We start from the raw sequence: 144,179 nt of genomic DNA on the forward strand, positions 1-144,179 counted from the left end.
TATCGGGCATTGATGTAGCAAGCGCGAGTTTAGGAAACAACATTGTGGCCGAGTTGTTTTTTGCAGTTCAGACCAGGTATGCTAATGTTTATGCACAGGGGTGAGAGAGTCCAGGGAGGGATATCAGATGGCATGGTTTCTCATGCTTGATGGGGTACAGAAATGTTTTTAGAGTTTATCGTTTCTGCGTAGCTTCAATTTTTGTTGCGCTGTACATTACGGTTCAATAAATTGTTTTGTGAGTGAAACCGATGCCTCAGGTATATTCTGTTTCCTGCAGCCAGACAACATCTAAGGTCAAGCAACTGGCCTCCGCAACTGCACCAGTTCACGAAGTGCCCTTAGGCAGAGCAAGACAGGAACGCATACAATTATTTCTTTCTCCGTCACGTTGCTTTTTGCTTGAAGTAGACAGCCGCCGTAAAACAGGTAGGCTGTATTGTAGCAAGCCATTGACATAAGCCTTGCAGAGCCGCACCATCGATCGACAGTCACTGCCCCAGCCACAGCCGGTAAGGTATCCAATAACTTCGACACTGGAGAAACTCGACTACGTAGTCTCTGGACCTCAGGGGCCCACGAGTGGTTCATGTCCAGTGTTATCCCGAGGTATCTTTGGGTGCGCATATAATGCAGTCGATGACCCTCAACGATTAAAGGGAACTGAGTCATCCGCTTGAGGGTAAATACCATGGCTATGCTTCTTTCAGGCGAGAGACGGAGACGCTTCGGCGCAGGTAGTCAGATATTTTTAAAGCTTTCTGGAGCCTCTTTTGTTTATGGCGACGAGACAATGCGGCACTGCAAACTCAAATATCATCGGTGTAAATTGTTACTTTCACGCCAGGAGGAAGGACGCGCTTTAAGTTGATTAGCGCAATGTTGAACAGCGAAGGGCTCAAAACTGCTCCATGAGGTACGCCTTTCTCGATAACGTGACATGAAGTAGGGCCTTGCGGTGTAGTCATAAAATGTTCTCGTCATTCCAGGTAGCTTTATATCCATGAATAGAACCTCCCACCAATACCAAGACCAGCAAAGGACTAAAGAATAGCTGTATAAAAAAACCAAATCAAATGCCGCCGTTATGTCTAAAAATACCGCAGTTGGTATGTGCCCACCGTGTACTTCTTCTAGTCACGCCACAAGAGCAAGAATGCTATCGATGGCAGACCGGTTTTCACGAAAGCCAATAATTTCAGGCGGATAAAGCTTCCTTCCTGCTTTCGATGTAAAAGGTCATTCTGTGAAAGATAATTTTTTCCATGATTTTTTTCTGATACAGCTAAGTACGGCTATGACGAAAAGATTCGTATCAAGTCGGTGTTTTTCCGGGTTTTAGGATGGATATAAATATGGCTGATTTCCATTCTGCAGGTACAGTACCACGCAGCCATGCTGAGTTGTAATACTCCTGAAGACGTAGGCGGGAGTGATGAGAAAGGTGATAAATTGCTTCATAAGTTATGCCGTCGTAACCTGGAGAAGACCGTTTCTGCACGTTTGAGATGGCCGCGTTCAGCTCGCCTACCGAAAATGGAAGGCCCAGGGCGGGCAGAAAGTTTGGTGGCGCTGCGTCAGCAACACGCTGAGGGGACACTTGAGGCGTAGAAATTATAGACAGGAGCCTACAATACTCTTCAGCCGCTTCTTTCTGCGAAATTCCCTCTTGTAATGACAGCGCCTTAATGCATGTAGCTGCTGGCGGTTATTCCGCATGCCCTTTCTCACCCGCCATATTCTAGAGAGACAGTATAGCACATCTAATTTAGTGCAGACATTGCGTCACTGTTGTCGACTTGACTTTTTCAAGTAGCGTCTCACAAGTCTTCAAGCTTTGCGAGCCTGCCTCAGATCCTCTAATTCTTTTGTACGGCGAGCCTTTCGATCAGCGCGCCTACCGATAGCACGTAGCTGTTCATATTCTGCATCTTTTTTAAGGTCTAAGCGCTTCCTCACGACTCTCGAGCACTCTTTCAGACAACTAGCCAAAGTTGGCTAGTTAGAAGGCCTTTGTCAGAAGCTTCGGCTGAGATCTGCTCATCGACACAATTTCTGAAAGCTTCTCAGTCTGTGCGCCTGAATTTTGTTTCACGTCCAGACACAGCTACGTCTTGGGAACATATTACAATTGGGAAGTGATCGCTGCGTCTTGCCTCTAGGTCAGTACACCAACGTTAGAATGAAGCTGTTAGAGGCAAACGAAAGGTCGATACAGCTGATGATTGTGGGATTTTTTAGACAAGTAATGCTGCCGTTATTTAGTGCTTCAATGCGCATTTTTACAAGTAGTTTCGCACGCGTTGCTCCAAAAGAGCTCGTTCGCGCACTTCCCCATATTTCATTGTGTCGTTGAAGTCTCAGCAGATTTTATGGTCTCGGGATGTACTAGCAATACGTTTTCAAGCCAGCAAACATGAAAAGCTGCACCTGGTTCCTGGTAGGCGACAATAAATGTAAACCGTTGAGTCCCAATAACGGCATTGACACACACATATTCCTCAGTGTCATGAGATGGCACGGGAACTGCTGCAGCCTATATGTTTGCGAAAACCTATCAGCAGGAGGATAAAGCCAGCAATCGGTGCGAATGTAGCAAATGGTAATTTTTAGACAAAATTGATGGCCAACGCGGGTCTATGAGATTCGAATAAACGGAATTTATATTTCTGCACGAGTTGACAAAAAAACGGCAAGTTTTGAGCGCAAGCCGCAAGCATTCCATTGAAATATTGTGCATTTCTTGAGGTTGGCATTTAGGGACACTGTTGGAGAGGTTGTCGCCAATTTAAACTTCATTGCTGTATCTAAAAACCACACTGCGGCGTTTCTAAGGAGGACGGCCCAAGGTGCACCAGAGCCATGACCACCTCGACCTGAGGAAAATTTTTAGATGAGGGGTTAGCTCGAAGGAGGGCCTGGATATCCGCAAATAGCATAGGAATGACAAAACTCAGATCTTCTTGGGTAGACTGGTATGCCGTCTTGTCATGTTCTTTACGGGCACGTCACTGCGGCGACGGGGTTGATCTTGTAGAAGCGTATGGCGGGGTCTGAGAAGTTTTTGGTGGTGTCCGTTCTCGGACTGCTTTTGCATAGGACTTGTGTGGAGGTAGTGAACTTTGAAGCGGTGGGTCATTCAATGAGGACGTCACTGACTTAAACACAACCTGAGGGTTTGGTGGAGCTTCACGTCGGTTGAGAGCTTTTCCCTTGATTTGCTCGACACTGACAGCGAGAGTGGCAGTTCTTTTCTTGGGGACACCTCCATGCCACGCAGTGAGGTTGGGTCCCGGAGGCACAGTCCTTGTGCCGATGAGCCCCGGCGAATATTTTACGTCGCACTGGTCCTCTGAAGTTCTTGGCGATGTGATCATGCCACTGGCATTTGAAACATTGCGTTGTTGATCACATGTATTCCGTCTCCGGAAAACTTCAGAAGCCGAGAAACACTCGATCTGGCAGTGGTGAGCCAGATTTAAACTCTGGGATCACAGATCTTTGGCGTGAGTCACAACGCTGTTGTCTTTAGGCCGGTCGGAAACTTGCCTGCGGGTAGATATGACATCTTGACTGCTTAGGTAGTTTCCGAGATCCTCGTTCGTGTACTGGAGGGACACACCTTGGATTCTACCGCAAGTCGCCATGTAGGAGTGAGGTACACGAGTTCCGATGGTTATACTAATGAGGCTGGAGATCTGTAAAGGACGGTTCACAGCAGCAAGAGACGACATGGTGACCACAGGGCTGCCGTCTTTGTTCGAATGAGGAGTCAAGACTTTTTCTTGGGTGGCTGCCATGGCCTACGCTTCCAAAATGTTAGCGTTGACTCTCCAGAATGACCATCCGACTGCTGTCGGTTGAAACACAACCGGAATTCCGCCGTTTCGTTTTTTCTTGTGCGTAACAGGAGAGAAGGTTACCTGGTCCATTTCAGCCACGTCGTCAGGAGAATTGGCACAGTTCTCTGGAGCTGGGTCAACTGCAGTCTTTTTCGATGCTGGCGGGAATTGAGGGCCCGCAGGAATGTTGCATGACAGCAGCTGAAGACTAGTGTGGCACGCGTTCGTCGAGGTTTTCCAATGTGGTGACATGCAGTGGAGATGATGACGGTACCCCGTTGTGTCACAGAGTGCCCTCACTGCACCGGAAGAGACTCTTCACGTGGTGGGCCCGCTTCCTGGTAATTGCTGTAACGTTGACAGGAGTCGGCGCAGTAGAAGAGGGGCTTTTAACATGCCACACATACAGAAAAAGCGAAGAATTTGCAGAGCGGTTATGGCAAACAGCCTGGCCAACCGACTTCGACATTGTAAACGTTATGTCTCAGAGTGCCACCAAGTTCCTTCTAATGAATGCGCTATTTTATTGTGCCGCAAGAGTGTTTTCCTAATTACCAAGTAGCTTTGGTTGCCAAACTGCAAGGTATGGGGATCTCAACAATGAAAAATTAGAAGCATACGAGTTCATCCGATCAGGCTTCAAAAAAGCTATGTATAAAAAAACAGGCCGTTAATTCGAATTGGAGTAGGCCACACAGCAAATTTTTTGAACCACGAGCCACCGCACGGGCGGCTTCCCTGGCGACAGACGGCCAGAAAAACGTGTCTGCTGCATTTAACCACCATACGTACTGCCTCCACAAGAGCATTCGTCACCTGCAGCACGAAAACAGAATCTGCAATTGGGTAGAACCCGTGTGAACCTCCCGTGGGCTACGTTTTCGAAGGCATATTTTTTCCTAACTATGGCAGAGTCGGCGGGGGGAGGGAAGTGATGTGTGGTACGCTGACAAATGAGGATATCATTTTTCAGGTGAGAAGAGCGAGGCTTCTAGCTGCCAACGACTACGAGTAGGCGGGGGAGAAAGCACTAGTGCGGTCATTTGGTCGGAAGTCATCCTCGAATGTAATGCCCTCATGTGTTCTTCAGTTTTGTAAAATAAGAATACTAGGCTCTCTCCATCATTCACTCATTACAGCTGCGGAGGATTCAAGAGTGAAGCACGGCGCACGCTCCCCGTTCTATGGATGGAACACACTGTGAGCGATGCAGTAGGCGCAGCTTCGTCTTGCTCTTCACCCCAGCTATCGCCCTCTACCTGCTCCCATCACCTTTATTTATAACAACAGCAAATGACTGTAGCAGCCGCCTTTAAACGAAAAGAGACAGTCTGCAATGCCAGACTTTTTCAAGTATCAAAGTGTTCACACACGGAGCTGCGGTTTATTGTTGGTATTCTTCACTTTGATTAGTTCGAACTTTTGTTAATTAGAACTGAGATGTCTTCCTCTTGGGATTCGAATTAACCTGTTTTAACTCAACCGCGAGGTTGGGCAAGTTTCTTTTTCAGTATCGGGAGAACTGTGCGGAGGATGTCTCCCGAATTGTCTGTTTGGGATTTCCAGACGGGTGAGGTTGTCTCTGGTTGGTTAAAAAGTCCCTTGACCACTGCAAGAGTCGCCATTGGGCAAAAATTACTCTGGAAGGAGATAAAAGTGGGCTGACAAGACCAAGATAACGTTTGCAACTGGCCTCACTCTAAAAATGTAGAGGTTTTTAGAAATTGAAATGTCCTCATTACTACCTAAATGGTAAAAGCATCCTGTTGTTCTTTGCTGTGCCCTGTTGTACTATGTTTATATGCCTTTAAATCTACTGCCTGCTGTCACCTTGTTTGTAAAATTTTGATGTTTTCTGTAACGCCTGGGCTTTTATTTCAGCAGCTATCTGTGGTGGCTGAAACAAATAGGCAATTTTAAATATTTTGCCTGAGAATTCTTGTTAAGAAAATTGCTGCAGATAAATAAGGCGTATAATATGGTTGAGGTGGGCTGAAATGGGGAAGTGTCATAACATTTCTATCTTTATTCTACCTAAGTGACTAGAAGACCTTGTATTTATTCAGTGCGTGCTTCGAGATTAGACCTAAAGGGCAGACTTTGGGTCCTACTCAGCATTTTGAAAGAAACTTGGATAAGGGTCAAAGAGCCGCGAACATAAAAATGCGTTAGGTAACGCTTGCAGATAGCAAAACTGCATTGTGAGGTATAGAACATGCTGGAGTAGTAGCCGTACACATTAAAAGTAATTTAAAAGTATGGTTGGCTGGGTCAACTATTATGGAAGAGGGACTATGAGTGCACCATTAGTTCAGAAGAACGGGGTCAAGGGTGTGGTACACGAAACACCATCCGAATAGTAAGGCCGAGTATTTCATAGGTACGTAAGCTAACAAACTTTGAAGGCAAAGGATGCACTCAAAAAATTCCCCGCATTTCCCCGAGGGGAAGAATGTGAAAGTGGTAATGCACGAGTTGAATTTGCGCGGTTCGGTAATGTTCGCGAAAGAGAGATCACACACACACACAACTACAAAGAAAGAAAGATGCATTTATTCACAGACACCTATTTGTGTTGTCGTTGTACTTGATTGCTAGAGCGGATCTCAGCTTTGAAATTTCGTGTCAGTACTCCTTTAAGCAGGTGCATTAGCCCTTCTCACGCCCGATTCTTGGCCAATCCCCCACGTGGGTATGTGCCATGTCAGCGGCCAGGCAGTGCGCGCCCATCTCCCTCCGTTGCCAAGGAAGACGAGGAGATTCCTGGCCAATCCCCCACGTGGGTATGTGCCATGTCAGCGGCCAGGCTGCGCGCGCCCATCTCCACGTGCGCGGAGAATGCCGGTGGACGCAGGTTCAGGGTCGCTTAAGAAGTGCATTGCACTTAAAACTCGCGATAGAAGTGGTTGGAAGTATTTGAGAGAGGGCTTTGCCTTGCAGTGGTTAGAAAGATACTGATGATGATTTTGATGACGGTAATGTTGATTTTTGGGTAATTTCTGAAGATTATCCCAGTGTTTCGGCAGCAGCTTAAAGTTTTTGTGAATTTTATTGGAGCTCTCCAGTATCAAAGCTCCTATGGTATGTACTGTTTATTTCTATACGGCAGCTTGTGGCCAGCCTCAGAGAGAAGCTGCTCGATGCTGCCTGCGTCACGCTACACGCAGAAAACGATATCTTGGAGCCTGAAGCGACTCTTGAGTGCAACAACTGCGTTTGGAGCCCCTGGCAAGATTCCAGCTGCGACAAGCCTTTTACATGCCGCTGCCTTAACACGTTCGTTGGCAAAGGTACGCCAATGAAGGGCAAAAATACCTGTCCCACCTCGCCAGCATCGAGGGATGCTGCAGAGGAGAGCCCAATTGGCGCTTATGAGAGGGGCGAAGAGTCATGCTTAAGGACGTTATACCCAAAACAACCTACTTTCCAAACTTTTATTTGGCTAATATATCGGTTGTAGTTACTAGTCGGGACAACTGTACAAAAAGTGATATCATTAAAAATAGCGAGTACTCCCGTAAATAACGAAAAAAAATTGCCCCCTTAACTGACTCATAATCGCCATGATCATGATCACCATCATCATTTGAATTATCAGTTTCTACGACAACAAAAGCGTGTTTGTCTGTTGCAGCAGAAATGTCTCCGGACACTTCCAATTCTCCTACAGTGGGCTTGCTGAATTTCCTTCCCTGTCCCAAATTTCGTCCCCTTATTTTGGTTCCCATCCCTTCCTAGCTAGTCCATTAAATAGAATATCCCACCGGTTGTCCGTCACGCGCACAACATGACCTGTGCAACTCTCCTTATTTAACTTTTCAGAGGCGCAATTTCTCCCATTGCCGTGTCTTCTTCAATGTTCGGAGCTGTGTTGTTGCTGTATTCTAGGTTTGTTCTGCCTTATATCGTTGGGAGGACCTCCGGTTCCTTTCGAGGCGCTTAGGAGGACCCCAGATTTCTGCGTCGTATGGCATCCCTTGAAGTTCACATAGGTGGCACACCAATATTCGTTAGTGATAGAGGCAGGCTGCGTTAGAATATATCGAAACACTTCTGGAATAGGGCCCACCCGGCAATAAGTCGGCATTTTTAGTGTTTATAGTGTTAGTGTTGTTTTTATTGTTTGAATTGTAGAAATGTAGCCCGGTTCTGTCAACAATAGTTACCAGAGTTCTCAAACTGCCTGTAGTTCAGCCTGTGCAATTTGTAAAAGACGTCAATCGAATGATATCGATCATAGCGCAAATTTCGCAAGTGTTAACAAACACAGACTTATATGTTCTTTCATATTCACTGAAATATTCTATTGTTTCGTAAATGTTACCCTTACATAGTATTTCTCCATTTATAAGGTTTATTTTCAGGTCTCTGAGCAAATTGATTGCTTAGAATTTTATTGCCTAATATTTGGTTACCTTTCTGAGAAAAAATAATATAGAGAATATTTTAATATATCTTCATTTGTATTCCCTAAGCAGTCATGCAGTGCGCTATACTTTTTTATTTTTAGTTCCCTACCTGCCATACAACAATAGAAAGTATAATGTAGGAGTTTGCAATTTATTGTCGGATGAACTTACTTGTTAAAGCTGCAATTACTTTCAATGTTTTGCATTGGTCTGCCATAAACATTTTGCGAATCTTGACCATTGCTTATCACAAAAACCCAATGATGAATTCTAATTTGTGGGCTGCGCCGATGGTAACCTCACATATGTATTGTGTATTGTAAAAAATATTTATTTAATAAACCTTGAGCTCACCAATATATCAACTGAATCAACCATAAAGTTCCCTAGGATAATTGTATTCACCTACTCGCAGTATGTAATGTATGGCAGTATGTAATGTATGTTCGTATGTTTGTTTAGCTATACTTTGGAGGTAATTTGTTCATTTTAACCCTGCACCCGAGCTTTCTAAGCAGATGTTTTAACGCGCCTTCTTTAAATTCCCTGTGGGGTCTCTGCATTAGGAAATCTCAAGTGCCACAAGTGTTCCCTACTTAGGGATCATTCTTCCCAATTAGGAGTTTGTTAACTCGCTCTTTAATTAGGCGGTACTTAGGTTAGGATAGGTTGTTCATGTTTTTCTGACACCGTATTCTAATGAAGTATGCTGTAGCCGTTGATTCCCTGTATATGTCCTTCAATACTGCTAAGTGAGGCACCTCCAATCTAAGATTTTTTATTCTTCTACAACTACGGTGGTGGCCAGGGTCCACTACTATTTCATAATGTATAAATATCTTGTACGCAGAGTTGATGTATTTACTAAAGCCTGCCTATTCTCTTGCACGCTCTAAGTTGTGCGTTTGGCATTGAGTAAGCAATACTTAGTGAATAACTAGTATACAACACACAGTGGGCTCATGGATATGTAATATTAGGGCGTTCGGTTTAAGGCGCCTTGTGCGTTATAAACACGTTCGTGTTTTCCTGTGCCGGTCGTAAATTTAAAACGTTATGGCAATATGGTATTCGAAAGCGAGCCTATTCAGCACGATTCCTCCTCCGTCATTCATCAGTTGTGATGCAGTTGTCTGATGAAAGCTTCTCGTTTTTCACACCTTTAGGCGCAATCCCCACCTCATCTATTGCTATGTCTAAGGTTTCTTGTAAGCTTGTCTTTCAAAAAAATTTTCCCAGTCAAGATTGCGATCGTATACACCTGCACAAAAACTATCCTTTTCATATATAGCCCCGGAAAAAGCTTTTCCACAAGGCGCCTCAGCAATGGAGCACGCTCTGGCTGCGCCATAGCATGAAGTCACGTGGGGTGCGCGCTCTTGTGTCATGGCAAGGTTGGAGGGAGAAGCGTGTGGGCAGACGTTCGAAGCGATGGTTTTTTGCGCTTTGGGCCAAGTTCCCCTCCCTTAACTACTTTTAAACCAATTCCTTGCAACGTTTCGTTGCCACAAACCTGGTGGAGGCGCCGGGGTAGAATCAAGAGAGCTGTACATTCACCCTCTGTACAAACCCGGCAAGAAACTCAACTACGGAATTGACAACCGCACATGGGGAACCAGCCTGCGTGTTCAAGGTTTAACGGTTTAATTCATCGCGTGTGCAGGGGAAGTAAGGGCGTGTTACGGAGCATTAAATCCCTTCACTGAATTCACGGAAATCCTACCGCCGCATGCGAGCACTGAAGCCTGCTTTCCGGCTCCCTAGCTGTCTTTTGGGGCAAGGCATTACAATCGCCGAGTTTCAGTGGGCGACACAAGGACGCTATAACAGTTTATTGGTCACGTTCAGCGCAGCAGAAACTCGTTTCTTTTCTGCGCCACAGAGCCCTGACCGCGTTACGCTTATAAGCTAAGAAATTACTAAAAAAATACCGAACGGTGAATGCTATACTTTAGGCAGGCCAGCCATGCCAACTAAATTCGGCTTCAGTGTGGTCGCTTTTTAATTAAGGAGGTTAGTTTCGTGTGCAATGCATATTTGTAGATGGCAAAGAGGTCGCTGGGAGGTTTATTAACTCAGAAGAACAGCATTATTTTTAATCAACCTATATTTGCGCGATCGTTTTGTAAATGGGGGGCAAGTGAGCTACTTGGTGCTTGTTAAAAACGTTAGAATCAACGCGATCTAACGGGACGCAGGGTAAGAGTACAGTTATTTCGAGACGTTTTTGACATTTCTCATGTTTTTCAACAGCGCCAGAAACTAAACAAGGTGAGAAAAGTTTCTTAACCCAACGGCCTGATTTCAGGTAGTTGGGGGCTGTACTTTAAAAAGCAATCGTTGTTCCAGAATTAGGTCGCCCATTAAGTAGTACTGTGAAGTTATCATGTTGGCATTAGGCATCGCAATGCAAAAAAAAAAGATCTGTGCGGAATTTTGGGGTTCAGCTTCGGTAAAAAGGCATGCAAAAAGTGGCCGTAAAGGAGAAAATTGGGGGTTCAAGGCAAAGGTTGGAATCGACGTAACGCGAAGCTTTCAACTTGGCATACTTGCGTTGAAACTAACTGCCGTTTCAGCTTAATTTGCATGTCCCATTTGCTGATTATTCACAACTATCGAGAAAGACAAGAAATACACTTCAACGTGAAATACGAGATGTGAGGACAGAGGTTCAAAGTTTAAACCTTAGTGTACAAGATGCCACCAGCTCCGACCGCAGAGAACGTGATAGCTACAGGGTATGTACCATCGCACTCACTATGACCTACAATGCTCATTAGCAGTCACCGCTTTATGCAAAATTTGTCGGGTACCCGGTGTAAAAATAAAGTACGCATTAGGAGCACATCCTAATGAATCGAGCCCTATACTAACGTATATGCTCATGCCATTGTATTGACGATATACTCGCCTGAATACTAATGAGCGTGTTAGGTCGTAGTGAGCGCGTTAATAACTCCCCCATGTGCCCCATTTGCCCTGCTCTCTCCCGCACAGGTCGCTGGTCCTGAGCTACTGTCGGAATATATTATAGCGGGAGGCCAGTGTACTACTTTAATTGTGCAAAAAAAAACGTACCGAAAGAATTGGGCAGACGAACCGGCTGCATTTTCTAAAAACTGGCATAGGAAGGTGGACACGACTTTTTGAAAATGAACATCCTCTGTGGCCAGGGATCCAACCCGAGGACATCTTATGTTGCAGCATTACACATTAATATTTAACGTCTTTCAGTAGGATCAGTTTTCTGCATCAGGCTTTTGGGACCCATGCGTAATAGACGGCGTTAAACTTCAGCTGGACGCAAAATTCATTATGTAATAAGGGTATATAAGAAAGACACACATGACACTCTGGCCGCCATAAAAAAATTGATCTTTAATCTGTCATTTTCGTACTGATGGCAAGCGGCGCTGTTATTGACGCCAGCATGTCTCAGCTTACCTCCCACGCCAAAGGTGTGAGACTTAGGTCATCACCATCATCATTGTGAGCTTGTTTGTGTCCACTGCAGGACAAATGCCTCTCTCAATTATTTCCAGCCACTCCTATACAGTGCCAGCTGAGTCCACACTTCCCCCCAAAGTTTTTGTAGCTCACCTCGCCAACGTGTTCTCGCTCGCCCCTAGTGTGTTTGCGGTCGATTGGCAGCCAGCCCGTCAAACGGATGGTCCACCTGTTGTCTCTCATTCGCATTACGTGACCAGCCCATCCCCATTTCCTTCGCTTAATTTGAACTAGAATGTCCTCCACATTGGTCTGTTCCCTATTCCATGCCGCTGTTTTCCTGTCCCTCAACGTGACCCCTAGCATTCGGGTTCCATGACCCGTTGTTCCGATCAAAGTTTAGTTTGAAGTCATTTGGTGAGACTCCAAGTCTATGCCTTGTAAGTCATTACTGGTAGAACGGATTGATTAAATACAAGGTTTTTCAGTGTCAGGGGAAGCTTAGCAGTGAGAATGTCAGAGTTTTATTAAATGCAGCCCACCTCATGTTGATTCTGCGGGTAATTTCCCGTTTATGGTTTGGTTCTCGAGCTATGACTTTCCCAAGTTATACGTATTCGCTGGCCGTTTCCAAGACCGCATTGCCTACCTGGAAGTGATGTGCCTTGGCGTGCCGATTCGCCATTAGTTTGCACTCTTTCGTGGTTACTTTTAAGCCTGAAATGATACTTGCTGAGCAAAATTTGCAAAGCATGCGCTGCAAATCCATCCTGCTCTGACTGAAGGGGACAATGTCATCTTAAAACCGCAGGTGGCTGAGATATTCCTTAATAATTCTCACCCCTGTTTTCCTCCACCTAAGCTTTCTGAACTAAGCTTCCTAAGATATGATGGAGGTTTAGGTATCCTCCCAGTATGCAGTGGGTAAACTTTCGTAGCGTTCAAGAAAAAAATATCGAATACTTTATAGAAAAAAAAATGATACAAAGTCAAATGTCTGCGCAGGAGGCCGCCTGGTTCTTGCTGCGGCAGGAAACTAAACATCCCCCTCGCGAGGGGCACGATCAAATGCAGAGCATTTGTGGGGGCGCACGACGTTAAGTAGTTTGCGTTACGTTAATGTTGTTGCACTTGTTGCTGTTGGTTGTTGTATTGCAATTAAATGAGGAGACGTAATTAAGTGGCCACGTGACATCATTTATTAGCAGGTGGGTATGATTATTATTCTTCTCTTGAACTGGTGTCTTGAACCGGTGGGGCTACGCTGTTGTTCCATTGCGTAGCACCACTGGTTGAAGGTCTTGATTCCATCTCGTGCAACGGAGACTCGACGACGGCAACTGCTGAGGAGAGAGCGCGGCGATGAGTGCGTTCCAGCCTCGCCGACACCCGCTTTTATCACGCCACGATCGCGCCACGCGCGCGCGATGCTAACGTCACGATCACGTTAGCGTTTAGTGTTTGGGGAGTTGGTGGTAGTGAATGCGTTGTATCAGCAGCTTCTTGACGTAGTTTGAATGAGTCAAGGATATAAGGCGCGTTCGTAGCCCTCCATTCTGTGTCGGCTTTGTGGCGCAGTGGGTAGAGCACCATGTTCCTTGCGTTCCGCCCGCAGGGTCATGGGATCGACACCAGGCGCCGGTAAGTATTATTTTTTTATATAGTGTAGGGGGAGGGGTGCGGACTACTACGGACAACTCAGAACGGTTGACATCGTGAGTTAAAGAAATGCTCTGCATTTAAAAAACCATGGATACCAGGAAGGTAAAAAAGACATAGGAGTTCTGAGGAACAACTAACCTTTAATAGTGGTGGCAGGCAATAAATACTCTTCTTGTAAGTAGGAAATCAGTAAAATTTATTTATTGGGTCAGCCACCCTTCTGTGGGCTTCCTTGCCTGCCACACTCAATGTGTGCACGAATAAAACGTTTTCAGTGGCAGCCAGTTTAGTACATTTCCCTTCCTGTGGCATGGCCGTCAGGGCTTCATCGTTTTGTTAGGTTCATTTTTAAAATGTTTTGTTTAGTTTATCGTTTTACGACGTTTACCCCCAGTTATGTCGTGGCTTTAGTTTATTGTTTTGACGACGTTTAACCCAGTTATGTTGTGGCGCAATTATACAAACCGAGTTGTTTTCAGTCAGAACTCATGTTTTTTTTTTCACCGTTTGGAGCATAGCTCGATTTATCCGGAATGTGCCGTTTGAGCCGAGTGCCCGTTAACCTACTTTGGTAAAAATCATTAAAATTCGTCGTTCTCAGCATGAATACTGCGTTGCGAAAAGTAGAACGTTGGCTAGAGTAAGGCCCCTTCTAAAGTTCTTAGCAAACCTGATCGAGACGGCTGGCGTGGGTCCGATAGAGCGGGCTATAACAGAAGAAAGAAACGAATAGGAGTTATATTTGTGCAGTCGTTTTTGTAGATGGTGGCACGCGGAACGTTCTTCTTACCGAGTTCATTGAACGTCCCTTGAGAGATACTGATGAGTGCACCTGCGGGACATTTTTTATCGCTCGAGCATTGTCGTCCAGGCGTGTGCGACACTACGGCAATATCTAGAACTAAAGCATTGGAACTTTGGTCTCCCCCTCTCAGTGCATTTGAAACGCCCCCTTCTCCGTAGCTGAGGTCATTACTCTGGTACACAAAAGGCTGTTTCAGGGCTATCAAATGTCGTGAACCCGTGTTTTTTGGCAGATCTTCTAAGTTCCTGTTCAGGGGTGACGTCCCAAGGTCAGCATAGAGGAGGATATCGATAGGCTTGTAGCCTTTTATGCAGTGTGTCCACTGTATACGGCATTCTTTTCTGCGCTTCTGTGATAACCCTTAGCCAGACAGAGAGGAGTTTTAAAGAAGAGTTGGCAGCTCAAACAACTCAATCGCACGGGCCGTCCTGAAAACTCACATACTGTAGCGCGTAATTTTTTCTGAAATGGAATACTGGAGGTCTTCCTCCCTCGGTTTTGTCCTGGCCTTTCTCGCGACGACTTGTCAGGGTAAGAAATTCTTTTATTTTTTGTTGGATTGTATTCTTGGCGTTTACCTCGGATCGTCAGGTTTACACAAGACGGGCCGCAGTGTCAGTGGTCCAGCTATCACTCACTAAATGTTTGCTTGCTTTTGCCAGAGGGGTTAATAATGTTCTGCAGACTTTTCATGTGGCCGGAGTATTCCAAATCGCCTGCGTAAATAATATAAAGCAATACGCCTGAATTGATTGAAAATTTATTTGATGTTACTTATCTTTGAGGTTTTTTTTCATTCCCATTGCGAAACATGACAGAATAATACTAGCTATGCTTGCTTGCTCCGCACATGCAATGCAGGAAGCATATTTTGCTTTGTGTTTTTTAAGCCACTACGTTTCTTAAAGCAATAATAGAAAATATAACTCGGAAGGAACGAAGTACTGCAAGCAGTGTATAGCTGCCCTACTTGCCACCGTCCATGTTTTCAAGTTAGTGACATATATACAGCCGAAAGGCAGTCACAAACTTACGTGTGCACATAACATCTTGAATACAAACCCAAGTAAAGGTTTCAAGGAAAGTAGGTGTAACAAAGCACGTTCTATTACAGCGAATGTGTGAAATACTTAGATGAAGCTTTATATATGTTTTCGTTTTTTTTTATAAAAGAACCTTCAGCACCCTTTCTGAGGGGAAAAAATAGCCTTTTTCATAACATCTGAATGTACTAATTATAAAATGGCTAACAAAAAATCTGCGGCTCGTTTTTTGGTTTTAGGTGCACAGCGCTTTAGAGGCCCGGCTTTGTCGCCGTAGCTCGTCCGTTGTCACGCTGTGTATCTGCAGCAGTCACGCGGAGTCACACCCCCAAAAAGAGGCTTCTTGGAGATACTCGAAAAGAGAATTTTGTATTAATAACTGATACAAAGACCCATGGCATATAAATACTACATTGGCAAACGAAAACATAACAAAAGTTCCCAAGATTGAAATCGAGAACATAATAAAGGTTTCTCAAGCAGGGAACCATGAACGCAGGTCGCATCACTTCACAACTACACAGCACCACTGCATAAGTTCTCCACAGTTCACTAGAACTCACAGTACTGCAACCTCTATTACACCATCAGATGACTGTAGATCACCACAGTTCGTGACAAAACATTTCACCTTCAGTACAGCAATCAATGGGGTAGAATAGGCACTTCTATTTGCTTGTTTACAACACGGATAAACCGAGTGGATCACTGCTGAAGGGAACTGCTCTTCCCCAGTGCGGCGAGCTGCGGCTTAAGATGATTGAATAGATGAGAACGCATCTTTCGTAGCAAGAGGAACAGGCTTTTGCGACCGCGCTGTGAGCGCCGCAACGCCGCGACTTCACTAGGTGATCAGGGCACCAACGCACCACCAGCACATAAAAAACGCATCATGCGACATAAGGGGTGCGCCGACCTTTTGTCCATACATTGTGCTAAAAACTTTTAGCAGGCATTTGCAACCCGGCAGTCGAAGATCGCATGCTGCAGGGTTTCTCGCAGCTCGCACTGTGCGCACCTGACGGAGGGTGCCACAGCCCATGCCGCAATGCGGTCCGCCCGCCGTGGGCAGGACTTCCTATTCGTGCTGTCAGCAGCAATCCCTTACCTCGGCCGGTACGGTAAACACGAGCCCATCAGCTGCTTCCACCTAGTGTCCTGCTCTTCCGGTGCTGGTCTTCAGTGAGCTGCGTCACTGCCAGGGCTTCGCCTATTTTGCTCGGCGATGTGTCGAGAATGTCCAAGTCAGAGATTTCCATTCTAAAATTTCTGAACCACTTTATGATGTCTTTAATTGGCGGTTGCGGGTGCTCATCTAAAGGTCCTACCTGCACAACATCTAAACCCAACGGCGGTCCGTGCAAAGAAAGAACTCAGCTCTCGCCCTGAGCATTCCTCATCACACTCCAGGTTAGACAATCTTCTTATTGCGAGGAGGCTACTTATTGCGACGAGACAGACGAGACTGAAACCACCGATGCTGTTTGGAAGTAGGTAGCAAGAGCGGCGCGATTTTTCGGTTTTCCCACCCCAAAAAAGAAGCCCAGCATGGTTTCTAGTTTCTTCAGTGCACGGCGTAGTGGTCGCGCCACCCCATTGCTAGGAAGTAATAGGCTGCCGACACGCAGGCATTTAAAACAACGCTAAGCTCCCGAAAACAAATACCCCAGCTTGAAAGATTTCATTAAATCTAGTTAAAGCTAGGACCCCCTTAAGCGCATGTCCCCGATTCAACCTTTCGTCCAAAGGTTGAGCGGATACTTAAACCAGAGTTTTATATCAGCGGAAGCGTTCGCTACTTCTGGAACGCTGGCTATTGTAATACGTGTCCTCATTATTTAGCGCAAAGAAAAGTACAGGTATATTCGAGCCAAACAGTATGCAAATAATTTGACAGTCCCCGATTTGATTTAGTCAAGAATTCTCATTGGGTTTGTTTTTACTATAGTAAGAGAAAACAAAATCGCCAAAAAAAAAGCGACGCGTTCGTAAAAGCGCAGAAACCCTCCAGCAAGTACAAAACAGACACAGACACAAATAAAAGAGAACTCCCATTCGTGCTGTTATATGTAGAACAAGAAACAAACGATACAGAAAAGTGTGCCAGCTGCCACAGGCAATGCTGAGCGAGCACTCCGAAGGCGGCAAAATTGAATTGCATTGTACAAACCTCTGTTTAACTCATCATTCATCAAGAGTGCATTGAGACGGTGAGGAAACTAGCGTGAAGGGTGGTAGCACAGACCTGAGAACGGTGCCAAAGCCAGGCTGGCGAATGCCTGATCTGAACTTCTGACACCTTTCCATTCGAGTGGAACTGACGTATTTTTTTTTTCTAGCTCGTCCCAGGTAACTGTTTCTAGCTTCGCTGCTATTAATTTCTGAACACTCGGAAATTTGGTCTCAGCAAAAAATGTGTATTTATTTTCTCAGCGGAACCTATCTGAGATGTCGTTGCTGTACAATTGTCCTTAAAATAGGACCGACTTGAAGTATCCTAGGTAGAAGCTGGTGGTTAACTTAATTTTCAGCCGTGTCAACGGTCATACATCAGTATATAGGTAATAGTAATATTGGTTGTTTTTTCTGCTATAAACACAGCTTTGGTCGATTCAAATGCGTAACTACTTTTAGGTTTGAATCTCCCTATTGTACCTTTATAATGTAAATGACGAAAACATTTGGGCACCTCCTAAGCGCCGTCTTTAGGAGTGGAGCGCACATCCGTCACCACGCCCCTTTGCATATCATTAAAACTTTTCGATCGTGAAAAACATCTGTATCTTTCTCGCACGCAATTTGCTGGGACAGTTCCTACGCTAATTAAATTCCTAATTAGCAGCCTCCGGTGGAGGAACCGCATTATTAAGAAAACCAGAGGTTTGTTTATTTGCTTCTGGTATAATGCTGAGTAACTTTGGAAGGCATCCGCCAGAAGTAGTTTATGGTAGACCTATGTATGTTGTTATATCGCGAGAATAACGCAGTGAATATTATCGTGCTTGCATGGTTTGAAGGCTAGAGCCCAGCAAATATCCAAGTCTTCTTTATTGCTACACCTTCCTTCGCTCCGTCTTTTCACCTCAGCAGCAGCAATAATTTGCCGTTTATATTGCCGTGCATTCACACTAGGAAGAAAAGAACGAAAAAAAAATCTTAAGTGGAACTCAGGTTTGCTGTGCATACTTTGTCACCAACATCAGTATCGGTACGCTATTGTACGCACTGAGTGCTACCATTTGCATAGGTTAGGTGCAAGATGGCGGTTGTGGCTTATAGGGGGGTTGGCAAGACAGCAATGTATGGTAGGTAATAAACAACCTTCAATGCAACTACTTGTCTGGAAGGAGCCATTACCACCCTATCGGCTACAGCATATGCTCCGAGGGGAAACCTACTCACTGTAAAGCCGTCTTGAAGGTGGGCGTTTTCGTGAACACAACTTCGGTATGAAACAGAGGCTGTCATCTATGCGTCCTGCTTTGTCAACATGAAATAAAAAAACAATGAATAAGGCCACAAGATTTAATAAGCCATCGGCTAAAAGGAAACCGCTGTGAGGGCCAGGTACGAGATGCCATTTGGTGCATTTCCTACAACCGTGGAATTAGGACTTTGATGTGTATAACGACACCCCACTGCACTGTTCCCACTAAAACATACTCGTGTTCGCTATTTGGCGGCCGTGTACAATGAATGTAACGTGTACAGCACAAGTACAATTAACTGGATTACGCTGATGTGTGCCCTCTTTTTTCTAACCCGTACATGCACTTGCGATCTGATTCCAAAGCTAAACCAGGCATTCTGTAATATTTATTTTCCCCGCGAAGAGCCGCTCCGAACTCGGAATAAAATTCCTTTTTGCCCGTTGTACGGCACGTCGTACCGTTGGCTTTGGGTGGACGGTAACAATAAAATCTTTGGAAACATAGAATTACAAGCAATCTCTGCACAAAAGTGGAACACAGCTGAAGCAAATGAAGAAAAGAGCGGGAACACAATGATAGGAGTACAAAAAGCCTAATGGTTGCGCAATGATATTGAATTAAGTAAGGCGCGAAAAGCACAAAAATGTTGACGTTCAGCCAGTGTAAACACGTATGTTGTGTATGGCTTCTTTAGTGGCGGCTGTGGCCGTAGATTCGGCTTTCTCGTCCATTTCTCTTCCAACGAGCCTGAAAATTGTATTTCAACTGCTACAGGGCTCGCCGCGGTGGTTCAGTGGCGTAGGCTTTGCGCTGCTGAGCACGAGGCCGCGGGTTCGATTCCCGGCCGCGGCGGCCGATTTTTCGATGGAGGCGAAAACCAAAAACGTCCGTGCGCATGAGATTGCGGCGCACGTTAAAGATCCCCAGGTGGTCAAAATTAAACCGAGCCACCCACTACGGTGCGCCTCATCCCCTGCGTTTCGTCGGCGCGTTAAACACTACAATCAATCAATCAATTAGCTGCTACAGGCTCTAGCTACATACCTTTATATCAAAGAAATTGAAAATACAAATGCAAGCTTCATATATTCCAACCATTAGTTTTTCGGGGATTTAAACCTCCCAACAAGAGTTTAGAAAGAAGAAATGCCAAAAAAACAGGTGTGATTTAGCGGGTATCTTTTTCCACTTCCAACATGGCATCCGACGTTGTGTATGACTGGCGCCGGACGGGAGCAAGCTAAGTCAAATAAACATACTTGCGCTATTGGTGTCTCCTGTTGCAGCTTATAGGGCCCTAGATTGCGAGCATAGTGAATATATTGATTATATTGATTACTGCAAGATTTTACCTCTCCAGTAAGGTTGATGACTGGCTACCAAGGGGATTTTAAAACGATTTTGTGAGTTGCGATGTTTTCTGCTGATTCCAACGTACTTCGGAGCCACTATAACGTGAGCAATATTTAAAAATCCTGTTTACCTAAATAAACAATGGTGTCAGAGGTAATCACTGCACTTACAACGGAACAGTATCCATGATGCAGTCAAGTGACTTTCTAGGCGAAAAGGCCAAACACAAGACAGAAATCTCAAATTATGAATGCAAGTTTAGGGTTCTAGGTTTTGAAAATCTGGTATAAGAATATACTGTAATCACGGATGAAATACCAAGTTAGTACTACGTAACGGGAAAACACTTGTGTGGTCTTCGTGCAAAAAATAGGAGTGCAGTTCATATCAATATGGCAACAAGATGATCTCAGTACATCAGTGAAAAAAAAAACAAAATGACTGCCTTCATAACTACAACTACACCAGAACGTTGTTTTATTTACAAAATTCCACAATCCTGTTCGAGTTCGAATTTGTGCGTACCAAGCAAGCGCATTATAGGCGTATGCGGAAAACAGTACCGCTCAAACGGCATTCAATTCGAAAACAAGAACTGGGATGCCATTAAAAGGCCGATTCTGATCCGGGGATATTGTCAACACCGAATCTCTAAATAAAGCTTTAAAACAACGCGAGGCAAGTGTTCTGGGGAACGCGGCATAAAGAGGTAGGCAGGATACCAGACCTGGGAGACTTGGCTCAAAATAAGCGACGCCTCACAATTTGCGAAAAACAGAGTGAGCATTGTCTTACTCCAACACAGCACAGTTTCCTTGAAAAAGGTACTTTAAACAGCAGGTTGAATTTGATGCGTACACTCTAAAAAAAAAGAATATTGTCAGAAGGCTTACTGAGGAACACCTCCCGGGGAAATTCACACGCCGATTGCTCATATACGCAACCCTCATTCCACGGTTCAGGGTTGTGGTGGCGTCCGCCAGGCTGCGAAGTGTGGAAGTCACCAACGCGCTGTGTTAACGCATTGTCACCTTCATCATTTACAGCCCTAGCACACTGTCTTCAACCGATGGCTCATTTTTGTGGTACGGCAACGCAAAACGTCTGTCGCCCTCTGCCACCGCGGTCTCGAGAGGCATGGGTGATTACCGAGGGTTCGCGTGCCGGTTTCGGTCGGCTGCTTCGTCCTTGCGTCGTTGCTGCTGGCTTACTTTTGAAGCAGCACATCCCGCTGCAACCAGGAAATAGCGAAGGAGCGTTCTGCTTAGATGAGTGCTGACTTTCATACCGCAAAAAACTCCCTCATCGTACTGGCTTAGAATGCCGTCAATTTACAGCGGAACTCTTAGGAGGATTTTCTCCGGGCACGTAGCAATGTAACAAATAACAAAACAGCCGAGTATCTACTCGGCTGCAAATGTCGTCGAAAGACGATACTCTTTAGCCGTCCTTGCCAAGTAAATTCCTCTCTTCTCCTCCCGCCCTATTGTCAAGTTCTTACCCTCCCGGCACGTGCGTCCAAGAATAAACATGGTAGCGGTTTCATAAGTCAATTCAATTCCAATGATCAAATGCTTTGGGATTTGGAATGCCGCGATGAAGCCCTTGCTGAAACACGACCTTTTTTATTTTTGTATCAAATATCTAGTTTTAAAAGGGAACTTTTATTTGTCGTCAAGATATCACACGAACATCTTGTATTTTAATTAAAAGAACACTGACTAGTTCCAGATACGTGTTGATGCTTTGCCTCAAGTATGCCTCTTGATTTCTGGTTTCTTAGTAATGCTGGCTAGTCTGTAGTATTGTACCAGATTATCTTTAAAACTTCGTCACGTAAATTCTTCCCCTTGTACCTCCAAATACAACCTCATGGCGTGCGCGTTTCTACCTCCTGACTGCAGCGCATCCTATAGTGCGTGTTCTATAGCGGCTGCAGTTGTTCGTTTACATGAGTCTCCTATGGCAGGGTTATGGAGTGGGTGCAAGGAACTACGATACATTTAAACTACAGGAAATGCGGAATAACACCGGATGAGAACAAAGTGCAAAGTAAACAAGACATCCGTTGTTTTTTTACAACATACAATTAATACGGCGGCTACTTTTTGCGTTGTCTGAGTTTTTCCGAACCGTTCGGGTAAATTGCTACGTGAAGCGTCCAAACGAACCGGCAAACGAGGAAGTAGCAGCATCGAGAGACACTCGTCAGTCCTTAGATCGACCAGTGTCCTTCGATGCTGCTACTTATTTGTTAGGATGAAAATAAGGCGTAGTTATGATATTTATACTTTTTACGGGAGTTGCTAATAGAGCAGCAAACAGATGAGCGGTTCGCAAGATGGCTGATCAACATTCTCCTCCTTTTCCTTGATCCAATGACCGACCAGTGTCTATCGATGCTGCTATCTGTTCGCCGTTTTGCCGTGCGTTTGTAAGCGTCGCATAACCATATCAATGACCACCGGGGCATCCACGCGTCGTCTCTCTGCCTCTCAAAGGACAACGCCTTTGGCATGCTAAGGCGTAATCCGGGTCCCATTAACAATGGATGTGCGTGGTTGGGCAGGTAGCAGTTGCGGCGCTATTTCAAAAGTAACTTCAGCGACTTGACCCTAAAGGCAGTGAGGCGCAGTATAACAGGCAGAAGATTTAGTAAAAAGCCTCACATGCCACGAGGATGTTCGCAGCCGAAGAAGCCAGGAGACAAATTGTGAAAGTAGTAGCAATGAACATAGTGGCACTTCTAATAAACGTCGGTTGATGGGAGGCATGTTACAGCAATTCGAGGAGCCAGATAAGAAGGCCCATGGCTCTAATGGAGCAGTGGCTAGTAAATGCTGCGACAACCGGGTCGGGATTACTGAGAGACACAGCTTTTTCCGTGTTACAAGGTTTTGTATGGGGAAAGTAAAAGGCGCATTTCGGGGAGAGCCATTGCAGGCAAAATTGACAGATGGCAGGGCAGCAACCCAATCACCGTGAAGGGAATTTCTCAATATGGCATGCATGTGGGTCACTGTGAGGGCAACCCGTGCGGTAACAATTATTTTTTTGCAAATGGTAGCCTGTAATCAAGTTAGGTTCGGTTAGGCAGGAACGAAGGAGGTCGAGAGTTGCATTATAAAAATAAAGTTAGAAGCCATTCCCCTTTTTGAATGCGATGACCAGCAAAGTTTGTAAGAACACGACGTACAGGTTACACAAGATTTACGCGAAAGGTATGAGCAAATTTTATTTGTATCTTACATAAATGGCAGACATCATTTGAGCAGTTTTTTGCGGCTTTTACAAGATGCATGCATGCGAGAGTAGAGGTACGTTTTACCGTTATTGAAGGCGGCTAAGCCACGACTGTGGACCGAAAAGAGCCCCTTTTAGGTGCGAAGCACCTTAGGGGTCGGCCCCATTGTGATGTGTACAGGTTTCGTCATGTGTAATTGATCGATTTGATTGATTAATTACTTGATTGATTGATTAATTGATTGATCGATCGATTGTGCGGTCTAACGCGCCGACGCTACAAAAACGATGATGCGCGCCGTAGTGGAGGGATCCGGATTAATTTTTACTTCTTGGGGACCTCTACACTGCGCCGAAATCTCGCACACGCGGGTGTTTTGCCTTTTCGCCTCCATCAGAAAGCGGCCCCGTGTACGGGAATCAAATACGCCTCGTTGGCATACGTAATTACAACAAGCATTTGTGAATTTTACAAAATATTTGTCTTACTGGCTTTACGATGACAGCCATCACTGGTTTACATTAGGTTTTTTTCTATTCGGGAAGGCCACTTTAAACAAACAACAAAGCAGCCAGTCAGTGTCCAGAAGAATAAATTCCTGTATATTGATGAGACCGTGTTTTAATTACAATTTATGACACCGGTAGATTACCACAATGCAGAATTCAGTTTTCAATTACTTATTACCATGGTGTGCTATAACCGTTTTTGGACTATACTTATCGTGGCGTAATTTTCAATGCTAACCTCTCCTGATCTAACCATAGAAACTTAGGCTGCACCAAAGCGTAAAAACTCGGCCAACTACGCTGAACTATCCAAACAGCTCCACAAAAAATTGAATTGCCAGTCTGCACGTGTCTGATTCGTCCGGTTCTCGAGTATATCTCAATCGTATAACGTAACTCTAAAAAGGGAAATTAGAACAATTTTATGCATAGAAAATATCGTCATCCGTATCATCTGTCTCCGCTATGATCATCTCATTTCTCGTTCAGCAGACCTTCCATGTTTCAATCGCATTTCACTTTTTGGGTGACGGAATCTCGACTCACTAAGATTTTGGCACGGAATGTTTCACTCAGCTAATCCCCTTTCCGTCCACAGCTATCTCAGTAATGACAGTCTAAGTAGAACCCGAGGTAGTCATGCCCTAAACCTTACATCTTTTAACGCACACAAACGTACCAAAATATACCTTTTTTTTAGGAAAAGTAGAACTTTGAAACTTGCTGCCAGATGGAATTACACCCTGATCATTAAATCGATTTATTGTGTTTATTGATACTCCAGTTTACGCAACGATTTTTGTTTGATCATTTATTTCTTTGTTCATACTCTGCGCCGTCCTATCGTACTAACGTTTTGATTGTATAATATCTGTTGGTTAATTCTAGTCATAGGGGAATATACAGGTATGGGTACTAGAAATAATGAAACTGCGTTGTGTTCGTTCCATTGCGCATTGCAGTGTGTGTGTCCGGGCGTTTTTTTTAACTCAGGTGTTACAATTTCCCTTGTGCTGTACTAGACCCACTCCTGCTATAACCCTTGAAAGTCCTGCAGTATGTACAGTCATTGACAGACGAAACGAAATGACCAAGATATGAACCAGAACATAGAACAACCGCAATCTCTTTACATGCAAGTCAAATTCGCGCTGGAGCTAATTACAGTAAGAAAGTGGGGAAATGTAGCTTTCCACACATACCAATGGTGCATATTACTGATCCCCCACCAACAGCCTTTTTCCTTTGTTCTTTTTCTGGGTAATATTTAATTTTGTCATTTTTATATGTCTATGACTTTACAGATAAACATAATCAAGCGGGAGTCGGCAACGTAGTGTTTTTACCCTTTAAGAAAATTTTTGTAGCGTGAGCTACACTAGCAGATGTTGGGCAGTTTAGCGTGGCTCCTGGACAGCCATGCTACGCAGGCGCGAGCAGCAGTGACGTCACACGGCGCACGCATTGTTGCTCGTTGCCCGGCGTCTCTCACACATCCCATGCGCCCAGCAGCTTCGCCGACTTCCGTTGCGCACGTGGCAGCCCGGTCCACTTGATGATCACGCGAGGGGTGGCAGGGTGTGGAACCGATGGCTTGTGCCTCGCAGCATCACCGGCGTGTGCCTGTGGAACCAGCTTAGCTCTGGGACGATTGGTGACCCTGAGCCGGAGCCGCTTAATAAATATACAAATGTCACATAATGCGTACACATTGTGTGTTTCGTTGAAGCAGCAGTAAGCATGATAATCAAGCTAATCCTAGACAACAAGGAAAGCATAGAATAACCAGCTGAACCTTAGCTCACGCTACGTATATCCTGGTATAACCGAGCTAAGCCACTGCTACTTTTTTTTTGTTGATGAAGGCGCCAGCCAACACAGCGAGTGCGACATCTACCATGGCATCACCTGTTACTGGAACGTTGCCCATTCCCACGGTGTCTATACCCTAATTCCCACCCCAGGATTTCAACAGCAATATTTCAAGAATTCAGAGTGTCCCAGGTAAGTTAAAACGTAAAAGGCCATTCCCAGGTAATTGGAATTCCAGTGCTAGTGAAACCACTGTGACGTTTGATCACAAAGTCTTTACGACGTTATTCGTATACGCTGTTGCGAGTGACATGGAAGCCCATTTACCTGCGTGTGATTATCCTGAAAACGTTTTCAACCGTTAAGTCGGCTGTAGAACTCCAGACTCGTTCACGAGCATGTTTAGGTCCAGGAATGCTTCCTCGTCTGGTGTTCGTTTTCAAAACTTTACTTCCAAGTGGATGGGCTCTGTGGACTTCAACCCTTTGAGGGTCACGGCCGTACATGTACGGAATCGGCAAACACTTTCAGAATGGTCAATGACGTACTATTATTAGCAATATGAAAGGGAACACACGAACGCCTGGCAAGCACCCTCGAAACGGACTGCGAGCAGTACGCGGAAGGGGCTGTGAAAAACAGAGGGGGCGACAAGGGTGCGCTTCCACTGACTGTTCCCACTCCCGCCACGCTGGCATTTCTAAAAGGCAGCCGCTTACGTCATTTCGCACATAATATAGGGACCGGGTAGCTGGACGGGTGGCGCCACCACTCGGCGCTCCCCTCGTCAGTGGAATGAGCCGGTGCATTGGACAACACAGCCTCCCGTTGTTTTTGTCGTGTTTGCTTCGGTGCTTTGTATGTTTTGGTGGCGTTGTGAGCAGATATGTGATATGAAAAGAAGTCTAAACAGATGTGTTGGGTTCTTAGATGCAGTAATGACTACGTAAACTTGTCGGACGCGTCTAAAGTTGGGTATCGGCTGCAATGGCATGAGCGCTTTTTGCAGCGATCTGCGCTTGGCTCCACCCGTTCGGAGAACGAATAAAACTACTATTATTAGTATTATTTTCTTCTTAAATGCACTCACGGCTACGCAAACGTATTGGATGCTTATAAGGTTGGGGAAGGGCTACATCAACACGAGTGCTTTTTGCAGCGCTCTGCGCCTGGCTACGCGCAATATGAGTAGGAATAAAACTATTAGCAATATTAGAATTAATTTCTACCACTTTAAATTACCTTCACTGGTTTCAATGGCTACGGTTTTCAGGCCAGCCTTAGCGCTGGGATACCTCGATAGGTGTGCTTTAAATAGAAAGGCACCTGCATACGAGATGGATTACCGTGTAGCCGTAGAAATGTTGCGGTAGTTTACACTTTCTGTAACCGTGAGCTTTGTACCTTCGGTTTTGGTGAGCGACACTGTGACAGCATGGGAGCCTGAAAGCCGAAGTGGAAGTCCCATGTTTGTGGTGGTCATTTTATCAAGAGCCAAAGTTATTCACCAACTCAACAGCCGAAGCTACAAACCATCCCTCCTCCTCTTCCCGTTTTACCACCTGCGTAGAATAAAGGCTGGAACCGATAATTAAAAAAAATGTGGCAGTGTTAACGTCAGCCGGTGTTTTTTAATGCTTAATTATTCTTTACAGAGTACATAAAAAATCGTGTAATGCCTGGTGAAGACACCAAAAACGCGCGATTAGTTGCCTCAAATATGGGTGCATGAGCCCGAGTCCTCCACCACAGACACATTTCCGACACGCTGGAAAAAGTTTAGATTTGGAGAGGGGGCATGGAGGTTCAAAATTAAACAGCAAAATCATCTATCCCTCCGTCTAATGATTATGATGGTGGAACACAAAGCTTTCTTCGTGCGAAATCGAATGGGAAATGGTCAAAGTCAAACACGCTGCGATTAAAAGACCAAACGGCGTGCTGGTCAAATTCGACGCTTAACTAGTCAAAGTTTAAATCCAGAAGGCAACCAAGGCAACCCATACGATAGAGCTTTGCGATAAACTATCATCGTCGTTAGACAGAGGTGTGCATGATTTTTCAAGCGTAGGTGGCAGCTTGTAAACCGACCGCAGCATTCAGTTGTGAAGCTCAGTACAGGTTTCGGGCACCCTCCTGTCTTGCGTCCTTCAGCCACGCAGGAATTGGTTTTTGAAAAACCATTTACCAACTAGCCAGCAACCATTGCAATTCTTGTAAAGCAATGCTTCTCCACGACAAGCAATAACATTCTACTATCATGCGGTATTTATTCTATCAACGACTCCCGATGACTGTAGTAAGAGCATTTCTGTGAAATTAAACACGTTTCTGCCGTAGGTAATGAAGATACGGAAGCGTCGTCCGTCACAATTTCTGTTTCGAGGTAAATATTCGAAGACATCCTCCAACCTTGTCTTTCACTTGTGCACGACGTCGGCGACGTTTCGTCATCAACTGCCAAAGGCCGGCGCCGCAGCATTCCTAGATCGGTCCCACACACCGGCTTTGTGGGATCATTTAGCGGCAATATACTCCTCGATTCGCGAAACTGCATGCAGGCATGAAAAAATTGCATGAAGCAACCAACTTTCAGTTCCAGCTTCACTTCCAGCTTGGCGCATTGACCGTCGTCTGCTACTTGTAAACATTGAGTATGGGCGTAAATAACACACATAGCATGCCTCGTAAACGTCACATCCACACTCAAGATTTACCGATCTGAAAAATGCACGTGGGGTTACGTTCGCCTTGCAAGCCGCACCGCAGAAAAACGACAGAAAGCCATGCACAACTACGCTGCGCTGACCGCCACCGGCGTTCCACTGACGAGCGGTTCGCCACGGGCGGCGCTGTTCGCTGAAACGACGGTGGTGCCATACAACGGCCGCCCGGTCCCTATAGTATCGTCTAAAAGCCGATAAGACGCACGGCCGGAATGGGAACAGTTGTGAGAATAGCGTCCCCCTTTCCACTTTGTTTACGACGGCGGCCACTGCGCATCACTCAAAACTGGGTCTGAGTGTGTTTTCTACGCGTTCTTGTGTTCTCTTTTATATTGCTTTAATAGTACATGTACGGCATTTCTTGTATCTACAAAAAGCGCGCCTTTTTTGCCCCCTTCTCTTGCTTGGCATGTGCTGCCACACTTCGGAAATATGTCAAACTTTTTTTCTTGCGCCGATGGCTCTTCTTTTTTTTATGATTTACTTCAGCGTGCGCCGGCTCCCGTTTGCGCATCCGCTAACGGCGTGGAGGAGAAGGAGGGGCGCGCTCTGGGTATCGGTTCACCTGACGCCCGGTGCCTCTCGCTTCTTGCGCCTGCCACAGGCCAAGGTGTCCCGCGAAACTGACGAGGCACCTTTATCCTCTTTTTTTTGTATTTTATGAGCGGTTCACCATCCAACTCTCCCGCATCCGGCCGCGCGGTGTCGGCCTCCGGGCTACGGAGCAAGATCCGGACACTTCCGGCTTTTTGCGCCCACGAAACTGATGTCTATCTGATTTTTAATAACTCAAAAGGTACCGGCTTGCTACTCTCTCGTGTTTATTTAGAATTTTTCTTGGGTTACTCATGAATAAAACACATATATGTAACAACATCAATGAATTTTTTGTCACTTTATGGTCACCCGAAAAAAATTAATATAATTTTTTCTAAAAATAGATTCATCCGAAGAATTTAAACCGGCAATAAAAAAAATCCCGCGCCTTCCCGTGAGGGGAACACGAGTAAATGCAGAGCATTGGGGCCTCACTACTGGTTGAAGGCAGTGTTGCTTCCATCGCTTCTTCCGTGATGCTGGAGTAGCAGACACGAGTAAACGTGGGAGCGAGCGTCAACCAAGGAAGGAAGGAGCAACGCAGTGACAAGCACGAGCGACCGCTAGCGGCTTTATATTTGCAGCGCGCGCAGTAGAGAGAGAGCAGAACGGGGGGGAGAGCGCGCATCCGCAAGCAGCGCGCGCCCTTCCACGCCCCACCGCGCTGCTATCACGCACCTGTTACGCCGAGACCGCGACGGAGCGAACGGGCTGACTACGACGCATGCGCGCGCCAGCTGCTGTTGAGAGAGAGGAGGGAAGGAGGAGAGGCGCACCTGCGTGGACGCGGAGCTGTGGACGCCGTCCGACGCAGGAAGAGGCGAGGCTAAGAAATGCTCTGCATTTAAAATCGACCTTCATAGGGTTAACATGCCAATGAGGCCATAATATTCGGTGGCCTCAATGCTGGTGTGGGCTCTACCTTCACCGCCTCACCCCACGCTGTAGATACTGCCGCTGTCATATGAGGGCAGGAACAGAAATTAGGAACGAAATTTTGCTAACACCTGCCTCTGACCAACATCATTTTGGGTAGCCCTCTCGTTGTATTACCTAAGCGTTTCCTGACTAAATGATGCCAGGCAGGATTGCAGGGGGTAAAAATTATTGTGCTACACATAATGCAGAAGCTTATCCCAGTGGCTACAGGTTGGTTGTTATGTGTCTAGAAATCACGCAACAGATACGGTCATCACAAAACAGACTTGCGGATTCTCAACCAGAAGAAAGCGGTGACGTCCGCGTAATAGTTAGAAGGGCGGAGTTTATTTTCCAACGAAGGGGGTTTAAAATATACCCTGGGGGTGGGGGGGGGTAGCAAAACCGAAGAACGTCATTTTGCTGCATCTATAGTTTGTGCCGTCGAATAATTCAGCAAATAGAAAAATACTTCATCGTTGTCTTAAAGTTAGGTGAATACTAAACTACTCATTTATTGCCCTTTGTGTTTATATTCATTACACTTGTAATTTTATGGCCCGCACACACTCGATTTTGTTCTTTGCATTTGCAGACAAAACAGAAATCAAATAAAAACAGCAACCAACTTGATCTGCTGAAAAGCTTTTCTGCAAATTATTCTCCTGGTAGTCGTTCAGAACTTTTAAAAACAGTCTGTATTGCGCTTACAAGACAATTTGCGTCTATATTTCTGCAATAACTTTTCGACAGAAAGTTAAGCACTTTTAGGTGCAGCAACAGACAGTTGGCGTAGAACATTTTCGTGCTTTGTTCTTGGTTATTCCTCAACAGCCGGTAGAAAAATGTTTCTAACCTAATAGATTTTAAATGAAAAACATGTGTGCTGGTTCACTGAGTTACACATCGTTTAGACAGGTTAGTAATTGGGGTACGTGGTTTTTCTCTTCCTCGCCAATGGTGCAGGCTACCAAAGCAAGATCGGCTAGAGCCATGCACTCAGTATTACTCTCACTGCGACGAAGAGACAAAGGAGAAGTTCGAAGCGTGTGAAACGACATACCAGAGTATAAAAAAGCTTCTAGGTGATAACGGCAAGTGCCAAGGTAAGTTTCCCCTGGCCGAACGACTGTTGAAATGACGTGACCAGATTGTACAGGTAACTAGGGGTTTGGGTGTTCCGTCACAAAGCCCGGCATTTCTAGGTATCTTTCTTGCAACAGCGAAATGACGGGTCGTAAAACGGCTCCGCTTTAAAAAATTCCTAGGATAGCCGAGTCGGTGGGATATAGGACTGCTTTTATCAACTCCCGTGCCCAAACTCCGCCGGTTCACCCATGTGTTTCTTCACTGCCTCACTCTTTCCAACGGCAGCCACTTCCTTAAGGGCACAATAATGACGCTTTGTACAGAGGGGGGGAACCTATTTTCCAAAGAGTGGGTGGTTTTCTGTGGTACCTACCAATGTGCGTGACATAAAGCGCTCGTCTGAAACTGACGCTGAAGTTGTTTTTTTCCAGAATTGAGCCTTCTGCGAGAGTGCATTAACCACGACAAGATGACAAATTGCCGAGTTCATTTCTACCTTGGTCCGAGTTGGCCAAGTGAGCAAGCAAATCTCAAGTAAGCAAACAATTGCAGTATGACTCATTGGGGAACTTGGCATTACTGATGCCCGTCCCTACCGTCATTTTATACACGTGCAAGGAAACAATAAGAACTGACCCAGAACTCTAGCCTTCACCCTAACCACCGAGGATATATATCCACGGGACCACTTCGGCTTCAGTGAAGACTGCAACCTGTGGGAGTGAACTTACCGTCTGTAAGCCACGCAAACATGTATTTAAAAATGATGGGGCTGCGGGTGTACCAAGTTTTAAAAGCCGTGTTTTTTTCTGAAGCAAGCCTAATGATTCCTTAACAGGGAATTTCTAGTTAGTTACACACATGGTTGCATAGCTGAATTGCAGACATTCAATCGCTCTATTTCTGAAGCAAAGATTTCAAAAGTTTTTATAAACATGCGAGGTAATGTACTCATAAACTCTAATATTTGAGCTCATACACTACAGTAGTTGATGTTTCTAGTCGATGTTTCAACTACAGTTGATGTTTCATTAGTAGTTGATGATGGACGATTAAACCATTATTGCAAGTCAGTGTTTGAAGTGACTGACAATTCATGGTCTAATGATCCACTCCGATACTCTCAACCTTCCCAATCCAAAAAGAGCATTCCGTAGAGGTAAACAACATAAAAGAACATGCTCATCTGAATATAAACTACACGAAAGAGGTCGTCCAGGATTTGCGCCGGCGACTCCACCATTACAACGCGGTTGGAGCATATTAGTCATTTTGACGAGGTTTAAAAGGTCGAGAATTGCTTGATGCTGGGTGTGTTAGTGGGTGTTGTTTCTAGACCTCGAGTTGAAACTACTCTTCTTATGACAGCTGCTACTGTCTATGGAAGCGGATGCAAAGCGTCGTCCAATCACGCGCACAGCGCCTTGTTTTATTAGCCTCTGCAGTCCTCGTCCCCTCCTTAGCCCCTCGCACTGCCTTTTGCGTTGTGAGAGACTCGTTGGTGAACTTTGTTTTTCTGCATCCATTTGCATGGTATGCTTCACTGCAATCTTAAGTGCGGATTTTGTCAACCAACCCCAAAACAGAGCCTGGCTACGTGCACGGCACCCAAGATATTAAAAGCTGACGTCTGCTGCAACATCGGCGTGAAAAAACGCCGTTGTAGGGGTCGCCGCTCTCGGCTAAAAACGGTACCAAAGATGATGGAGCAGATTATCCAATCCTCCCTTAGTTGTTCTTTTTTATCGCCCGAGCATGACTGACGTGTTACTTGACTATAGTTTGTTACCCGCCGCGGTGGCTCAGTGGCTAAGGCGTTGTGTAGCTGAGCACGAAGACGCGGGTTCGATTCCCGGCCCCGGCGGCCGCTCTTCTGATGGAGGCGAAAAGCAAAAACGCCCGTGTGTACGAGATTTCGGGGCCCAATAAAGATCCCCATGTGGGCAAAATTAATCCGGAGCCATACAATACGCGTGCCTCATTGTTTGCGTTGCGTCGACGCGTTAAACCCTACAAGCAATCAATCTGTAGTTTGTTAGGACGGAGTCGCGTATTGCGCATTTCTGAGCAGCATGGTGCGTGCTTATCGGCAAAACTCTGCCTTTACCGTTTAGTAAATGATCCGCGAGTCTGAGTCACAATCTTCGCCCGGCGGGCACTTCACTAATGCAGCAAGCTTGGCTGCTTCACCCAACGCTCGTACCCTGAAGCTGGAGTTTGTAAATCCAGAAGCAGCAGTGACACACTTACATCATCGTGCACGTTCATATTGTACAATGAGTAGGCGATAAGTGTTGTCATCATCCAGAAATTGGTATCATCTCTCGAAAATGTGGCGTCTTAGCAACAGATAGGCCACGCACTTTTGCTTTTCCTGTATTCTGACGACCAATGCAAGGAATACCACTAGATTTAGGTACAAAATATCAGCAGTTGATAGTCACTCATGTTTTGCAACATGACGCGCTTAGCCAAATAAAACTCGCCGACGTATCCTGACGTCATGATTTAGCAAGAAGTGAGGCTCATATATTTTGGACCGCGTCCTAGACTCTTTTCAGCATCGGCTTACTCATGCTAAAGTCTTCTCTTTTGCAAAATAAAGTTTAGACGCGCGCTATGAAGTATATGTTGTACCCCTTTTTTTGCCACTGCTTCTTATGACGACAGATTTTTGTACAATCAGCGCAGTGGTGACATATTACAAACGGGCAATAAGAAAACTCCTTATTTCTTAGAAAAACCCCAGACAGCCAACAGCTAGACGACAAATGTATGCTGCCACTACCTTTTTTTCTCGATAATTTACTTTCATTTTTTAAAAAAACACGTGGCCCAAACGCCGAACATATGGCAACAATGCTCATGTAACAAAAATTTCCATAATCCCTGTGAGAAATTTCACTGTTCTTTCACAGTCCTCACCAGGTGAGTCGCCAGTAGTGTCACAAGAATACCACGGTGTTACCAGGAACATATCAATGTTTTTGTATTCAAAGCTCTTAAGCAGACTCAAGCGCCCATGACAATTTCGACTTAGCGTGCGGCAGTTTTTGAAATAGCCTATTCAGAGCAGGAACAGTTTGTTTTGTCGGTTTTCGTCCATCCGTTGTGGTATCCATGTGTGTGCATAGCAATGCGCCTTCGTGCTCAGTGTTTCTATCCGCAGTGTGTTAATTCAAGAAAACGGAGGCAGTGTGAGGAAGGTGTAGGAGAGGGGAAAAGGCAGCTACAATTCGGATGTTCCTGTAAGAAGGATGAAGGCAGTGGATGCGGGAAGACTGGAGGGGTGTGGTCATGAAGGGCAAGGGTAGGATTAAAGGAAGCGTAATGACGATATGAAGCCGAAGGTTGGGGAGAGTTCCACTCCTAATCTCCCTCGCAAATCGAAGAATGCTGAGGGCCCCTTATCGATAGTCGTGGACTGTCTCCTCTGCCTGATTGTGTCTCCTATGCTGAAACTGCTACGCCTATGACGCCCCAACTGTGTCTAACTAACCCGCCACCGATCACGGAGTTGTATTGAACTCGAGCAAAAGTTGATTCAAAGCAAGTCAAGTCTCCCCGTTTCTTTCAGTCGCCGCTTGCCTAATCTCTTTCTCGCAGTGGGTCCTAAATTTGGCTTTCCAACCAAAAATTGCAAGTAAGTGAACGCATGGCGCGAGGAGTTGACGAAAGTAAACGAACAGGACAGGGCAATGGGACATTTAAATTATGCTGGATGGAGGCAGGAGTGGATGTAAAGTGAGACTGCACAGGATGTAGGTGAAAAACAAATAACGCCACATTTTGTCAGTGCCAATCCCTGACAAGCGGACGCATGTGCGGTAGGCCAGCTTATGCTACCTCTATCCGCCTCTTCCTATGCCCGTGGCACCGCGTCAATTTCACCTTCCAACTCGATGAAGCTGGAGGGATGGTGAGTACGACGAGACGGTGTGAGTGAAGAGGCAATTTATAATAGCACCGAGGAGCGTGTGAGAATGGGTGGGGTAAGGGGGAAAAGCAGAGCGGTGAAATTATTAAATTCTATACACGGACGTATCACCTACCCTAAACGCTAGACAGTAAGCCCCCTTCTCAACTCAGATGTTGAGGAGGGTGTCTGCGGCATCCATGAACCCCTGCATAACTTCCGGCTTGGACAAATGTTTGCAGGCTATAAATCTTATTCAGTCCAAAATTCTTTTGTCTCTTTATTGCAGTGCTTCTATTAAACTGCGTCAGTGCCTTGGAGAAGCTCTTGAGCCTTGCTCTGACGAGCGTATGGTGGAACCCAAGAAGACGGCGGAGGCCCTAGCCCAATCCGTTAGGGCCCTTTTCCAATATCTTGAAATACCGATCCTGAGAGATGACGTCAAACCAAGCAATACCACGAAAACTTCAGGTCAACCAAGTACCTTACCATACGCACGAAAATCTTCCAGTCAGTATGAATCAACCACTCCTGGGACGACCACGGAACCGACACAGAAGCAAAGGGGAGACCTGTACCACCAAGAATCTTTTTCAAATATCCCCGCTGCCGATTTGGAACTCGTGACCCAAAGTCTAAACACTGTGAGTGTCACTCGAAGTCACGGTATTTCCTCTTCTGACGTTGAAGGCACGACTACGGTTGACGTGTCTTTTACGACACCAGCAAGCGGGTATTCCAAACACGAAGCACTTGCGGATACTACTGCCGGTAAGCATGAACCAACCACTTCTCAGACAGCGCTAAAATCAATAAATAAGAGAAACTCAACACCTCCTTAATGTTTTCTAGCCATGGAGACCTACAAAGCTCCGCATTAACCTGTAGATAATAACACAGAGACTCAGCCAGGAGACCCTTTCTCGGTATATCCCGTGGTGACCGTTACCAGTAATCTTGCCATAGGTGCTGTAGCTTCCGTAGAGTTGGTGTCACTATCCAAAGATGCTGAAGCAATCCTTATTGGCAATGTACATACTGCAGCAGAACACACTGTTGGGAAGTTGGTGCATGTTTGGTTGCGAGTAAGCGCGTGTGTTCTGTTGTCCTGGTTGAGTCGCGCCATACTTTTTGCCCTATGTGTAAATTTCACTTATTTATGTCTCTACTGACTCATAGCGCGAGAATTGTTTGTTCGTTATTACTTCAATGTCAGCCCCACCATTTGGTACAGCCATTGCAGCTTGAAAAAGCATACCAACACCAGCACCTGACAGTCAAACAGGACATTGAAAAGCGGTGGTTTATAGTGCTCCCTTGAATACGGCTTACAGGGTTGTGAGCAGCCAGTGCTTTAGTTTCAAAGTCCCTTTGCGTAATATTTCTAGCTTAGGAAAATATTGTGTCAAGTAAATTTTGGTGCTCTGCTGAAGCTGAACATCGATAACGCCCAGAGCGCAATATCATTTATTCTTTCACTCATTTTTCGCCCTGGGCTAGTGATACATACTAAATAGCTTCAGAATAGACTGGTTGGCACTACATTCTGTGTATGCATAAATAAAGAACCACCGTGATCGAGGAGGCTTACCAAGCTATGATTAAATATCAGAAATGAGATGACAAATAAGTGCCAAACGAAGCTCCCACAATTTTTAGGTAAATAAATAAAAAACAAGGCCGGTGCGAGCCAAGTTCGGAATAGTATAAGCAGAATGTATGCGTTGCTGTTTCAGTAACACTGGCGTACGGAATGTCCGAAAAACCCCATGCACGCATGAAACCTGAGCCCAACTAGGCCATCACACAAGGTTACGTAGCGGCGTCTACCTCCCCTTCGCGTTTTTCGTGACCGTTCTCTCACTCAACCATGACGGTTAGAAGAATTTTGTTTATTTTTTTGGCTGAGGCCGATGTGTTATTTATATAGAAGGCTAAAGGAAAAAACTCTACCACATTCGTAATTACACACAAAAGCCACCGTGATACGAGATAAGGTTGATCTAATGTTGTAAGCGTAACATGTGTTAGCAAAGTCGACATAATCACGAAAGGCCTATATTTGGAGATTAGTTTGAAACGAGAACCGGAAAAATATTAACAAAAGGAGCGCTAAAATGCTAGCATTAACGCACAGAGACCTGTCCCTCTCCAATGAGCCCCAAGAATGCCAGCAGTACAAAGACTACTCAGCAAGCGAACTGGGAAATACTCCATAAACGTAATTTTTTCACGGGCATTTAAAGGGACTGGGTAGTTGCTTCTACGGCAGTTTCTTGCCAGGTGTGAAATTAGGCCAGAGTACTTTTTCTCTTCGCTCATGCACTGGTAATTTTCGCGCAAAAACATGTCATAAACATTCTGCCTGTCTATTGCTTACTTTTGCTAGTTATAGGAGAATTTTGGTGCAGTATTTTAGCTGCTTAAAATAAATTGAGCCGCTTTTCTCGGTTTAGTAAGCCATGGAATCTGCTGATACGCAATTTTTTCGCAGTTATTTGCCATAAAACAAATATCAGGTTCTTCACAGAATTTTTATCTGGGTACTGTCTCCATTGCTTCTACCATACAGAAAGAACGCAGCACGGTCTTAAAAGTAGCTCATTATGTTAGGGGAGAGAAAGTTTGTGTTGAAATGGCGTTTACCAAACCAGTGTTGAAGAGTTTCAAATTTTGTATTTTTTTAAGGGACCAGCAAACAGATTGAATGCAACGTCTTCAGAGCCACTAGCTGTTACTGGACCGCTGCATGGATCTACGGTGTCAGTACCCTCATTCCCACCACTGGGCATGAAGAGGAATATTTAAGCCAATCCCACTGCCCCAAGTAAGTTTAAAGCTGAGTCAAAATAGCGAATTTTTAGCTCCCGACATAACCACTAGTAGAAATCTACAGGTTATCAGGGGAAACGATTGAGGTGTTCAGTGGTACTTAACACGAGTGTAACGTCATGTGCTCATATTTTGTGTACGACCAGATACTGCGGTTACTTGCCGTCAGGATAGGGCAGGAGCTGACTATTCGCGGTTGTCCTCAAAATGACTCTAAAACAAGACTTTTACTGTTGGCCAGACTACCAAGCTTGCAATAGGGGACCCCAAACTCTTGGTTGCTCTTGTGCATTATTTGAGCTACCGCATGGCTTTCTTGTTTAGTATTCGTACTGTCTACGATTACGCAATCACATGAACTACTTTACGCAGCCTTGTACACAACTGTCAAAACTATACTTCGAAGCCCAAATTTATTCCCAAAAGGAATCAATCGCCATACCGACAGGCCAACTTAACACGAGTGCGCTAAGCCTCAGGGGCATAACGCTAACCGGTGTTACGGTAATCCGCCTAACGAGGTTATACTACATTGCCATGAGAGAGAGTAAAATTCACTGCAAGCCTTCTGTTGGCGCCCAACTGTTTTCGAATGCTATCTTTGCATAACCCTAGACTTTACTAGTTCAGGAAGGCCAAGTTGACAAAATAAAAGTTGATGTTATTCAAAAATTTTGGTGTTCTATGCTATTCTTGCCACTTGCTCGGCAGCAAACAATTTTAAAGACACAACTAAATCAAAGAAGGTGGGCCAAAAACGTAAATTCCCCTGCTTCATTGTACGTTTCCTGACGTCGGAAATGACATAATGAGGGCAGCTACCAAAATAGGGAAGTTAGTATGTTGACTGAGGCTAGCGTTGGTATGGAATATGACCGCAATTTACCAGCTGTATTTTCTTACGATTGATAGTAAGCGTTTTGTGAAACACTGGGTTTAACTTGACAAACATCGTAAGTTAAGTGGCAGTGTCACTATCGCCAGTTTGCCAGTGTCAGGTCAGGCATACTCAATCGTCTATACTGCTGTATAAGGTGGCGTCAGCGGAAAGAGTGCCGCACTAACTGCTTTTATGTTCACGTATACATTCATTATTTTCATTGTATACAGCAACACTCTTGTGGCTGTGAAAGAAACAGTCGCGGAATCAAAGCGCAAATAGCTCATTCGTCAAGCCCATAATTCCTGTTCAGATTTGTAGCAAATTTGTCGGCGCCAGCCATTCGCAACAAGCAGCCGATATACTTCATCAGATCACTGAGCAAAGTTGCTGGCGAGTCGCATTCGCATTCGCTATTTTTTTATATTATCATAGTTGACAGAGTAATGTTTACGGTAAATGCGATGTCAGTGCTATTCTAAAGAGACATTCTTTCGAATGAAGTAGGCTGTCATGTTTTATTCGTACGCTTTTTGAATTGTTTTACTAAGCCATTACTACGCACACTCCTAGCAAAAAAATTTACAAAGCCATGAACAAATCTTGGCTCTGAGATTAGAGAAGCCAATATGTGTGTATGTATCAATGCAATATCGACTGGGATTATAGAAGCAAGTATGAGTGCATGCATCAATACAATAACGACTGGGTATTATAGAAGCCAAGATCTGTGTTCGTATCAGGTCAATATTGATAACCGTGCATTAATATTAGATAAAATGAATTACCTATATTACGATGATGAATGAACAAAACCCACTTTGCTTTGAACAGAAGCTCGGTGGAAAACTCTTCGAAGGCGTCTCTCCCCAAAATAAACCACATGTTTTCTGTCTTGCTACTCCGTGTCAATTACAAGCTAAAACAGATAGCTCCCGCTTAGTCTTTTTCGTCCGAGCGTTCACGTCTAAGCCTACCGTTTTGCGTTTTAGGTTGTGGCGGCAGCGCAACTACTGCAACCACAGACGTGCCCAATTGAAGTGCACAAAAGTCGTGCTGCTAAAAGTGCAAAGAAAAGCGCTTGCTATGAAAGTGGCATACAGATCAGGAGAATATCGCGGTGGTTGTGCTGCTATAAGGAGCAAAGGCATGAGGTGCGAATAGAGCGAAATGCAAGTTCATGTATGAGGTGGACCTTTCTGTGTCATGCGTACGAAATAACGCGCCATGTCTTTGTAACTGAGGCAAGCGAAAATGTACAACGTTTTATAGCCAGGGTATAGCCAGGTTGAGCAGGCTACCCTGCTCAAAATGAACGCAAATTTGAAGAAGATATAATTTTTTCACCTGTTGGAACAATTAACCATCCCCCATGTACCTTTCATTTCCAGGAATGCCACCATGGAGGCAAAAAGAATACCGTTACTTTGGAAGCATTTCATAAGGTAGGATGAAATTTTTCTTTCAGTTGAGAAAGCATACGCCCCAATATTACGTGGGAACCTTACACAGAAACAAGTACACCGGCCTCACAAGGCAACTAAGTTAAAATTTCTAAATCTTTTTTCTTGCCATCCGCTCTTTTCTGCCATACGGCGACCGTCGTGCACAATCCCTGTTTCTAGTCAGCCACATTCTTTGACCAGTAACATCATGAACACGCCGCTTCAAGCTTCATCGAACAAATATTCATATAAACAAGGGCCTGTTGATGGAGGCCCCCCTGTGTGACAGGCGTCCTGATGTTGTGAGTTCATCGTTCCTGCCGGTAGTCCTTACCGTCGTCAAAAGGGTGGACTTGCTTTCGCTATCCATACTGGCCAGGGAAACTATCCGCCGCTTGCTTGAGTAGTGTAAAGTACAGAAGCCAGTTGGGCGAGTTCGAAGATAGTCATGATTGTCAGCACCGACGAAAACACGGGACAGAAAGATACGGGACGACAAAACGAATGCCTAAAAACTGAACTTTTTATTGTGAAGGTACTTGTTATAGGAGACTTTTTTCTCTCTCTCGTGTAATCATCTTTGCCGGTCATCGGGCTGGATTGAGGGCGGGTATTTTTCGTCACACCCACACAGCATAATACATGACAGTTTGTTAGTGAAGTGGTAGCAGATGACGGGTATTTCATAGCAGAATTCCCATTGACGAGAGTTGGGTAAAGTAGGTATCAGTCAAGAACCTTTGCATAGGATATTCTGCGCCTGCCAGGGACCGAAGTGGGTGTGGAGACTAGCAGTAATCAAGCCACAAAGGTGCCAGGATCTCGGAGAAAGTTCCGGGTGGCTGCAGGGAGCCGCAGAGCTCTTCTAGCGATGGTTCGCCATCGTCGACAATGCTTGGTGTATGAGTTCGCGAGTTGCCGCGGCACGAACGCTGCCTCTGCTGGCAACATGGCCGGGTAGCAACATGGCTGGGTTTTTATATTATGTGGATTTCATCAATTGTCATGCGGTGCACAGGAATTCGCAAAGCAAGGATGCAAGTTCTCCTCGACTGGTAATATAAGCATGCAGAATGCGAGCCTGTCAAGTCAGAGACGGAGCCACTCTTTCGTACAAGGTTGCATCAAAGATGACCGCACACCCCTTTTCTCGTTGGCACCTACCATGACAAAACAGGTGCATATGTGAGTGTGAAAATCCTGGTGCACCATTGCTCTCTGGTATGTGCTCCCTATGCTCGCTTTGGCCTAGATAATGATTCTAGTAAGCAAGCTTTCTTATGACGCCACCTGACAAGGATTATCTTTGTATGCACAACAACATAAACAGCGTATTGCCTGGCTCACGTAGGGATTTAAAACATGCTTTGTATTTTACATGCCAGCCACGCCTAAAGACACTTCCCTACTATTAATACAGAGATTTCGGTATTCGTCTCTTAAGAGAAGAAAAGCCCACGCTTCCATGCTAAGACAAGGACGCCATGCCGTTCACCACATCTCAGCTTGGTGTAGAAAACGAGGCAATTGTTCTTTGTATCATGCGTGAATTTTAGTTGGTCCGACACGCTTTATATTAAGGCCCACGGGCGGTGTTGATTTTGGATGTCAGCGAAAACGACTGCATTTAACAATCTCGCAAGGCATCATGCAGGGCGCGTTACCCTTGGACAGTGCACGGTAAATGGCTGCCGCGACACAAGCGTGAATACGACGTAACCAATAGAAGCGACGGGGAGGAATCGGACCCTAAACTCACTGTTGCCCTGCAAAAGGTTTTAGTAGCGACGAGCTATCTTTAAAAAATGTCAAAGTAACGCTCGGCACCCCTAACTTTGACCTATACACATGGTTCAGTGTGCAGCTGGATCAACGTTTTGAAGCGGCGTGGCACCAAATTGTTTCTGTAAAACAATTTCACAGCAATCCGAATGACTAACACGCTGTCTGCTTATTTTTAGGTGAAAAGTTGATTGATTGGTTATGGGATTTAACGCGCTGACACTACACAGGCGAAGAGGTGCTCCGTAGTGGAGGGCCGCAGATGAAAGTTGACCACTGGCGATGTTTACGTGCGCCGAAACCTCGAACACGCAGCCGTTCTCGCATTTACCCTCAATCAGACAAGCGGGTCCCTCTGTTAGGATTCCAATTCGAGTAGTACGGCTCAAGAGCACAACGCGTTAGCCACTCAGCCACCACAGCGGTATAAGTGCAACGTGTAACAATCAATATTTCCCACAGCAGCTTCTTATATTCGTGCACCCCTTCCCATCTCTTTTTTACAGCTGAATCAGCTGGAATATTGCTAGCGGTGCTTTTGAGCTATTGTCTCTGCATTGTGCAATATATTTTTCAAAACAAATATCGTTAGTGTGGCCATTTAATTGTGCCTCAATATTTTTTGGCTGTTCTCCTCAAAATTTACATTGCAGTGTCTCTGCTCCTTTCGATCCCGTTGTTTAGCCAAGTCAATACGTGGGAAAAAAGAAGCGATTTATTTTGCCAGGAGATTTTTCACCCACCTGCAGATTTCCGCCATCTACTACTAGCAACAGACAGTTTCCACAATATATAAATTGGAACAGTTATTATTTAGATTGTTACGGGGGCTATAGGAGAGAAAAGAAGATATATACTAGGGGAGAGGCGGAGGGCTACCAGAGACACGGGGCATAAATTTTGCTGGTTTCTGAATGAACATTTAAAGTAACATTAAGGGGAAAGTATGTGTTTTTTTTTGGAAGAAATTAAAAGTGCATACGGGTAGTCCTGAATACGTGCATATTGCAAAGCGTGATTAAAAAGGGCCCTCGGGCCATCTTTCTCCATTTATGCAGGCCACAACAGGCGCCAGCAGAAGCGGAATGTACTTGGCATTACTCTATCTGCAGCAAGGAAACGAAGGCAACATTCGCCAAACACGAGGAAGCTTATGAGAGTTTACGACAGGTTATCGCGGATCACGCCAAGTGCCAAGGTAACTAAATGCTATTTCTCTCTGTGATTTCTGCACCAGCAAGGCAAGGTGCGCCTGGTGAACCAATATTGCGGTGTTTTGTTAATGCTGTTAGCAACTAAAGTAATGTTAATTAAGGCTAAAATTCCTCGCAGTCCTTAGGTCCGCCTAAGTGCTTCGAAGGCGACATCTGGCAATATTCATTAACAACTTTGCCTCACCGCGGTAGGTTGAATGGTTGCTTGGTTTGTACAAAAAATCAATGATGCGTACCCACTCTGGGGAATTGACCAAGTCAGATTGGGTAAAATTGTTAAAAATTAAACCTAAGGGTAAAATAAAGCTGTGGAGAATGTGAGGGACGTGATCGTAACAATTTTGAGAACCTACGACAAAAAAATCTCACATACTGAAGCAAAAACCGATACTACATGTACAGGAAAAAAAAAGTACGAGATGTGTTTTAACAGGGTACACGACCTGATTGTGAAATAAAAGCATCAAGGGCGCGACATATTCGCGTATCTTTCTTTAGTTTTCTTTTTTTCTTACGGTACAAATATCGGTCAGCAAGCAGCTGTCACAAGCCACACCTTCCGTATAATCAAGGTTCTGCGCAGTTGGCGTGCGTATGCTTGACTCGCGTGACATTGCGCACAGGTGTCGATCGGCTAACGTTGTTCTAAATTGATGTTTCGAAGTCGCAGGTTCGTCAATTTTGCAACGCGAGCGCATTACCTGCAAAGGGGAGCGGGCGGCGATAGTGCGGAGTGTTTATGCGGCGCAGAGTGATCCACGGTAGAGACCGCCCCTTTGGATGCCTGCGCCTGCTTGCCTGAATTGTGAAATCGTGCTGATCTTAGTTACACTGATGGGTTTACTCTTCGGTGCCTGTTAGTTTGTACATTGTGGTATCTGTCGTGTCTGATTTACGCTAATTTCTTATGCAATAAAGTAAAAAAATTACGTCCTCCTCCCCTCGCGGGAACCCTAATGTGATGGGACGCTGAAGGGGGTTCCGTTGTGCGTTTCCGTTGGGTCGATTACTCGAATTTCCTGAGCAATCGTCGGGTAATGCGTGAGAGAGAGAGCAAGCGTAGCGCGGACGACCGTCGATTGAGAGACCGGCCGGTGCACGGCACTCCGCTTGTATGCGCAGCGCGCCCGAAGGAGAGGAGACCGCGGAGAGAGAGGGCGCTGCACATGCGCACAGCGCGCTTGCGCCGCGCGCAGCGCCGCCCAGCGCCGGAGTGAGAGAGCGCGCCGCAGTGCGCTCGTCACAGATGTTGGGGGAGAGGGCGCGCTATCACGGCGAGGGGAGAGGGGGTGAGCGGAGGAGGGACGCAGCTGTGCGGACGCGGACAACGACGACGCAGGAAGGACAGGGCCGCCGGCAAGAGATGCTCCTCTCAGCGTCGCATCTAAAAAGTGCTTAGATAGCTATTGGGTATACCACTAGCACTGGAATTATACTCTGGAAACTTGTATTCTAAACTTCTCGAATTGCTTTTGTGTTTTTATTTTGCGTAATAATTTTGTGCCTGCTAATATTGTTTCTTTTTCGGCCGAGGGCTGCCTCGCCAGGTCCCATCTAAGTTCTACAATCTCACACTCCTCATCCCTAGTAACTTTGCGGCCTTGAGAAATCACCTGAAATAATGCCTAATATATATACGCAACGTTGGTCCGTTCCCTGCATCCTTGACATATATCTGAAAACTATCCGAGTAATGATGACAATGCGCGAAGCGGTTTTTGTACGAGTTGGTTTGTAGAAGCCGCCAGGCCACAAGCCATGGAGTTTGTTTTACGAAGGAATGGGCGAGCAGGGGGTGCGGGAAGCGTGCCCGTTACAAACGGTAATCAGTAATGAGCTCCCTGCACGACAGAAGCCCATCTCTACCCCTCAAGCAAAGAAGTCCGGGTTTGAAATGTCGACACCAGCTCGGTCGGAAAAGCTTCAAGCCGTGTCGTGCGCACACTCGATTCCGGGCAGGCCCGTGTAAGCCTGCCCCATGCCAGATGTATTTGCCCGTTCCGCTCGTCATGGGAGCGCTATTTTAGGATTTGGGCCGCCCCAGCTGAAATCGCCCCCTTGCGTAATTAAGAATAGCCGACTTGGAGCCGCTCAGTACAATTCACTTTGGAGCAGCTGTCGCCGGCTGGGGGATGGCCGCTTCATCGCGCGCCTCTGGGTATATCGTTGGGACGCAGCCCATTACAACGGAATCACATGTCTGAAGACTGACTACAGTGGCGCTATGGGGTGGCAATCACTGTAATCGCCGACATCCACGTTCACCATGTTTCCGCAGTTTTCGTTTCCCTTCTAAAAACTTTCGCCCTGACCCTTCGTTGCGTTATGTTATGGTGTGCATGTTTTGGGGTAGGGCCGTTATGCACGAGAAACCCTATTTTCGCTGGAGCGGATACTTTAGCTCTACTATCCTATGGGCGAAAATGCCAAGCGATTCCAAGATATGTCCCCCTGCTGGGCTGTGGTGTTTTTGCTCCCACTGTGCCAGCTTTTGAGCTTCTATAACCTCGATTAGGTTTTTATGAAGCCCGAGGTAAAGCATTCTGTTAAGGCTGTTAGCCGGACCTATTCTATGGCCTTTTTTTAAGCTCGTCATACCGTTAGCCGGAGACGCTGACTCCTTGCCGTCTTGTAGGGGGTTAGCGGTCTCACCCTGATTAAACACTAGAGAAATTAGAGTCCTCTGCCTTATTGAGTGGTCTCCGTGCTTTTCCGAAATCTACATGTACTAATTATATGCGTTGAAGCTTTGTCATTCTCGCATACACTAACACAAAGGTGGGTATATTTATCATGTGTTGCTATGTGTTATTTTCCCATTATGTCATAATTGGCATTCAGTGGTTGTTGAATGTGCTTTGGTAAAATTTTGCTGATGCCGTCGTGCAACTTCATGAACAGCGCTTTGACAGGCGTCTCGGCCGCCTATTGCCCTGTTAGCTTCGGCCGAAGATTATAGATTTCGGTGTTTCGTGTGCGTTCGTGTTCTTAAGCGAAATAATGTAATCAATGATACAAGCAGCGAAACACGCCTATATATAGGAATTGGTTAATGTTAATATTTACGCTGTGCTTCAAACTCATCCAGCATAGTCTGGGTGAACAACTAATTTTCGGCTTACAAAGCCATCCACATTGAAATCACCGGAGTGATTTTTGGTGACTTTTTCACACAGAAGCCCTGCAATAATCTTACTTTCCCCTCAGTGGCTAAGGCGTTGCGCTGCTGAGCACGAGGTCGCGGGTTCGATTCCCGGCCGCGGCGGCCGCTTTTCTGATGGAGGCGAAAAGCAAAAACGCCCGTGTGTACGAGATTTCGGCGCACGTTAAAGATCCCCAGGTGGTCAAAATTAATCCGGAGCCCTCCACTACGGCGCGCCTCAACGCCTGCGTTGCGTCGGCGTGTTAAACCCCTTGATCAATCAATCAATCAATCAATCAATCAATCAATCAATCAATCAATCTTGCTTTCCCTGTTGTGTTCGTCGCTCGTTCGAGGCAAGCAGCTCTTATGAGTCCGAACTATACGTGCCATTTCGGTGGCCTCAATAGACTCCAAATGGAATGCCCCGTGCGCATGCACCGGGGGTTATTTTTGCTACCACATGACCACAACGACATCGGATTTCGAACTCAGGATGCTCGTGGGCCCGTAATATAAAAAGGAGGGAGGTAATTATTTTTGAGGGAGAATAACTGTAGGGTTACCCTAGACCAGAACGCAGCTAGGCACGCACGTGTAGTGATGCAGGATATCAAGGTGTTTTCTCCAGCCACGTTAGGACGCCTCCCTTACACAATCTAGGCTCAGCTCGAGAAACTATCAGTGGTATTTCATCGATAATGGCAGTGATACTTGCCGTAATGGCAGTGATACTTGTTGCGCGCAAGTCACTGAGGGGCACATTCGGTTTTAAATCATTCTCAGCTGTTGTGTTTAGAGTCAATAATGGGCTGCAGCGTCTAGCAGCAGTCATGAATTGCCATTTTCGGCTGTAGGTTTGGGTGAGTTGGCAATCAAAATAATACGTTCACTCTGTGATTTTTTTTCGGTTGCGTTTGTGTTTTTGCATGAAGAACGTTTAGTGTGAATTTGTCGTGGTTGAAAAACACAAGCTGTTCGCTTTCTCTTGCAACTCTAGAATTCAGTCAACTTCGGAACTGCATCAAGCAAGATACGATGAAAAACTGCACGGTTCATGTTTCCATTGTACCCCTTATGGACAGTGCGGAACAAAACCTCAAGTAAGAAAAACGTAATTCAGCCTGCTTGTTTGGATAACAGGCGCAGTTCCTATACTGGTGGCGACTTACCAATCACGTGTTCTTTACTCGTCAAAGTAAAGACTGGTTTTTGCTCATATTGGTAGCATAGGGTGCGGAGCTCAGAGTTGTGTTCACCTTTTTGAAAAATTTTGTGTCTGCGAACTTTCGGGCTGTAAACTACGCAAAAATATTACTTTCATTATTTTGTAGATGCACCTCGACACACTATAAGCAAATCGGGGTTGTGCTGAGGTATGGTCACTCTTGCACTTTCAAATCTAGAGGTCGTTGCATGATTTAAATTTAGAGTTGTGTAGCTGCCGTGAAGACAAAAAAATCGCTGTTTCTCTAGCAATCACTCCTGAACGGAAGTCGGCACACGAATTTTTAACTAATGCGCCACACTATTGTTCGGTTGCGGGAATTCATATCTGATGTCGCCGGTACTGGGCATTGTATGCTGTAATTTATCTTAAACCACATTTTTAACAAGTCCTAATAGCCAGTGCAAAGAAATAAAACTGAGGTACACACATCGTACACAGAGCAGTAAGGAGTTTGATTTTCGTATAATATTTTAAACCGAATTTGCACGTGGAAAGCAGAACCTATTTTTGTGAACTGCTCAAACATTTTAGCGACACTAATGATAACTTATGTTGTGGATACCTGTTTGGGCTGTACCTTATCCGTGCTCTGTATCGTTTTATAAACCGATATTCGGGCAGCTACAGCTCATTACTAATCCTGCAAGAATTCCCCAAACGCCATAGAAAAAGCCTCAACGCTTTGCCACTCATTGTTTCCTCTGCGTGAGGAACAGGGAGAAGCCGAAAACCATTACTATTAAGAAACAGCCTGTCACTGTGTTTAAGGAAGTAAGGTAATTTAGTGCAGTGTAAAACCAGCTCGCATTCCCTGAACGAGTTTTCTGCGCCTTCAGGGGAGAGAGAGGAACAAGTTTTGAGGAACGCGCACAAAAAACACTTCGAGGAGAGAGTGTATCAATGTTTTGTCGTTATCTGTCTGTGGCACAGCACCAAAAGATATTTTTTGCGACCGAACCCACGCACGCCTGTTTTGTAGGAGAGAAAACTTGTAGAAGAACTGATGTTTAGCAATTAGTCTTGAGGGATGTTAAGCTTGACGAAAGAAATTTAGCAGTGTCGTGCTCCACTACACCAGATTTGCGTTTATACATAGCAGATTTGTAGATGTGCTCTCCCTCTTAACTCCTAAGTTACTGAGGAGAGCTATATTAAAAGCGAAGGTCCTTGCATACCCTATGGAATAACTGAAGAGAGGGCGAAAAGGCCTGCCCCAAAAAGCAGTATAATGACATTCATCGCCATGTTCATCGTCATGATTGTGAACAAGGACCGCACTCTGAGGACGGATTCTGAAGAAATTTTGGTTTAAAGCACTGCTGTGGTGTGCAGCTTTCATAATATGCGTACAAATTAAAAGATTTTCTTACATTTTTTGTTGTTTTTTTGTTGCAGAGCTTCTACTAAGCTGAGTTCATGCCTTGAAGAAGCTTTAGAGCCCTGCAGGGCTGGGTATATGACGGAGCCCAAGAAGTTGGCTAGGTTTATTAGCACCAGCGTAAGCGTTCTGCTACGGAACCCTGAAAAGCCGCTTCAGAAAGGCCATGCGGAATCGCAAACTACTATACCGACGTCGCTTCGATCTTCCGAAGTTCCCGTCACAACTGCGGCTCTTCATGAGTTTAATCAAACGCCCGATAAAGCTATTACAGAAGGGACGTGGAAGCAAACGGACGACTTACCACATCATGAAACTGTTTCTACCAGCCATTCCTACAATATAGAATCAAGCACTGCCACACCGATGAAGTACACAACAAAGCAGACGGATTTCCACTCTTCCAAAGGAGAAAGGCACAATATCGATTCTATGCCCACAACTCCAACTTACCTACGCGACCCCCACGGCTTGACTAAAAGTCTAGTCCATTCAACTGTCATTCCTGACCAGCAAACACCGCCCACTGAGTACGAAACCACAACGGAGACGTCCCCTGCGCTCTCTTTTTCAACAGAGGCAAGCGGGTATTTCAGCATAGGGCTTACCGCAGAAACTTCTACAAATAATCATGAACACTCTGGTCATCAAACATATCATAAATTCTCCGATGGAAGCCAGTCCACAACAGGCCAGCCGCTTGAGAGTATTTCAACCAACAAACCCAATCACCAATCGGACCAGGCTACAACACACAGGGAACCAGAACGGACTTCGGTACCCCCATTGAGAAAATTCAAACCTAGGGAAAAGCCGGAGGATGCCCCTACCGAAACGGAGACAGAACCCACTCCGTCCCAACAATCGGGAACCCGCATGTCAGCGCACCAACCTGAACAGAGTACCCCTGCAGCACAGTCAGAAGACACCTCCGCGCCACCATCAAGAACGTACAAGCCAGTGCCCCATCCTTACGATGCTAGTACTGCAACAGAGTCAGAACCTACTTCGGCGCCACCATCCGGAGTATCGGCCACCAGCGTACCTGCCATCAGTGTCTTAGTTTCTTTTGTTGTATTGTCGCTAGCGCAAGCTTTTCGAGCGTGCGCATAGATAGGGATATTACTCATCACCATGAATGGACGTTGCCAGACATCATAAAATAATGAGTGCAAACACATTGCATTCTACTGCGTCGGTGCTAAGTCCGCCGCTGTTGCTTACGCAAAACGTCTAGCTGAAGCTTATAAAAAAATCTCTGACGTCAGGAAAGTAGAAAGCGCGTTCCTTCCCCTTTCTGAAATACAGAGCCTTTACTGCATTGCTTTAAAATTGGGAACAAAAAGCCTCATGGCAGAAGTTGGTACGTACAGCTGACTGTGCATTTAAAATCGTTCTTCTCAAGCAGTGGGTTTGTATTGACTAGTATAAAACCTATCCTTTATGAAATATATTATTGCATTCAAATTTTTATGAAAATATTACTCGCTATCAGGCAATCAGGACGCCGGCGCAACGGGTTTCGAATCCTTCACACTAAACCAGTAATTAAAAAAATATATTTTATTGCCGAACGTGATAGCCCTGTTGTTCTGTATTTTTTTGTAAAATTCTTTTGGGGTAGATAACGGTAATGATGGGTAAGTAACCTGCGGCGATTTGCGGCAAAAAAGGAATGTCTAATAAAGCTTGCGAACACTGAACTCTGGTACCTAAGAGTTTTATTTACTGTTCTTAGTTTTCTCTTTGCATAAAAAGAAAAACAATTTTGCATGTATTTTAAGGATAAACAATATCTTACTGCCAAGGGATTTTAAAGAACTGTACTTCCTTTACACTTTTATCACGCTGGTCGACTTTCAGATGTTCTGATAATTTGCTGTACCCTCGTACGAGGTTCCTTTCTTCAGAAGAAACGCCTCACGATTTGCTGGGAAAAGGTTCGGTTTGGTATACTACCGAGGCAGTAGAACTTACATCTTTTCGTCATGCTTACGTTCTACTTTAATTGTTTTATAAAACTTGTCGCTCGTGTATTTATCCTTGACATGCTGACGTGTCACATAACTAAACTATTTCGTGCAATGTAGGCGCAGCTCATTTACTGCTTTTTTTTCTAGAGAGGCAAGGGGTTCTTGTTGTCAGAGCATTTTAACAGACGCTGACTTGTACAATCCCAGAGCGAATAAAAAAGGAGTTGCAGCGGCAGCAGCAAGCTGTGCTGTGCTTGCACTGGCGTAAGCATCAAATACGCTGCGGCAAGACCTATCTAAATGCAGCTGCGAATGGACATAAAAAATGACCGCTAAATGACAAAGTAATCAAGATAAACTGGTAGTTAAGGATTTGAGGTATTTAAGGTTTTTTTTTGCAGCCGCAAAGGTGTTGAGTAATATCCGCAATACAGTGGTTAATTTTAGCTCCAACCATGTAGTAATCATGGAGCTAGCGTGACAGCTCCAACCTTGCGCTCCTACCGTTCGACCCGGAGATTCGCTATTTCTGGCATCACGCAAGAACGGTCACCTCACTACAGGAAGCATCCGACCAGATGATGAAAATATTTCAGAAATTCATGCACTCTGTGGGACTATTTAGAGACTGTAGATCTTCCTGCTCGGCCATATGCGTCAAGCGATTAAGTCCAGGCAAACTCCTGCAAGTAGCCCTTCGAATGGCATGAGCGACGCGTTGTAGCACGGAATGAGCCAAGGATGGGCTTCAAGCCGAACACATTGGTAACCATGGCGGGCACTCTGATCATACCGCTGTAACATCACGGGTGAACAACAAATTGTACCATGCTCAATCTGTAGCTCAGAACGGATCGTCTAGTAACTAGCGTTGGAAGACGTGATACGCCGATGCATGAGCAATGTGTTTGTTTGAAATGGAGTTCCGCTTTTTCTGTTAGTTTGTTGCTCGTACGGGTTGCTTTGGAGTACTGACACAAAATTTTCGAGTTACGTTTTTTTCGCTGCTATGAGTGCCTAATAGCCCACTAATCATAGAATGGTCCATTATACGGTCGATCGCAGCGTAAACAATCACTCACGGCGTTGTTTATTCGTATCAGTTTCGGTTTCGGCAAAACGAAAGCCGAGCAGAGGTCATTTGAGGAGGTAGCACCTGACGTCACCATTCTTGCTGCACCGCTACCGGTCTGGGCGTCCGCGCGAGCGAGCGCACGCGCCCATGCCCGCCCAGACCGACCGAGGTCTTCACCATCCCCGCGGGCTCGGGCAGCAAGACGTCATTCCCAAACCCATGACGTGTACGCACGGTGCAGCAGCGCGCTCCAACCACAGCCAGCACGTCGGGTACGTCATGGGAGTCCCGACGTCGGCAGTTTGGGGCAAGTAGCAGATTATGTCATGCTGGCCTGCTCTGGGCTTTCTCCGGCGCGGAGAGAATAAAATGGATTTAGAATGGGTTATACTGAACGGATTTATACTGAACGGATACTGTTGAAACTTGCTGGGAGGTGTCTCCTGAAAAAAAGGAAGCATTTTACACAGTTATTCAAGATTTGAAATTTTGTGTCACTACTCGTTGAACAGGCTTGATCATATTGTAACAGCTTCGCAAGAAAGCTGCACGACAGTTTATCCGAAGCTGCCTGCATTCCGGACTTCTCAGATAATATAGGCCTTGCAAAATACAGCCAACGAAATCTTAGTTTCAGACCCCTCTCAAAGGTTTTTGAAATGGGTGAGCTGACGCATTCGCTCGCCCTGCATAATATTTACCAGCCGTTTCGCAAGCTTCCTGCGCTTCGCACAATGCGTACCAAACTTTTTTTTTCGCATAGGTACCTCACTCTCTGTCTCAAACTACGCAAGTTACAGACTTCTAAACATATACACTCGCAAAGCTGCAGTCCTTCCTCCAGCGACAGATACAGACTTAGCGAGTACTTCGAAAACACGCCCCACAATGCTTCATGAATTTATCCGGTTCCCCAATTTGCTCCTTCTCTCAGGGATACCACAAAATCTACGACACGTCATCGGCTTCTGCTCAGCCCGCAATGTTGCTTACAAGCAGAAGCGTTGGATAATGCTAATGCGAAAGTTACATGCGCCTTCTTAACCGGGTCGCAAGTTAGATAGAAATGAACGCCCACCGATTGGAAGTGACTCATTTAGGCAGAAATGTGCCACCGCCCTAAGATAAGACAGCCCGATTGTTCTTTCAGCGATTGTTTCATTAGCACCCTTGGCGTGACGTGCTTATTGCGCTAAGTGCTATATTTCCCGCTTCGCATATGTAGGGACCTACTGGAAACAGGTCAGCCATTGTTGACGCCCCACCGTACGCAACCAGCGTTCACCGCATGAAAGCTACAGGGGGATCACTTACAGCGAGTGATCCACTTCGTTGAAAAGGATGTGTGTGGGCTTGTTGGTTCATACGGCGAAAACAAAATAGTGCTCATGACTAAAGAAAAAAGCGGCTACACATCGCACTGCTATTTGCGGCGCTATGTATGTACAGCGTCCGTTTTGTCCTGTCATGACCGTAGTTTAGTTTTGGAGATTCACTCTGTTTAACTATGTCGATAAGTAATGGTGAAAGAAGTCAATACATGACTAAAGGGCCGTATAGTGCTTCATCTCACCAAGGCTCCGGGCAGTGAAATTGGGTATAAAAAAGACGATTCGCGTGCTGAGGCTCTAATTGATTATGCAGAGACTAAAACCTACATAATTTTAAATGCAGAGCATTTCTTTAACTCTCACTGTCACCCGTCGTCCCTCGGCGTTGTGCGCAGCCAGCCGGCGAGGCGCAGGTCCGCACCCCTCCCCCTACACTATAAAAAAAATAATAGTTATCGGCGCCTGGTTTCGATCCCACGACCGTGCGGGCGGAACGCAAGGTACATGGTGCTCTTCCCACTGCGCCACAAAGCCTTTTTTTTCTTTCTTTATTGCCGGTCTTCGATAGTGCAACACAACATAAAGGTACTACAGAAAACACACAATCTACAAAAAGGCCGCCATGCCATGGTGGACTGGCGTTCTCATTTATAATTCCCTAAGCATGGCGAGGGGTTCCACCCTTGGCAACCACTCAGGAACAGAAAACTTCGCTCTCTGAATTTCAATGAACTTGGAAACAGTTTCGCGAAAATATTGTCGCGTCGGCCGCGGGTCTACATCACAGCTGAGCCATGCCATGCGCCACCGCCAAATACTGTGCAGGCCCAACAACATGAAGAGATCGTATGGCACCCCATCCTCTCTCTATATATATAAAAACCGTATTCCATGGGGGTTCAGTGGAAAGTCCTTTCGCAGTGTCCTTTGGAGGACATCCCATAGAAACACTGCTGCCCAACAATGGAGAAAGACATGCTCCACCGTTTCCGGTTGTTTGCAAATAGAGCAGTCAGTTCCCCATGGCATAGTAATCCCCTTACCCTCCATCCATGTTGCAACTGAAAGCGTACCCGTGTGTAGTTTAAAGAAGAAAGACTTCGCTCCTGGTGATACTTCCATTCGCTTAACCCTTTTTAGAACATCTTGTCCTGGGCCTGCACAGTATAAAACTCTATACATTGGTACAGGTATGACCATATCGCATACATCCTTATATATTTTTTTCCGCGTGACATTAACCAAATAGTGCATCGAAAATCGAGCAAACAAACAAACGGGATGACACAACAATCTCTTTAAAGTATCCATAGATGCCCCCTCTCATACTACTCGTTTAAACTACGAATTCGGGCAAAGCCCGCATTAGCCGCACTTGAAGTACTGTGCGCAGAAAAGGGTCTTGAACGTCCCGCAAAAACAAAAATCGATTCACAAGCTGTCTTACAAAAAGGTGCGTCAGCCCTAAGCCGCCATCGCGGGTTCGTCGAAACAAATTCATTCGTGACACAGAATCAAAGGCTACGAACGTGCCTTATATCCTTGACTCATTCAAACTACGTCAAGAAGCTGCTTATACAACGCATTCACTACCTGTGGGCGGAACGCGAGCTACATGGTGCTCTTCCCACGGCGCCACAAAACCGACACAGAATCAAAGGCTACGAACGCGTCTTATATCCTTGACTCATTCAAACTACGTCAAGAAGCTGCTGATACAACGCATTCACTGCCACCAACTTCCTAAACACTAAACGTTAACGCAATACACCCACCCCCTATGCGACGCATTTACTCGAGTCCCCCTCGCGGGGAGATGGGCCCAATTTTTTTTTCAAAGCCGGTAAGCAATAGCGGGCCGCTTTAATTAAGAAAAACTATACAGTTTTATAATGACAACAAAATCAGTAAGGGTTTCGAGGTCAGGCGAGGAGACCAATATTATTCATGTAAAACGGAATTCCAATTTAATTTGAATAAGATAACTGTATTAGATATCGCTGGATTAAAGGGGAGAATGTGTTCATTACGAAGAAAGTCAGAGTTTATTCGCGTGTTTAAAGGGTCCATGCAGATAAAACACAAATTGGTTTTATTCGAAAGATATCGTGTTTTATGGGGCCCCCAGTGCCTGACCGGCAGCCCATGCTACAGTCCTCACTTAAAAATTTTACTTTGCATGTCAAAATTTTGATTCTCCCGCTACATTGTGTGTTTCCGTCACATCTGCATTGAAGTAATAAGTGCACGTATCCAAGGGAACTTCCACTGGGTCATTCCGCTCTTCAGCCTTGGTTGCCGTCAGTCCTCCCAGATGGCGCAACCATACTCAGCCACAGACCGTTGTCCTCCGTTGCTTTGTTTTTCACAGTATTCGGAACTGGCTTGTCTTTGTTACTCTACAAAGTAATCATTTACTGAAACATTGGGTTGGCTCGACAAACAGGGTCACGTAGGACCACATCGCTTACCCCAGTTGGACAGTGTCGTGTATGACAACTCCAAAGAGGCGGACCAGTGTGCAAGTAAAACAAGCATAGTGCGCCCAGTACCAACAACCGCGCACATCGGTAATTGTATTCGTACGTGCATTTTGGCAAGTTGAATTGTTTACCGCGCGATTATTACCGCTATAAAATGAATATACATTACATCTAGGCGTAAATAGCTCGCTGGGCAAGCATATAAGCCCTGCCTAATTTGCGTTTGCTTTTGGTGGCCGCAGCCAATCGCACATCTGGGCTTATGACATCGCAAAGTCTGTTACGGGAAATGAGCTAGTGGGTTGCATGACCATTTTTTTTTCCTAATTATACAGCCGTATTTGAGCAAAATGTGCGTTAAAAGTGGTGTCCGTGTTATTCTGCCGAGGCAAACTTTCGAATGAACCGAACTTGTGTTTTCTTTGCACGGCCCCTTTAAGTGGAACTCTTCTAGTTCGGCTTTCGTTCAGTTTCCCGTGGTAAGGTGGATCTCTTGTAATTCGTATAAAAATGGTGACAGAAAAGAACACTGAAGTTCCTGAATTCGCGGTGATATTTCATAGTTTCTGCTCCTATCGCTGCCCTATCCACCTCAGGAGGCATATTGTTAGCCCGTTTTCTAAAATCAACATTTGAAGGGGGGTTTTCACGCTACACGCAAGAAAGGGAAATTTGCCTGAGAGAAACGGCCACGGGGATCTCCAAGTCTCTCTGTTTTTGCGAATTCATCCCAGTAACGCCTACGTGATGCCCAATGATATAAGCAAAACCTTTTTCTCAAGAGTGAAAGTCATGGATGGGCGGCAATGATTACAAACTTGAAATCCGCCTTGTCAAGGGGGATTTAAGAAATAAATACGTTTAAAAATATGTACTGGGTATCATTTATGCATTTTTACCTTTGTTTTGCCCTCAAGCTTCAGTATTCATCCTCAATGTGCCTCGCAGCTCAAGAGCGAGCGAAATATGAGTCGTACGTCGGAGGCGTAATCACCAAAGGGCTGTCTAGACACGACTCTGACATGAGACAACTTGCATACTTTATAAGCCTTTACAAATTCACTTCAGCATATGCATCATTTTTTAGGCATGTTGCGGATACATTCTGAGGCAGTTTTCTTGGAGCGCTTTTTTGATGGTAACAGGCTTTTAAATCTTCGAAGCTTGGTGAGATCCCGTCACGGCAGAACTAGAATGTTTGCAGTGAACTTTATCGGAAGATTGGTTGGAACTCAATTTAACAGCGCAGTTGTTTAGGAATTCCTTGATTCCGGCATTCCGCAAAACTCAGTATGACAGTATCAAGCAAAAGAAATCACTGGCCCCGGCAGGATTCCAGCCGCTGTGTGATAGATAAACGGAGTTAGACTGAGTCGCCTTACCCGCTCGGCTACGACCGTGAGTTAGTAGACGACCGTGAAAGGGCTTACTCACTCGGCTGTGACGGTGGGAAGAGGAATAACACCACCTGCTCGACACAGAACACGTGATAGGGTACTCGTTGCACCTGCGACAGCCTAGTTTAGGTGTGCGAGTTTTGTTTGTTCGTTCTGCTTCTTCGATTTCTTCTTATAAGCTGTTAGATTAACAAGTATGGCGTAAAAGTCGGCCTGGCTGCGAAGAAGAAGCAAATCGCAAGCCATATGGGACGTAAAGCGTCGTGATAGTCGTGTAGGCTGCGTACAATTGATTGATCGATTGATTGTAGGTTTTAACGCGCTGACGCAACGCAGGCGATGAGGCGCGCCGTAGTGGAGGGCTCCGGATTAATTTTGACCACCTGGGGATCTTTAACGTGCGCCGAAATCTCGTACACACGGGCGTTTTTGCTTTTCGCCTCCATCAGAAAAGCGGCCGCCGCGGCCGGGAATCGAACCCGCGACTTCGTGCGCAAAGGCTGCGTACAACTTTGTTACTTTCAAGCCTTACGCGTTAGTGTGAGCGTCCTTCCTTTTACGTCCGCAGGATTTCTGGCTGCTTGCGTTTTCTTAATGTCGTTTATGCAACTGTACCTGTCGTCGTAAAAGTGCGCGCACTTCTGTCTTAGAGGACTTCAACGCGCCTTCATACAACGCTTTCTTCTGTCAGAGTAGTTTCACGCGTGTGGCGTACACTAAAAATGATGCAAAAATGCTGTATTGTTGAGCCGGAGAATCGAGGCTCACTGGGAGCAACATTTTAATGCAGGCGCGTTCACAACACCATACAAAGGGCGAGAAAGAAGCCCTCACGGGCAATGAGGGCTGCAACAAGATCTGGTTCAGCGTGAACATTACTTTTAATCTGAAGATAGCAGATACGGTTAGCAGTCCGCAGCAGCTAAGAGGTAAATGGGGCTGGTAACAGTACCAATAAGGAGCGCAATCCGCGTGATACCTTACTAAAACAATGTCATTCATTAAAACTCTTTGTCAACAAAATCAGCGTCGCTTGTAATGACAAGCATTGCCACTCGTCCCATCAGTAAAGTGTTTCTCTTAACTCTCGTAAATACTTCGAGCACTCGCATAGGGAAGTTGATATTTTATGTGCCGTTCTTAAACATTGCGTAGCATACCCCAAAACAACAAGTGAATATGACTGGTTAGGGAGTTCGGAAAGCTCTAAGCCTCGCAAACCAGGTAATATCGAATACGCTAAACACTCAAAACGCACATTACACTGCAATACCAATGTTACAAGTGTGCTGATTCGTGCAGCACCAGGTGTTTCTCAAGAAACAAACTCCCGACACTCTGCAAATGGGGAGAATTATCCGATAGCCTTTTGGTGGGGTTAGGAATTAGGCAAACCTAAATTGAACTTGCGGCTCTTGTATTGAGAAATGATTCCAGAGAACGTTATATAAATGCCACTGAAAATTTCGCTCAGCCTAGATGTTTGAACAGAAACAGGGTCCAACTTGTAAATGAAATGAAAGTTGCCAAACTTCATCTGACCGCGAACAGTTTCAGTGCTGCTCTAGCCTCAAGTGTTTAAGACTAAAAAGGATTATTTTGGCAGTATAAGTACGAGCTAGCATAGAGTTTTTTCCTGACGGGCAGCCACTCCGTTCATCAACGTTTGCCATACTCGGCGTCGAGCAATTCCTTTTATGATTACATTACTCATCATCGTCACCACCGTGAAACCATTGTGCCTCCTGAACAATATGTTCATCTCTAACGTGCATCAAAATGCTGTTGTCCAACGTAACAAAAACCCTTTTTACTCCAAAATGCTCCTATCATTTCCCCAACAAGCTTTTTTCCCTTCTTACCTTTCTTCCCTTTTACTGTTTTACCCCATCCCCCAGTCTGTGCTTCAGACTACAATGTCTGCCCAATCACACTTCTTTTTGTCAATTTGAACTACCGTGTCTCCTGGAAGAGCTTGTTGCGTAATGTATGATAACTTGCTGTCCTTCAATCTTCCATGTTTCCATGCCTCTTTGCACAGGTTTCTTCAAGGTATTCGCTGCCTTAGTTCGCGTCCTTAACATATGGGTGAAACAACGCATTAGAGTTAGACCTGTTTCCCCACAGAACGTATTGGAATATTTTTTGGTGCTTACTCTATATCACTGCTTCCACAGTACACCCTATCCAATCATGTCTGTATGCCTGATTTTTTTTGGGGGGGTTAGCATGATGACAGACCATTCCGGAAATAGATTGGCCTTTTGCAGAATTTGGCAGCCAGGGTGGTGGTCCACTTCACCAGCTCCATGTTCTATGTTACTAGTGAACTCTACGGTTTACCTTTTCAGCTTACATTCAGCTTACATTCCAGCTTTATGACTGCAGTTTGTGAACTATTACTACCGTCGCTGATGGAGCCGAAAAGCAAAAACGCCCGTGTGCTCGAGATTTAGGCGCACGTTAAACATCTTTATGTGGTAAAACTTAATCCGCAAACCTCCACTACGGGGTACCTCATCACTAGCGCAGTGCCGGCGTTTGGAAGCTCATAATCTACTGTTCCTTTACTTGCTCGTGAAAGCTTCGCCAAATAGCAGCATTTCAATCCTCCGCTCTTGGTGTTTTCAAGCACTGAATTGAGGCGTTCTTTTTCGCGCAAAAAGAACTGGAAGTTAAAGGCGTAAATGTCTTCATGAAGTGTTTATTTAAACAGTCAACCTTTGTAGCTGCAAAAAAATTAATGGGCACTAAACAATCTGAACTTCGGGGTCTAACGAGAAGTTTACTACCGGCCAATGTTCATTTAACCAATACCAAATAACACCATTGTTACGAAATTGGGTATTTTAAGTGCAGACCACTTTCGAGCTCGCCCTGTCAGAGTAGCTCGCTCACTGGACCCAAGTAAGCCACTGCGGCTGTCGTTGCGGCTGCTGTCGACGTGGCGTAACGCCGATGCTTCAAAAGCCAAGCGGTTCATATAGCCATAAGGGTTCAAAACTCATGAACCGCTGGCGCTTGTAATACATCTCCCCGCTATTTAGCGCAAGAAAACTGAAGGTACATTTGACGCAAAATACACGTAACAAGCCGGCAGCCCGCGCGTCGAATTAATTAGGAACGGTCGTTGGGTTAATTTTTACGATAGTAGGCAAAAAAAAGTTGCAGTGTAACACCGGAACGTGCGGGAGGTTTTAAAAGCGAGAACAAAAAAAATGAGCAGTGGCTTAGTTCGGCTATGCCAGGATTCAGCTGGTTATTCATAGCTTTCCTGGTTGTCTAGGATTAGCTTGATTGTCATGCTTACTGCTGCTTCAATAGCACACACCCGGTATACGGGTTATGTGACACATGTACATTGATCAAGCGGCTCCGGCGCAGCGTCACCAATCGCCCCAGAGCTAAGCTGGCTCCACAGGCGCACGCCGGTGTTCCGGCGACGCACGAGCCATCGGTTACACACCCGGCCACCCCTCGCATGATCACAAAGTTGACCGGGCCGCCATGTGCAGAACTGAGGTCGGCGAAGACACTGGGCGTGTGGAGTGCGTGAGAGACACCGGGCAGCGAGCAACGTTTTGGGCGCCGTGTGACGTCAGTGCTCCTCGCGCATGCGCAGCGCGGCTCTCTAGGAGCCAGGCAAAACTGCTCAACCTCGGTCAGTGTAGCTCACGCTACAGAAGAACAGGGGCGCTATTCCAGAAGGCCCAAGATAGCTCGGTCCTGAGTTTCGAGCTGCTCGAGTTAACAAAATCGTGATAGTGCAGCATCCGATAAACCTCAAGCGACATTATCGCAATCGCGCGTAGCACGTTTGGCATTATCAGCGCGCCCTGTTGGGGCCACTCACGTTGAAAAAGCACGGCTCCTACGAACATCCGCGTGCAGCGCCGTCTAGAATTGAGTTGCAATAGGCACTCCGTTATGTAAAGTAGATAACCAAGCTATTCCTTTTAAAACTCTGGCCTGGCCCCAGCCTTCTTTTAAAGCTTCGCCCTTTAAAAGCGGCGCGGGGCGTCTCCGATTTTCTCGGTGTTCTGTTCTTCCCCTGAAATTTGTTTGCTACGTGGTTTGAGGGTGGCTCCAGTGCAGCTCAGCGCAAGCCCAAACCAAATAAGCGAAGCAGTTCACTGTAGCGAAACAAATGCGCCCTTCTCCCGACTGTCAAACTTGGCCGGTTTTGTTTACGTGCGGACGGCAGGGGCAGTATTAGACATCGCCTCAATTTAGCGTGTCCCGAGCTTGTTTAAATATCTTACGAGTGCGTTTTAGACGTTGAAGGTGTGTCATCTGTCGTCGATTGTGTTTTTGCTGTGTATGAATAAGGCTGCTGTAGGAAAATCTTGTCGTCTTGGCTGCTCCTATTGTCCCGTCTAGAGCGAGCACTTTGTTCGGACCGACCCCCCCCCCCCTTGTGTCTGTGGCAGTATTGGACTGATTGTGGCCTGAGGACTTCATTCCTTCATTGTTTTCTGCTAAGCTTTGCTACCGGAGCATCAAATACAAGTGACTTCGTGGCTATGACGCTACCCCACCGGCGATGTGGACGCTGTGGCAGCCATAGGTGGGTGGGGCTTCTGTCGCTACGCTGCGGACACGATTGGGCTGTGTGTGTGTGTGTGTGTGTGATTGACACGAGAACTCGGACGAAACGAGGGAAAGATAGTGCACGGCCGAGTTGAACTCGTGACGCTCCTGTGGGCGGCTTCTGCGGCATGGTTCATTGTTCGCGATCGCAGCAGTCATGTACCTATCCCGACAGAATTTTTTCTTTATCGGGGGAGGAATTTCAAGACGTTTTTCGTCTCTCGCAAGTACTATGCATTGGCTGTGCAGCCATCTGAGTCCCGACCCTCTGTTCGACTACTTTGAGGTGGCTTTCGCTTCATGACTACCGAGGAGCAAGTGTTTCGTGCACTGCGGTTTTACGCGACAGACACTTTCGACGGAAGCGTTGGTAGCGACCGCACAAGCGACCATCCTCAGTCGACATTCAGCCGGTATGTGCGCAATAGGATTACTGAAGACAAGTTTTTTGCCTTTTTTTAACATGGTTAGCCGGACATGGCTCCAGCAGGTTCTAGCATCCGTTCATCCGTCTGCCGCCAGAGCGTACGCTCCCACGACCACTCGATGGAAAGGTTTTCATCGAGTGACCATGCTTCAGTTATCGTCTTCTAGCAAAATTGTAAAATTAGGAGTTGCATGACCATGCGCTTCATTTATCGTCAGCGCGGCAGACGATTTCTTTTGAGCCGTTTCATGTCGCACCATTCTTGCGAAAACTTTAGGGGCAGTATAGTGTAGAATGAACGGCTGTGTCTGTTATCGCACGCGATCTTTACGCATTTCAATGGGTTTCGTCCAGAGTCTTTGTCGTCTTGCAGGAAGCGGAGGATGCACATTTTGTGAAACGGAGATTGAGACCAAAACAGCGCGACGCCAGAAGGAGAGTGAAGGTATAGAGTCCATAAAAAGAATACCACTGTGGAGAGCTTCGTCGCATAAGTGCTGTGAGGAGAAAAGTGAAATAAAGGAAACAAATTTGAAGAGCTGTGGTTGTTGCTTTTCTTTTCTTCGTAGCACATGCTCAATTGGGTGACTTGCCCGCAATTGAAAGCATTGAGGAGCGAATAGGCTCGGTTTCGAAAATTCACAAAACTGTGAATTGGAAAAGTAAAAGTTGTAGAATAATGCGTGCATGATGAATATGGTGGCACATGAGAAGGACAGGCGCACACCAGCCTCGCAGAACCGCGATTATAGGGAGGCTGTGCTGTCTTCTTCCTAACGAGTTCACTACAAAATGAAAGAGAAGAAACTGGCGCAAACGCGGTATAGCAGAAAAGAACCCGGTCGAAGTAATGCTAAAATTGATGGCGAAAGACAAAGAAATAATAAAAGCGAGGAAAATACGCAAGTGCAATATATCAGGTAAGAATTATCGCAAGTGCAATCATCAGTTGTTAATAAGTATCGCAAGTACAATGTATCAGCCGTTATTAAGAATCACCAAGCCTTATCAGACTGAAGTGCTTCTAGGAAATTGCGTATCTGAAAGCGGTCCGAGGGTTTTGATAACACCGAACAGCAATTACCTTGAATGTGGCGCGTTTCCACCACGCGCTTTCCTTTTTTGGAAAGGAACCAAAAAGCTCATCAGAACGCCTAAAATAAAAAAAATAAATGAACGTTGTAGTGAAATACAGAATAATGAAATAAAATCGCGGTAAAGTAATGTAGTTGGGTGTGCGTGCCCCCACTAAGCCACCAGTGCAGCAGCAGAACAAGAGACAACAGTTGAAAATACACCACGCCCTAGTCCCGCCTCCTTGGAACGCGCTGCCGTGAACCGGCTACGCCACCCCAATAATCAGCAAATAGCATGAATTGCATTTTCAAAGTGCTTGAACTCCGCCAAGAAATATTATCATTACGTTAAGTGGGCGTCGCTAGAGCTCGTGTTTCCCGAGTTCCGCTCGATCTCGGGCCTTCTGGAATAACCCCCCAGAACTCCCACCGTCGCAGTTTCAGGCAGGGGGCGTGCGGGCAATGCGATGGCGGGAAATTCCAATTGCGTTGGGTGTAGCCGTGAGCTGATAACGGCTCCACAGCCCAATTGTGGCGAATCACTGCTCTGCCCTCCCGACAGCTTTAACATTGATTGGAACGGCTTTTGTTTTTCCTAATCTAGGAGGAAGCATTTTTAGAGCACATGCGAGAAATGGTAAGTAAATCTTTAATCTACACTAAAACCCAGCTAAAAATTGATACCAGCAAAAGCAGTGCCAAGAGCGGGCTATAATACTTGCCACATCGTTTGCCTGAAAACAATTAAAATGTTGTGTTACGCCTGTGTAGAAACGTAATATCTGTACTCACTGGCTGCTTGGAACTACGAAACATCTATTGCGATCGTAGTGCAGGTGTCCATAAATGGCAGGAACGCATTCCGACTTGTCAGTTTCTATAGCAGTATATCTTCTATGGACTTTGACGATCTCTAATCTAGAGCCGTGTCGTAAACCCATCCGGTGGTGACTGGAAGCGTGAGGCCGTTATGCATTCTATGCAGTCGCATGGTCCTCGCAGAAGGTTGTCTTTATGTGATAAATCAAGTATCGGTCTATTTGTGTGAGACCGACAGTGCTTGTCGGGGCATTGAATCTGTGAAGTGTGCGTTTCTTATTTTTGCTGCTTGTAGGCTTTCCGTGAATACCTTGCGGCACGTGCGTTGTGAGGGGCGTCGAAAAATCGGAGACGTGCTCGAGTCAGTATAACCTCCTGCGGTTGCTGGTCTACGGCTCCCATAACAGCTGGTGCTCGTTTTCTTCGAAAATCAGAGTAGCCTGGTCTCTATATTTGTGTCTGTACAAATGTAGAAGAATCAAAGTCAGCGAGGATCGCTGTCACCACGCTTTTCTCGTATACATTACAAATGGTTAATTGATATTCCGCGATAAACAACACCCTTTTAAAGCAAAGCAGGGCTGTCCTCGCTGATCGCGTGTGTGACGCCAAAACGGGTGAAGCGAAAGAAAAAAACACTTGTATCGGCCAGAATCGAACTTTGGTCTCTCGCTTTATGAAGCCGACGTCTATCCCATTGCTTCATTTTGACATGGTCGAAGTGGTTTGGATTTGTGGAGGGGTGCATGGAGCAGCAAAATTGGAAAACTCCTGCATCCACTCAGCAAATACGATGCCCGTCAGGAAAAAGCATCCCATCCAACCATTATCGTCGTTAGATTCAGCGGTGCCTGACTTAAAAAAAATGTCATTTTGAGGACGATATAAAGCTTACATTGCTTCTTTTTTGTACTTCTCAAGAAACTAGTTCCGTGACAACGCATGTAACTATGATACGTCGACTCGTAGTTAGCTTTGTCTTGGGACAAAAGCACGAAAGAAAAACTTGCCCTCATACGTTCAACGCATCTTTTCTTGGTTCTTCAAACAAACAATGCTGTGTGTGAAAACATGCAGTGCGCGAAAAAAAATCCTGTTATTGGGTTATGTACAACTTTTACAGAAAACCAGTTGGCATCCATTCCTCGTATGGAGAAGCTTTACCATCATTCACATAAAGATGGCTGCTTGGGAGCTATTTGCAACTCACTCGATAGCACAAGTGCATTGGAATGTTTGGACATTGCTGAAACCATCACCGCCCACACATGAAATTTTTCCAGTCTTCCGAACGCCGGCCGAATAAAGAGACCTTTTTTTTCTCTCAGCGACGAAGGAGGAGGGTTGCAGACAGCAATTGTGTCTGAATACCACGATAGCATGTCGGGCCAAGGTGACACATTATCACCGCTGAAGCGTCACGAAACCTGTCGTCTGTGCACGCCGGCCCATTTTACTCGCATCCGGAGTACAGCCAGGCTGGAAAAAGCAGGGGATAACTTGCGCTTCTCTTATCACGCTCTCGTCAGCGTACACAGACGCGGACGTAGCTTGTACGATAAGCCACGTGGAGAGAAAGACTACCAAAACCAATATTCCACCGTGACCGACGCCCCCTAACCTCCCTCTCTTCATCGCTTATCGGGAATGCGACGCATTTATGGCACGCCGCTCAGCGCGCTACCTGGCAGTGTGCGTAAAATTTATACGACTACCTGGCGGACTTGCACGGATCTCGCCTCTCACTTGCGCAGCAGGCAGCCCCGCGGAAAAAGCTTATAGCTTCTAGGCTGTGTCGCCATCATTCCGAAAATGGTCAACAGGGGAATTACCGCCACCGCTGTGGCATTGGCACTTCTCGCTAGCGTGCAGGCCGGTAAGAAAATATATTTATTACCAGTTTGATACTATGGTTGCCGTCACATTTTTGAATGATTTATGCTGGGAACAGCGTTAGTTTTAACTAAGGTTGGGCAAAGGCACCACCTTCACAAAAGCAAGTAGTAGATCCTCTGGAATTTGTTCCCTGTGGGAAAGCAAAATGCGCATTCTGTTAGTGATTAATATTGGCGCAGCTCGCCAGCTGTGCGTTGTCGCGGTGGAGTTTGCTCCTCGTGTATCCCTCAAGAGGTACTCAGATGAGTGCGACAATATTATACCACGCTTTCGAGTTGCAAATCCCCCAAGTATAGGCCCGAACATTTGGGAGGCTTAGCCTAAGCGGTAAAATCTCTTGGGCTGGATTGGCATTCACTTTGGCAAAGGGCATTCCAGTGCATAACGCCATGCAAATACTTCTTTTAGCGTGAAAATGATTGTTGAAAATATTCTGCCGATTAGGCGGCTTTTGTCCGAAACGGCATTTTGTATTTTTAAATTAAAATTTATTTTATTTAGAAGAACATAATTCCGGACAACGAACGCAGTGCTCTGTCAAATGGTGCATTCTTTCCTGCTCGCGCAGTCTTTTTTTCTCTATAAACGCCAAGGAATACGTTCCTAAACTTGTCTTTTGAACCGGCATTGTATAAGACAAAAAAGGGGGGTGGCACAGCGAAATAGACGGGTATCAACGACTAACTGCGCTTGGCGTTGAGGACAATATATCGCCTGAACGAAATAGAAAATTAATAGTAAAAAAGTGTGCAGCATGTGAATATACACTTTTTCCTACGCTCCCAGCCATAGCCAGGCAGATCAGAATTGAAAAACAAAGTAAAAAATTACACTATCTTCCCGTGGGAAACCATGAGGAGGATGCGAAGCATCATGGGGGTTTCTTGTAGGTTCCATTGTGATGCCGTTATGTTGCTTCATTTATCTGAGCACGAAAGGGAAGGCAGCGTGAACCCACATGTAGAGATAGAGAAATGTAGAAAAATGTAGAGACAGCGAAGAGACCGCCACGCGCGTTACCTGATCGAACACCTCCTGGTTCTCGTCTTTCTTTATTGCGTGCTCACGCTCCTACCCCGCTGCCCGCCCTCTTCGTCCTCTTCTGTGGTTGAGCTGCAAGGCGCTACCCGCCACAGCTTTCCCGCTGGAAATTCAACATCCTTCTCTAAAGTTTTCAGTTCGTCGTTTCCGTTGACGTTCAGCTTCGCGTGCCTTCGTTGTATCAGTAGCTTCTTGACGTAGTTTGAATGAGTGAAGGAAATAAGGCACGTTCGTAGCACATGCTCCCATCTCGGTTTGTAGCGCAGTGGGAAGAGCGCCACGTACCTCCCGTTGCGACCAGAGAGTTTATCGAAACTGGGCGCCACCTAACTATTTCTTTTTATAGTGGACTGCCCTGACATCAGCCCAAACGCTGACGTGGCTGAAGAGGCGCGCATGCGCGGTAGAGTGCGGACGGCGGAAAACGACAAGGGAGGGAGGGACACAGCCCCGAGCATGAGATGCTTCGCATCTAGAAGTCACGGTTGATGTTGTTCGGTAGTATGCGATACGCGAAACGTGTCATGCGGAGGTGTTTAAACAAAATCCTCGTAGTCAGTAGAAACAACAGTGTGCTGTTGAAGTTGCACCAAAACAGCCCAAATTTGCTCTGTTCAGTAAGCGGGTAGGGAAGCGGCTGGGAAGCGGGCAACCTAAGTTCGAAAGATTGGGTCTCTGTTTTACTTTGCTGTAGCAACCATCGACGTGTAGCTATGTAGTAACCGTGGAACAATTCACTTCTAAATACCGGAAATCTCGTATACTCACTGGTAACCTTAGTCTTACGTAGCGGCCGAACAAATGAGCTGGACCATATATTAGATGAGGTTAAAGATTTGCATCTACTCTCCATTCGCATTAACTTCGTGTTGTCGAATAAAACTACGAATACCTGCAAGGCAGACTGCTGATGTCACTACCTGACGTTCGTGCGGGTCTGCCTTTGCTTAATGTAAGCTCATGGATGCAAGCTGCGCTATTTGGCCCTCGTATAAAAAGTAGCGGCAGCAGCGAACACGCCGGTGCACTCTGTTGACTACTCGCCCCAGGTTAAAAAGAGGGCAGGTTAAAAAGGACATCAAGAGAAAAGCCAACTGATTCAATGTGAAAGAACTAGATTTCGAAACAAATTTAGCTCTATGCCAGCCACAAAATAAGTTTGGTAACTTAGAAACTGCACGAAATATAAGACAAATCATATCCCGCGGTGCAGTGACGTCATATGCGCCAGCAATAAGACATAGTGAAGAGCTTATTAACCGAACGTCAGCATTCTAGTTATATGATCGTATCAAAGTAGAGGCCCTAGTGCAATGCCCCAGTCATGTCTTTTTGGCGGCGGCTTGTGTCGGCTGCCTCTGTGACGCCGTTAAGGAATTGTTGGAAAGTGGCTGTGAAGCCGCCGCTGCTGCATCTGTTTTCCCTAATATATCCTGTATTTCTATGAAGTGTGCGATAAAATTGTTACAACTGTAGTCACAACAAATCTATCAGTTTTTAATCAACCAAAGTTGTGTTTTTTTTAAGGCCGCTTCAGTTCCAGCCGCATAGGAAATAGATAACACTTGACTGGAAACTCTCAACTACAATATATGGTGTTCCCCCTCTGACCGCTTGCGCGCTTTTACCCCCAGGACAGGAAGTGAAACCGGAGTTAGCCAATGCGGTCACTGTTGATATCCAAGCCGTAAGAAAAAGGCAAACGTTCAATATTACGGCAACAATGCGGCTGACATTTTCTTTACAGAAAAGTCCAACTCATAAAACGTTCAGTTTATCTAGCTTGTGCGACAGGAAACTATGGAGTGAATCTAAATTTATAGAAAAAGACAGGGATGGTGTTGGCTGTTACCAATACTGGTGTAAACTACCATGGAGGGGACATTCCAAGGCTACTCTTCGGGAGCAATCCAAATTCAGCCTCCTGGACAAATCTGAATCGAGATTAGTCATTTCAGGTTACCGCCCTCCCTTGCCTCTTCTGTAGGTTTGTACATACCGGGAAGTATATCACAGTATATAAAGGCGGCTTCTTTATAATGCTGCAAGTAGTAATAAAATAAAGCCCAGAGAGCGTAATTAGGCCAATACCGTCCACCCCTACATATACACTTTTTTGGTGTGCGAAGGTGAACCATTATCCTCCTTCTCTGTAAAGTTTTTGTGTTTGCCTTTTGTACCAGGTTTATGGTAATCAGATTTTGAGGAAAACTCTACTCTCAGGAAAACTTTCTCGCTACCTCTGTCGGGACTTGTCTTTTTATACCTGATAGGATGTGGAAAGAGTCAAAACATTTAAGGTGACCCCACAATGTGCGGCAATTAATAACGTCAGCTCAACCGGCAACACGATTGCTAAGGTTAATGGGAGTTTTTGTTTTCAACAATGAAATTACCCCATACACTCCTATAACCAACGCTACTTCACAGGTAAGTGATATCAAATAAAATAAAACCTTCATTGTTTCTCTTCAAAAATACGGCGAGGAAAAGGAAAACATCTTCACATTTGCAGCTTCACAAAGCCCAATCCCTCCCTGTTTATTTTGTTCTGCAAGATTTTTAAATATACAATAATTTTCACGCGTTACCTGGAACACATATACATTTACACAAAGAAGTATTTACCAGCTTTAAAAAAATAATGCGGCATAAAGTTTTACTAAAGATAAGCCATGTTTCTCAAGCAATCCGTTTTTTTATTCATTGAGCAGAGCGACTCAGAGACCGACAAGTCTTACACATTTCTTTATCAAAGCTCGGGGGGAGTTTTAAGTACTGCAGCAAATTATCGGCGGTTGAAGTGGGAATTTTTCCAGGGAAATTCCCGCTCACCAGAACAAAGAGCGCACAACTACAAATGAGGGCGTAGCGTACGCACTTTCTTGTAATACGGCGATAAAGTGCGTTGAGCGAGGTACGCCCACCATTGTTCTGGGGTGCCAGCATTCCATCCTTCACCATTGTTCTATTCAATGGATGAGCGCAACGCAAAAAGACAACGTGGGCGTCACGTGCTATCAAACAGACTTTGCTTCTTCTCTTAGGCTTGCGATTATTATGTTCATTTCCCAGGCGGCAGTGAAACAACCACCGTTGGAACAGGAAATTTGGGCGTGTTGTTCTTTGGAAGAGCCTAGTGTTCTTGCCGGAGGCTGTCGAATACTCCACTAGTCACTCTTGCTACAGCAAAAAAACCCGCCGTGGAAGATGTCGAAGTGGTGAAACTTAGTTGAAGCTTGTTTTGTCATTTCGCGTTCAGCATTTATTCAAAAATGTGATTACACGGGGGTTGGGGGAGAGAGCTTGTCAAGTGGCGAAGTCGTCCAAGATAACAATTAGATCGCATATTGTAGAGTCTGAACCCGTATATGACTGCATTTAATCCTATTATTACTGTTATTTGTGAACACGCTGTAGTTTGGGAGATCTTATTCCGCTCTCTTATCCGGGGAGATAAGGGCATTTATTTGTATAAAAAATGGAGTAAAAGCTGATGGTATGGCATTTCCCCCTTGATCCGGGGGTTAGTCAACGAGTACTTCACTATTCTGGTCCCCTTCATTTCATTAACAGGCGTAGTATAATGTCTCAACCTTGGCCGTTTTCCTTCTTTTTTCCACGTTAAAAAGGAAAAAGCCGTAATTGAGAAACGCCAATAAAGAACTTGTAGGCCCTCTTAAAGGCTGAGGTCACTCCTTCACGAAACAGAGCGTGTTGGCTAGTGCCCAACCACTCCAAGAAAGAGGAGTTTCACAAAACTATAAGTTTACCCGCACTCCTCCTAACGCTATCTACTGGTTTGCTTGGAATACACGTTCTGTTCTCCTAAGAACTACGAAAATGACTACGCTCCTCGGCGTTACTGACAAGGGCACAGCGTCGGGCGTTTCGACGCTAACGGTCTGTTTCATGCCCCAGTTCCTCCGTTTTTTCAATGGCCGCCAATTTTTTTTACTGCAACGTCTTCGCCTACGTCAGTTGTACGCGTTTTCTTCTATCTTCAGTAAGGATGATTTGGTACCTTTACGGTAATTTAGCATACCACACGTCTAATTACTTCTGTATTTCTTCCGCCCGACATAAGGAAAAGGCCTTATAGGCTTTAGACGGCCAGGTATGTCAAATACCCAAAAAAAACTACTGATGTAGGCGGCACGTTTTAGGAAACCTGTGGACGACATGTTTCGACCCCTCAAACACAGTGTTATTAGTGGCTTGAAAGGAGCTGTGAACAGATTCAGGAGGCCATTTTTTTATACCATCAATTCGGCAACCTGACACCTTAACATTACCCAGTCATGATGCATGTTCTTTTATCTACGTCTCCTGTGCCCCGTATTTTCCTAAATTTCAATACAGAACTTTTATTTCGATTGAGGGTCTCTACTTCATTTACCTCCGGCCAGATGAATGACACACCGAAGGAATACATTGAAATTTTTTCTGGGCAGCGATGGCGAGCTCAAGCAAGGAAAACGCTATAATAGGATCCTCCCGAAAGCATTGCCTGGAAGTGCACAACACGGAATATTTAAAATACGCTTTAATTCCTCTCCCCATTTTCCGTATTCCGCCTCCACATGAGGTGTGTGGTAATGTATCGTGTATAAAGTTCGTCATACTCCCTGAAGTACTTTCGGACAGCGGACAATGTCTGTAATATATATATATATATATATTACTATATATAATTATATACTAAATATATATATATTATATATATATATATAGTAAGGAAATGAGGGGCTCGTTGAGGAAATACAGAAAGATAGGGCAGCAGTCTACAACGCCAAAGGAGGCATAGGGGTGTGGTTAGGCTCTTTTCTTTTTCACTACGGTTAATGAAGTAAACATTTTTTTAATATACAGAAGAAAGAAAGAAAGAAAGAAAAACACGCGCCCAGAGTGGGGACCGAACCCACACCTTTCGATTACATGTCGAATGCCTTACCAATTCGGCTATCTGGGTGACTGTGTTCTCCTTCACTTTCTAGGCTATTTATATTTACTAGAAGTGTATCTGACGCTTGAGGGTGGTAGCCAGCGCCACTCTGACTACACGGGGAGAAGGGGACCCTCTTTTCAGCCCCCGGGGCGTGACCAGAGCGTCTACAGCCTGTCATGAGCGGGTAACTGGCGGGAAGCCCTCTTATGCTACCTAGGCATCAAGGATGCCAGAACCGAGGCCCTCGCTAGGCTTTCGCAGAATGATATAGTAAGGAAATGAGGGGCTCGTTGAGGAAATACAGAACCATAGGGCAGCAGTCTACAACGCCAAAGGAGGCATAGGGGTGTGGTTAGGCTCTTTTCTTTTTCACTATGGTTAATGAAGTAAACATTTTTCTAATATACAGAAGAAAGAAAGAAAGAAAAACACGCGCCCAGAGTGGGGACCGAACCCACGCCTTTTGATTACATGTCGAATGCCTTACCAATTCGGCTATCTGGGCGACTGTGTTGTCCTTCACTTTCTAGGCTATTTATATTTACTAGAAGTGTATCTGGCGCTTGAGGGTGGTAGCCAGCGCCACTCTGACTACACGGGGAGAAGGGGACCTTCTTTTCAGCCCCCGGGCGTGACTCGAGCGTCTACAGCCTATCTTGAGTGGGTAACTGGAGGAAAGCCCTCTTATGCTACCTAGGCATCAAGGCTGCCAGAACCGAGGCCCTCGCTAGGCTTTCGCAGAATAATATAGTAACGAAATGAGGGGCTCGTTTAGGAAATACAGAAAGATAGGGCAGCAGTCTACAACGCCAAAGGAGGCATAGGGGTGTGGTTAGGCTCTTTTCTTTTTCACTACGGTTAATGAAGTAAACATTTTTTTTTATTATACAGAAGAAAGAAAGAAAGAAAAACACGCGCCCAGAGTGGGGACCGAACCCACGCCTTTCGATTACATGTCGAATGCCTTACCAATTCGGCTATCTGGGCGACTGTGTTCTCCTTCACTTTCTAGGCTATTTATATTGACTAGAAGTGTATCTGACGCTTTAGGGTGGTAGCCAGCGCAACTCTGACTACACGGGGAGAAGGGGACCTTCTTTTTAGCCCCCGGGGCGTGACTCGAGCGTCTACAGCCTGTCATGAGCGGGTAACTGGCGGGAAGCCCTCTTATGCTACCTAGGCATCAAGGCTGCCAGAGCCGAGACCCTCGCTAGGCTTTCGCAAAATAATATAGTAAGGAAATGAGGGGCTCGTTGAGGAAATACAGAAAGATAGGGCAGCAGTCTGCAACGCCAAAGGAGGCATAAGGGTGTGGTTAGGCTCTTTTCTTTTTCACTACGGTTAATGAAGTAAACTTTTTTTTTTAATATACAGAAGAAAGAAAGAAAGAAAAACACGCACCCAGAGTGGGGATCGAACCCACGCCTTTCGATTACATGTCGAATGCCTTACCAATTCGGCTATCTTGGCGACTGTGTTCTCCTTCACTTTCTAGGCTATTTATATTGACTAGAAGTGTATCTGACGCTTTAGAGTGGTAGCCAGCGCTACTCTGACTACACGGGGAGAAGGGGACCTTCTTTTTAGCCCCCGGGGCGTGACTCGAGCGTCTACAGCCTGTCATGAGCGGGTAACTGGCGGGAAGCCCTCTTATGCTACCTAGGCATCAAGGCTGCCAGAGCCGAGACCCTCGCTAGACTTTCGCAAAATAATATAGTAAGGAAAGGAGGGGCTCGTTGAGGAAATACAGAAAGATAGGGAAGCAGTCTACAACGCCAAAGGAGGCATAGGGGTGTGGTTAGGCTCTTTTCTTTTTCACTACGGTTAATGAAGTAAACATTTTTTTTTATTATACAGAAGAAAGAAAGAAAAAAAAACACGCGCCCAGAGTGGGGACCGAACCCACGCCTTTCGATTACATGTCGAATGCCCTACCAATTCGGCTATCTGGGCGACTGTGTTCTCCTTCACTTTCTAGGCTATTTATATTTACTAGAAGTGTATCTGACGCTTAAGGGTGGTAGCCAGCGCCACTCTGACTACACGGGGAGTAGGGGACCTCCTTTTTGAGCCCCCGGGGCGTGACTCGAGCGTCTGCAGCCTGTCATGAGCGGGAAACTGGCGGGAAGCCCTCTTATGCTACCTAGGCATCAAGGCTGTCAGAACCGAGACCCTCGCTACGCTTTTGCAGAGTAATATGGTAAGGAAATGAGAGGCTCGTGTGAGACTCTGGGAGAATGAGAGACTGAGAGAATGAGAGACTCTGGGCGCGGGTTTTTCTTTCCTTCTTTCTTCTGTACATAAAAAAATGTTTACTTCAATAACCGTAGTGAAAAAGAAAAGAGCCTAACCACACCCCTATGCCTCCTTTGGCGTTGTGGACTGCTGCCCTATCTTTCTGTATTTCATCAACGAGCCCCTCATTTCCTTACTATATTATTCTGCGAAAGCCTAGCGAGGGTCCGGCTCTGGCAGCCTTCATGCCTAGGTAGCATAAGAGGGCTTCCCGCCAGTTACCCGCTCATGACAGGCTGTAGACGCTCGAGTCACGCCCCGGGGGCTGAAAAGAAGGTCCCCTTCTCCCCGTGTAGTCAGAGTGGCGCTGGCTACCACCCTCAAGCGTCAGATACAGTTCTAGTAAATATAAATAGCCTAGAAAGTGAAGGAGAACACAGTGGCCCAGATAGCCGAATTGGTAAGGCATTCGACATGCAATCCAAAGGCGTGGGTTCGGTCCCCACTCTGGGCGCGTGTTTTTCTTTCTTTCTTTCTTCTGTATATTAAAAAAATGTTTACTTCATTAACCGTAGTGAAAAAGAAAAGAGCCTAACCACACCCCTATGCCTCCTTTGGCGTTGTAGACTGCTGCCCTATCTTTCTGTATTTCCTCAACGAGCCCCTCATTTCCTTACTATATTATTCTGCGAAAGCCTAGCGAGGGTCTCGGTTCTGACAGCCTTGATGCCTAGGTAGCATAAGAGGGCTTCCCGCCAGTTACCCGTTCATGACAGGCTGTGAACGCTCGAGTCACGCCCCGGGGGCTGAAAAGAAGGGCCCCTTCTCCCCGTGTACCTCAGTGGCGCTGGCTACCACCCTCAAGCGTCAGATACACTTCTAGTAAATATAAATAGCCTAGAAAGTGAAGGAGAACACAGTCGCCCAGATAGCCGAATTGGTAAGGCATTCGGCATGTAATCGAAAGGCGTGGGCTCGGTCCCCACTCTGGGCGCGTGTTTTTCTTTCCTTCTTTCTTCTGTATGTTAAAAAAATGTTTACTTCATTAACCGTAGTGAAAAAGAAAAGAACCTAACCACACCCCTATGCCTCCTTTGGCGTGTTAGACTGCTGCCCTATCTTTCTGTATATATATATATATATATATATATATATATATTGAGAGACAGAGCTCCGAGATGCTGTAGGGCCACTTTTAATTAGGCTCCCTAGCGCAGGCCACCGAAAGACGGAACTGTCCGGGGATGATGGTGGTTATACTCAGATGACAGTGGCGATGGGTTTGGATGGGTAGAAGGAAGAGAGGGATTTACCCGCCGTGTTCCACACTGGATATACCAATGGTCATGTCGCTTCCACGCATAAATATCACAACAGTACACCCCCAATGCCCAGAATATATATATATATATATATATATATATATATATATATATACCGAAAGACCGAAAGATAGCTCGGTAGTCTACAACACGGGTGTTATGGTTGTTAGGGTCTTTCTTACTACAGTTAGTGAAGTTAAAATTTTTTAAATATACATAAGAAAGAAAGAAAGGAAAACACGCGCCCAGAGCGGGTGCGACACCAACGCCTTTCGATTTGATCTCGAATGCCTTACCAATTTGTATTGATAACGTGTCAGTCAATTTCTTTGAATATATATATATATATATATATATGTATATATATATATATATATATATATATATATATATATATATATATACACACTAAAAAATTTACTGCCATGCAATGCAGAAGCTCAACGATTACTGCAAAAAAGCTACAGGGGAGTGGTGGTACAGGGGAGTGGTGGTAAAACATGCGAGAGACACATCTGCCCCTACCGTAGCCAAATTAAAAACGGGGATGCAGGGTAGTCTATACGCGTCCGATTGCAGACAACTTTCGACCTTATTTTGAAAAACTCAGTATAAACTTCCCACGATGCACACTGAAACAAGTAGTAGAATCACAGCGTAATGCTTCGTCGACTTTGTGAAGCAGAAAAAGTGTTGTCCTATTCTCTGTGAAATAAGACTTGCGCAATTCAGGTTTCCAAAAGGGTGAGGATGACTCTCAGGGTGCGACAGGGTACGAAATGCGGTTAGTGTAAGAGAACGTGGGGGCCCTGCTCAGGAGGTTACGACAAGGTTAACTTCGATATGAGGGGATGGTTAAAGTTGAATTGTCAAAGTAGGCACGCAAACCTAAAGAGGTTTGATGACGCACGTAGTCACACAAAAACAATTGCCTCAGAGCAGCCATTCTTCTGAATCCAAAATGATTTAAATAGTAGCGCGTGAAAAAAGAACCGACCTTTTTACGGTGGAGAAACAGAAATTGCGGTTTAGCACCCTACACACCGGTGTTAACATTGTGAACTAAATTACGAACTAATTTATAGAGAACTATCTCTTGATGACCCTTAAGGAAAACTTGGCTCAATGATAGAGTCGCCTCAGCGGCTGGCTGTCCATCTACACTGTGGCGAAAGTTTTGATAACATAAGTGTTAGAGACGCGTTCTGTAACTACACTCCTTCTCTAGAAGCTGGTGTATTGACGGTATTTCCGAATTCTGCCGTGTTTACAACTTCGCTGTGAACTATTTATTCCCGGCAAGCAAATAAATCAGGCGAAATTGTACGGTTGTCTAACCCGCTGCTTGTCATGTCTATGTTTACATAAAAAATGTTTTGATAAAACAAAAGTTACAGCGTGTTCCAGACTATTAGACAAGCTGTAGTTCCCCATCTGAGGAAAACAGACTGGAATTAATCAACCGTTATAGCATCACTGTTAACCGATGATGCAAATACGTGGAACTTAAAGATGTAGATGTCTTATCGGCGACTTGTCACGTAATTGTTTTTGAGAAAGCTTTATAAGCAGGACTTCGAGCCGCTTTCCGCTGAGTATTTGTGATAATGTTAGCTTTGCTCAAGGTGTCTTTGCGAGCGCTCACGAAAATATCCGGAAACCCAGCCATACAAAGCTTGACTGTAAACGCAATGGCTCATTACCAGAAACATTCCTGATGAAAGGAGCCTCGGGTATTACAGCTCACCAAACGCATGCAGAAAAAAAAATAATATTTACACGCGCCTATCCGATGTATTGCGGACAAATAGTTCCCCTTTTTATCACATAAATGCAAGAGAGTTCATCAAACTGCGAATATTTGTACGACTTTACTTCACAACTTTTCCATGAATACGGGTGTGTTTTGAAATTTTTCTTTCTTTAGCGCAGTAGTAACCAGTGTGACTCATTATTACACCGCTTGTTATGTACACATACTTAACCTGACAATAATGCTTTTTTTTCAAATAGAAATCACACATCTATTAGAATGCCTACATAATGGCACCGATAAATAATTTCACGCAAATTTCGGTGGTGCAATCACGACTCTATATGCTCATTATTCCAGCCGTATTTTAAGTCTCTGATAAAGTTTCAGGAGCGAGAGTAGCGTGTCAGGGAACAAAGGGGTGGTAGAACACGTGAGTAGAAATTAAAAAGAAATGGCTGTAGGCAGGACATGTAATGCGAAGGCCAGATAACCGTTGGTCATTGAGGGTAACAGAGTGGATACCTTGACAAGGCAAACGTGGCAGGGGGCGGCAGAAAGTTAGATGGGCCGATGAGATCAAGAAGTTTGCGAGGATAATTTGGTCACAGTTAGCACATGACCAGAATGATTGTAGAGCTTTGCCGTGCAGGGGACGTAGACAGGCTGGTGACGATGACCAAGTTTTTAAAGCAGCACTTTAGGCAATTTAAACTGGTTTCACAGCCACATAGTTGTTTTATTTTTTACCTTTTGTCACACCGTCAGTCAAATTTTATGGAGAAAGTCTTATACGCCACATGCGGAGGTACCCTGAAGCGCCATTGAATTAATTATATCGAAAGCCGACCCTGCATGTGGAAGAAGAAAATTAACAAATATACCAGGTCACAATAAGAGCCCTGGCAGCATGAAGGAACCAGACTTGTTGTGCATGTATAATCACTATTCACCGGTGAGTCTCAGACGCATGCTCTCTCGGCTGATGGCATGCGCGCATTTATCTCACCCCTGAAAAGCTGCTAGAACGACAATTTTACTGTGTCTTCCTTACGGTACGGTGTCTTACGGTGTCTTCCTTACAGTAGGCCAGGCACACATCCCCGATTTGACTTCGACCGCCCCAAAGACCGTTAGCAGTGTAATAATGTTAAGGCTTTCACCTTCGGGTTTCTTGGCTATAGCTAAACACTCCCGAACATTTAAACACGAAAGTCTGTCGTGGGCTACTTAAAACGGAAAATTTGTTCTGTCTGTCTGCCTGTCCCTAATTATACTTCCCGGCCAAAGGTTAAACAATTGCGATACGAAACGTTTGTATATGCAAAACCTTTCCAAGCCACTACATCTTGTACCATACTTCATAGCTAACAACACTTTTGTTCGAAACAAAAATAGTGGGCATATTGAGCAAAAAGGTACATGTCTCATACTGCAGGGGTTCTTATAACTGAAAATGGATGTACAAAGTTAAATTTGAGGTGGGAAATGAAAGTCCGCGTTTGAATCAACATTTCGAGCCAAAAATACAAAAAGCGCTCGCTCCAGAGCCTATACGTCATGGTGCCGTTCTGGGGCCAACCGTAATGAAGGATCCTAATAGATGGTGCACGAGCATTGGAACGCAAGAAAACTGAATTGGCGCGCGCAAACCTCTCCGTTTCTATCATGGAAAGCGCGAGACGAGAGAGGATGAGCGTGAGATATGGGCGGGGGAGAGGAGAGCGCAGTTACGTGGCAGGGGCGGCTGTAAGGAGGTATGCCTTTTCTGCATTTGTCGCGAAGTGACCAGAACGCGGCTAATTTTTCTAAACGTAAGAGCTTATTTTATGTAATCGTGTTCTGTAAAAGTGTGCCTAAACACTGCTACAGGCATTTGTAAATTGGAAATATCGGCTTCTTTGTTGGTTGCAGCTGTCTTTGAAACTACAGGGAAATGCCAACCTCAAAAGGGCATCGCATGTTACTGGGAAGAAGCTGAAGAGTACGGTGTTGACGTCTTGATTCCCGGGCGTCAAAATGAGACGGAGTACCTCAAACATGTATGCGTCAGGTAAGTTCTCACAGTTTAAATGACTCCTATGTTTCTCGTGGTGCTTTCTGGTGCAATGCATCCTGATTGAGTTTTATTTGTAGCTAAGAAAAGATCGCATGGTTTTTAAGACATCTGATGTGAACCTTTTTTGCGAAAAATGAGATACTCAACATTATTCGCTTGGACGTTTCAGTCCGCACCCTTCACTTGGGATGATTAATTTTGCCGTACCTTCACGAGCATTGATGCATACTTAGCCCACCATGCTTGGATCTGCAGTGGCGTAGGAATCTACGAAAAGCACATCGAGACTTTCCGATGGGACCTTCGCGTGCGGGTCCGTAGTGCTGATACATGTTGTCTCACGTTTGCACGTTTGGAAGTCATTGCTTGTGTCTTGTTGTTGTGGTAATAAGTTTTATAACGGGGAGTTTAAAAAGTTGTGCTTACAAAGCCTAATGCGTTTATTTATAACAGTTCCTTTATTCTTTGTTACGAAATTAGTGGTCGCAATAAGCGTGTAGATCCCAACACTGGCAGGAGTAAAACAATTTGAACGTGGGTTAACGATTGACTTTCGCCCCTGTGTCCAGGTAATGTGGGCACGTATACTGCATCCCACTAATGACGGTGTGATTTTTATTTAAAAATGTCTGGTCTCCTACCTATCGCATGGCCAATAAAGTTATATTCCATGTTTAGTGCAGTCCATTTGTTTTGTGTGCACATGTTTGCTGAGGAATCCCATCTCTCAAGTTGGGCCTGCGTGAAAAGAAAGAAAACCAACCTATGGCTTCTCCTAACGCTCACGAAGAGAGCAGTTTGAAAGTGCCCTTTGAAATGCTGTAATCGGGTGACCACTTTGGAGTGTTCTGGAGCACTGTGAAAACCTGCTGCGAGTTCAGGTGTCGAAGTAGAGTGCTCGAAGTATGTTCGGGTGCTTATCTCAGAGCGTCGTCCTTCGACTCGGAGTGCCTCAGACTGCTCTGACTCGGAAGTGAAGCGCCGCCGAGATCAGGAGGCTAGCGGTCACGTGACAGCGGCCACCGCAGTTATCACCCGCATTGTACCGAATTGGACCATTCCTGCAACTTTTCTTTCGCCGCAGCAAGGCCTAGCAAAATGTTTGTCGTCGAAGTGTTCAGTCGGTTGCCGTATTTTTGCTTTTCATGTGAAAACGCCCCGCGCACTGTACGGAAACACTGACGCGGCCGCAGGTGTCACTCGAGCGTCGCCGGCGGTGGAAGCAACATGGCGGCTGCCGACAAGCGCGCGAAGATAGCTCCAGCTTCCGCTTGTTACTGCTCTCCCAAATGACCATCAAGCCGCAAATGAAGTTCCACATGCGCGAAAGTAGCCGCTAATGTGGCTGAAAATGGCAGTCCAAATCGAAATATGGGCCGATTATGAAAGCGGCCATCAAATATCTGGCATGGCGGTAAGCCTGAAGATCTGTAGGACGCCCAATGCTCGTAACGAATTGCACATGCTTGAACATGGCGCCACCGGCTCACTCCGCCATATTGACGAAAGGAGAGGTTTTGTACTGCCGCGGGTGCCGGTAATGCAATGTAGTGGAGCCACGGTCACCTGCTGCTCCGAAATCGAGTAAGCGTTCGGTTCAGGAGCAGTGTCTCTCGCTCACATTGGGAGTGGCCTACGCGCTCTCAGCCAGTGGATCAAAGTGACGACCGGCATGCAGCAAAAGTAATTCGCTTGCCCACACTGAAATAACAGACTATGTCGTATTTTTTTTTATCACATACTGCGGACCAAGCATAGTCCATGCAGGAGAGGGCGATACAGTTCAAAATTCTTCTGCATACACTCATTACACTTCGCCCTGCCAGACACGGGGTTTGAGCAATTTGACAATTACTACTGTGACTTGAGACGTCTTAACACTACGTATGCATCAAACGTGGTCATTTCATAGGCATGCCAGACTGCCTTTTTTCATCAGGTACTTTCTTGTGCCGATGTTTAGCAACGGTTTAGCAATTAAAAACTGAGCCACCCCCTCCTCTTCTCTCTAATATACGGAAACTATAAATTTAATCGCTGCCCCACCAACGTTTCGTAGGGTACTGCCAAAATGAAATCTTTGATAAACAAAGTGCTGATATGTTTGCCCATTTCTCTTATTGTCAGCGTTTTAGTGCGCGGGCGTATGTGAGTAACTGGAAGCGCAAAAACAGAATTGAAGTTTAGCATCTCAAGGAAAACATGTTCATAATTTCTATGCGGCCTTTTGTGTTTTAGGGTGTATGAGTTTCAACACGTTTAAGGTATTGTTTCTTCTCCCTTTATCGTTGTGAGTTCTCTTTGCAAAGAATTGCAATGTTGCATAAAGGTTTGCCACACATATAAGGTCGTGTGTTTCTTATAAAGGTGGAGCCCATTATAAAAATTGCATATTTCACATTTCACAAAAAACGTGAGAATTAGCCCCGTAGTCGCGGTTAAAATGGTTTCAGTTTCATGAAAAACATACTCTTATGAACACAGTGTGGAAACGCTGTTAAGGAAGGCTAAAGGAACAACGCATATTTGAAATCCGGAAGGAGGGGAAAGAATAACGTGTTGACTCCCAGTCAATTTACTTCACCAAAGAATTCGTTCTCCCCTGATGCCTCCACGGGTAGGCGTGAATTCTTCGGAAACTCGCGAAGGTCAGTGCTTGAACAAATATGACTGGCTCTTGTGATCTGGTTTACGTAGCAAGGCCTCTCTGGGTTCTATAGAACTTTTGCAATCATACAAAGGCAAACATATCCACAATACGTGTGCCATGGTCACTACCTCATGGCAACATTGCCTTTGGTTTAAGAATTTTTGGTTTACCATAGACCGCATGGTCCTAAAAAAACCCGTTAGCTTATCTTCCATACCACTTCTTACTTCATACTAAAGCGCCCTGGCTCATTCTGGGAAAATATTACTCTTAGTCAATAGTATAGCGTAACTGCTTGATGTGCGCTTGTATCCTCAACATGCCTTTACAGTTAATGTACGGCCGTTTCTATCTATTACAGCACAGAAACCCACTTGCCTCTCTGTGAACGCTTGCTTAATATCACGCAATTACCAGCATTCTTTGCTCGCGTTGTTGTTTTGGTTGCTTTGTGCACCGTTGCCTTGTTGCAACTAACTGTGCAATGACGATTAGCTTATTACATGTATATCGGCAAACACAGGTATCGGTAATGTGTATGAAACGAACTGCATATCGTAACTTCTAGTGGGAATTTCTCTGAGTGTGGTTTAGTGTTTTTGTTTGTCATGTGTGGCAATTTTACATGTTCTAGACGAGATCCACTCTTGTTATAGCCTTCTTACGGCTGAAGTATGTACGGAAAAATATTCGGCGAAATAACAAACGCTTTCTTACCAAAAATAGCACCCACTTCGTATATCTCGATCTTCTTTGGTCTCAAGGACGTTGAGAGCGGGTTTCGTATTATAAACATGTCAGCAAGTTTGCAGAATTAAAGGCGACTTTTTTGAGGCCCTCATTTCACTTAAAACACCCTGCCCGCGCCAGACGTGGTAAGAACGAATGTTAGGAATAAGGTATGTTTTCACTAGAGCACTTGGGGCAGGTTTCGTCGAGGACAATGCTTTTATTAGCCGAAATGTATTCTGTATTTTTTCTCTAATTTGTCTGCAGTGAACAAGAGCTCCCTGCTACCGCCGTTTGCGAGGAGTTCTACGCCGGATGCGAAGAAGCTGAGAAGCTGAAATTCGAGCGGCAAGAAAAAGGCTACGCGCTGCTACAGGTTGCGGTAACGAATTCAGCAAAATGCAAAGGTGAAGCAAGTGCAACAGTATAGCTAACAAGGGCGATAACAAAAATTCGCGTCCGGTTGCTTGTCAACAAAACTATAGCGAAAAATACAGAAAAACACAAATAAGAATACCATGTACACTATATCAATACCAGCAGTGCCTTTATATCTACAAATAAAACATCAACAGCTCCGAATAAGAGATAAAAGCAGGTTTTCAAAAACCTGGTCAGTCAACTTTGAATGTCGAGACATTGTTAGTTCTCCTGTGGTATTCCTGTCTCACCCAGACTTTGCTTAGCCGGCAATAAACAAATAAACCGCAGCGGTAATCCTGAATTCATTTTTTCCCAGGAGGTAACTGGGATCGAAAATTATTGCCGATAATTTTAACACGATCCACTCTCAGTAATTCGAATTCATTGGATTTGATTTTTCGTGTATTTGGGAGGTATATGGAGGTCCCGGGAAAATTTTACGAGCAATTCAATGAAGGAACCGCCTCAGAAATTCGAAGCTAAAACGCATTAAATCGATTAATTGCAATTTATTTCGAACAAGAATCACCGAGGTGGCCGTAAGTTCTCTATAAAATTCAAAATTTTCGGCGCCATTGCTAGTGATTCAGCGCACAGGACACAAAGCCGCAGGCTAGTTGAGACTCGAGCGTACGTACGCATCTCTTTTTTTCGAGGTCCTCAGCCGTCTTTGTTGCGACATTGCCATGTGAGCAGTTTGACTGGTGGATGCTTCCGTTTCAATTCTGACGACAAGTGTCAAATCTCATGGCAACAGTTGTCGTATGTCCGACTTGGCGATGAAAGTCGTGATTGTGAACGAATTGAAGGAGGGAGACGTCTTGCGAACTGGTAACAATGCTCTTCATGTTCTTAGTGGCTAACTGGACTCCGGGTAATTGTAAGTCTTGACATTCCCAGTCACTTCGCATTATCGGGGGGTGTACTGTAATAAGCATGGTTTATTGATGCATAGTGTAGCTACAGTTCATTTTCTGGTAAGCCCAAGTCAGAATGGTTGTCGGCGTCGGCATCGGTGCACGACAGTCTCTTCCTGTCGACTTAGAACGTACTCAAATAATGCCAAAACATATTTTCAGGTACAGATAATTTGAGGGATCGTTTCGACCGTACAGAAAATATGTGCCGATATTTTTCAACATTTAAGGCAATTTACCTTGACGAGAACAATATTTGGACTATCTCAACCACGTCGCATAACAGCTGTCGCAAACAATCTTCCAGACACAGCCATCGTTCAAGAGTACCTGAACTTTGAAGCGCAACACTAGATAGGCTTTCCGTTTTGCAAGTAGCATTATGCGCATAACAGTGAACACTGCTGCTGCCTCTTGCAGTGTATATGAATATATGTTCCTGTGTGTATCGTTGGTGATTATTCCCGCTGCAATTATTTTAACGGTCATGATGGTGTGCGTTTTATACTCTTGCCCACTTGTGGAGTAAGACTGCATTTGTCCTAAGAAGTGACGGTCAATTACTAGAAATTAAATTTGCAGAAGCACGCAAGCATATGGCGTAATTTGCATTGTGGCCTGCCTTCTGAGGCCGTTATGTACCCTTGAACTAGATGCACACACGCACATACCACCAGCCTACAACCACAAATCTTTAGCCCGGTATCATAGTTCTGATTCTGGCTTAAATGGGGACATTCATAGTAAAATGTTGTAGTTGTCGCAAGAACGAAGGACAGTTGAGGTAAGTTCAAAAAAAGAGATTTCAAACAATGGTCTTTAGGGGTGACTGTTCCGGTTGAAACAATAAAGATAGCTACGGGTACGGCTTAACCTCTAATTTCTAATAATGCTCGGAAGGCTTGCGGGGTCAAAAACAATCCACCCGCACCCCAAAATTTACGTCGCCGCCCTTGAGTAGTCTTCGGTTTAAAACACCCACATTGAAAAACAGCCTTCGTCTTGAAGTGCACCTAAATAGGCTGATCAAATAATGAATGCCCAGCAAATCCATACTCTTACATGTGGCACCCAGGGCGCCCTCTTCACTCATGGGTTTCATTAGGTGCGAATCTTCAGATGATGCTGTGTTGGCCTTCTAGAAGGGTCGGTCTGTAAACAAAGTGTTCGAAGCAATGATCGCCAACGGTGCATGCTTCATAATGGAAACAACAAGCCAGTGCAGTGGTCACATGGAAACATCCTGTCATAGACCGCGGCTTACTACTGCAATCTCCAAAGAGCGATATTTTCCAAAATAGGGGCCGAGGGTTCTCAATGTCTATTTGTTGGCTCTCACGCGAGGACACCTCAGTGCGTACGCCTTTTTCTATAAAACTATTATTGGGCTTTTTTATATTACTTCAGCGATGGCTATCATGGCGCTAAATCACGCCCTGGATAACGAAAGTGGTGGCTTTGAGATTTTCCTAATGATCCTACACACTTAGGTCATCTTTTTCGGGGACCTCTCACCAACATGGCCATCGTATACCAGCTATTTACCTACCCTTTTGTGAATCGGTTGATCCCAAACTGTGCTGTATGAGTAAAATTGGACTTACGAAAATTAACAACGTCGTAGATAGCGGGACAGTAACTTTTTGGCTATGGGTCACGCCGATTACACCGATAAGTTGACGGCTAAGCGGAAAGAGAGTAGAAAAAAAGGCGTAAAATTCGGGAGTAAAGCCACGGCAAAAAACAAGAACAGTATTGTTTAGCAATGAAACTATTTTTTTTCAAGGTCCACATTTTGTCTAAATTAACGGCGACATGTAGCCGTCTAGTTTGTTATACAACCTTTCTGTTCGTGTTTGTAAACTTCGCGACGTTTCTTCTGCCATGAACGTTTTTTGTGTGGTGGAATGTACACGCACTGTGTGAAATGACAAGATCCTACAAGCAGTGATTGTTCGGGCATATGGTGAAGGCTTATTCTACTTGCAATTGTTTACTCTGGAACCTCCAGTGTTCTTGCCGATCTGTTTTGACGGCGAAAAACTGTCGTCCGTCTGAATACAAGCGAAATGTTCCTGTTTCTTTTTCATTTCAGGTGTGTCGCACCTTACTAAATGCATCAAAGAGGACGTCATGACGAACTGTCCAGTGCAATTTGAAAAGATTCCTACACATGAGCACGCACGTCAAAATCATGAGTAAGTAGGAACTGCTGTGTAAACGCCTCGCTGAAACTGTAAGGAGTATTTTCCAGACGCTTCCTGGTTTGTGGGCGAATTCTTGATCACTATCGTGCCTAGACGGCGCTTAGTGCGTGTATGTCTCGAAGTCAAAATGGCTAAATGCTTCCAGTGAACGCCCCTGTCTGTATTCTTCATATCACTGGAGGGTGCAAAAAATTCTAGGACCTCAACTGAAGATCCCCTCACCACACGCGAGGGAAACTTATGTCCAGGACAGCATTGTGAAAAAAGGAAACAAACACATAAGTATTGCGTTGTATGAACCCCGTTATTGTCCGAAAGCTATCGCCACTAAAATAACCACTAATCATTACCAAACATCCATGAGTTGGCCCAAGGGTTCTACACCATTATCTTTGACGTCAAATGTTCGCAAAACATGGGTTCTCTCGGGGTTAAAACTGCGGAATTTGAAATGATAAAGTAGCAAGAAACTTGCACTTTCGACGAAATTAACCGACATTCGAACATTCAACAAAATTAACCAACGTAAACCAAAGTCCAACAAAACGGTAACAACAATTACTGCCGATGAAATATTCACAATATACCCCCACTACATGAAAAACTGCCTGTAAGTCAAATAGCAGGTATAAAATACTAAATTCCCGCCAAGCACTTTGATTCCCGAAAGCAGACGTTAGTCAAGTCAGAATTCCTGCTCCCGTGTGGCTCTGGTGAACTGTAGGGACATACATACGGACAAAGCAGGCGACATAACTAAAATTGAAGATTGATTGATTGATTGATAGTAGGGTTTAACGCGCCGACGCAACGCAGGCGATGGGGCGCGCCGTAGCGGAGGGCTACGCATCAATTTTGACCACCTGGAGATCTTTAACGTGCGCCGAAATCTCGTAAACACGGGCGTTTTTGCTTTTTGCCTCAATCAGATAAGCGGCCGCCGGGGCCGGGGATCGAACCCGCGCTCTTGTGCTAAAATTGAAGAAGTGGCAAACTTGTTTTTACAGACTTTATGCCACAGCGTAATGTATTTTGTTGATAATGCACTGCCATTTGAGCACTTCCAGGGTTCCATGCACTGAATCGATTACCCAGTCAACCAGGTATTGCCATTCTGGGAGAAGTCGTAGTTGGTTACTGTGAATGGGGTTCTGTGAGCATTTTTCGGCTGTGTACCAATTTAGGGGTGAACTCCCGATACGTCTCATCTTCCACTTCTCTCCCTACACCCTCTCCAGACTGCCAGGTCTATGCGAATGAGGGCCTTGCTTTTCAAAAATTACAGCGCAGTGGTTTACTTCCCTACTTCTAAATATTGGTGTAATGAAGTGGGGCGACACTAAGTTTTAAAGAAATTGCTATTTTTAAGTAATAATTCCAAAAATAAACAGGCTGATTTTCAAGACAACACAATAAATAAAAGAACTGCTATAGTTTACAGCACCCTTCAGAGACGCATGAGCTGCGTTGTTGCCTTTTGTTATTGTTTCTGTTGTGCACCGCTGCTTCCCGCCGTGCATGCTTGGGGAGTACGAAGAATTGAAATTGCTCAAAACTATTTTTAAAAATGTTATTACCGTTGAGTAAAAATTTTTGCGAGAAATTGTGCCATTGCGAGACATTTTGTGGTGGCGCAGCTAACCTACGTTATTTTGTTTTTAGTTTTAGCTTGTACGGGACAGATAAGGTAAATAACTCAATGACAGTAGAGCATACGAAATAGGAAGGTTAATCAATTCGTTTTTCTTACACGAGACGGCGGTAGGTACTCAACAATTGCATTCTTTTTTTACGGCATATATACCTCAGGCCATCGCGAGCAGACATCAGTGCATAGTGCAGTGAACCAGGACCATAAAAGTATATAAAAATTCGCGTTTCAAGGCCTGTGGCCGTCAAAAGGTAATAAACGTGTCTAGGTTGACACTTTAGAAGGCGCCAACGTAAGGATGCGTGGAAACATAGGATACCTAACGCCAAGCCGGCGCCCTGGTGTCTGGGATGCATGAAATTCGAGGTTGATGGCGTAGAAAAGTGATATTTCTCGTTTAAAGGCAACTCCTGAAAATCTGTGTCATCACAGCTAAAGAATCGAGAAATATTTTGGAAGAATACAATCTTTTATTAGGGCCACTAATTTGCACCCATGGCTTCTTTGTCCGCAACTTGAAAACGAGGTTTCCTGCCGCAGTAAAAGTAGTAAAAGCTGACGTTCTCTGAGCGCTCTCATACAAAGAACAAGTGTTGTGAGATTTTGGACAAGCTAGTGCTTCGAGCAGCACTGCGGCTAGTTTTATCCGTAATGAGACAATAATGAAAACCCCACGGATAGTTGTTCTCACATGACGAAGCGAAGAAAATGCTTCACGTCGAGTGTGAATTTTTCGGCACTTTTTATCCCCTTATATACCACCTCAAGTCAATTCTCACTCCTGAAAAACGTCTGAACTACAGTTTACTGATCAAGAAAAACATTTTTCCTCTCTACCCGCAGAGCTGCAGTCAAGCTAACAAAGTGCTTGAATGATTCCCTGGCGGCGTGTGGACAAGAATATTCAAACTCTACGGAATACATTCAGTCTATCGCCAATGCTCTTACGTTGCTCTACTGGCACCACGAAACCACGCCGACTCCGATGCCGCCAACCAGCGAGCTCCCAAGCTCAACCTCTGTCACAACTGAGGCGCCTACCCACGAAACCTCTCCGACCAGCGAGCGAACAACTGAACACCCTCACCCGACAGAGCACACAACTGAAGAACCAGTCACGGCCACCACTCCGTCGATCAGCACAGAGCCCGCCACGACCAGTCCCACCGAAACGCCCAAACCGGCCACAACACCCAAGCCCAGTGGTGCAGCTACCAACGTTCCATTCGTCGGCACAATGGCGTTGGCGCTGGCGTTGGCACTGGCACACTAGCGCATGTGCCTGAGTGGGAGTAACTGCATGGCGTGGGTCAGAAGAGCAACCTGCGGCACTTTCGTGATATCTTTTCGAGTGGATAGAATGGTGATTCTGTCTTGCTAGGACTTTTTGGCTGGAGCAGCGAATGTGTGCTCATCATACCATAGCTCCTGCGGTTTAAGGTTATGCCATGATCTTGAAACAGCTGTAGCAGACGTGTTGGAACCGAAAGATAGAACATGAATAAGTACAAGTTCACAACGACCTTTTTTTTTCTTGAGCGTGTGGCAACCTGAAGAGGTGCCAGAGTAGGGGTAACACAATTCTGCTTAATGCTGGCGCTTGTTTAGACGGCTGTATTGTAGACGAATCCAGTGCCATAAGGTAAATGTGAAAGTCCTTACACCAAGATATTCCATATTGTGAAACGCGCCAACTTGTTGTCGGTAATATCGACTGTTCCGAATTTTCATGTTGGCATTAAGGCGTTCCTGTTCGTAGCGAGCAAGGTAAATATGGCAGCTGTGGAATTTCGATTGTCAAATGCTCGCTTTTTTGTTCCCCAAATAAATTATAGAACCTAAATAAAAAGAGTTTTCAGGAAACCACAAGTTTTTCTGTTTTCATAAAGGACGGGAACAAATGTCAACTCCCCAAATTCGAAAAGGATGCCAATTGCAATCGGAATAAGTCATGATGATCAGGAGGACATTATGACACCCATTCACCCGAGTTATGTGTCTGGCAAGCCTCCGCACATGAGATCTCGTTCCTTTGCGGGTACAAGACCGGCACTTCCGGTACGCCCGAAGCGCCATATACTGAACTGCTTCAAACCCTCCTTTTGCTGTTGGGAGCAACTGCCAAAAGAGTACCGAGGTTCGGCCTTAGTTCCCTAGGTGTAGAATAGCGAGATTTGCCGCGAACATCCCGGTTTACAGTTTCACCAGTGCCGAAATTTTGGCAAAATGCCTGGTATTTTTCACTGTAAAGAATCTTCAGTTCAGTTTGGTGGATTCTTTAATTAAGAGTGGTGTGGTACTTTTTAGTTCAATTTGGAGGCGTGGTGCGGCGTATCGAAACGTTTGAACAACTTATGAATCGCGCTGGAAGTGCGTGGCTTGTACGTTGTTATAAGCGGGATATCACTCGTACGCACGCACGAGTCACCCTTCGGCATTCAAACCTTGTCTTTTCAATGAAATAACCTGGCAGCCGTAAAGACCAATTTTACTTGGGTTTAAAATTCATGGGCATTAAAATAACGCAAAATTGCTGCTTTTAATAATGCCTCATATTCGCAGTGCAAATATTGGTATGACCAAAAGCAGTTGTACAGGGTTATTTTTTATCGAATAGGTCGCGGAGGAAACTTCGTTCTTTCCCAGAGAGCACATGCGGGAAATATACACGCATAAAGACAAAAAATAGGCGTGGTGTGTATTGTGCAGTTGCCGGTTTACCCAGGAATACGTGACGGGAAAAAATACACTAACGCGTATGTTCTATTGACTTGTCTTATCAGTGTTTAAAGTGTTTTCATTCCAACAAACGAGCAAAAAAAAAAGACGTGAGCGTCATCAGAACTGTGCGTGAACTGGTATTGTTGCAAAGCTGGAGAAATGTCTACAAACTTGATAATTTGAAGCTAAGTGCACACAGAAATTTTAAGCAATGAAGCAGCGATCACTTATATATCAAATAAGCTCCTAATAGTTATCTAGAAGGGCGCAATAGCATTATAGGGCAGTAAATGTTCAATATCCTCAATTTAGGTTTTACGAAGTCGCATACGCCGCCTTTATAATGAAACCGTTTGCAGCCATTCGCGTGATTTGAAACACTCGACAACAGCGCTGCATAAAAAGTCACGTTAAAAAACTAGAAACGTATGAAAATGGCTGCTTGGGATACGGAAGGGACGATGAAAAGGAATGCTCTTAGATGGACGGGACGGAAGGAAGGAATACACAACACTCCGCTGTGTTGTGTCTTTCTTCCTTCTGTCCCGTCCTGGTTAGCGCGTTCCTTTTCATCAAATAAATGATCAATTAGCCCCCCATAAAGCTTTGATGAAGTGACACATTATGTGTTGGTTCTATTCTACCCCCACCCGCTCTTACTTGTTTTCCTTGCCACGTTTTGTGGTTAGTGAACCACACCAGGGGCATCAGGGGCACCAGGGGCATCTCGTTCTTCCATATCCGGCTGTCCCGGGAATCGAACTGCGGGAGCTTTGTGCTTTGGAGGAGTAGTCAACAGGGCATCACCATATCGAGCTGCGTGAGCATTAAACACGCCATATTAGCCCGGGAGTCTAGGCGAAAGAAGAGGAAGAGATTTACTGACAATAAAATCGCCCTTGGCCTGCCGGGAAGACGAAAGGCGGAAAAACTATGCATGATGAACTATGGCCTCTTCTTAATTGACTTGCAACAATTTCAACGAAGTCGCTGTTTGGTTCGGTGTTGGTGTCTGTCATAGTTTTAATTTGGTCAAACATATTGGAAGGTGTTCAGTCGTATGTCTCGGATGCCGTGGCTATGGCACCCGAGGCGGCGAATCATGGGGAGAGAGGAATTCATTGTATGCATTTCACGTTCTGTAAGACGTGCAGGTGGCCTCTTTCCTCGATGCAGCTGACATGTGGGACGCCATTTCCGCGGTCCTTCTTCCCCGTCAGGTGGACACGATGTCCAGTGTGTCTGTTACGTGCCGCGTGTAACCAGCGCTTATGCTCCTGTGGGGCACTTCATTTCCACGTCAGTTGTCACCTGCAACGTTCGAGAAAAGTCTAATCATTGTCTCGAAGGGGTTTAAATCGGCTGATTGGAAAGTATGCGAAAGAAACTTCCGGCCGACCACTTCAGCATTTAAACGACTACTTTCCGAAACAAGGTTCTTAAGCATTTCTTTTGCTGTTATTACTTGAGTAGCTCTCTCAAACTCTGTTGGTAGATGGCCACAAGTACACTTTTGAGCACGGCTCTTTTAATAACACAACAGGTGACCCTGAGCTATGACGATGGCGCGTTAGAGTAGCGCTGAAGTGGCGGGGTAACAGCGCCACTACCAGGCGCAACGTACTCAGTTGCAATGGCAGCAGGAACATTGGGTGCAGCACAGGAAGGGGCTTGTGTAAAGGAGGGGCCTGCACCATCCACTTGTGTGACTGCGGTCACAAATCGAGCTGCGCCAGTTGTTGAACTTCAGTCTTTGACACCTCTTGAACAGCAAGGGCTAGAAAGACAGACAGAGAGAAAACTTTATTCAACAAAGGCGTTGTTCTGCTTTGTCGCTGGAGGCTGTTGTGCTTTGGCGACTTTGGCTGCCCTAAACGAGAGCTGATACAGCAGATACAGATTTCAGCAACCCAGCGCTGCATCCCACAAGTAAAGTGAGCTTCTGAAAGGTAATGAGCCAAATTTGCAGGCCAAGGTATTATGTATACTGCGGCCAATCCTCTGCAGTTCTGGCAGAATGTTTTCGGATATTGTGAATTGTGACTGAAAAAAGTAACACTAAAAAAAGGAGAAAATCAGTTGGTAGCGGCCGCCTCATCCGGTCGTTCTTCCAGAAATAGCGATGGGTGGGCTGTAGGTTACATGCAGTGAGAGAGGTGGTGATGTTCCGAGGTGTCTCTGTAGGTGAGCAGACTATCACGGCTGATGGAGGGAGTGCTGACATTAGAGGCCTGGAACCCGAGATCTCGGGCTTCCGTGTGTGCCACTTCACTTCCTCCGATTCCCGTGAGGGTTGGAAACCAGATCAATTCTACAGGGTCATTTTGTGGAGAAGAATTCGTGTAAAGAATTCCATTATCCTGAGGTAAGATCTGGCCTCTAGCACAATTTAGAACAGCCGTTTTCAAACGTGAGATAACAAATTGGGGACTAAAGAAGCCTACGTCGGCAAGTTGACAGGTTGTAGAAGTAAGATAAGCTTGTATTGAACCGCACAGACGCTGTCAAGCGTCAGAGCAAGAGTACCAGTCTGGCATGCTTTCAGAACCTAACTGCCTGTGTGGTGCTGGCGCACCAAGCACTGGCCTCTCGGTTTCAAGACGATAGCTTTTCTTGCTCTACCCAAACGCAAACATGTTTGGGGCCTGTGTGTTTGTCTGTATGTCTCTCTCCGCCTCCATTCATCCACCCGGGAAAAAATTAGAGCTACTTTGGAAGCAGGCCTTTATATAGTAAAAACACTTCTGTCAACATTACCTGCAAGCATAGTTAAGACGTTTTGACATTATTCAGCAAAAAGGAAGAATAGCACAGGTGAGGAAAAATATAAATGCATACTGCGTGCTTTAAATTAATAATTTACTTTGGCAGCATTTTGCAAGAGCGAACACAAAAACACCCTGAAAACGTACTTTAGCAACGAAATGCAACGAAACAGAAAAAAATTCACCATATTCCCGTAGGCGAACCCTATAGAATGCGAAGCAACCATGGGGTCGACTCAAGTTCCCCTTAGTTTTCAGTTCGATCGCGGCGTTGCGGGAGGAGAATGAGGGGAGCGGAGCGCGCGCGCGCGTCATTTATACCGCTAAGCTGCAGTAGCGCCCACAGCGGAGTATGCAGCGGCTACCGTCGCGTCTCTAACCCTAAGCTGCCTCGCATTATCGCGCGCGGAGCCGCAGGTGTTGCCATTCGTTGCACCATCCCGGAGAGGAGAGGAGATTCGGAGAGGAGAAAAGGAATGCCGGAGAGGAGAGGAGCGTCGGAGAGGAGAGGAGGAACGCATCGCATACTACTCAGGGTTTCCCTAGGGGAAGATGACGATGGTGGTTGAACGCGAAGCGATCTCGTGATGGATTCTTTGGTTGGACAATCCCTAGGGGCATCATGCCACAATCATCATCAGTGGTGCCTGGCCAGGCATGCGCATTGGGGGTGTGGTATTCAGGGTTCCCTTACGGGAAGATGATGATGGTGGTTGAACGCGAAGCTATCTCGTGATGGATTCTTTGGTTGGCCAATCCCTATGGATTCCTTGGCTGGCCAATCCCTAGGGGCATCCTGCCACAATCATCTTCTGTGGTGCCTGCCCAGGCATGCGCAGTGGGGGTGTGGACGCCGCACAAAGGCGCCCACACAACGGCGGAGGGAACAGGGCGACCAAAAGCTGCTTTGCATCTAGAAAGCACAAACGGAATCGCCCCCGCAACACGCGAACTGAAAACGACAAAAAGTCGTGCGATGTGGATACCAATGGCCAAATACGACCATAAATGGCCCAACATATTAGAAGCGGAGTAAGAATGCGTAGAAAGTGCAGGCACTTGAAACTTTAAATGGCACGCTTTATGACACGTCGTCATTACGGTAGACGGACAATAAATTGAAACGCGGCATCTCAGGTAACAAAAAGGCAGACTTCTAATAAATGGTACGCAAATTACTCGGTTCTCTTAAAATTTAGTCGAAAGACAATATGGTCTATCTCCTCCGATACGTAGCACACACTTCTCTCTCCCCTTCCGAGCTCCGTAACCTTTCTTTCCCTCTCGCTTTCAACACAGCGCTGTTTAGGGTTTCCGTTCGCCGAATGGCGTTACCAGGGAAAATACCAATACAAAATTCCGAGCGCACAGGAGCGTGGGCCTCGTGAGGAGCCCCCGACGTCGGTCGGGCTTGCGCATGGGCTTGCGCCACATGAGGAGCTCAGAAAACACAACAAGAAAAAGTACCGAGCACACGTGACTGTGTATCTCATTCGGAGCACCTGGCGTCGGTCAGCTCGACCTTCCCCAACACTTGTCCAGCGTTCTTCGCGTGATCTCTCGCCTGCTCTCATTCTCGTCATTTAACGTGCATTATCGCCGGAAGTGGGGAGCACAGACGCCGAGTTTGCGCTACAGACGCCGAGATCACGAGGTCGGTTGCCGCAGGTTCTAGCGTGTACTAACGTGGTCCACTTTGGGGGAACGTTTTTCGGCGGCAAGTTCAGAAATTCATGAGAGGTGCAACAGACGGTTCTCCGACAAAAAAGGGAGGCCGCCAGCTCTGCTGTTTCTCCCGCCGTGGGCCACGAGTGCAAGATGCGCCAATTTATTTGCGATGAACGCATTACTGGTTCGCGCAATTCAACTCAACTTTGCTTTCTACTCGATTCAACTTCGAACTGCTCTCACCTATATAGTGACACCTTTTTTTTCTTTTGAGCGTCGCACAGCAGCAAACAATTTGTTTGTTTATTGCTTTTGTATCACTTCTCTTCGACACTTTTTACCGCGTTGTTTTTTATTTGAAATAAAAGAAACCAATCTAACGTGTATTACTAGTTAAACAAACGCTCCTATTCGTCGTTTAGCACCAACATTTTGCCTTTTATATATCGTAGTTGTCGTATCTACATATTTCTATACAATTCCATCGAAATTGTCTTGGATGTCACGGTTAAAGGCAAAAGAAATTATTGCTCTTCCACTCCGTGAAGAGGGATGATTAACAAAGCTGGTCGTAGTCCATGGAGTGCGCGGCCCAGAACATGTGTGTTTGTAAATTGCGATTGAGCGTACTTCCTAGCTGAATAAAACCTGTTAGAACCCGAGCCTTATTTTTAAGTATAAATATGGAGCTGTTTGTTTCCCTACCGCTTCCGAGGCATCTTATGGTTTGTATAACACACCTCCCCCATCGCTCGACCATTGAGAACACCGAACCAGTCGCATTGGGCCGGTTGACGTCCTCGTTTGAACTTCCCGCCAACACAACAGACATATCTCCAGTAGGGCCATGAAACCTATAGACTCCGACTCCTCACCCGTGCACGTCAAACCGGCAACCGGTGACGCACGCGTGCTTCGAAGTGAAAGACACCATCGAAAATGTCGCACTGAAAGCTCTTCAAACTGAACGAGTAATGTTGGTTCACGTCGGCGTTCCACGCGGGAAAGTTGCTCTTCAGCAGGGAGGCATTCGCAGCCACTCGACGAGCTGGAACGTGACGCATAAACGGCGGTGGTAGCGGCTTTCTGTTGTTTTCGCGCCATTCCCGCTTCTGTTGGGGCTGACACTTCTTCAATTCCAGCTCTCCTTCTTCCGAGCATACGACATGCGTCCATCCCTTTGTGATTTACAACACGGAAGGCCTCGAGATTTATTCTACGGTAAAAAACATGTAACTGCTCGTTTGCCTTTGCCGTCGTAGGCATCTTACTGCCTGTGAAACACGCCACTCCAGATACCATCGGCTCGATTGGGGAGGAAAGCTGACAAGCTGCATTGGGTAATGAGAGTTCCGGGTTAAAATTTTCCACCGGCACATTGGGCACGTCGTCAGTAGCGGAACCATCCAGCTGTGCGCTCACGCCCTGCCCGCCGCCCCCCCCCCCCCCCCCCCCCCCCCTCCTTCCACTCCTATTCACACATAAACTGAAAATCGGCGATGGGCGATACTTAGTGCGAAATACAACGGCGAAAATGTCGCTATGACGGGTTTTGAAGCAGAAAAGAATAATGGTCTCACGCCGGTGTTCCAACCGGCCAAGTTGCTTTTTCACCGGCATGTATTCCCAGCCCTGCGGGGGGAAGAGGAATTTGAGTCGGAAAGGGCGGCGGCTATATGTTGGGTGGCGACGGTCGCTTGCGGTGCTTTTGACGCCCATTTGTGCTTCTGCTGATTCTGCGCAACCATTTATCACTGCGCCCCCGCCGTTATCAGCCGATTTCGGAACATGTGAAAGGGGCATCGGTGGTGGCGAGTGGAATAACAGTTGTGAAAGAGCGGTCGGCGGTGGCGAGGAGCAGTTCGGAGAGGCGCTGATTAAAGTGGCTTTACCGGAAAGGAAACGGGGGGTTTCGACATATACTGGTTCGCCATTAAGAAATGGCCGTCATCCCGTCCTGCGAATGTGAATGTCTAGTGAGGATGTTGTAAACCGCTCCAGGTGCTGAAGTCTGCCAGATACGCTCGGCGTCTCTGAACTGAAATTAGTTCTACTTTCGCAACACAAGAGGGTTGTTATTTTTGGGGGGTTTTTATATGCCTGATGGAGCCTTGCAACTCGTTACAACCAAGGAAGCAGCGGGATCACAATAAACAGCAAAACATTTCTCTCCAAAACTAGGGAGAGAAAAAAAAACGGACCACATATGACCTCCAAAAGACACATTTTAGAAGTGCACACTCGCGTGTCTATACCAGCGCGAAAATGTAAACACACATCTGAGTGCAAAATAAACAAAATAAAGAACAAAAGATCTTATATAATGCACACATAGAAATCATTCAGGCACTGGAGAGTGACTAAAAATAAAGGGGTTAAAAACTGTTGTTACCGCTAATCGCTATATCGCATCACTGATTTTCAGCCATCTTTTCATTGAATTTGTTGTAGTGAAGGGGTGGAAAGGGATTTATGATAGCAGGTTATTTTTGGGGAGGGGAGGGATTTTTTGCTTTGTTGTTGTTATTAGTTGTGCTCACTAATGTATGACAGTCACTATTTTTCTTTTTTTGTTTCTTTTTTGTTGTCTTCGCTATATGTATTTGCCCCCCCCCCCCCTTGTGTAATGCCTTCGGGCCCTTAAGGCACTAATAAATTAGATGAAATCAAATTAACCTCTGGTTTCTACACCCGATTTGAAAACGCCACTTTTCTATGAAGAGTGTTCTGACATCAAATTGGGCTACTATAAACAACGTAATTCAATTCAAACAATTTTTTTTCAGAATTATCTCTGCGGGTTACTTCCAGGTTACTTTTGTAGGTAATGTTGCCGTAATGGTAATATTTTATATTTTGCAAGGTTGTAAGGTATTGTCTATCCCTTTCCGAACACCCAAAATTTTTATTAGCTCGTACTGCTCGTTTTGTAGTGCCGTGAGATTATTTTGGTTTGTTTTTGTTGTAATAGACCATGCTAGAAAGCAATAATTTAATCGAGAACGAAAAAGCGCATGGTAACCTTGACGTTTTACACTTACAGGGAGGAAATATCTCCGACGGTTTAGCTAGAATGTACTAGAAGTTTTAGAGTGGACCGACCGGCTGCCCGGAGAGGAACTCGTTTCGTGCAGAAAATAGCGGCGGCGCTGTGGTCAACGACAACTGAAAGCGAAAGCGGCGGCTGGCCGCGCGCAAGGCCGCGCGCGGGCCAGGAAACGCTGGTTCTTTACGCGCGGAGCCATGGAGGAAAGAATACTCAGGAGAGGCCCCTAGCACCCCAATGCATTGCAAAAAGTGTGGAGGAAGTCACGTGAATTTTCTTGAGCCCATAGACAATGTTGCTTACTTGTTTACAACTGCGGCGGCCAAATTTGGGCGAATAGAACGGGCAAATTTTGAAACCGCTTGGTATGTGGCTGCCTCGCTACGCTTGCAAACCAGCGCAGTCGCTACGACAAACGTTTTTAAATTAGGCCAGTTTGAAAAGTCTGCCGTCGGAGGCGTCTGCGTCCGCCATCCCGCCAGCCTGTTGCTATGACGACGACAAACGCTACTTTGCCAGGCTTAAGAGCTGAAAAATCGTCCTTCTATCTCAAAAACGGAGGCTGTTTTTTGATTGAAACTTTCGGTGAGGGTTAGAATGGGCGAATTGAAGGCGAAATGAACAGCTTAGAAGATGACATCGCACCGAGGAACTGGCGACGAAGCTGTTTTCGCTTCGAAGCGGGAGGGCAGGGCGACGCCATGTTAGTCCAATCAAACCGGAGACAGCAAAGGATGATGGGATAGAGTGCTTGGCTCCGGGGGCTCAAGTCATGGCGGGACTCGGCTTCACAAATGTGACGTCAGGGCCTCTCCTAACCTTTTCTTTCCTCCATGAGGGGCGTCCAATCGCTTAAATATACTGTAGGTACAGTGGAATGTGGGTAACAAAATGAAAAATAAACGCTGCAGCTCATTTTGCATTAGTTTTGCCTTTCCCGCTCGACAACAACAAGGAAAATTATGGATTTTAATTTGCAGCATTCGTAGCGGATTGTAAATAAAGTAATTGCAGCGAAATTTTCGCTATTCCAATTTCCCATAAAACGTATTTTGCGTGAAATTGCCTGGTATGAGCCAGTTCATGATTGCTTGATGATTGTGTCCTTATTGTGCTGCTTGATGAACATAGTTGGTCGACGCAAATGACGTGAAAAAATATATGAGGACTGGGACCATAGCTTCTCAGAAGAATTTTTATTTATTGTCTTGCAATTTACGCTCGGACTGCAGTTATGTGGGTTAATATCATAAGTTGCGTTTGTTTTTTATTGCGTGAGTTGTTATTATAGCAGTATTTAAGCAGTGGCCCGCTTGGGATAATTACGGGTCACCCTGGTGGCCGATCAGAAAATGACACGCGCAAGCGAGGTATCCCTTTAACTACAAAAGGGTTAGCCCAGTTGTCCCAATGACCGTCTTTCATAGAACTATTCCCGCAACGTTCTATTAATTGCACCACCTTTCACCTGATTAGGTCAAGAAAGGAGTTGAATCAAATTAACGCAAATTTAATTCACAAGTATGCTGATGGTACAATTACACGCACATAAAACAAATGCAAAACATAGATCAGAAAATATATTCACCGCGACAAAAATGATATATACCACGTCTACTATAGAGGTAAAGGTTCAAGAACGCTAACATGGAGGTTCAAATAAACGGAACTGGAACAAAAGACACATTATGTTTTCATTTTCATTTTCATTTCACGTTTTCATTTTCAATAGCCCAGAAAATGAAATGTAACCCGAGAAATCATGCACAAAGTCTACCCAGGTAAAGGTTTAGGAATACCACTAACATGGAGGTTTAAATTGACATTTTTGGCCAACGCATTTTCATAACTCGCCATCGATCATTAGCGACGGCTAAGTTTAGGGTGTTGCTCCCACCTTCGCATGTAATCACGGAACTTGATGAATTCTTTTATATAGAAATGAATGCGTGCCACAATGTATACATAACCGAACCACATTTGCTGTCAAGGACTCACGTGCTGGTCGCAACCAACACCGTGAAGGTGTTTGCTGTGAATAACGGCTGCGGCACATCCATAACGCTGTCATGGTGGAGCTCCTTGTCGCTGAAGCAACTGGTAAAAACGTGCTAGAGATCGCTAATAAACTTTCAAAAATGCACGGAAAGATTCAGATGCCCCCCCCCCCCCCCTTGACCCAAATAGAAGAGGTAGTAAACACGGCGGCATCTTCCCCTGGCATGCAGGATTGGTCATGCAAACTTGGCACTTCATTTTCAGTACACACTTCCTTACCAAGTGCCTGCAATATGCGACATAGCAGGTTATTAACCTGCTATGTCGCAGATTGCAGGAACTATTGCACAAGAAAGCCCACTAAGGACACTGCAAGCATCAACGGCTGGGGTAGGTAGCCCAGAAGAAGGCTCTTGGTATTTTCGTTCCAAATAGAAACGTAAAAAAACATTAAACGTTTTGCAGCCTATATAGAATGCGCGCCCGCCGCTTTTGCTTCATGCGCAGAATCAAGAAGGGGAAGGGAAAAACATTCCTGGTGCCTGTCTGTCAAATTAATCCCTCGTTAACTCTGCTATCTCAAAATATCTTCTCGAAACTTTTTCTCACCGTGTGTTTACCTCCCATAGGCGCTACGCATTTGCCCGCTTTATCTCGAAACGTTTTTTCGGAGGACCACGGATGTCTCGAAATCCCGGCAGAGAAGACACAAGGCAAAGTCCGCTGCAGGCAGCTGATCAGGTCCCCGTTCGAGTGATTACTCCCACTACGCGCGGAACGCAGTCGTGAAGTGCAAGTTTGCGCGGACTACGCGTCCCCGTTACTGGAATGCTGTCTGGCGCGTACATTATTGCTGTGGACGACGCAGGTACTATCATGCGGACGAGGAGGAGCCTCCAGAAGTGCGTGCGTACAACGGCAGAAACAACATACATGCTGCGTCTGCTTTGTAACAAGGTAAAATGTAGCGGTGGCGACCACCAACCCGTGCGATGCATTGAGAAGCTCGGGTACGTTTTTCTGGGGTGCAGATGCGAACGCCAAACCGCCGAGCGCAACACAGTCCTTTCTCTGCAATAATAAAAGTTTATTTGTCCTGCGAATTATTTTGCCTTTATTACGAAATCTCCCCTGTGCAATAGTGCTTTTGTAAGCACCACTAGCTGTTATTTCAGGGACCTGGCTACAAATTTTCTGCATTTGACCTAACTCGAAACTCTGCGCTTATCTCAAAATTTTCAGCTAATTTTACGACTTTGAGTTAACGAGAGGTTACTGTATATCAACAATTAATGTTTTCACAAAACGCATGAAAAATGAGAAAGTATCGTTGGGGGGGGGGGGGGCAAAAATTTTATGTCGGGTCATACTAGTTTAAAGTTTGCTCAAGCGGAGTCATAACGTTTCGGCGTCTACTTTCTAAATCAGCTGACCAAAGGCGCAGGTTCGATTCCCGGCCGCGGCGGGGCCGGTTTTGTGATGAAGAATAAAAGCGAAAAACTCCCGTGTCTTCGATATTTCGCCGCACGTTAAAGGTCCCCAGGTGGGTAAAATTAATCCGAATCTTCCCAGTACCGCTTGCCTCATCGCCTGTGTAGCGTCGGCGCGTTAAACTTCATAATCCAAAATAAATCAGCTTCGCAAGCGCAAAACACCGCCGCGAGCAACGCAAATATTGCCGCGCGCAGGCTAGGAGCTGGAGCCGGGGAGCGCCGGCTGTTCAGTTGTCGACGACAGCAGCGCCGCCGCTATACCGGTTTTATTTTCTGCGCGAAAGTCGACGTGGCGGAGCAATGGGAGAGGCCGCCGCTCGGGCCACTCTAAAACTTCTAGTACACTCTAGTTTAGTGCACCAACACCTTGAGAAACAAAGTGTACTGTTCGGCGAGTTGTTCATTTTAAAAAATGGCTAAACCGCGAATAGAAACAAGGATACAGAAATACGACAGGACAAGCGCTGACTTCCAACTAAATGTAATAAGTGAAACCTTGACCTTTTATACGCCCCCTTCATGTTAACACCTGTAAAATATTAGAAAAAATATTGAACAACAACAAAAAAAACAGCGCTTGTCCTGCCGTCATTCCCTCTCCTGGTTTCTATGCGCGCTGTAGCTATTTTTTTAAACCTTGACAAAGTTTTGTTCTAAGACAAGCTGTGCGTGACGTCCATTGTAGCTTTTCCCGGAATGTTGCCCCACGGAAGCGAACTGTTTGACACTTAAAAATATTCGTGTGTCTAATATTTATTTTAAGGTTGTATGAATTTTTATTCTTTTCGGCTTGAATAACAGGTATTTTGTTTGGTCTGTATTTAGTTCTAGCATATTTGTTCTGAGACTAACACCTAATTGTTTACACACGCCCTAAACATGCACTCTACAGAAGGAAACGATTGTGTCTTCATCGTATAATGAAAGCTTTGCAGTTCCCTGCACATTTTGAGTGACATTTATATACAGAAGAAACAGCGATGGACCGACTATACGTCATCGGGGGATGTCATAACGAATGTTGCTGGTGCCGGATTTAATACCATTTATTTTTGTGTACATGGGCCTGCATGTTAACCAACTTTTATTGAGTGACCATGCGGCACCTCAAACTCCACTGAATGAATGTTTCCTAGAAAGCAGATCATGTTGAACGCTATCAAATTCATTTATAGATCAATAAATACTCCCAGAATGATTTTCTTCATCCCCATGTTTGTTAAAACTTGTTCGTTTATTAGCGAAAGCGTGACTTACATGCATTCCTTTCTTTGTAAACCAAATTGCTTATCTGTTATAATATTGTTTGATGAGAAGAACGCCAGTTTTGTTTTGTTTATTAAGTGTCGTGCAATTTCCGAGAACAGTGAGAGCACTGAATTCGGTAGATAGATAATAATTGTTCTATGGGGCAACCTATATGTATAGCTGTCGCGGCAGCAAGTTTTATTTTTCCTGGGAATACCCCTTGTGAGAAAATACGATTATATGCATGCACAAGAGGACTACAAATTCCCGCAGGAACAGCCTTTAGTGGCGTAGGAATAATGCCGTCGGCACCAGCGGCACGAGTGTCATTCAAAAAAAGGATTATCTCAAGAATTTAGGATTGGTCGGTACGGTATAAGAATATCGTATTCGACAATTTTTGGGGGATGGACGGCGCGCATTATATTTCTGCAATCTCCTTGTTGGTGCACAAAAATTCAGAAAATGTTAATTGAACAAATGTGAAATGTCAAGTTCAGTTAAACGGTCCCATTAAAAGGAACTTTTTGTTTGGTGGGAATTAATAAATTATGCTCATGGCTGTAATTTCATGGTTCAGCTTTGCGTTTTTTTTAATAACGTGAACATGTTTGCGGTAGTGAAGCAGTTTTAGTAGTTTTGAGTGCTCTTGCATACGCATACTATACGTTTAAGCGTTCGTTTACGAGCTTTTATTTGGGCTGGATGGAAGAATCGATTTGCAAGCATGAGGATTTTCGCGTTTAGGTAGTCCCAGAAAAATGTGTGGTTTTTAAAAGGCCATATATACCATAGGTATGACACAAAATTCGTGAATTCATCATCGATAATGCCGATGCAGAAATGCCGAATGAAGAGTGGAAGACGCCGCAGAAGCACCAGTGACTTTTCACAAACTATTTGTGAGATACCCGTTTACTCTCAGTCAGCCTTACGACTATGTTACAAAGTATGGCCTGTCTATTGTCTCTGATTATTCCGGAATAAACGTATTTTTAAGCAGCTTGAGTGTGCAGAATTCCAGACCATTTTGCAACCTATTTCCACCTACAAGTTACACAATTGCACTACAACGTTCTTACTACTTACTTCTCCTTTTACCTAACAGCCTACAGTGTATTTGCTTCTTGTTCAATGCAGGACGGCAACCACTTTTTAAAAGCAGTTCGCACGCTTCCAGAATGCTCGATGTGGGAGAGAAAACCTACCTTTGATATACCAGCGGACAAACATTTCGCATATGTAGCGTCCGAGGGCCCATTTTTGTTGTCAGCGATAGCATGTAGCCAATCAATGTACACGTTCGCGGCGAGGTAATGAAGACGTTTCGTTGATAAGAAGATAGACGAGGGTATTGTTTCCTCCCTTGCCGATGAGAAACGACGCATATATAAAGCAAGGACGATGACGTGTGGAACAGTCCCTCTCACCAGGAGCTCCCGTGGAGACCCGGAACAAACTGACCCACGTGCCCTTGAAGCTGAAGGGAGATTGAAAACGCCTCCTTTTTGCCAGCCACCGTTTACACAGCTCAGCGGTCCTGTTGTCACTGGTGCAAACCCTTCTACAGGAGGTGAGTTTGTGTTTCTACTGAGGAACGAAATCGTCGCAGGATTAAGTTCTCAAACGTTTGCAAAAATGGCACATGTGGATCGCTTCGCCGTTCTTCGTTTCTACCTCAAGAGAGCTTCAGAACTAAGCGACTGGAATATACAAGAGTTTATTGACGCTGAGCTCCAACATAAAGATTTCCAAGAATCGTGGTTAGCAGCCAAAGGGTTGTACAAGCCCCGAGAGAAATTCGAGCCGAGGGAATACAACCCCTACTTGACTAGGGAACAGTGTTGGGCACTCACATGCTACACTCTCGACAAACTAAGAATTCATGACAAGTTCGAGATTGCCTGCCGCTCGGCACTGCCTACGCAGGAAAGTTGGCAACAGTTTCGCTTCAAGGGACTGTGGTGTCTTCTTGTCGGGGCATTCACACGCCTACCGAATTATGAAGGCGGAACTACAAAATTCTACCGCGAGATGCAAGAGGAAGAGACGTTCGAGAGAGGCAAGCCGAACGCGTTTGTGCACTTTGTGTCAGCCAGCTACTCTCTACACGAGGCCACGACAATTTCTAAACCACCCGGAAACGTCTTGACATTGAAGGGTGTTCCGCCAGAGTATGTTCGCAGTATAAAGAACTTTGCGGAAGTCAAGTTCCACGACGAAGTTCTCATCTGGCCACTATGCACGTACATGTGCGTGGACGCCCCTAATAAGATCTTCGAATTCCTAGAAGGGGAACTGCCGCCTCAAGAGGTAGGGATGCTGTTAGTCCCAAGTGCCATTAACACAACCACAAGCTCGGCGGAGTGTGCTACGGCGGATACCAAGGAATGCGGAAAGAAATTACGCCATTCACTACCACCACTACATCGTCAGGAGCACCCAGCCCACACATCACCGGTCGACCAGCAGCAACCTAAACAAGTTCAGGCAGAACAGCAGTCACCTTCTCTCAACATACCATTCAGCAGACCACAATGTGGCCCTGAAGACACCAAAGTGAGCAATTCGGATATTAAGGCATGTCCAACAGCGATTTCCAAAGACTCTCCCCTTCTAACTTCACAAGAAGCATCTGGAAGTGTGCAAGATCATAACACCCGAATACAAGTACTAGAGATGGAAATTACACAGCTTAAAAAACAACTACAGGAGCAAGAACAGCGCACAGCGAAGCTTGAGTGCTGTGTGGAGGATCTGCGCCCGCATCTGAAACCCTCACGCAAGCGCAAGTGCAAAGTCGCAACAGCAAACACCCTGTCTATCCATCTATCCAGCAGCCCAGACACCTGCGTTCTCCCCTATAAATGACACCGGCTGCCTCCAGACGGAGAGCGTACGAAACAGTATATAACAAAAACAAGCCGAAGGACAAAGCACCGCGCAACCGCTCATCTGCCAGCACTTTGCCAACCGACGATGAGTGGAAGCAACATTATACGGTTGAACCATGACGGGACATAAGCACAACCTCTCACCATCTGTTAATGGAAATGTCTGTCACCGCGACCGCAGCAAACAAAACTCCCTGCTTATGCGGAACTTCACTTTAAAAAACGGCCTACACTAGTCAGTGCCAAGTGATGTGTGCAAATGAAATAGTCTTGTTATGATTAAATTGGGTTATCACTAATCACCTCACTCTCAGAAGCAATGCTGTGACAGTCAGGCGAACAGTTGATAAATGTTGTATGATGCAAGTGTTTTGTGATAACACAGTCACCAGCTTACAAACATTGTCGTGAACGCATTCTATGTAATAAACCTGAAAAAATTCAGAGAACGTTCTACTAATGCGTGGGATTCTTAAACCGCTTGTCTACATTGTCAGTTCCTTACAGCCAGGTCTAGATATGAGTAGCCAAACACATTGGGTTAATTTAGTGTTCATTTCCTTATTAGTGTTCCTTTTCCACGACGGTGTATATATACACCATCTTAGTGATTAGGTGTCTTTACATCGATATGTAGATATTTTGCTTCACATTCTAGGCGCAGCGTAGGGTGGGCCCGTCTTCACAAACTTTTTGTTCGTGGTTCCACGTTGTTATCCTGGCTTCTTTAGAATAGCACTCGTATTGAGGAGAAGATGTGAGAAATGCCAATTTTCATTTCGTCAGATCATTATTGTAAAATATAAATTTTTCATTTTTAGAATTATTGTTTTTTTTTTAATTCTGTGCGACCAAATATATTCACTTACGCTATTACAAAAAAGGAATGTCTTACTTCCGCAAGATATAATTGTTTGTGGAAATGCAGGAGGTTACGGGGGGTTTGCTCATTTTCTCTATATTCTATATGTATTTTCCCCATTCTTGTCCAAGATGTTTTAGTTCAGATTCGCATTGTGGAGGTGATCTGTAAGATATGTCCTCGTAATTTTAAGAGTTAGTTTTTTGGATGTATAGCTTTAACAGGAGAGCGGTTGATTCTGGCCGTAATGTGTGCGGCGTCATCAATAATATCGGTTTATAGTTACTCCCTGCGTTTACCAAGAATTAGTATCGCGCCTCCCCAGGAGAGCACACGGGTGCCCACTCTTGCGCGTGGCACTCGCGAAATATACCAAGAAGGCCGTTCGCGTGCGTCTGCGCCTCAAGGGGGGAGTACGACAGAGCGCGCTGCAGGCACCCAGTTTGCGAAACCGGTTGCCGCCGGTTCCGGCGGATGTTGGCGCGTTCCACTTCGGAGGAATTAGGAATACCTGCGGACAAAACGATCCGGGACCGCCAGTCATGCATGAGGAAGACGACCGTATAGGTGTATACTACGATGGCTATTACTACCACAAATAAAAGCGACGAGAGAACATGTAAATAAATAATTCCAAACCTATTGGTACACCTGGTGGTTTGTCCTGCATTCCTTACATAGACAGAAATCCTCAAGCTCCGTCATGATTATAGCGTCCGCAATTTAGTGCAAGCTTCGCCATTTTTCTTTAATGTTTTTTTTTTGTAGTTGTTGATTTTGCTACGTATTTGATTCCTATCGAAAGCAAATACATCGCTTGCTGTTGCGTTTTATTGTGTGTATACAAATGTGTATCTGAGTTCTCGCACACCATATATTTCCGAGGTGATGTTCTGCATTCCTATTTTCTGATATATTTAAATATATATATATATATATATATATATATATATATATATATATCAGAAAATAGGAAATGAGGGGCTCGGTGAAATAATACAGAAAATAAGGGTTGGCAGTCAAGAAAACCTCGGAAAGCAAAGGGGAGGTTGTGGTGGGTCACAGAAACAGATGAAGAATTTTTTGAGTCAGAAAGAAAGTGGTGAAAGAATGCCCGCCGGGTGGGATCCGAACGCACGACCTCCAGAATTCCGGTCTGGTGCGATTACCACTACACTACCGGCGGGGCTGTTTCCCCACCAATTTCTCTGGTATTTATGTTATGGTATTTTTGTTTCCTGCACTTGTTTCCTGCCCCGCCGGTAGCGCAGTGGTTATCGCACCAGACCGGTATACTGGAGGTCGCGAGTTCGGATCCCACATGGCGGGCATATTTTCACCACTTTCTTTCTGACTCAAAAAATTCTTCATCTGCTTCAATGACCCACCACAACCTCCCCTTTGCTTTCCGAGGTTTTCTTGACTGCCAACCCTTATTTTCTGTATTATTTCACCGAGCTCCTCATTTCGTATTTTCTGATTCGCTACATGCTTAGGGAAGGCCTCTGTTCTGGCAGTCATGGTGCCAAAGGTAGCTTAAGAGGGTTCGACGCTGGTGCACCACTCTCGACATGTCGTAGACACGCGAGTCACGGCCCTTGAGTTAAAAAGAAGGTCGCCTTCACCCCGAGTAGTCCGAGTGGCGCTGGCTACCACCACCAAGTGCAGAAAACAAAAAAAAATACCTTAACATAAACACCCGAGAAAGTGGTTGGGAAACAGCCCCGCCGGTAGAGTAGTGGTTATCGCACTAGACTGGTATTCTGAAGGTCGTGGGTTCGGATCCCACCCGGCGGGCATTTTTTCACCACTTTCTGACTCAAAAAATTCTTCATCGGTTTCTGTGACCCACCACAACCTCCCCTTTGCTTTCCGAGGTTTTCTTGACTTCCAACCCTTATTTTCTATATATATATATATATATATATATATATATATATATATATATATATATATATATATATATATATATATATATATATATATATATATATATATATATAGTCGTGAAGTAGAGTCCTTAGTTGCTGCAGGAATACGCACAAAGTAGAAGTACGCTCTTCGGAGACTCTATTTCCGACGCTTCGACCTGAGACAAGTCTTCCTGAGGAAGACCTGTCTCGGGTCGAAACATTGGAAATAAAGTCTCCGAAGAGCGTACTTCTACTTTGTGCGTATATATGAATATATATACTGACTGATATATATAAATAAATATTATACATACAATAATTGACACAGTCTTGATTGACGAAAGGGGCCGGCACAGTCACCACAGTTAGATTTCGCCTCCACAGACAAAACCCAACAACAACCTAAACTTCCTCTTCTACCAAAACCACCGTTGGCTTCGCCAATTCCTTTCTATTAGTAACCTGGGATACAGTATCCCTCGTAGAAACGGCGCTGTAACACTTCCCCGCGGCGAGACGAAGCTCACCGAGCAAGTTGAAGTTGTCGGGGTTGGCAAGGCTTCAGGCGGGCGACGTGAACAACTTGAGTCTTGCGGGATCGGCGGTCTTGTGAAATCTCTTTAGCGATTTCATAATTCTGGTCGCTTAACTCTCGCACAACTACAAAAGGGCCGGTGTAGGTAGATACAAACTTTTGGCACAAAACCACGTTTGCGTATCGGCGTCCAGAGCCGGACAAAGTGACCGGTAAAGTACGAAGCTGCAGCGTGTCGTCGGTCATATCGCACCTGACTCTTCGCCTGGGACGTCAACGCCTGTAGTCGGGCAAGGCGGCGCGCCCCTTCAGCACGACAGAGAGTCTGCACTATAAAAAACATCTACATCGTTAGAAAAGGGCAGGATAATGTCGAGCAAGCTGCTTGGCAGTCGCGTGTATATAAGAAAGGTGCATATCCCGTGACCTCATGCTGAACGGCATCGTATACGTATGTAATAAAAGGTAATACATCGTCCCAGTTTTTGTGACCAGGGGATACGTACATGGCCAACATGTTTGTCATTGTACAATTTGTTCGCTCAGTCTGGCCATTGGTTTGCGGGTGATATGGCGTGCTGTGTCGGTAGTGTGACCCACAGAGACGAAGGAGCTTCTCGACGATAATCGCTGTGAATCGTTGTCCGCGATCACTTTTAACCACACGGGCTGCTCCATGGCGCAGTATGATAAAGTGCAGAAAAAAGTGTGCGAATTTGGAAGATGTACCGGATGGCAAAGCAGACGTTTCCACATATGTTGTCAGGTAATCCCCACACACAATTATTCATCGATTCCCGGCGACTTGGGAAACGGCCCAAGTGTGTCAACTCCTACTTTTTTAAAAGGTTACGTTGGTGGACGCAATGGATGGAAAGGCCCTCAAGAATAATCTGTGGGATGCTTGTAGCGCTGGCACAACCGGCATACGGGGACGGACTGCTTCGTCTTCTTTTGGAGCCGAGGCCAGTAGAAACGTTGACGGAGTCGGTAAAGCGTACGGGAACATCGAAGATGTTCTAAGGTGATATCATCGTGCATGGCATGTAGGACGACAGCCCGGAGGATCTCAGAACTACAAGCGGAAAACAAGCACCATGGGATGAATAATTACGTCTCCAGAGCAAGTCATCTCGTACTACGAACGGTAAAGTCGACGATTGAGACGCCTGTGCGGAGACAAAAAATGGCTGCAAGCTCTTATCTTTTTGTTGCTCTTCCTGAAACACAAGTGCATGTGGGAGCGTGGTCGAGATGGAAGCTAAAGAATCGACATGGTGTTCTTCACCAAATAGCTGCGCTCTTTGAGGCAGGCGTGACAAACCGTCAGCGTCGGTGTGGCGGTGCCCGCTCTTGTTGACAACAGTGAAATCGAATTTCTGAAGCCTTAAAGAGCAGCGAGAGAGTACAGCAGAGGGGTCGCGTAGCCCGACAAGCCAGCACAGGGAGTGATAGTAAAGACTGTGGCGGTTTGGTTTCCCCGAAGTCCGGTAGCGATCAGGAACCCAACCGTCCAGTCTCCGGTTGATTTGGCAGGAGGCTCGTAGGGCGATGGTGTTAAGTTCTCGGCGATGGCGTTCGAATTGAGGAACTCGAGGTCTTTGGATTTGGTGAGGGAAACGACAAATTTATAAACAACTATTTACAATAAAGTAACTGGATACATGAGTAATAAAAAGGGAAAAACTTCAAACTGCAGTAATACTCTAGCTCCAAGTGCGTATAAGTCATTCGAGAGCCTCACCTCCGTCTAACTATCTTATGCTCGGAGCGTGCACAACCCGCTCGCGATACGACGGCCGGGACTCAGTTCCCGCTGCAGGACCTGTCTAGTTGCCCGGTACACAGCTGGACCATAAACTTCCGACGCGACCCTAAAATCTACCTCTCGCTTAGGGGGCTAACAAATCCCAACCTAGCTTTAGCGGTCGAGACTCCTTGTCTCGCCGGGAAAGGCCTAGCTGAGAGCTCAGACAAGAACGGTTTCTAACGGCCGAGTTACCGAGTTCGGCCTTATAACACCTCGGTATTTCTCTCTCTCGGGAACGCCCCTCTACCTTTTGTACACGCGTAAGGGACGGCCCAAATTATCATATACAGCTGTCACTCAGCCATATAAACAATATTCAATTAGGCGCCATCCCCTTCTTGTCAGAACCCGGCACGCGAGCGAGCAAACACGTGGTGGCGAGTACGTGCGACTCCAGGGGGGGGGGGGGGGGGTTGAAAAGCAGCGGCTGCCGAATGCTAGCCGTTCCGACTGCGGCGCGCAACAAAAACGGGATCTCGCGGAAAAGCCGCCGCGCAGTCAGACGACGATAATTACCCCTTCGTTGTGCGTTGCGTCAACAATTCTTGGAACCTGGCGGGGCCGTCTGCATTCTTCAAGGGCATTATTCCCGTGGCATTCCTCCATCCAGATAAGCCGTCTCCCAAACGCGCCGCGGCGAAATGGTGGCGAACACAGCGTAACGTCGGCAGTGCTTTGCTGCTAGACCGAGCGGCGGGGATCTTTCCTTGAGAGGACCCCATGAGAGGACCTTACAGTGATGATCTGCTAAAATGACGTCCATAAATGTAGGGTCTGAACTTTTGAATGGCGAAAACCATCGCAAGGCCTTCTAGTTCTGTCACAGTGTAGTTACGCTATGCTTTCGTGAGGGTACGACTTGCGTAGGAGATAGCGCTATCCGCACCTCCATGCGGCTGGACCAGCAGAGCCCCAACAACAATGGCGGTGGCGTCTGAGTGGATCTCAATGGGGGCCGAGGGGTCGAAGTGGCGCAACACGAGACCGGATGTCAACAAATGTTTCAACTCATTGAAAGACTAGTCACATTCGGTAGTCCACACTAAGGTTGCGTCTTTACGAAGAAGAGCTGTGAGGAGACAGGCGATCTTGGCGAAGTCTTTGGTGAACCGACGAAAGTAGGAGCACAGTTCAAGTAAGCTCCGCAGGTCCTTAAGTGCCAGGGGGTTTTGAATATCATGAACCGCAGCCGTCTTTTGTGGATCTGGCCTCATTCCATCGCGGTCAAGTAGGAAGCCAAGCACAAGCGTCTCGCGCTATCCGAAAGGACACTTCTTCGAGTTCAGGATGAGGTCAGCCTGTGCGATGCGCTAGAGAACAACTTTGAGCCGCTGGGTGAGCTGGACGAACGTCATGCCGAAAATTATTACGTCGTTTAAATAACGCATGCAGATATCAGACTTGAGTCCCCGCAGGACCGAGTACATGAATCTTTCAAATGTTGCAGGCGCGTAGCACAGGCAGAACGGCATCACAATGAATTCGAACAAGCCATCTGGTGTGACGAATGCGGTATTCTCTTTGTCGTCTGGGTGCATTGGAATCTGCCAGTAGCCCCAATTAAAGACCAACCAAATAAAAGTAGGAAGCAGATGGCAGACAATCGATGGCGTCGCCAATTCGCGAAAGTGGATAGACGTCCTTCATTGTCACATTATTGTACCCAAGTCTTTTGTATTCAACGCAAAATCACCACGTGTTGTCTTTCTTTTTTACCGGTATTACAGGGTCGGCCAATGAGCTGGTAGATTTCTCAATTACACCTATCCCGAGCATTTCTTCAGTTTGCTGACTTATTGCGCTGCGCTCAGCAGGGGACACGGGTAAGGTTTCTGCCGGATGGGTGGTGCATTACCGGTGTGATTTCGATGCTGCATCCGAGACTCTGGAGGCGGATGAGGGTATTTACCCTGTGCAAAATAGAACACCGAAACATTACGAGCCAGCAATTGTTGCAATACGTGTCGTTGCGTATACGGCAACAATTTGTTAATCATTTTTATGAAATTAGCTGTATTGTCTGGTTCCACATTAGTCACAGGGTCAGACAGGGAAATAGCGTCCTGTAAAGTGTCCAAATTATCGGCAAAAGTTGCGAGTCTGGGGCCATTAGCGAGTCTTAAGGTTAGTACAGGGCGGGCAGTGTATCAAAGTATATAGAGGCATTTTGTTAAAATGCTGCAAGTATTATAATGAAGCCAGAGATCATAAATAGGCAAATACCGTTCACTCCTCCACATACACTTTTTCTGGTGTACGAAAAAGAACCATTATCCTCTGTTTGTGGAAAGGGTTTGTGTTTACCTCTCTAACCAGGCTTATAGCAATTAGATTTTGTGGAAAATTCCACTCTCAGGAAGACTTTCTCGCTATCTCCGTCGGGACTTGCCTTTTTATACCTGATAAAACGTGGAAAGAATGAAAACATTTAAGGTGGCAACACCATGTGCGGCAATTATCAGCGTCAGCTCAACTTATAGCAGGATTGCTTAGGTTAATGGGATTTTCTTTGTTTTTGAACATTGAACTAACCCTATACGCTCTCATAACCAACGCTACTTCATCGTTAAACCAAATCAAATCAAATCAACTCATTTCTTCATTGTTTCTCTTCAAAATAGGGCGAGGAAAAGAAAAAAAAAGCTTCACATTTGCAGCTTGACAAAGCTCAAACCCTCCCCGTTTATTTTGTTCGGCAAGATGTTTAAATATACAATAGTTTTCCCGCGTTATCTGGAACAAATAGACATTTATACAAACAAGTATTTACCAGCTAGGAAAGAATGCGGGAGAAAGGTTTACTAATGATGACCCAAGTTTCCCAAGCAATCCTTTTTTTATTGGCTTAGCTAAGGGGCTCAGAGATAGACAAGTCATACACATTTCTCTATCAAAGCACGGGGGCAGTTTTGGGTACTGCCCCGAATTATCGGCGTGTGAAGCGGGATTTTATTCCAGAAAAATTCCGCTCACCAGAACAAGTACCGCACACCAAGAAATGAGGGCGTAACGTAAGCACTTTATCGTCCCACAGCGATAGAGTGCGTTGAGCAAGGTACGCCCACCATTGTTCTGAGTGCCTGCATTCCATCCTTCACAATTGTTCTATTCAATGGATGAGCGCAACGCAGAAAGACCACTTGGGCGACACGGGCTAGGGTTCTTGCCGGAGGCTGTCGAATACTATAATAGTAACTCTTTCAACAGGAAAAAACGCGCCGTGGAAGATGTTGAAGTGGCGAACCTTAGTTAAAGCAAGTTTTATCATTTCAGGTTCAGCATACCTTCAAAACTGCGATTAACATGGGGGGTGGGGTAGAGGGGTTGTCAAGTGGCGAAGTCATCCAAGATAACCATTAGATCGCGTATAGTTTTCTGAACTCATATATGACTGCATTTAATCCTTATATTACTGCTACTTGTGCACACGCTTTAGTTTGTGAGATCTTACGATGCCCACTCATCCGGGGAAGATAAGGGGATTTATTTGTATAAATGGGAGAAAAGCTGATGGTACGGCATTTCGCCCTTGATCCGGGGGTTAGTCAACGAGTACTTCACTATTCTGGTTCCCTGTATTTCATAAACGAGCGTAGTATAATGTCTTCACCTTGACCGTTTTTCTTTTTTTTCCAAGTTTAAAAGGAAACAGCTGTAATTGAAAACACAAACAAGGACCTTGTCAGCCCTCTAAGAAGCTGAAGTCACTCTTCGCGGTACAGAATATATTGGCGAGTCCCCAACAACACCAAGAGGGGAGTTTCCCGAACCTGAAAGCTTACCCACATCCACCCTAACCTCATCTACTGGTTCGCTTGAAATACACGTTCTGTTCTCTTAAGAACTACGAAAATGACTACGCTCCTCTGCGTTACTGAAATAGGCACAGCGTCGGGCGTTTCGACGCTAACGGTCTGTTTCATGCCCCAGTTCCTCCATTTTTTCAATGGCCGCCAATTTATTTACTGCAACGTCTTCGCCTGCGTCAGTTGTACGCGTTTTCTTTTATCGACAGTAATGATGATTTGGTACCTTTACGGTAGTTTAGCATACCACACGTCTAATTACTTTTGTAATTCTTCCACCCTGAATGAGGAAGAGGCCTACATCCGGTCCGTTTAGGCGGCCAGGTACGTCAAATACACAACAACAAACTAGTGATGTAGGCGGCACATTTTATGAAGCCTGTGGAGGACATTTATCACCCCCTCACAAACAGTTTTATTTGTGGCTTGAAATGAGCCGTGGCCAGATTCAGGAGGCCATTTTTACACCATAATTTCGGTTACCGGACACCTGTACATTACCCAGTCATCATGCGTGTTCTTTTATCTATGTCTCCGGTGCTCAGTATTTTCTTATATTTTAATTTAGAACTTTTATTTCCATTGAGTGTCTCTACTTCATTTACCTCCGGCGATATGAATGACACACCGAAAGAATACAATTAATTTTTTTCCGGGCAGCCCTAGCGAGCTCAAGCAATATAAAAGGCGACAATAGAATCCTCCCGAAAGCATTGACTGGCACAGCACAAGAAGAAATCTTTAAAATACTCTTTAATTCCTCTCCCCATTTTACATATGCCACATCCACATGCGGTGTGTAATATATTGTGGCTAAAGTTCGTGATACTCGCTAAAGTACTTTCAGACAGCAGACAATGTCATATATATATATATATATATATATATATATATATATATATATATATATATACAGAAAGAAATGCCGGCTGTCTGCAACGCCAAAGAAGGCATAGGGGAAGTTAGACGATTTAGTACCGTTAGTGACCTTACATTATTTTTTATTTTTATTATTAATTACGTGAGAAAGAAAGAAAGAAAAACACGCGCCCAGAGTGGGGACCGAACCCACGCCTTTCGAAAGGCGTGGGTTCGGTCCCCTTCCCTTGTAAACATATCCCTTGTAAAAACATATGATTCTATGCATGCACAAGAAGACTAGAAATTCCCGCAGCAACAGCCTTTAGTGTTGTAGGCACAATCCGTCTGCATTAGCGGCACGAGTGCCATTCAAAGAAAGGATTATCTCAAGAATTTAGGATTGGTCGTTACGTTATAGGAATATGGTATTGGACAATTTTTGGGATGAAGTGCTCGCATTAACTTGCTGCAATCTCCTTTCTTGTAGCACCAAAATTCAGAAAATGATCATCGAACAAATGTGAAATGTCAAGTTCAGTTAAACGGTCTCATTTAAAGAAAACTGTTTTGTTTGGTGGGAATTTCAAATTATGCCTATGACTGTTAATTTCATGGTTCAGCTTTGCGTTACTTTGTAACGTAGACATGTATGCGTAAATGAAGCAGTTTTAATAGTTTGGAGTGCTCTTGCGTACATATACTATACGTTCATGCGTTCGTTTACCAGCTGTTTTTTTTTGGGGGGGGGGGGGCGGGGCTGGATGGAGGAATCGATTTGCAAACATGAGCGTTTTCGCATCTGGGTAAAGTCAGAAAAAAGTATGGTTATTAAAAGGCAGGATATATCCTAAGGTTTGACACAAAATTATGGAAGTTATCATCGATAATGCCGAACCAGATAGTGCCTAAAGAAGGGTGGAAGACGCGGCAGAAGCAACAGTGACTGTTCAGAAACTATTTGTAATATACCTGTTTACTCGCAGTCAGCCTTACGAATATGTTACAATGTATCTCGTGTCTATTGTCTCTGTATATATCGGAAGAAATGTATTTTTAAGCTGCTTGAGTGTGCAGAATTTAAGACCATTTTCAGCCTTTTTCCACCTACAGTTAACACAATTGCGGTAAAACAGTCTTACTACTTACGTCTCCTTTTATCTAAACGAGTACAACAGTACAGTCTACCTGCTCCATGTTCAATGCAGGAAGGCAGCCGCTTTTTAAAAGCAGTTCGCACGCTTCCAGAATGTTCGATGCGGGAGAGAAAACCTACCTCGTTGATGTATCAGCGCACAAACATTTCGTATATGTAGCGTCCAAAGGGCACATTTTTGTTATCAGCGATAGAAGGTAGCCAATAAATTTACACGTTCGCGGCGAGTTAATGAAGACGTATTGTTGATAAGGAGATAGACGAGGGTATTGTTTCCTCCCTTGCCGGCGAGAAACGACGCATGCGCAAAGCAAGGAGGATCACGTGTGGAACAGTCCGTCTCAACAGAAGCTCCCGTGGACTCCCGGAACAAACTGACCCACACGCCCTTGAAGCTGAAGGGACACTGAAAACGCCTCCTTTTTGCCAGCCACCACTTACACAGCTCAGCGGTCCTGTTGTCATTGGTGCAAACCCTTCTACAGGAGGTGAGTTTGTGTTTCTACTGAGGTACGAAATCGTCGCAGAAATAATTTCTCAAACGTTTGCGAAAATGGAACATGTGGATCGCTTTGCCGGTCTTCGTTTCTACCTCAAGAGAGCTTCAGAACTAAGCGACTTGGATATACAAGCGTTTATTGACGCTGAGCTCCGCCAACACGAAGATTTCCGACAATCGTGGTTAGCAGCCCAAGAATTGTACAACCCCCGAAGGGTATTCGGGCCAAGGGAATACAACCCCTACTTGACTCAGCAACAGTGTTGGGCACTCTCATGCTACACTCTCCAAAAACCAAAAATTCATGACAAGTTAAAGATGGACTGCCGCTTGGCGCGGCCTACGCATGAAAGTTGGCAACAGTTTCGCTTCAAGGGCCTTTGGTGTCTTCTTCTAGGGGCATTCACACGCCTTCCGAATTATGCCGGCGGAACTACAAAATTCTACCGCGGGATGCAGGAGGAAGAGACGTTCGAGAGAGGCAAGCCGAACGCGTTTGTGCACTTTGTGTCAGCCAGCTACTCTCTACACGAGGCCACAACAATTTCTAAACCACCCGGAAACGTCTTGACATTGAAGGGTGTTCCGCCAGAGTATGTTCGCAGTATAAAGAACTTTGCGGAAAACAAGATCCACGACGAAGTTCTCATCTGGCCACTATGCACGTACATGTGCGTGGATGCCCCTAATAAGATCTTCGAATTCCTAGAAGGGGAACTGCCGCCTCAAGAGGTGGGGATGTTGTTAGTGCCAAGTGCCATTAACACAACCACAAGCTCGGCGGAGTGTGCTACGGCGGATATCAAGGAATGCGGAAAGAAATTACGCCATTCACTACCACCACTACATCGTCAGGAGCACCCAGCTCGCACATCGCCGGTCGACCAGCAGCAACCTAAACAAGTTCAGGCAGAACAGCAGTCACCTTCTGTCAACATACCATTCAGCAGACCACAATGTGGCCCTGAAGACACCAAAGTGAGCAATTCGGATATTAAGGCATGTCCAAAAGCGATTTCCAAAGACTCTCCCCTTCTAACTTCAGAAGAAGCATCTGGAAGTGGGCAAGATCATAACACCCGAATACAAGTACTAGAGACGGAAATTACAAAGCTTAAAAAACAACTACAGGAGCAAGAACAGCGTACAGCGAAGCTTGAGCGCTGTGTGGGGGATCTGCTCCCGCATCTGGAATCCTCACGCAAGCGCAAGTCAAATGACACCGGCTGCCTCGAGACGGAGAGCGCACGAAAGAGTAAATAAAGAAACATGCCGAAGGATCAAGTATCGCGCACCCGCTCATCTGCCAGCACTTTGCCCACCGTCGATGACTGGAAGCAACACAATACGGTTGAACCATGACGGGACATAAGCCCAACCACTCATCATCTGTTAATGGAACTGTCCGTCACCCCGACCACCACAAACCAAACTCCCTGCTTGCTTCTGCGGAACTTCATTTCAAGAAAGTGTATACGCCAGTCAGTGCCAAGTTATGTGGGCATTGTTTGCTCACCAAGTGATGCGATGGAAAATTGTTTTCTTATGACTAAATTGAATTATCATTAACAATCGCACTCTCAGAAGCAATGCTGGGACAGTCAAGCGAACCATTAATAATTGTTGTACGATGCAAGTGTTTTGTGATAACACAATCACCAGCTTACAAAAAATGTCGGGAACGCGTTCTACGTAATAAACCTGAAGAAATTCAGAGAACGGTCTACTAATGCGGAGCATTCTTACACAGCTTGTCTACATTGTCAGTTCCTCACAGCCAGATCTAGATATGAGTAGCCAAACACATTGGGTAACTTTGTGGCTCATTTCCTTTTTAGTGTTTCGTTTCCATAATCATGTATATATACTCCATCTTAGTGATTAGGGGTCTTTACAACGATATTTAGATATTTTTCTTCACATTCTAGGCGCTGCGCAGAGTGGGCCCGTCTTCGCTAAATTTTATTCGTAGTTCCACGTTGATATCCTAGCTTCTTTAGATTAGCACTCGAATTGAGAAGATGTGTGAAATACATATTTTCATTTCGTCATATCATTTGTGTAAAATATAATTTTTTCATTTTTCGAATTATTGTTTTTTTCAAAATTCCGTGCGTCCAAATATATTCCCTTACGCTATTACAAAAATAAAATGTCTTACTTCCGCAAATGATAAACGTTTGTAAAAATGTAGGGGGTTACAGGGGGTTTGCTCATCTCTTCTATTTTCTATATGCATTCGCACATTCTTGTCCAAGATTTTTTAGTTCAGATTCGTACTGCGGAGGTGTTCTGTGAGACTTGTCATCATAATTTTAGGAGTTAGTTTTGTTGGATGTGTAGTTTTAACAGCAAAGCTGTTCATGCTGACCGTACTGTGTGCGGCGTTATACATTAAAAGGGCCCATCTCCCCGCTAGGGGTCTCGAGTAAATGCGTCGCATAGGGGGTGGGTGTTTTGCGTTAACGTTTAGTGTTTGGGTAGTTGGTTGTAGTGAATGCGTTGTATCAGCAGCTTCTTGACGTACTTTGAATGAGTCAAGGATATAAGGCGCGTTCGTAGCCTTTCATTCTGTGTCGGTTTTGTGGCGCAGTGGGAAGAGCACCATGTACCCCGCGTTCCGCCCACACGTAGTGAATGCGTTGTATCAGCAGCTACTTGACGTAGTATGAATGATCAAGGATATAAGGCGCGTTCGTAGCCTTCCATTCTGTGTCGGCTTTGTGGCGCAGTGGGTAGAGCACCATGTACCTTGCGTTCCGCCCGCAGGGTCGTGGGATCGAAACCAGGCGCCGGTAAGTATTATTTTTTTATATAGTGTAGGCGGAGGGGTGCGGACGTGTTGTTGAGAGCGAGGAGGGTAGTGTGATGCGGAAGAGGAGGAGTGGGGGAGAGGGCACACCTGGAACAGCTGTTGCGGATGCCGAGGCACTCCAACGCCGACAACGCCGGGTGACATCGTGAGTTAAGGAAATGCTCTGCATTTAAAAAATTCGAAATCTTCCCGTAGGGGAACCGTGAGTAGTATGCGAAGCAGCCACGGGGTCGACTCAAGTTCTCATTAGTTCAGCTGCGTGAGCCGTCGTTGCATCAGTAGTAGCTTCTTGACGGCGATGACGTTTCATTTTGGTTTCGCGGGCCCGAAGTTCGGGATCGGCCTGTCGCCGCTGCCGTTTCATCGCAGCGGCTCGAGCCCTCTTCTCCGCAGCACTGTCCGTGGCGCTCACGCTGGCGTTGACGCTGACTCATTGCGGTGCTGCGGGAGAAGAATGAGGGGAGCGGAATAAGTCATTCATACCCCGGAGCTACAGTGGCACCCCCAACGGACCATGCAGCGGCTACTGCAGGTGTTGCCAACGGTTGCACAATCCCGGAGCGAAGAGGTGCGTCGGAGAGGAGAGGAGGACTGCTGGAGAGGAGAAGAGGATCAGAGAGGAGAGGAGGAATGCCTCGCATACTACTCAGGGTTCCCCTACGGGAAGATGAGGGCGGCGGTTCAACGCGAAGCTATCTGATGATGGATACTTTGGTTGGCCAATCCTTAGGGGCATCCTGCCACAATCATCATCAGCGTTGCCTGGCCAGGCATGCGCAGTGGGGGTGTGGACGCCGCACGGTGGAGGGAGAGACATAGCCGGTGGAGAGCACGGTGGAGGGAGGGACAAAGGTCTGTCCTGCAGTCTTTACATAGACAGAAATCCTCAAGCTCCGCCATGATAATAATGTTCCTGAACTTAGTGCAAGCTTCGCCAATTTTTCCATTTTTTGTATTTGTTGGTTCTGCTACGTATTTGATTCGTATCAAAAGCAAATACATAGCTTGCTGTTGCGTTTTATTGTGGGTATACAAACTTGTATCTGGGTTCTCGCGCACCTTATTTTCGAGGTGATGCTCTGTGCTCGTATTTGCTATATATATATATATATATATATATATATATATATATATATATATATATATATATATATATATAGAAGTTACGAGATACGAGAACCCCACAGAGAGAAAATGCTTCGACATCTACACCAAGGCGGGACCGCGTTACATTCTAGCTCAGTGTAAAAATCGATCACCGCATCACAAAAATCTTTCACAGAAACAGGAAGAGGCATTTGAGGTTTAAGGGGGCGCTCAGACATCACAATCAAACCCACCCACAAAGGTGGCGAAATTGTTATTATGAATAAGCAGGACTACATCACTGAGGCAGAAAGACCGCTCAGCGATACTTCTTTCTATAAACCAACCGACACCGATCAGACTTCAAAATTTAAGAACCATGTAAGCGAGACACTGATGGCGCTCGCCAAGGACATAAAAATTCCGGAAAAAATTGCAGCCTCACTTCAAGTTTTAAGTCCAGTTCCAGGACGATTTTATATGTTGTCTAAAATACATAAAGCAAAAAATCCAGGCAGACCAATCATCTCCGGTATAGGCACGGTAAAAGAAATGATCTCTAGTTTTATTGATAGCTTAATGAAAGACATTCCTCCCACACTACCTTCGTATGTGCGGGATACAAACCATTTTCTGGCTGGTATTATGGATCTAGTTATACTGGAAGATAGCATGCGAGTCACTCTCGCCATCGCCTCGCTATATACAAATATTCCACACTCGGACGGCATCCGATCTGTCATCCATGCGTGCGATGATGCCTCCCAAAAGAATTCAATTGATGGTGAAACTCTCGACTAGCTTTTAAAGCTTGTCTTGGAGCTGAACAACTTTGAGTTCGACAATAAGCACTACGTGCAAATCGACGGGACCTCGATGGGAACAAAAATTGAACCCAACTATGCTAATATTTTCATGGGAACGTTGCAGTCTGAATTTCTAAGCAACGCACAGCTTCACCCTTTTTTCTATCGAAGGTTCCTTGACGATATTTTTCTCTTTGGTGCCATGGGGAAGAGGAACTTCTAAAATTTATAACCGCTTTGAACAACGCCCACAAGAAAATTTCATTCTCCCACACATATTCCGCATCAGCGATTATTTTCTCAATGTTTCAGAGAGAATATCAGACAACAAACATGTGACCTGAGTGTACAGGAAGCCAACAGACCGACATCAATACTTTCATTTCAAAAGCAACTACGTTAAACACTGTAAACTCGGCATACCATACAGTCAGTCTCTAAGTTTTAGAACGATATGCTCTTACCCAGCTGATGTAGCCTCTAACTGTCAACAACTAACTAATGACCTAACACGACAACAATACCCACCGTCTCTCATCAGTGATGCAATTAGGTCTGAAAAACAGGACCGCCGCCACGTGATAACCAACTCAAAAGCCAAATCTTTGAATACGACCCCTAACCTTATTCTAACATATGCCGCTTCGTCCTCCAACGTAAGCTCCATACTAAGAAAGCACCACAACATTTTACTTCTAAGCGAAAGGTTTCGAAGTGTTTTCCCTGAGCCTCTCCGCGTCGTGTACCGACGTGCGAAGAACATCAGAGATATTGTAACGACATCTAAGGTCAACGCCCCCCGTTTCACAGGCAGCGGACCTTGCAATAAGCCTAGGTGCAAACTGTGCCCCATGATGACTAAAGCCTCTATCGCCACCAGCACCACGTCTTCATTCTCTTTCCAGATAAGAGGAAACTTTGACTGTGACAGCGCAAACATTGTCTACCTTCTTCAATGCACCATATGCCACGCCCAGTACGTTGGTCAAACTGAGAATCCGTTTAGAATGAGAATCAGCAACCACCGAGCACACATAAAGTTTCTACCACACCTTCCCCTATCTAAACATGTAAATAATCTAGGCCACCCCTTCCACACGTTCACAGATACGGTGCTTCAGTGCAATTTAAAAACGCATTATGACCGTGAAGACCAAGAATCGTATCTTATTTACAAGTTTAAAACTGTCTTGAGCGGCATAAATGAAAACACAGGCCGATTGTCTTGCTTGCCCAATCAGGCACCGGAGAAGGCGGATGCAACGAACAACTGGGAAACTTTGTTCTTAAAGAGAAGCGTTTTTCCTTGTCCTTTTCTCTCTTTTTTTCAAATCTTTGTATAGTGTAATGTGTACGTAAATACTTTGTACTGTGTCAGTATACTGCTTGTGTATTGTTGCCGCACCGTATAGGCACGAATGTACATAGCTTTCACCATTGTACCCCTTGCTTTATTTTATTTTGTTTTTATATTATTATCAATCTGTGTCCTTTTGCACTGAAAAATTGCTATTGTTAATATGATCTTGCATGAACGCTCTTCGAGAACTTCATGTGTCACTGTATATCTCCCCCTTTGTATGTGTTATTTATTCTTATGTCCACTTATATTTCGGTATTTATGTGATCTAGCTTAAATTAACCTTACTTTGCATTGTGTTGTCCTTGCATTGCATGACCTTGCCTTTCTGCATCCGCCTCGTGGACGGCCATCACGTTTAACGCAGGAAATTGCTTCCGCGTTTTCACCCCATGTGAAACCACGTGCCGTTTTGGGGCTTTCTTCGAGCCTCTTTTATCCCTGCATTTCCCAGCTACGGTTCTCTCGCCCCTCCTGCTAAAAACACACCCCTCTGTTGTTTCAGTCCAAGACTTCGTTCCTTCCTCTTTCTTTATTTTTTCTTTTTTTTGTGTGTGTGTGAGTGTGTGTTCACGCTTGCACTAGGCGTCCGTAATTCACTCTGGTCTCCCCCAACCTTTTCTCCTAACCAGTCAATTTCCCGTTAAGAAACGAGCAGGAAACGAGCCCCTCCTTTGTCCCTAACTTCCTTGCTTTCCCGTCGTGACTTCAGTGCCATGCAGCGCCTTCCTCTCATCCTATCGCCTCGCCTGCCTTGATTCCACCCCCCTTTCCCCTCTGTTACCCTGCGCCACTCCAACGCTCCCCCCCTTGCGTTCTGGGGCTTCGCATGCCTATGTGTCGCGTAGAGCCTACATTTTGCTTGATACATCTTCTTGCCCCGCCCACAACTGAACTGTATCTAAACCCAACTGATATGCACTATTTGTACCTTTGAAAAAGACCGGTCCCCGGTCGAAACGTGAGACTAAATGTTGTTATCTTTTTCACTTGGACTTCTCTTCGTATATATATATATATATATTCTGATTCGCTACATGCATAGCGAGGGCCTCTGTTCTGGCAGTCTTGGTGCCAAAGGGAGCTTAAGAGGGTTTAAAGCTGGTCGACCACTCTGGACATGTCGTAGACACTCGAGTCACGACCCGGGGGTTAAAAAGAAGGTCCCCTTCACCCCGATTAGTCCGAATGGCGCTGGCCACCACCCCCAAGCACAGGAAACAAACATACCTAACATAAATACCCAAGAAAGTGAATGGGAAAATCGCCCCGCCGGTAGCGTAGTGGTTATCGCACCAGACCGGTATTCTGGAGGTCGTGGGTTCGGATCCCACCTGGCGGGCATTTTTTCTTCACTTTCTTTCTTTCTTTCCAAATAAATTCTTAATCTGTTTCAATGATCTACCACATCCTCCCCTTTGCTTTCCGAGGTTTTCTCGACTGCCAACCCTTATTTCTGTGTTATATATATATATATATAAATATATATATATATATATATATATATATATATATATATATATATATATATATATATATATATTTATATATATTTTTATATATATATATATAGACAGTCTTGATTGACGAAGTGTGTTTATTTACAGTGTTGTGACTCAGGCACAGCAGAAAACAGATCGGGAAGCGGCCGATCTGGCAGTCACCACAGTTAGATTTTGCTCCCCTGACAAAACCCAACCACCTCAATTCTCCTCTTCTACCAAAACCACCGTGGGCTTCGCCAATCCTTTCCCTTAAAGACCCCGGGATACAGTATCCCTCGTAGAAAGTAACACTTCCCTGCGGCATGACGAAGCTCACCGAACGAGTTCAAGTTGTCCGGGTTGGCGAGGCTTCAGGCGGGCGACGTGAATAACTTGAGTCTTGCGAGATCGGCGGTCTGGTTACATCCCTTTAGCGATTTCATAATTCTGATCGCTTAGCTTTCGCACAACTACAAAAGGGCCTGTGTAGGTTGATACAAACTTCTGGCACAAAACACGTTTGCGTATCGGTGTCCAGAGCCGGACAACGTGACCGGTAAAGTACGAAGCTGTGCATGTCGTCGGTTATATCGTGCCTTAGTCTTCGCCTGGTACGTCAACGCCTGTAGTCGGGCAAGGCGGCGCGCCCCTTCAGCACGACAGAGAGTCTGCGCTATAAAATCATCTTCATGGTTAGAAAAGGGCAAGATTGTGTCCAGGAAGCTGCTTGGCAGTCGCGTGTAAAAAAAACATACGTATGCTATGACCTCATGTTTAGCGGTATTGTAAGCGTATGTAATAAAAGGTACCACATCGTCTTAGTTTTTGTGATCCGGGGATACGTACATGACCAACATGTTTGTCAGTGTACGATTTGTTCGCTCAGTCTGGCATTTGGTTGGCGGGTGATATGGCGTGCTGTGTCGGTACTGTGACCCACACATATGAAGGAGCTCCTCGACGATATCCCCTGTGAATTGGTGTCCGCGATAACTTATAACCACACAGGGTGCAGCACGGCCCATTATGATGAAGTGCATGAAAATGGTTGCCACTTCGGAAGCTGTAGCGCATGGAAGAGCAGTCGTTTCCACATATCTTGTCAGGTAATCGACCACAATTATCCATCGATTCCCGGCTGCCGACTCTTGAAACGGCCCCAGCACGTCAACTCCTACTTTTTAACCAGGTGACGTTGGTGAACGCACTGGATGCAAAGACCCTCAAGAAGGAACTGTGGGATGCTTGTAGCGCTGGAAAAACCGGCATACGGCGACCTCTGCTTCGTCGTCTTTTGGAACCAAGTACAGTAGAAACTTTGACGGACTCGGTAAAGCGTACGGGCAAATCCAAGATGTCCTCAGGTGACGTCGTCGTGCATAGCATGCTGGACGACAGGCCGGAAGCTATCAGGAACGATAAGCAGAAAACGAGCACCATCGGATGAATAATTACGTCTCCAGAGCAAGCCATCTCGGACGACGAACGATGAAGTCGATGATTCAGACGCCTGTGCGGAGACAAAAAATGGCTGCATGCAAGCTATTTTTTTTTTGTTGCTCTTTCTGAAACACGAATTCATTGGGGAGCGTGGTCGAGATGGAAGCTACGGAATTGACACGGTGTTCTTCCTCAAATAGCTGCGCTCGTTGAGTCAGGCGTGACAAACAGGCAGTGTCGGTGCGGCGGTGCCCGCTCTGGCAGACAACAGTGAAATCAAATTCCTGAAGCCGTAAACACCAGTGAGGGAGTCGACCAGAGAGGTCGCGTAGCCCGACAAGCCAGCACAGGGAGTGATAATCTCTTAAAATGGTAAAATGTTGTCCATATATGTAGGGCCTGAACTTTATAATGGCGAAAATCATCGCAAGGCATTCTAGTTCTGTCAAAGTGCAGTTACGCTCTATTTTCGTGAGGGCACGATTTGCGTAGGCGATAGGTCAATGCACACCTCCATGCTGTTGGACCAGCACAGCCCCAACACCGATGGCGCTGGCGTCTACGTGGATCTCAATTGGGACCAAGGGGTCGGAGTGGCGCAACACAAGACCGGATGTCAACAAATGTTTCAACTCACTGAAAGACGAGTCACATTCGGTAGTCCACACAAAGGGAGCGTCTTTACAAAGAAGAGCTGTGAGGGGACAGGCGATCTTGGCGAAGTCTTTGATGAACCAACGAAAGTAGGAGCACAGTCCAAGGAAGCTCCGCAGGTCCTAAAGTGCCTGGAGATTGTGAATATCACAAAGCGCAGCAATCTTTTGTAGATCTGGTTTGATTCCATCGCGGTCAACAAGGAAGCTAAGCCCATGTGTCTGGCGCTCTCCGAAATGACACTTTTGCGAGTTCAGGATCAGGCCAGCCAGTGTGATGCCGTGGAGAACAACTTTAAGCCACTGATTTTGCTCGACGAACGTCCTGCCGATAATATTACGTCATTTAAATACTTAAATTCTAAAAAGCCATCTTGTGTGACGAATGCTGTAATCTCTTTGTCGTCCGGGTGCATAATAATCTGCCAGTAGCCCGATCGAAGATCAACCGAAGAAAAGTAGGAAGCAGATTGCAGACAATCGATGGCGTCGTCAGTTCTCGGAAGTGGATAGACGTCCAACTTCGTCACATTATTGCAGTCTAGTCTTTTGTAGTCAACGCAAAATACCCACGTGTTGTCCTTCTTTCTGACCAGTATTACAGGGGCGGCGCATGGGCTGGTAGATTCCTGAATTACACCTTCCCGGAGCATTTCCTCAGTTCGCTCACTTATTGCGCTGCGCTCAGCAGGGGACAGGCGGTATGGTTTCTACCGGATCGGTAGTGCATCGCCACTGTGAATTCTATGCTGCGTCCGAAACTCTGGAGGCGGAGGAGGGTACTTACCCTTTGAAAAATCGAACACACAAGCATGCCGAGCCAGCAATTGTTACAATAGATGTCTTTGCTCAGACGGCAATGATTTGTTAATAATTTTTATGAAATTGACCGTATTGTCCAGTTCCACATTAGTCACAGCGTCAGACAGGGAAATAGCGTCCAGTAAAGTGTCCAGATTATCGGCATAAGCGGCGAGTGTGAGGCCTTCAGGAAGAAGTACCGATTCTGAACTTGCCTTTACTGTCCACACGTGAGAAAAGCCACCATCCTGGTGAACCAAAGCCCGAAGTACAAAAACATTTTTCTTCATCGTTGTGTTCAGTTTGGGCTCAACTAACGCCACACTGGAGCTCATATGGAGCTCCGTGCTCACTGGAGCTTCGTGCTCATATGGCGTGACTACCCGGAAACGAACATGGCTGACATAGGTGGCAAAAAGGCGGCAACAGCGAACACCCCTTCACTGGGTTCGGGAGCGTGCTCAATACAAACAGGTAATACACTTCGCAATGAAATCTTTCCAGCATCGCAATCTAGCTCTGCCCAACATTTAAAAAAAAATGTCGATACCGAGAATACCTTCCAGGGTTGCGTACTCCACAACCGAGAGTACGCAACGCAAAGCACAACACCTACCGAGATAATTTCCACTACCAGCAAAGGCTCACCGCTAACACCACGGAAGTATCTAGTTCCCTCCCACTCAAACATAACTTTAGGTTCAAGGCGATCTTTAAATGACAAACTTATCACGGACACATTAGCACCAATACCCACCAAAGCAGTTGCGTTCACACCGTCAACACACACACCTTGCTCTATAGGTTCTATATGTTCTTTTTCTAGATACGAAGGAAGAGAGAGAGAGTGAAAGTCGACATGCGACCGAAACGTCCACCATAAACAGTCTGAAAAGACAAGCTTACTTTTCCTTTGTGCATAGTTCTACAGTAACTAAGGGCTACAGTTCATGACTATATATACACAGACATATATATATATATATATATTTACAGAAATAAGGATTGGCGGTCAAGAATGCCAAGGAAAGCAAAGAGGAGGATGCTGTAGGTAAACAGATAAAGATTTTTTTCAAGTAAGAAAGAAAGTCGAGAAAAAGATGCCCGCGAGGTTGGATCTCAAGCCACGATCTCCAGAATACGCGTCTGGTGCGATTACCACTGCGCTTACGGTGGGGCTGTTTATCCGCTCCACTTTCTCGGGTATTTATGTTAAGGGATTAGTTGTCTGCGCTTAAGGGAGGTAGCCACCGTAACTCTGACTACTCGGCTAACTGTCCCAGATCACGGCAAGCATCTTTTCCTGGGGGAGCCACGCTGTCTCACATTGAAACGACGGACCGCAGTAAAGAGCGTGCACACTTAACGCAGCAGCTGCCCGGTGTGACAAGCATCGCTTCGCGGCGGTGATTTACCTGGCTGGACAGATATCGTCGACGCAAGCCTGATGGCGACAATGGCGCCTGTGCACGAGTTGGGACTACTAGTGTAAAAGGCGGCGTACGGACCACATCGGAACAGAGCAGCGGGCGACTCAGGATTGCCCACATCGAAGGCTGCTTCTAAGCGCTTGCTACTGTTTTACAGGTGTGTAATTTACGCTTTTAGCTATCTGGGTAGACTGAGTCGCTCGCTGCTCTTGTTGAGGGGTTGTGCAAAATGGCGGATACGACACCAACTACCATAAAGGAACTGGCTAAGATAATTCTCGAAATGTCGGCCAAGCTCGACGCCATTGATTCACTTAAGCGCAGCGTTGAAGAACTACAGGAATCTGTTGCACACATTAGCGGATTTTTTGATGAATTCAAGGCAAAGTTGGATGCAGTTTGCTCTGATCTCAGGACACTTAGTTCTAACTGTGAACTACTAAAAGCAGGAAACGCTACTCTGAAACAAGAACTCATCTTGATTAAAAGGAACATGATGGAGTTTAAAGAGTATGCCCGCACTAATAATCTAGAAATCAAAGGATTGCCTGTAGCTGCACAGGAGTGTCTTGAGACCACGGTACAGACGCTGGGAAACAAATTTGGGATTGAGATACCAGCCTCCGACATCGACGTTGTACATCGTGTGCCTATAAAGGATAAGAGAAGGTCTAACATTGTTGTCAGGTTCCTGTCACGCAAAACATGCGACAAGGTGCTGGCAATGTCAAAGAAAAAGAGGCTTTCGTAGTAAGGAAGGCCGAGAACCCTCCGATTGTGCATGTGGCCTCGCAAGATGATCTGAAGTTCATTGTTTAAGCGAATTTCGCAAAAATGTTGCAAGAAGATGTTCTCGGTCAAAGAGGTAAATACGTCATACAAAGGCACTTTGAATTTGTGACTAGTACTCCATTGTAATGTGCGAAGCATAACAAAACATATCGATTTCCTTCTGACACTGTTTCCTTCTGACAATCCAGACTCCACTCTTTTTCATATGATATAATCGCACTGAGCGAAACTTGGTTAAGACATGAAGAATTTATTACCATCCCAAAATATACACTTGTGTCTCTCCCACGTTAAGGACGTTTTCGTGGAGGGGGTGTTGCTCTGTATGTGCACAATAGGATTAAATTTCAATAATATTCTAATTTATTAACCAGGACAGCGATTCTCACAATTTTCTGTTCATTCAGCTTGAATTGAAGCTAATAGTTGGCGTCGTCTACCGCTCTCTAAGCTCCCAAGTTAGTAGTTTCCTATATAAGCTATAGCGTGGTCTAGAGTACGTATCTTCCCGCAATTGGCCACCAGTAGTATGTGGTGATTTTAATATTGATACCCTGAACGATAGCAGTTATCCTTATAAAAACCTGATTGAATCATATGGATTCCTGAATCAAGTGAACCAGCCAACCCGAGTGTCGTGTTCCTCATCTACACTACTGGATCACATCATATGTAACTTTGAACCGCCTTGCACTGTATCACGTCTTCTTGATGTCGATATTACAGACCACTTCCCGGTTTTCATTCTTACGCCTAATACCTGTGCCTAAACATAAGTTGGACAAGCGTGTAATTACGAAAGTCGACCACACTCTTTTATCAGGACGACGTGTGAAACTTCAACTTCTAATTAATGACGTCTCTGCCATCCATACCGAATACAACCGCCTTGTTAGCACTATTACTTCGTCTATTACAGAAACGATTGCTGATAAGAAAGTATACTTTACAAAACCTATCTGTCCATGGGCAAATGAAGACGTACTTGTTGCAATTAGAGCAAAGGATAAGTGGTTCAGAAAACATAAAAAGTTTCCTGAAAACAAATATTACAAAAACCAATACATATCCTTCCGAAATGAGACCTTGGCGTTGATCAGAAAACCAAAAAAACCTACTACTGTAATCTTATAGAAAATAACCAGCGATCACCTCAAATTATGTGGAAAGTGATCACTCAGCAATTAAAAAATTGATGCCAAACAATTATTACCGGAGGTTGCGCCACCAAATAACACTTCAGAAGAGGTGGCACGTAACTTAAAGGGGCCCTGAAAGGCATTTTGAGCACACTAAATGAACTAGCGCAATCGTTAGATTGGGTCGTCAACGTCAGCTGTGCAAACTATTACTCTTTTACGCGCAGCGGAAAGCTCACACTTTTGTTGCAAAGTTTGTCGCTTTTTTCTCACCCTTCCCTTCGTGTTTTTGGACGGCGCCATCTTCACATGTCTACATCATCGATTCCCATATGTTCGTCATGAGCTAGACATCCTGCTGTTGGGCGGCTTTTTCACGCACTTCCGGCAAAAATATGAGTCGTCTGCTCAGCGTCGGCTCGCCGGCTGATCTGCCAGCGGAGTGGAGTGCTTGGACATTTTACGACAAACGAAACAAGTGTAAACAAACGCTTAACCGTTCGTATTGAATGCAACACGGCCATAACACGACATTGATATTCTCTTACCTGAGTACGTTCCCTAAAGAAAGCGTTGAAGCCCCGTGGCACTTCTTTCGTGCAATCGCAGACAACGCCCTGAGCCGAATGCCCGGGTTTGACGGATACATTTTATTCAACTTCAAAACAAACCAGAGATGCGTTTCGAACGAACACAACGTCACAACATGCGTTGCAAGTCTGAACCGCGATTGACAGACGATCGGTTGCTTCCTCCTGCCCGTCGTAAATTCGCCACTCACCTCGCGCCTTGTTTGCGGGGACGAACAACAAGTCACTGAACTCTGGCACGCAAGCGAGAAGGCTTTTAGCCAGGCACACTACACATACCCCATGCGAGGTTGAGTCGTTCGTCGTTCTAGAAAGATAATCCAGACCATGGGAAGCACTATCCACCCGCAGAAGTACAACGTCGCATTTCATCGCGAAACGAACGCTACACACAGGAGGCGATGCACACACACACACACAGCTTCGGTCGCTGCATTGGCTTAGCTGCAAGCTTCGTTCGGACAGTCAGCGATGCTACGACGATACAGAGCTGCGTGAGGGCGACGTGCTAACCACTTCACGTATTTAAAAACACAGGGGCAAAGAACTTGGTTCATCGGAAGTAAAAGATCTTTCCTACATTATTGTGCCTGAAATATACTGGCTAGTGTTGCTAGTGTGCCGAGGGCGGGCCCCAGGCGCGCGCCGGGAGCGATGTACGCGGCCGGCTGCCGCGTGGGGCGCTGCCGTGCGGGAATGTGCGCGTTCGTCCGGCCCGAGCAGATTGCGCGGTCATCCGCGCTGCGTAGCAGACGGCAGGGGCAGAACTTTCTAATCCCGCTTACGACGAAAGCGAGCGAAAGCGACGGGAATTCTGTCGCGCGACGAAAATTTCTCCCGATAATTCGGCAAACACGATCGTCGCGCGACAAAGCGAGGAAATTCCCATCGCTTTCGCTCGCTTTCGTCGCAAGTGCGAACGGGCCTTTATGCGCAATCTCTATTCCACATAAAATAAGCTCTTGCTTGTCGCCTGAGCATACAATGATATGTGACTACGTTACACTGTGCTTGCCAGTGTATTTAAACGATGTCACTAGGTTTGAAACGTAAGCGCTCGGCGTGCAGCTTTGTAAACGCAAGCAGCCTCACGTACGCACGCTATTTTGCTGCTAATAGAGAGTTTTAGTACAGCGTTTGTGCCTTTGCATACGCTAAACGCTAAATTTTTGCGTCCCGCTACGTAAATATCGCGAGGGGAGTTTTAGTAGAACGTCTCATCAGTTTTGCGTTGCGACATGCTAATGCATACGGCGCCATTTGTTAAATGTTTTCCGAAATGACTCGGCGGCTGATCTGCTAGCGGAGTGCCGGAGTGCCTGAACATTTTACGACTATCAAAACAAGTTCAAACAACGCTTTCCCATCAGTATTGAATGCAACACACGGGTGCAGCTTGGCAGAACACGGATGCTCGCTGCTCGAGTGCGGCGTTGGTTTGCTCTGCGCCTTCCCGTTCATCGCCACTGATAAAGCAATCCGATCCGGCGCGTTTTGTGCACGGGTTCTGTGTCGGTTTAAAATGTCTTTTTTTTCACATGCTGCCGGTAGTAGGAATTACAACCGCCGCAAAATAAGACCCGGCACCAGCGGGCCCACATCTGAGACCGCGCTTTTTGGATAAACAGTGCGCGGTGCACCAAAGGGAACGAGCGCACGATTCTCCCTGCGCGGCTGCGAGTTCGCCGCCGATACCAACTGCAGCTACGTACACCGCGAAAGGGCAAGGCCAGGCCGCACACATGCGGCCAGGCCTTTCGTTCGCTTTTCCAGCCTTTAGAGGAGTGTCCATGGTGTCAACAAAGATGAAAAAGCCGAAAGAGCTGGCCCGTAGCAGACGGCAGTCTGTGGGAGCGCAATAGCGGAAGTACGTCACCGCTGAGGAGCGAAGCATCATGGGAGGGGAGGCCAACAGAGAAGAAACAGTTGAAAGGAGGAGGAAATACGGCGCGACGATAATGCGCGGTTTTCGATTTACGATTTCTCAGCTAATACTCATCGCTTTAACAAAATTCTTGCAGGAGGAGATTGCTAATACATTGCTTTATTTGAATACATGTACATCCATGCATCGGCGGAAGGCATTTCAGGACCCCTTTAAATGAACTCATTTGTAAAATGGGACCCACCCTCGCATTAAAATACAGATCACAGGCTACTATCCCCAGCCTTCCGCCATCTGAAGAAATAGACCCGGCAGAAATTATTCGTACAGTTCAGGCCATGTCAGCAGGGAAAAATGCTGGGCCAGACAACAATACTATCACTGTTCTTAAACACCACATCCAGGAACCTGGCGTACATTTTGCTACAATTTTTAATGCGTTGGTATATGCAGCAGTATATCCCGAGGCCCTGAAAACGGCTGGGGTTGTCCCTATTTACAAAGGGGGAGATGTAAACGATTATCATAATTGCAGGCCAGTATCCATCCTAAACGCAATTAAAGGGGTCCTGAAATACCTTCCGCCGATGCGTGGATGTACATGTAACCAAATAAAGCAATGTATTACCAATCTCCTCCCGCAAAAATTTTGTTGAAGCGATGAGTATTAGCTGAGAAATCGTAAATCAAAAACCGCGTATTATCGTCGCGCCGCGTTTCCTCCTCCTTTCAACTTACTCTCCGCTGTTGACGGCGAGCGAGCCTTCCCTCCCATGATGCTGCGCTCCTCGGCGGTGACGTACTTCCGCTATTGCGCTGCTCACACAGCCGTCTGCTACGGCCAAGCTTTGTTGACACCATGAATCCCGCTCTCCGCTCAAGGCTGGAAATGCGAACGAAAAATCTGGCCGTATGTGTGCGGCGGCCTGACCTTGCCCTTTCGCGGTGTACGTTGCTGCAGAACTTTGCTATCGGCGGCACGCGACTCTTTATCGGCGGCGAACTCGCAGCCGCACGGGGAGGATCTTGCGCTAGCTCCCTTGGATGCACAGCGCACTGTTTATCCAAAAAGCGCCGTATCAGATGTGGCCCCGCTGGTGCCGGGTCTTATTTTGTGGCGGTGGTAATTCCTGGCGGCGGCATGTGAAAAAGACATTTTAAACCGATACAGAACCCGTGCACAAAACGCCAGTTCAGCTTGGGGTGACGCGTGGTGGAGAGCGGCAACGTTGGCAAAACATGCTCTTCCGCGGCTCTGAGCTTTCTAGCGCTGGAGCGAGCACCATTTCTTTGACTATATCAAACATCGGTTTCAATAGCAACACGGCACAAACCGCTCTAGAAGTCAGTTAGGGTTGCGTGATCCCGGTTCAGCTTGGGGCCCCACCTCGCGGCATATGGGCACTGCAGGCATACTACTAACTCCCATTTGGAAGTGCGAGATGCGTTTGGCATTACAGGAGGCGATGGTGTGTGTGTTGTGGACGCCTTTGTTTCGCGATGAAATGCGACGTTGTGCTTCTGCGGGTGGATAGTGCTTCCCATGGTCTGGATTATCTTTCTCAAGCGGCGTACGACTCAACCTCGCATAGCGTATGTGCGGTGTGCGTGGCTAAAAGCCATCTCGGCTTGTGCGCCAGAGTTACGTGACTTGCTGTTCGTCCCCGCAAACCGCGCGCGAGGTGAGTGCCGAATTTACGAGGGGCAGAAGGAGGCAACCCATCGTCTGTCAATCGCGGTTCGGACTTGCAACGCACGTTGTGACGTTGTGTTCGTTCGAAACGCATCTCTGGATTGTTTGGAAGTTGAATAAAATGAATGCGTCAAACCCGGGCATTCGGCTCAGGGCGTGCTCTGCGATTGCAAGAAAGAAGTGCCACGGGGCTTCAACGCTTTCTTTATGGAACGTACTCAAGTAAGAGAATATTCATGTCGTGTTATGGCCCTGTTGCATTCAATACAAGCGGCTAAGCGTTTGTTTACACTTGTTTCGTTTGTCGTAAAATGTCCAAGCACTCCGGCACTCCGCTGGCAGATCAGCCGGCGAGCCGACGCTGAGCAGACGACTCATCTCTTTGCCGGAAGTGCGTGAAAAAGCCGCCCAATAGCAGGATGTCTAGCTCATGACCATCATCTGGGAATCGATGATGTAGACATGTGAAGATGGCGGCGTCCAAAAACACGAAGGAAAGGGTGAGAAAAAAACGACAAACTTTGCAACAAAAGTGTGAGCTTTCCGCTGCGCGTAAAAGAGTAATACTTGGCACAGATGATGTTGACGACTCAATCTAACGATTGCGCTAGTCAATTTAGTGTGCTCAAAACGCCTTTCAGGGCCCCTTTAATGCAATCTTTGAAAAATTGCTAGCGAAGCGAATCACTTAATTTTTAGATATACACCAAGTAGAACTGGAAAGTCAACATGACTTCCGCGCAAATTAATCCTCAGCCACTGCAGTAAAACTTTGAGCGAGACAATAAACAAAGCTTTAAATGCTAAATTTTACGCAATTGGCATTTTTATTGATATCAAGAAAGCATTTGATACGATCAACCATGAAATTTTGTTAATGAAGATGGAGCGGTATGGTTTTCGAGATTATTTGGGAATTTCTTCAAAGCTATTTAAATGGTAGAACACAGTTTGTCAAAATTCAGTCAACTGCCTCTTGTGTTGAATGCATTACTGGTGGTGTCCCTCGGGGCTCGGTGCTGGGTCCAATATTATTTTCTTTGTATATAAATGATCTATAGCGGGTACTAGAGCATGGCAACGCAATAATGTATGCAGATGATACTGCTTTTTTGTTTTCTGGTGAGGAACTGAAGTGTCTTGAAAGGCAGGGCAATGCCGATCTCACGAAGGTATCACATTGGTTCAGAAACAATAAATTAACCTTGAACGTATCCAAAACAAATTACTTGATATTCTCTAACCCCACTAAAGCTCAAACCTACCAAGTTAACTTCAAGATGGATGAAATTTTGTTCAAAAAAATGATGAGTACAAATATTTAGGCCTGACTCTAGATTCTGCGCTTAGTTTTAAACAGCATATAACATGCCTGTGTAACAAGTTAACCCTGTCTTGTTTCGTTCTAGCTTGAGTTACGCGTTACTTTCCATTACAGATTCTCAAAATAATATAATACTCTCTCATTCATTGTCATATCACTTGAGCCATTGGGGGTAACACACTTCTCTTACATAAACAGAGTTATCTCGGTACAAAAGAGAGCGCTCCGCATTATAACGTTTAGTAGGGTAAACGACAGTTCTGCTCCACTTTTTTCTAGCTTAAACATTATGCCACTTGCAAATTCTAGAGACCACAAGTTAGCTTGTGTGGTTAAGAATACATTAGAAAACAATATTGTTCTCTCATTTTATTTTTCAATGACCACATCGAGAAACACGCAATCAAACCAACCTTCGTTTCAACCTTCCTGTTATCCACAATAATTATGGTAAACGTAGTATAGCGTTTTCTGGAGCTGTAATCTGGAATCTTCTGCCTTTAGATATTAAAACTAACTCCAATTTTACGAGATCTGTAAAAGAGTTCTTTCGTGATGGAAAGTATGTATCACCGCTGTAGCCAAGCGGCATTTCTTTAGTGTTGTCTTCTTTGAATGTGTGTAATTTGATTTCCCACTGAAATTTTTGAATCGCTAACAATTTCATGAAGCTTCTACTGCAGGGGCCCGGGTACTAGCCAGATTGGCTAAGGGCCCAGATGGTAAAATTTTAGTGTATGTATAGAATGAAATAAAGTTTTCTCTTAAATATATATATATATATTTATATATATATATATATATATATATATTTATATATATATATATGAGTTGGCAGTCAAGAAAACCTCTGAAAGCAAAGGGGAGGATGTGGTAGGTTATTGAAACAGATACAGTATTTGGAAAGAAAGAAAGAAAGTGGAATAGTGTGGAAGTGGAAGAATTTATCGCACCAGACCGGTATTCTGGAGGTCGTGGGTTCGGATCCCACCTGGAGGGCATTTTTTCTCCACTTTCTTTCCAAATTCTTTATCTGTTTCAATGACCTACCACATCCTCCCATTTGCTTTCCGAGGTTTTCTTGACTGCCAACTCTTATCTCTGTCTTATTTTCAACGAGCCCCTAATTTCCCATTCGGAATCGCTATATATATATATATATATATATATATATATATATATATATATATATATATATATATATATATATATATATATATATATATATATATATTTATATATATATATACGAGCTGTCTCACTGTGCTACGGCCACGGCCCAAGGCAAGCAGACCAGGACGGTGGACAAAAAAACGGCAGCGGACTACCTACCCTTGGATAGCTCAGGAGAGAGTGAAGAGGCTTCCACTCTCAGGGTACGACTTCAAGAAGTAGAAAGGAGAGTCTTGAAAAACTTTATTGAGTCTTAAAAAAATTTATTGGTCCAATGCAACAAAAACACAAGAATGGCATCTTTAAGAGATTCGTTATTAGAGAACTTCCTCAGCATGAGAAAGCTGTGTCTCGACATGGTGGAGGAGAACATTCGACTTCGAGGCAAAGTGGAAGGACTTACTGAGGCACTGGCAGCACAAGGTCAAAGAAGCTGTGGACTACAGCAAGGCATTACAGAAGGCCCCCACAGTTGAATATTTCGAAACAGCGAAAACGACAGAAGAGCAACACACAGGAGCACTATTGTAACTGCAGCCAACCTAAAACCAGCTGGACTAGAAAACTTGATTAAAAGGAACGTCGACCCTTGCCAGCTTGGCCTCAGGAATGCCAAGCTCCGCGAGAGCAAGGAAGGAGTGATTGTGTCCTCTACATCCGCAGAAGGGCTGAAACGACTTGAAGAGCACATAACCAAGAACAAGAACTTAAGAGACGTAGCAGCAAGAAATCCACGGGTGCAACTACCGGAATTCAACATCGTCGGCATCGAGGATAACATCGAAGACGAAGGAATCGTCGAAAGGATAGTGGGACAAAAGAAAATCAATGCTGGAAAAGAAGACATGGAACTCATGAAGACGTAGAAGGGAAAATCCGGAAAAACAGCGGTCACACAAAAACCTGGGAAAAAGCATAGGAGCAAATGAAAGAAAGGAAGCATCCCTACGTCGTTTGGACACGCTGTCCGGTCTTCAATAATACGTTTGTACAAAGGTGCGTGAAGTGTGCAAAGATCGGATACACAGAAATCCGCTGCGCAACCGACAAGGCAGAGTTTCGTTGTGTGTGGTGAGCAAGGAGACACTACTATAAACACTGCAACGCAGCAGAAGAGTGCTGTGCCTCCTGCCCTGAGCTGCCGGACGTGACCGAAGAGGACGCATACCATACCATGATGTCTTTTCAGTGCCCGGTGTACCTCCAGAAGAAGGAAGAGATACTTCAGCGCGTTCTGGTTCAAATGGAAATCCCCTAGCGAAGAACCGACTAGTCCTAGCTGTGAAACCCACCTTGTAACGATGACAGTGCCGATGAACCACGTCTTGACGATGACCCCCCTCCCTTCTCATAACCTTGTTGGGTCTCCCCATCCGGTGGCGGAATGTTGTGGCGGCCTCCACCGACGACAGCGAGTCGCAACCCTTTGTATGGGCCTCGCCGGCGGCTTTTACGCGGCGTCGGGGGAGGCTTTCCTTTCCTCCTGACCTTCGGGGACAGCCAGGGGGTGAGCGGAGGACAAAACCCTTATTGGCATGTGCGCTGCTGTGGGGGAGGCGGCATTGCTTGCGCCCTCCTCGCGCATGCTTCAACGAGTTCGTTCGGAGCTGCGGCCCAGAGCGGTCGCACCAAGACTTGCTCCCGTGGGGGGTTCTGGGCGCCAGAGCCCCACGAATTTCTCGCCAACCGTGCGGCGGTTCGGCACTTTTTTGGCTTCAGGGCCCCCATCAGGGATCGCGCCGCGATACCCCCGTTTGTGCGCTGCTGCGCCTTTTAATTGTAATTCAGTTTTCGTTTTGTCTTGTACTATGTTTCGTCGTCTCCTGTAAATAAGTGTTAATAGACTTCTTCACCTTCATCATCTTCTTACCTCGTCTCGTCATCGGGCCCTTAACCACCCTCCACTACGACACCACTCACCTTCCTCAACGAACCAAACTTTACTGGCGCAGCCCGACAGCGTCGTGGATATCTCCGTCGCTTGAAGTGACGAACTCGTGAACGAAGGGTGACTCAAAGGTGACCGCGAGAGTAGAAGAAAAAGTCTTCTACACGCACGGACAACGGTGAAGCAGGGTGGCTGCACGCCGCCTACGAGAAACTTCACTTCAGCACCTTCCGATCCCTGCGGGACAAAGTGGGACTGACGTGTGTGGTGCAGCGGAGCGGCCGTATCATCGACGGTGAGTGGTCCGTCCCTGCACCTTTCTTTTTTGGAGGGACATCCTCATTGCCAGAGCCCACCATGGCTAGAGATAAAGAACTGGAGGCCGAACGCACAAAAACGCGAGAGCTGGAGCGGCTTTTAAGGTTGGCCGAAGCGGATTTCCGAGCGCGGCCGGGAAACGAGAACGTTGTGCTGCCATGCTTCAGTTGTGGTCAGACAACACATTCTTCCGCGGACTGCCGCCGTTACCGCTATCTCAATCGCGAAGCCAGTCCACCCCCACAGAGGAAACGGTGGGTTGAAGTTGCTGATTCCGAGGCAGTTGAAAGGCCGCGTCTGGTCACTGCGGCGGTTTCCAGGATCTCTAAAAAACGGCCATACAAGGTGGGCGGCCGGCTAGTGGGGCCGAGTGTCCCCGCTAAGCCATTCAAGCTGAGCCTCAGCGCAGTGAACGAAATTGCGTTGTTGAGAAGGATTTTTACCCCTGATCAGCTGACCAGGCTGACGAAATCTGCCTCACTCGCAGAAGCTTCCCGTGAAGGCGCGACCGCGAGCTCCGCGGGTCTTTCCCCGTCGATGGGTATGGTCGGCGGCTCCTCGATACGCAGCCAAGGGTAGCAGGGTCGGTAGGCCAGGCCACGGGCCAGGCAGGCACGCTCGCTGCGGCTGCACTCGCCGGAAAAGTGGTGGCGGGCTTGGCCAGCCATTGTGCCGGGAAAACAAATGAGCCGGGATTAATTGAGGCGCCTCCGCTGAGATTTTCAGTGGTAGAGGTGGCGGCGTTCGGTCAGACAGCCAACGCCCGCTTGCGTGCTTCAAAACCTCTGCCGTATAACGACCGGCCATGCCCAAATTGTTCGTTTGGGGTAGACGCCGCCACCGAAGTTTGCGGTGGTAAAACTGCAGCACGCACGCCGGCTGACGGCAGAGTACGAACACCGGCCGGTGGGGCCCTGGCGAGAGACCCGGATTTGCGCGCCATGCAGCTCCCTTCCGCACAGACTTGTGCTCGGACCCAGGCATACTCGCCGGTGTTCTCTTGCTTCGATGAACCACTACCCTCATCAAAATTCCTCTTGTGTTTTTGATGTATTTCTGTAGAGTTTTGTCTTCCTCTTGTGTAGAGATTTCGTAGAGTTTGTGAAGAATTTTTTTGACGAGCTCTTGACGTGTTTCAACAAGTATTTGGCCACAGAGTTTCTGTAGAGAGTTTGACGAGTGATTTTCTGTAGAACATCTGATGTATTTTTGCAGCCTTTTTAAGTAGAATTATGTGTACTTCTTGATGCACTTCTATGGCTTTTATGATGACATCTTATGTACTTCATGACGTAGTCTTACGGAGCTTCTTCATTTATGTCTGCGTACTTCCTGACGTGTTCTTGCCATTTTTGTAATGGGTTTCTTGAACTACATGAATATTTTAGGTCAGCAAATTGATACATAATTACACATTTTACGCTTTGCTGCAAGTAAGTGTTATTGGGAAAAATAGGGGCATTTTTGCCAGTCACAAGATGTAAATCGGCAGCATTGATAGTCACACCTAAATTTAGTCAGACAGCGACAGCTAGCTGAAAGGCCAGCCAGTCAAAGCTGCTGAAATATACAAGCAGAGACAAAACTCGGCGACTCACGATCGATTTAATTCTGAGACAGAACTATGCAGCTGACTGACCGACAGCCTTGATTTTCCGTGACACTACGGACAGGAGGGTCGCCTTGATTATCTGCTGTGGCACGGCAAACTTGGCACATGTACAGGCTGGAAAGAAAGAAAAAGCAATCTGATATCAGAATACAACATATCAAAAGTAACATTTTTTTATAATATGCTTTTTTTGCTGAAGTTTTGTTTTTAGTTTGACTCTCTTCGATGCTGATATTTAGCCATTTTTAATTTCCTTAAATGCTAATTTGATGATAAATTCTTAGCAAGAATACACTAATTCTCATTTGAATACTTGTGTCATTGCTTGAATTTTTTAAGGTTGCATGTGTGCTAAATTATTTTTACATGAACCGTACCAGCAGTGGTAGTAATTCAAAAGATTTTGCTCACATATACATGATCTCTCAGTATAAAAAGCCACCTCATGTCACCAGACGTTCGGCACCAGCAAAAAATGACTGAAGGCTAATAAAGTTTTATCTGAATACCCAGAATGACAGGTTACCTGCCAAAAAAGCTATCCAATATATTGTCACGTAGCCAAGGACGAAGCAGTTGTTTGGAAAAGAAACAAGTTTATTGGAGCGAACTTGTGCTCCCCTAACAACTGAAAAGAATACAGAGGCGGCGAAGCAGTGGTCAACAAAGTGACGTACATGCGTCGGCGAGCGTCGCAGAATCGAATGCCCCGGCGTCCGCACTGCAGGCTTTTTATCTTTCGGCGCGCGTGGTTCTCGAAACGTCGATTCGCATCGAGAACATAGTAGATCCAAGAAGATTATTCTGGGCTGTTCACGTAAGATCGGAATGCTCTCCCTATCACAACAGATAACACATGCGGCACAGAAAGAAAGAATGGAACACGCGCTTCCCTTGGCGCAGAGATAACGCAGACCGGCGCAGCCGGGCGGTAAAAGCAAAACACAAATAAACAAACCCAATGTATGGTTCGCGGCATTACCCCCCCTCTAAGAGTGCATCGACCCGATGCTAACATAAGCGACAGTCCGAACCAATGAAAATAAAAGTTTGTCATCGTCCGTAGAAAGGTTTTAGGCGAACCACGTGGACGACTTCAGGCCGCCTGCGTTGTCGTGATGTGCCGGAGTCACCATCAGGGATCACTTCGTAGGTAAGTTGGCCAACACGTCGTAGAATCTGGTACGGTCCGAAATAGCGTCGCAGGAGCTTCTCACTGAGTCCGCGTCGTCGGATGGGAGTCCAAACCCACACACGATCCCCTGGTTGGTACTCGGCGTCTCGGCGTCGGAGGTTGTAGCGGCCCGCATCCACCAGCTGCTGGTCCGTTATACGAACTCGAGCGAGCTGGCGGGCCTCCTCCGCACGTTGAAGATATTCGTGGACGTCGGCGTTGAGATCGTCGTCTTCTACGTGCGGAAGCATGGCGTCGAGCATCGTAGTCGGCCTTCTACCGTAGACAAGCTCGAACGGCGTCAGCTGCGTCGTCTCCTGGATAGCCGTGTTGTACGCAAACGTGACATACGGGAGCACTTCGTCCCAAGTCTTATGTTCAACGTCAACGTACATTGACAGCATATCTGCGATTGTCTTGTTCAGACGTTCTGTTAGTCCGTTCGTTTGGGGGTGGTACGCCGTCGTTCTTCGGTGATCCGTGTTGCTGTAGCGTAATACTCCTTGCATCAGCTCCGCAGTAAATGCCGTTCCGCGGTCTGTGATTAGGACTTCCGGGGCTCCATGTCGCAGCACAACTTGGCTTATAAAGAACTTCGCCACTTCTTGTGCAGTCCCCCTCGGAAGAGCGGCGGTCTCTGCGTAGCGCGTCATGTAGTCTGTCGCTACGACAATCCACTTGTTCTGTGATCGTGACGTAGGGAACGGGCCTAAAAGGTCCATTCCAATCTGTTGAAATGGTCTCGATGGGACGGCGATCGGTTGCAGAAGTCCGGCGGGTCTTGTCGGCGGCGTTTTTCGTCGCTGGCAGTCACGGCAGCTCCGGACGTAGTGGGTGACGTCAGAGGTAAGGCCGGGCCAGTAGTACCTCGCCTTGATTTTTCCAATAGTGCGGGCTGTGCCCAGATGTCCGGAAGACGGGTCGTCGTGGCACGCTTCCAAAATTTCGTCACGAAGGTCCGCGGGGATGACGAGAAGGTAATTCGCTCTTGTTCCGGGGCTGAAATTCTTCTTCACGAGGACGGAGTTTCTCAGGCTGAATGCTGGTAAGCTGCGGTTGAAGGCCCTAGGAACGGCAACGTTGCATCCCTCGAGGTACTCGATTATGACGCGTAAGTCGGGGTCGGCACGCTGCTGGGCGGCTAGGTCGCTCTCCGTCACGATCCCGAAGAACGCGCTGTCTTCATCAGAGTCTTGTGGTGGTGGGTCGACGGGGGCGCGGGACAGGCAGTCGGCGTCGGAGTGTTTCCTGCCGGATTTATAAACGACTGTAACGTCGAACTCCTGCAGGCGCAAGCTCCACCGCCCAAGACGGCCAGAGGGGTCCTTCAAATTGGCGAGCCAACACAGCGCATGGTGGTCTGTTACAACCTTGAATGGCCTTCCATACACGTATGGGCGAAATTTTGAAATCGCCCATATAATAGCCAGGCACTCTTTCTCAGAGGCAGAATAGTTTTTCTCCTCCTTCGACAGACCACGGCTGGCATAGGCGATTACCCTTTCGCAGCCGCTTTGCTTTTGGACAAGGACGGCAGCCAAGCCTATATCACTGGCGTCCGTGTGCATTTCCGTTTCGGCATTTTCGTCGAAATGAGCGAGCACGGGCGGGCTTTGCAGGCGTTTTTGCAGCTCGCAGAATGCTTTTTCTTGGTCGTTTTCCCAGCTGAAAGGGGTGCTGTCTTTCGTCAAGCGCGTGAGTGGCTCTGCAATGCGTGCGAAGTTTGCGACGAAGC

At 45.8% G+C, this 144,179-nt stretch overlaps 3 protein-coding genes, 1 long non-coding RNA gene and 2 other non-coding genes across 6 annotated transcripts in view; 4 read left to right on the forward strand and 2 right to left on the reverse strand.

Moving 5' to 3' along the window:
* Positions 1-14,334: 14,334 nt before the first annotated feature.
* Positions 14,335-42,967, forward strand: LOC144158656 (uncharacterized). The gene is made up of 8 exons (XM_077689690.1): positions 14,335-14,696; positions 25,611-25,749; positions 30,765-30,904; positions 31,319-31,421; positions 35,093-35,574; positions 37,492-37,630; positions 39,907-39,960; positions 42,801-42,967. The coding sequence occupies exons 1-8, from the start codon at positions 14,633-14,635 to the stop codon at positions 42,946-42,948; spliced, it is 1,269 nt and encodes a 422-aa protein (XP_077545816.1). The 5' UTR covers positions 14,335-14,632; the 3' UTR covers positions 42,949-42,967.
* Positions 42,968-65,552: 22,585 nt separating this feature from the next.
* LOC144158657 (uncharacterized) lies at positions 65,553-89,119 on the forward strand. Its single transcript, XM_077689691.1, has 5 exons — positions 65,553-65,754; positions 78,988-79,126; positions 82,779-82,918; positions 85,947-86,049; positions 88,553-89,119. The coding sequence occupies exons 1-5, from the start codon at positions 65,691-65,693 to the stop codon at positions 88,980-88,982; spliced, it is 876 nt and encodes a 291-aa protein (XP_077545817.1). The 5' UTR covers positions 65,553-65,690; the 3' UTR covers positions 88,983-89,119.
* Trnaa-ugc (transfer RNA alanine (anticodon UGC)) lies at positions 74,441-74,512 on the forward strand. Its single transcript has one exon. It is a non-coding gene; the product is annotated as a tRNA-Ala (tRNA).
* A 14,929-nt stretch (positions 89,120-104,048) lies between the features above and the next one.
* Positions 104,049-105,998, forward strand: LOC144158658 (uncharacterized). The gene has a single exon (XM_077689692.1). It carries the CDS (start codon positions 104,053-104,055, stop codon positions 105,517-105,519), a length of 1,467 nt encoding a protein of 488 aa, XP_077545818.1. The 5' UTR covers positions 104,049-104,052; the 3' UTR covers positions 105,520-105,998.
* Positions 105,999-107,517: 1,519 nt separating this feature from the next.
* Trnas-gga (transfer RNA serine (anticodon GGA)) lies at positions 107,518-107,590 on the reverse strand. Its single transcript has one exon. It is a non-coding gene; the product is annotated as a tRNA-Ser (tRNA).
* Positions 107,591-141,245: 33,655 nt separating this feature from the next.
* Positions 141,246-144,179, reverse strand: part of LOC144157770 (uncharacterized) — an 11,443-nt gene continuing 8,509 nt past the window's right edge. Inside the window, exon 3 of the long non-coding RNA XR_013319854.1 lies at positions 141,246-141,384. This is a non-coding gene — a long non-coding RNA (uncharacterized LOC144157770). The remainder of the gene's footprint in view (positions 141,385-144,179) is intronic.

The sequence above is a fragment of the Haemaphysalis longicornis genome, unplaced genomic scaffold (genome assembly GCF_048455015.1).
Source record: "Haemaphysalis longicornis isolate Haplotype H1 unplaced genomic scaffold, Haemaphysalis longicornis Haplotype H1 scaffold_10, whole genome shotgun sequence".
Taxonomy (NCBI): domain Eukaryota; kingdom Metazoa; phylum Arthropoda; class Arachnida; order Ixodida; family Ixodidae; genus Haemaphysalis; species Haemaphysalis longicornis.

Coding starts and splice junctions, on each gene's coding strand:
- LOC144158656 (XM_077689690.1), top strand. CDS start 14,633: ATGGAATACTGGAGGTCTTCCTCCCTCGGTTTTGTCCTGGCCTTTCTC. Junction 14,697..25,610: donor TCTCGCGACGACTTGTCAGG/GTAAGAAATTCT, acceptor TTGTTGATGAAG/GCGCCAGCCAACACAGCGAG. Junction 30,905..31,318: donor TGATAACGGCAAGTGCCAAG/GTAAGTTTCCCC, acceptor GTTTTTTTCCAG/AATTGAGCCTTCTGCGAGAG.
- LOC144158657 (XM_077689691.1), top strand. CDS start 65,691: ATGGTCAACAGGGGAATTACCGCCACCGCTGTGGCATTGGCACTTCTC. Junction 65,755..78,987: donor TCTCGCTAGCGTGCAGGCCG/GTAAGAAAATAT, acceptor TGTTGGTTGCAG/CTGTCTTTGAAACTACAGGG. Junction 82,919..85,946: donor GAATTCAGCAAAATGCAAAG/GTGAAGCAAGTG, acceptor TTTTCATTTCAG/GTGTGTCGCACCTTACTAAA.
- LOC144158658 (XM_077689692.1), top strand. CDS start 104,053: ATGACGTGTGGAACAGTCCCTCTCACCAGGAGCTCCCGTGGAGACCCG.